Here is a 134,642-nt window from a genome sequence, read left to right as displayed (position 1 = left end):
GTCAAACGACCTGGCTTCTTCACACACACATACACACACATGTGCGCACACACACACCCATGCGCTCGCGCATACACACACACACACACACACACAGTAACAGGATCTTTAAAAAGATAAAGATTCAAAGAGAAACAGAAACAAATGTCATGGTATGCAAGTAGGATTCATTCCAGGGACACAAGGATGGTTTAACATCCGAAAATCAATCAACGTTATCCAACACATCAACAAAAAGAAATATAAAAACCATATGATAATATCAATAGATGCTGAGAAAGCTTTAGACAAAGTGCAACACCCATTCATGATAAAAGCCCTTGAAATTCTTGGGATACAAGGAACATAGCTCAACATCATAAAGGCCATCTATGACAAGCCAACAGCCAGTATCATCCTCAATGGTGAAACACTGAAAGCAATTCCATTAAGATCTGGAACAAGACAAGGATGTCCACTCTCACCACTGCTTTTCAATATAATACTGAAAGTCCTAGCCAGAGCAATAAGACAAGAGAAAGACATACAAGGAATCCAAATAGGAAAAGAAGAAGTCAAACTATCACTATTTGCAGATGATAGGATAATATACTTAGAGAACCCCAAAAACTCCACAGAAAAACTAATTCAACTTATCAATCAGTTCAGTAAAGTGGCAGGATACAAAATCAACACGCAAAAGTCAGTAGCCTTCCTATACACAAACAATAAATCTGAAGAAGAAGAAGAAATAAAAAAAACCATCCCTTTTATTATCAAAACAAAAAAAATCAAATATTTGGGAATAAATCTAACAAAAGAGGTAAAGGACCTATACAGAGAAAATTATAAAACACTGTTAAAAGAAATAGAAGAAGACACAAAGAAATGGAAAGACATCCCCTGCTCATGGATTGGAAGAATAAACATTATTAAAATGGCCATCCTACCAAAAGCAATATACCGATTCAATGCTATTCCAATCAAAATTTCAATGTCATTCTTCAAAGAAATAGAACAATTATTGATGAAATTCATATGGAATCACCAAAAACCCTGAATAGCCAAAGCTCTACTGAAAAAAAAAGAAGGAAATGGAGGCATCACACTCCCAGACTTCAAACTATACTACAAAGCCATAATCATCAAAACTGCATGGTATTGGAACAAGAACAGACATACAGACCAATGGAATCGAATAGAAAATCCAGAAATAAACCCACAGATTTATGGTCAACTAATCTTTGACAAAGGAGCAAAGACTACGCATTGGAGCAAAGAAAGTTTGTTCAATAAATGGTGCTGGGAAAACTGGGTTGCTACATGCAAAAGAATGAAGCTTGACCACTACCTCACACCATACACAAAAATCAACTCAAAATGGATTAAAGAACTAGACATAAGACCTGAAACCATAAAATACATAGAAGGAAATATAGGTGAAACACTACGTGATTTGCATATCAAAGACATCTTTACAGACACATCACCCAAAGCAGTGATAGTGAAGGCAAAGATAAACAGCTGGGACTACATCAAATTAAAGAGCTTCTGCACAGCTAAAGAGACAATAACAAAAACAAAGAGAAACCCCACCAACTGGAAGAACATTTTTGCACCCAACACTAATGATAAAGGACTGATCACAAAAATCTGCAAAGAGCTGATGAGACTCAACAACAACAAAGAAAATAACCCAGTCAAAAAATGGGCAGAAGAGCTAAAAAGAAACTTCTCTGAAGAGGAAATGCAAATGGCCAACAGACATATGAAAAAATGTTCAACATCACTTGTAATCAGGGAAATGCAAATCAAAACTACCATGAGATACCATCTTACACCAGTGAGAATGGCACATATTAAAAAAACTAGCAACAACAAATGTTGGCGAGGTTGTGGAGAAAAAGGAACTCTCCTGCACTGTTTGTGGGAATGCAAACTGGTCCAACCACTATGGAGAGCTGTGTGGGATTTCTGGACCTACTAAACATAGAGCTTCCATATGATCCAGCAATTCCACTCCTAGGTATTTACCCAAAGGACACAGAAACATCAATTCCAAAGAACACCTGCACCCCTATGTTTATAGCAGCATTATTTACTATAGCTAAGCTTTGGAAACAACCCAAATGCCCAAAAATAGATGACTGGATCAAGAAGATGTGGTACATATATACCATGGAATATTACTCAGCATTCAAAAAAGATAAACACATGCAATTTGCAGCAACATGGATGGCGCTGGAAGGGATCATGCTCAGCGAAATATGCCAAAAAGAAAAAGAAAAATACCGGATGGTCTCACTCATAGCAGGAATCTAGAAAACTTAAATAAGGGATCAGGAAAAAGAATAACTATAAGAAAGTGAAAATCAAAACCAACAAATACTATGAACCAGAGACACTTTTGGGGGGGTGGGGGCTGGGAGGGGAGGGATTGGTGTCAGAATGGGGCATGTGCAGTTGTATGGGGGAATATAAAAATAAAATTTATTATTTAATAAAAAAAATTAAAAAAAATGTCATGGTATAGCCTTCTTTGGATACTGACAGAAATAAACAGTTTTTAAAAACTGCAAGCCCATCAGGAGAAATGTCAAATATTGATTGTATCTTTAAAGATATTAAATAATTATTTCCACTTTAATTAAGTGTGATGATGCTACATGCTGAAATACTAATAAATAAAATGTTTGGGATGTGCTTCTAAATAACTCAGGGGAGAGTCAGAAGGAATAGAGATAGATAAGATCAGCTATGAATGTATAATTGTTGATGCTTAGTGGTGGGTACTTAAGAGTACAATATTCTAATCTTTGTTCTCTGTTTTTGAAATTTCCTCTCATTGGAATCTAATTGAGTTTGGGAACATAGGCATACAAATGGTTGGGGGAAAGTGGAGGGAAACCAGGACTCAAAACAGGTAGGACTAGTATTTATGCGAGAAAGAATGTATAAAGCAGGAAAGAGCTTTGTCTCTTGAAAAGAACCAGAGAAAAAGTAGTGTGTTCTGAGGGAACAAAGATGTGAGGGATCACACCATCCACATGGGATGGAGGACAGTCTAACAAACGTTCAAGGTCATGTCACTTTCCCAAACCACAATGTTTGCTGATCACTAATTCAGTGATTCAACCTATGCCCTCTGAGCATGGCTGGAGACTCAGGACAAACCATCATCAAAGGCCTAGATCAGAGCACATAAATTATAAAATAAATGAATTTGTTCATTCAAGGAGTGGTCTTCCAATATTCTTGCGGTATTCAAGGTCTATTTCTACATAAAATATTACCCCAAGATTTAGTGGATTAAAATAACAATATATGTGTCTCTCTCATGGGACAGAAATGCAAGAGTGCCTCGACTGGGCAATTCTGCCTTGGGGTTTCATGAGGCTGCAGTCAAGAGGTCATGTGGAGCTTGAGAGTACTTTCCAAGGTGGCACATCCAACCCACTGGTGTTTGGAGATTTCAGTTCCTTTCTGTTCTCATTTCTCAGAACTTCCATAACAAAGTTCTATGGTCTAGGTGCCTTGAAACAACAAATGTTCTGGGGGCCAGAAATCCAAAATCAAGGTGTTGGCTTAGCCATGCTCCTTCTGAAGGCTTTTGTGCAGTTCTGTTCCTGGCTAATCTCTTCACTCCTGGCACTCTGTGCCTTGCATCACTCCCATAGCTCTCTCTGTCTTCATGTCTACCCCCATGTGAGTGTGTGTGTGCATGTGTGTGTGTGTGTGTGTGTGTGTGTGCTTGCTCAGGCACAGCATGTATGCTTTTCTCTTAAAAACACTAGTCATGCTGGAGTCCATGAGGATACAGCATCAAACACATCAGAGAATGGCCCATATAGAAAAGAGTGAAATAAGTGCTATGAGGATGTGGGAAAAAATGGAACTCTCCTACACAACTGGTGGGAATGCAAACTGGTCCAGCCCTTATGGAAAGCAGTATGGCAGTGTCTCAAAGCATTAAACATGAATCTGCCATTCAACCCAGTAATTCCACTCCTAGGTATCTACCCCAAAATTTCCAAAACATTAATTTGAAAGGAAATTTGCACTCCCATGTTTTTTGAAGCACTACTTACTATAGCTAAATTATGGGAACAACATAAATGTCCAAGAACAGATGAGTGGATAGAGAAGATGTCACACACATACACACACGCACACACACACACATACAATGGAATACTACTCAGTGATCAAAAGAGAGAAATTCATGCCATTTGTGGCATCTTGGATGGAGTTTGGAAGGATAATGCTAAGTGAAATAAGTCAGAAGGAGAAAGATTAATATCAGATGGTGTGACTAATATATGGAATACAAAGTAACTAACAGTCTAAAGACTGTTTTAGACTAAGAGTCTAAAACTAAAGACAAGCTGAAAAACCCTTGGTAGCTGACTACAGAACTGAAACGCCAAGTGGGGAGAGGATGAGGGAGAAGGAAGAATAAAGAGGGATGGAAGCACAATGGTCTATGGTGATGGAACACTGTGGTGGTAATATCTGATGGGGGTACTCCAACATTAACTTAGTTAAAAACAAATAATAAAAAAAGAATTGATTATTTGAAAGAATAAACAAAATTGAGATTACTATATTTAGGCTTATGAATAAAAGAAGAGAGAAAACCCAAATTAATAGAATCAGAAATGAAAAAGGTGAAATTACAATAGATACTGCAGAAAAATATAGGATCACAAGAACCTATTATAAATGTCTCTATGCAAATAAGCCTGACAACCTAAAAGAAATGCAAATTTTTAGACTCATGCAATCTCCCAAGATTGAATCAGGATGAAATAGATAGCTTAAACAGTCCAGTCACAAGTGCTGAAATTGAAAGAGTGGGAAAAAATTGTCCTTGAGAACAAAATCCCAGGACCAGATAGCTGTTCAGGTGAATTCCACAAAACCTTCAAAAAAAAATCTAATACCTATCCTGCTCAAACTCTTAAAAAAAAAAATCAAAGAGGGAAGAAAACCCCCAAACACATTCTTTGAGACCAGTGTTACTCTGAGCCCAAAACCAAAAAAGGCAGGCAAAACAAAATTATAGATCAATATTTCTAATGAACATAGATGCAGAAATCATCAACAAAATCCTAGCAAACAATACAGCAACATAGCAAGAGAATCACCCACAATAACCAAGTAGGCTTCATCCCAGAGATACGAGGCTGGTTCAACGTACACAAGTCAATCTATGTCATTCACCTAATCAATAAAGATCACGAGAAATCTCAATAGATGCCAGAAAAAAAGCATTTGTCAAGATTTAACGTCCATTTATGATAAAAACACTCAATAAAATGAGAGTAAGTGGAACTTATCTAAACATTATAAAAGCCAATGATGACAGACTCACAGCCAACATTATACTCAATGGCGAAAGCTGAAAGCATTCCCACCAAGATCAGAAACAAGACAAGAATAGCCACTATCACCACTATTATTCAACATAGTATTGGAAGTCCTAGCCAAAGTAATTTGGGAAGAAAAAGTCAAAAAGAACCCAAATTAGTAAGAAGTGAATCTGTCAACTATATGCAGACGACATGTTAATATACTTGGAGAAAGCAAAAGACTCTGCAAAAAACCCGTATAGAAATAAATAAGTGGCAGGATACAAAATCAATACACAAAAATCAGTTTTATTTCTATATGCAAACAGTGTATCAGAAGAAATGTTATACAATGTATCAGAAGAAAGAAAATAAGGAATACATTCCCATTTATCATCACACCATAAAGAATGAAATACCTAGGAGTAAGCTTAATGAAGAAGGTTAAGGACCTATATATTGAAAACTATAAAACTCTTAAAGGAAATAAAACACAAAGAAATGGAAAGATATCCCATGGTTATGGATTGGAAGACTAAACATCATTAAATTTGCTGTATTACCTACAGCAATTTATAGATTCAATGCAATAACTCAAAATACCAATGACTTTTTTCAAGGAAATAGAACAATTATGAAATTTATATCGAACAAAAGACCCTGAATAGCTAAAGCAATCCTGAGGGGAAAAAAAGAAAAATGGAGGTATCACTTCAAACTATATTACACAGCAGCAGTAATCAAAACAGTATAGTGCTAGATCAAAAACAAACACAGATCAATGGAACAGAGTAAAAACCCAGAGCTAAACCCACACAAATATGTACAGTTAATCTTTGAGAAAGGAGCTATGACCATACAGTGGAGAAAGGATAGCATCTTTACTAAATGGTGTGGGAAATATGGATAACCACATGAAATTTTAAAAAGGAAGGAACAAGATTCATATTTAACTCCATACACGAAAATTAATCCAAAATGCAGTTAAGGGGCATCCCTGGTGGTGCAAGGAATTAAGTCACAGCACTTGGAAGCTGTCCACAGCCACTGCAGCATGAGTTCAATCCCCAGCCAGGGAGCTACCCGCATGGCACAACAGACCTCTCCTGACTTGCCTGCTGCTCCCCTCAGCAGTGTATTTCAGTCAATCTGCCTGTTCTGTTCCCTGCTCTGTCTCTGGTGAATCCTCTCACCCCCCCCCCCACACACACCTCTGGCCTATACCCCAGTTTTTGTATGCATAAATAAATCTTTTTAAAAAATGCAGTTAAAACTTAGATATACAACTGAAAACATAAATTATATGAGAGAAAACATAGTAGATACATACATCCACCACAAAGTTGTATTTGGGGACTTAACCCTAATGGCAAGGGAAACAAAAGCAAAAATGAACAAGTGTTACTGCATCAAACTAAAAAGATTTTTTGAAGATTTATTTATTTATGTATACAAGAGCTGGGTATAGGCCAGAGGCATGGAGGGTGAGAGGATTCACCAGAGACAGAGTGGGGAACAGAACAGGCAGACTGACTGAAGTACACTGCAGAGGGGAGCAGCAGGCTAGTCAAGAGAGGTCTGCTGTGCCACGTGGGCAGCTCTATGGCTGGGGATCGAACTTGTGCTACAGTGGCTGCAGAGAGCCTTATAGGTTGTGTCTCAACCCCTTGCACCACCAGGGAGGCCCTAAAAAGCGTTTGTACCTCAAAAGAAACCATCACAAAAAAGTAAAAAGGCAACCTGCAGAATAGGAAAAAATATTGTACATCACACATCTGACAAGGGGCTATTCTCCAAAATTTACAAAGTTTTTATACAATCCAACAACAACAACAGAAACAATCCAATCCAAAAAAATGGGCAAAGGAACTAAATAGACACATTTTTTAAAGAAGATATTCAGATGGCCTTTGGATATATATAAAAATTTGCTCAACATCTCTTATTATAAGGTTGCTAATCAAAACCATAATGAAATATCAGTGCACCCCTGTGAGAATGGCCCATTTAAAAAGAAATGGAATCAGCAAATCTTGGCAAGATCACAGTGAAAAAGGAACTCTCATCCACTATTGGTAGAAATGCAAGTTGGTCCAGCTGCTGTAGAAAAATGTATGGGGATTTCTCAAGAAAATAAAAATGGAAATTCCATGTGATCCAGCAATACCTCTATTTGATATTTATCCAAATGAAATGAATAGCATAATATGAAAAGATTTATGTACACCTGTCTACATAGCAGCATTGTCCACAATTGTCAAGTCGGGGAACCAACCTAAGTACCCTTCAACAGACAAATGGATAAAAAAAAAAGTGTGGTATACACAGTGGAATACTACACATCCATAAAAAAGATGAAATATTGCCATTTGCAACAAAATGTATGGATCTGACAGTAAATTTGTTAAGTGAAATAAGTCAAAAAGTGAAAGAGAGATATTAGATGGTTTCACTCATCTATGGAATATAAATAACAAAAAAAACACAGGAAAAATATATTTGGAATAAATCTTGAATTCAGTGAAAGAAGATAATGGTTACCAGAGGAAACAGGGTGGGTAGAAGGAGAGATGTGGGAGGTAGGCAGAGGGGTGTTAGCACAGATGTTAGGTGGTTTAGTGGAGGGTGAGTGGAACATGTACACATGTGGAAAAGCAAAAGTATAACTCCCAAAATTAAAACTTAAAGTGAAAAAACACTCACTGAATGGCAATGGCAAAAAATTATTTAGACATCATACATCAGACTAGGGGTAAATATCCAAGGTCTACGAAGAACTCATGCAGATCAACAAAAATAAAATAAATAACCCAAAGCAAAATGGACAGAAAAATTAAAGATACTTATCCAAGGAAAATATACAGATGACCAACAGACACGTGTAAAAGTGCTCATTATCACTTAGCATCAAGAAATGCAAATCAAAACCACAATGAGATACCATCTCACACCTAGGAAAATGACCCAAGTCAAAAAAATCAGAAACAACAAATCTCAACTAGGATCTAGGAAAAGGAACCCTCCTACTCTGTTGGCAGGCTGGCCCAACCCCCATGAACATATAGATAAACTATATGTTCTAGCAATTCCACCCCTACCCAAAGAATACAAAACACTAATTCAAAGGGCTATGTGCACTCCTTGCTTACTGCAACCCTATCAAAGTTTCCAAGTTATGAAAACAATCTTAGTGGCCAAGGACAGATGTGTGGATTAAGTAGTGGTGGTATGTAGATACAATGGAATACTACTTAGCTATGAACTCTTGTGACAATGTGGATAGAAGTGGAGGGAATTATGCTGATCAAAATAACTCAGAAGGAGAAAGACAAATACCAGATGGACTACACAGAAATAAAACAAAGGGTCAGACAGAGCCAAACCTGTAACAAAACTTAGAAGACTGACTATAGAATTAAGTCTAGCAGAGAGGGAGCAGCAGGGTGGAGCTCAAAGTATAGAGGGGACACAGTGGACTATGGTGGAAAAATAAGTGTGCCTTGGTGGTGGGTGTGATGTGGTAGCACATCTAGAGCTGTGATCTCATACCTCTGAATCATAATCCATGTTTAAAAAGTTAAAAGTGAAAAAGTTAATTATTTTTTACTGTATTTGCCTAGCTTTCTCTCTGTCTTTCTCTCTCCACATACACACACTCATGCTACAACATTTGAAAATAAGTTGTAGACATTATGATGCCTTGTAACCATCAAAGGCAGAGTTGCTGTCAGCTCCCTCCTCTGCGGCACTGTCCTTTTCTAAAAGGTCATCAGTTACAACTGAAAACTTTGTAGTTTTAGATAAAGGATCCCTTGACTGCATATAAGGTGCAATATTTTTAGGTGGATGGTAACCAAAAGGTCACGAGCTAATGGTTATTGGAAGGTTCCTGTTTCTCTAGGTAACCAGCAGCCCTTGTGTCTCATGGACACCATCAAGGAGTCTTGATGGCCAGTTAAAGACAAAGAAGTGTTCCAGAAAGAAAACTTCAACAGCTATCAGTTAACTAAACTGGATGGCACCTCCCAAGCCTATAGAAGCCTCTTATTTCTCCTTCCCCTTTATATTTTTTCTCAAATGGTGGTTCAATGAAATGGTTTTTTTGAGTGTTAACTGCATGCTCCCTTTGGTGGCACCACCAGAACAAAACTTCCTTTATGAAAATTCCTCATGGTTCAGTCATTGGCTTTCTGAATGATGAGTGAAACAACCTTGTTCAGGTTAATAACAGCTTTAATCCTAAATACTTCATTACATACCTTCTGAAAATAATAACCTGATGCATAATTGCAGTATCGATATCACACCTATGAAAAACAGCAGTGATTTAATGATATGGTGCTTTTAAACCACATCCAGTGTTCTCCAATTGACCCAAGAATGTCTGTTATGTCTATATTGTGGCCTTTCTTAATCAGGATCCAATCTATATTGACACTGTACATTTCTTTCACCTCTTCTAACAAAGGATAACCCCCAACCCCACACCTAGTTTTTTTTTTTTTTTTTTAATGGCATCCACTCACTGTTGTCTTATAAAACTTCCTCCATGGGGATTTGTCTGACTCTTTCCCCTTGGTGTCATTTAATTTGTTCTGCCCTGTTTCACTTCCTGTAACCTGGAAGTTTGAGCCAATATGGCAGCCATTAAGCCACATAATCTGTCAAATTAGTTTAATCAAAAGTAGCTTAAAAGTCTAGTTTTTCCAACTCATTAGACTCACTTCAAGAACCCGATAGGCATGTGTGATCAGTGGTTACTTTATTGGATAAAACGAATATGGAACTTTTCCATCATCAAAGCTTAACACTGTTTTGGATGCCTAGTTATATCCACGTAGACAGATTTGGCATACTACTTTTTGGTGACATTTGGTATTGGATATTGTCTTGCACATGTGATGCAGAAATATCACATTTCCCCCACTGTAAACATCCTTCTCTGGGCCTGTTAGCCTGGAGCCTGCAGCCTTGATGAAAAAGATTTCTAGGGAAAGGAAAAGAGTCAATGAAGTTGAGTTGGAAGGGAACTCATATTACTTTATAAGCTGCTGAGGAAACTGAGGCCCATCGAGTTAATGACTGGTCCAAGGTCACTATCAGAAAGTTGGAAGCTGAGAATGACTTTACTCCAGCCAAATTCATAAGTCAACGTTGAAAATACCTTGTGGCAACTGAGATCTGATGGTGCCGCAGACAACACTACTAACAACAATCACAGGACACATTTTATTGGGTGTTTACCAATATAGTTGAACACTGTATTAAGATTTCAAAAAAATTACTCCACATAATTCTCACCACCAACCCATGAGGAAGATTAATGACAGAAAATCTGATTGACAGGAATTTATTTCCCACAGAATAAGAAACCTAGAATGGGTTCAGCACTTCAACACTGTGAAAATTGATATCTCTGTGATAACTTGGAGTTTTCCTCTAGGCCATAGGATTGTTGCTACAGCTCCAGATGTCACATTAGTGATCAAAGCATGAAAAATGAATTTGCATGTGGCAATACTGGCAACTCCAGCCTCATTTATAAAAAGGCGAAATATTTCCCAGAGGCTCCAAAATAGATGTCTGTGGCCAGAGAACACCCCATTGCAAAGAAGACTGGGATGGGGGTATGATATGTAATTCTTCCAGTTTCTACCGAAGAGACAGGTCGGGGAGTGGGGAGTGGATAAACCAGGCAACACCGGAGGACCTGCTGTCCTCGTGTTTCAGAGCGCCCAGATGCCTCCTCCAAGGTGGGTGGACCAGCAGTAAATGGCAGAGAAGCTGTGCCTCCAAGGCTCATGAGCACGGAATGCCCATAGCAGAATGCAATGAGGACCGGTGCCACCCAGGGCTGGATTTCCTTCAACACTTTAAGAGAGGTGGCATCTCTATGTCCTCAAAGAACAGGGGGAGGAGTTGCCTGCTAGTATCCACAGATGTTTGGAAAGCAGAGACCTTAGAGGACTTCTCTTTACTCCATTCTTGGTATATATTTAATGCTATAATTCCTATTGTCGCCCTAACCTCTTGTCTATGAGAGTTTCATCTTGCCAGCTCTGGTCTTGCCAATCACAAACCCTTCAAGAAGGTGGATTCCAGAGCTGGTGAGGGGTTTGGGTAATAAAGTAATGCAAACTCAAACCAAAAAATGTGACTTTTTGTTTCCCCTTCAAGTTGGCAATTATATGTGAACTAATGACTCTATCCAAAGGTGGCAAAGGCTGGGGGGACAAATAAGTATAACTTTTTTAAAGTATATGTCAAAAGCTCTAAAAAGTAAACTCCTGCTTTGAGCTTAAATTTGAACTTAAATTTGATTTCATTTTGAAGAAATGTGGATATGCTTTAAAAATAGTATCATGCATGCTCAGCACTGCATTATTTATAAGAGAAAAATTAGCAACCACTTGAACAAAAAGCAAGTTGCAGAAAAATTAATATCACAAAGTTAAAAATGGAACAAAACATGGCAAAATTGAAAGAAAAGCAGGGGAATTGTGTCCATAAAATGTAGGATGATGGTGTGGGGAGGAAGGGGCAGAGATTCATGGGATCTCGGTTCTGTTTCTTACATGGGGAGGGGGCAGTGTGTTCCTGTAGTTAGAGCTGGTCTGCACCAGCTTCTCTCCAATGTGAGGCTGCCAACTGCAAGGCTACAGTAAAGGAGGATTTCTCACAAGGGCGGGCCTGGAGTTGGTAGGAGTTCTCGGCGCCACACTGCTCCTGTTGTCTTCCACAGCCTGGGATGCCCCCACTGGACCCTCACAGCCAGGCAGGAGAACATGAAGGGGAATGCCTGGGGCCTGGGAGTGTTGCAGGACTGGGCATGGAAGCCTGCAAGGGGGCCCCTACCCTGCTGGAGCACTGGGGCCGGTGAGCGCTGGGGTCGGTGAGCACTGGGGCCGGTGAGCGCTGGGAAGAGGAACAGGTTCTTCTGACCATCTACTGGCATCTCCCACTACATGTTAGGCACGAGCTGCACACATTTGATATTTAAAATTGAAAAACAAAATGGAACAACATAAAAGTCTTACCAGAGAAGGTGGGGTAAACTGCGGGAAGCCCTCTGACAGGGTACTATTTATTATGAGCAGACTCCTTAACTGCCAGGGAAAACAATGGAGAAAAAAAGATTCCTGTTTTGATCCTGGTGTTCCAGAGGCCAGAGCAAGACAGCAACCTTCAGCTGTGCCCCCAGCATCCTGGGGGGCAGTGCTTTTCCTCTTCTTTTATCTTCATGCTTTCCTGTGCAGTCTATATTTTCTGCACCCAACACGTATCACTTTCATAATTGGATTTAAAAAATTAAAGACATGGATTTGGTTTTGAAGAAAGAACAGTAGGAAGCTGCCAAGAAGTGCTAAGCGGGGCCGCCCTGCAGCAACGTCCTGAGAGGGGGAGAAGGGCGGATGCCAGCTGAGCTGTCACCTGGGTGCTGAAGGAGCATAGCCAGGTGGGGAGACCCCGGTGTAGAGGACTGCCAGGTGGGAGGCACAGTCTCCTGGCACCAGTACCCCTTGTCCTCCCGGACCAGAACCCTGTGCTCGGGGTGCTGGATCTTCCCTCCCCACAAGAGGGCCATCTTGCCTCTTTATAGACAAGGAAACAGAGACACAAGGGGCCCCATGCCCCCAGCTGATGGGTGCTGTCACCTGAGTCCCAGCACCCTGGAATGGATTCTGATTCCCTTTCGCCTCAGCCCAGCTCTGCCAGGACAAGGGTGCACGCTGAAGGGTGTGTCTGCAACCTTGTCCACCACATCTGCCTGTCATGGCTTCTTTCTGTGCCCGTGTTCCCTTCACCCAGGACAGAGGGAGTTGAAGAGAGGATGATGGCCGGGGGAGTAGCGGTGGGGAGACAGAGCTGATACCTGAGGTCAGCGCTCCCAAAGTTTCCTCCAGGACTCTGGGCCTGACACAGTGGCCGGGCCTAGGAGATGAGGAGACCCAGCAGCTGCAAGGTGGATGTGCCTTCCCACGTCTTCCAGAAACGAACTTTACCATCAGGGCACTGTGTTCAGGCCAAGACCATCCAGCCCTCTTACAAGTGCCTGGGAGTTTGCGCCACCTGGAAGGAAGATCCTGGCTTTGCACCCGCCCCCACCACCAGCTCAGAAAAGGAGCATGGGGACACCAGGGCTGGGAAGCAGTTAGACCAGGTTCCCACAGAACGCATGGGGCCCAGATCCCATGGGCAGTGGGGTGGAATCTCTGCAGAGTGAGGGGGAGGGAGAGTAGACACCTTCCAAGGTCGGACCTCCACTCAGCAGATTGCCCTCAGGAGATCCCATCACTGTCCTGCTGTCCCCTCAGGCGTTCTTGGGCCCAGCCGTGGATGTCAGAGTGGGAGCAAACCAAGACCATCAATTCTGAGAGGAGAAAGTAAATCAAGGACCTCCCAGCAGCTACTTGGTTTGGGGGAGCCGTGGGAATACAAGCTCTGCAACAGATCTGCATCTGTGCACGGAGAGTGCACCACGCTGGGAGGGACGGTGGTTGAAGAGGCCGAACTGCTGCATCTGTCCTCCCAGATGCTGGTAGCAAATGGCTCCTTCCTGGGACATCTGAGTCTCCCTGGAGTACTTGGTGAGACTCACAGGAGTGACAGATTTATGGCTGAGCAAGGGACATTTGGGAGGAGACTCCCCGATGGTCGTAGCTTCAGCTGTCAGCCCAGGAACACATGCCCGTGGGCTCCCTCTCGACCTGTCTCCTTTGGGGGTTCCCCAACAGCACCTGCGCAGCACAGCTTTTCAGGAGTGACTCTCCAGCACCTGTGGAGACTGGAAGGAACCAATGAAGGGCCTCACCCTCACTCCCAGCCCAAGGATGCCAGGAAGCAACTCCCCCTGTATCTCCCAAGACTATGATTTGTCACCTTAGGAACTAGTGTTTAGCCCTGGAATCTGCCAAAAGGTGTTTAGAGAATTGTGCTGCTTTACTAAAAGTTGAAAATTAGGCAGAGGAGTTTGAATTTTACCTTCATCCCTTTTATAATTAACCTAATTAAAACCTCACTGGATCTCATTATCAGCAATCAACCAAATATAAGATCTGGGCACTTTCTTACCGGCTCTCACCCCCTAGGTTTCTGACAACCTAAGAGCTGAGCAGATTCTTACAGACTTTCACTTCTCAATGTCTGATGAAGTATCAGGCCCCCAGAGCACCTGAGCCTGGAGATGTGGTGCCTCCCAGGAGTGTACTGGTTAGCAGAAAATTCCTACTGGTTCTTGAAGAGTGTGAAAAAAAATCTCCCGTTAATGTTACACTGTTTCATGTTGAAATGACAGTATTTTTGATACTGGACTAAATATATTAACATAATTTTATCTTTTTTAACAATGAAAATTTAACATGGGGCTCACCTATCTTTAATGAACAGTTCTGATCTAGAACACACATCTAAAAGCCTATCTCCTTGTAAACTGTGAAGCCAGATGCAAAATTCCTTCCACAAAAACACAATGGATTGTTATTGTAAGAGTTCTGTTCAGGGCTTTTGAAAGTACATGCTGGGTGCCAATCTCCTGTCCCACACAATGAGTTCCAGGATGTAGCAGTGACTTAGGGGCTTCAGGAACCAGAACTATGTCATTTCTGGAATCCAAAGGAAGACCGAGCAGCCCTCTGCAGCCCACCTGTTGCTGCTGATAAAGAGGTCAGGTGCCCTCCTCACTGTGCTCTTGGGACCTGCACGGGAACAGCTTCCTTTACAGAAGCCCAAGTCTGCATGGCTGGTGCCAAAGGGAGCTTCTAGTAGGAAATGGAGCCCAGATTAGGAATGTTTTCACTGATACATTAGGAAATCTCTAATCCACTAACTCATTAAACTGTAATGCTAAACCTTCTCCGACCAAGTAGAATCCCCTTTCTGAGCTCACCACATGGAATCCCCTTTATGAGGAAGGGGCTCCAAGGTCATTAATTTCAGCTCACAACACCTCCGCAGAGCTGTTCCCCAGAACACCACCTGGGAGCTCATCTCCCTCATGTGCCTGCAGCCACCTCCGTCTGCCTTTCAGGTTTCACGTGGAGGGTGAGGAACCCTGCACTGCCTCCTCTGCACACTATCAGCTTCCACCACCTCAGATGTTTTCTCCATCAGTCAATCCCACCTGCCATCTTGTGTTCCAGAAATTTCTTTCACTTTTTTCCTTGAGAACCATTATGGATTATTTGAATTTCGCTCACTGGGACAAGTGTGCAGTTTGCCATCTCAAGTCATCACCTTTGCCATGTGTGTGACCCTGCTGTTATTTTACCAGGAGACACTATGAGAGGGTGGATGTCCGATGTCCGGGTAAGAGGTGTAAATTAACTCCAGGCAGCTTGCCCTCTTCCAGGTACTGTCTGTCCAAAATGATAAAACGCTTCTTTATAAACATTCTCAATTGTGACTCATCTAGAATGCAGCTTAACTGTGGCCACTATATCCTTCAGTATCTGTGAGAGAAATAGTTTCTAATCAAGAAGAGCTGGATTTTTCATGAAGATTCATTTCTGTAGGAACTAGGTTAAGGGCCCCAGGTTAACTAATGTCAATACTGGCTGGGAGGTTACCGCACGAAATGTTTCCTACCCTCTTCAGGGAATCTTTTTCTTCGTTACAATTTTTAAATGTGTTAGTGAACCACAAGAGTGTGTGTGTGTGTGTGTGTGTGTGTGTGTATCACATATGACATCTAATTTCCAGTTCTCCCAAGATTAGGTGCATTACCTCCCACCCCGACCCAGCTGAGCGTCCCACCCTTCCCCACTAGAAACTTCTAGAAACTAGAAACTTCTCTCCTACCCCATTTTTAACCCCCAGTAAAACATTCAAAGCACATGCCCAAATTTATTTTTATTTTGCATACATAGGAAACAGAACCCTATCAAAAGAGAACAACAAAAAAGAAATGAGCCAAGTGTTGCAGAAGAAAAACATGCATCAATCTGCTCCAAGTTCACACCTAACCACTGACTACAGAGCTGTAACACACAGGCCGACTCAGTCTAAGAGGTGGGCGCCATCCACCAACAACACACAGGACACGAGGACTCGGGGAAATGTCGCCACAATGGAATTTTCACATGGTATCAGTGTTCACTGCAGCAGGTTCTCACCCAGGTTCAAGAGAAAACAAGATTTAATTTACACAAACACGGGAATATAAAATTGCTGAGCACTACCTAAGTCATTCAATCGCTTAAGACCATTTGCTATCAAAAAGACATATAAGGTTTAATCATGGACATCTGGGTGCTCCTCAGCCACACCAAGATTCACTTCCAGGGGCAGCTCTAGTGTGCTTCTGTATTAAAAAAGTAAAGGGAGAAACTGAAGTTAAAAAGGTAAAACAAATGACGTAGAGGAGGAGGAACTTTTTGGACCATGTTGTCCCTGGTTGTAAACAGCAAACATTGTGCTTTGTTGTTTTGTTTGAATCAAGGACCCAAAGGTGAAAGGTCCTGAGTCAGGGACAGGAGTTCAGAGGTCACTCGAGGGTGGTCAAAGACCAGGCAGCAGCATCTATGTTCACGAACTGTGTTTCCAGGGCATTTCCTGTGGAATTCCCCAGAGGCTCCCAGATTCCCAATCCTTTGAGCAGTGGCTGTGGCCACATCCCAATTCCTCAACACCCTGCCCTCCACCTCCCCCAAAGCCCATAAAATGTCCCAGCAGAGCAGAGACAATCAGACTCTTGGTCTAAAGGGAAGAAAATATCAGGTATCTACTCCACTGAGCTACGCTGATGCTCAAGTTCAATGAGCAACAATTTCTGAAGAGGCTCTAATTAGTTCATTAAAAATAAGCCCCTCCCCCCACCTGTCCCACAACTACACACACAGGGATGGACACTGCGCTGCTTTGCCCTCCAACACTGACCCCTGCTCACTGTCCACACCCAGTGACCACTTGCAAGATCCTGGGGGACCCTGCTTCTAATCCAGAACTTGTATTTCATTCTATCTGATTACAGTGTCAGTGAAGTCAATTCAATTTTAGATCTACCTGCTGTCCTGGAATTTTGCTTTCCTGTGTTTTTCCCAGCAAATTCCTCCTCCTCAGAGTCCATCACGCATCTTCTGAGGTTAACCCAGGGCCCTGGCCTGAATCTGTTGAGCGTGCCCTGCTGGGATACCTCTCTGATGGGTCGCTACGACTCCCGGACTTGAAAGTGTCCATCAAGCCCACCAGAACTGCCTCAGGGAAGGGTGCAGAGATCTCATCGTGACAAAGAACAGAAAGCTACTGACCTCTAAGGATGGGACCCTACACAGCTTCCATAAATACACTAAAAGGGGGAAATAATTATATTTTCCAAGTTAGACCAAGAGCTCAACAAACACCAGGTCCCAGTTTGAGGCAGGGAATTTAAATAACTTTCCTTAGTGATTTTCAGGTGAGTCTGGATCCACATCTCCACGGGCGAAGGCCGTGCTCAGCTCTTCCAGTGCCAGTACACAGAAGGGAGCCTCCCTCATCTTCGGGAAGTGAGTAGAGACAGAAAGTGCTAAGAGGCTCTTCTCCACTGAATATTTAACATCTTCTCAAAGAGGAAGACTGAAAGGACAACAGGCCCAAAGTGGCAACTGAGGAGTCTCATTCCAGTCATGCTGCCTGTGGTGTGTGGGCCCTTCCATGTGGTGGGAGGCAGCTGGCCCCTTGGCGTCCCCCCCAGGCCACCTGCACACGCTGGCTCTGCCTCGCTGCCTCCTTCTAGTCTCTCCTGAGGATCTGGGTGCCCCCTGAGAGTGTCAGCCCTTGGGTATTGCTCACACTCTGCCAGACCACAGATTACATCAGAAACAGAAGCAACGGGGAGAGACACGGGGTGAATTCAAACATTGGTCCTCCACAGGAAACCTGAAAGGGGGCCGGGCTTGCACTGAATACCAGAGAGGCATCTGCCCTTGGTGGCTCATGAGACCGTTCCTGGAAGTGAACACAGATGGAGACAGGGAGGCCGAGGACAGAGGCTTTCCCTGGGTCCCCTGCGACATCACACAGGCAGGTGCCAGCAGCATCTTCTATTTAGCCTTTACCACCTGTTCATAGGGGGGTGGGGGAGTGTTGCAGTAGGAAGGAGGTGGTGGGTAGGCTGTGCTTCCCTGGGGTGAATTCGGTTGGATCTGGAAAGTCATCGCCATGGGATTTCCGGCAGGATTCATCCCCGGTCCTCCAGGGTCGGTGTAATATGGCAGCCCGGGGGGCTGGGCTCCTGAAAGACAGACATGATGCAGATGAGAGCACCGCAGAGAAAACCAACTGCCCCTCACACCCAAGCACTCCCAGCAGGAGGGGTGTGGAGACCACGCATGGCCCCTGCCTTCATCATTTTCTCAGTAGATGAATACCAAGGACCCTCAGGCCCAGGCACTGGCACACCTGGGACAAGGTGCTGAGCCAGAGCTGCACACAGGCCCCTGGAGAGTCTGCCCTGTGACGGGTGGATGGCTGAGGGAGGCTAGATGATTGGAAGGACATTAACCAATTTGGGCATGGAATGGGGCGGAGGCTCAATGATGCTCACCCGAGCTCTGAATGACAGACCAGGCAGCACTGCACAGAACCATCAGCGGAGAGGGTCTATCCTTTAGACCCCAAAACCAGGTCAATTCACAGTTACCCATGGGGGAATCTGCACAATACCAGGCTTCCTGACTCTCAGCAGAATTATCACTGGCAGCTCCACAGCCCTTTGGGAACAGTGTGCGGAAGGATATTTCTGAAGCACAGTCTCCATGGCCACCCTCTCGGTTAGCACTAGTCCCTCAAGGATTATCTGTCATCAAGTGAGTCCAAGTTTATAGAAAGGGAGACAATCTACACAGCAAACACCAGCAGGTGGTATCATGAGTCTATGAAACCTCTCTTTGGAGGAGGAGGAGGTCTTCTCCAAGAGTGGGGCTGTAGGGTACACGACTTGGGGCTCCCTCCAGAACACACAGAGTGACAAGAAAGGACAGTTTGGTCCTTCTGCCCCAAATCTAGACCTCGTTCTCATTTAATGGGTAGACTATATGAACTGCTGATTAGAGCCTATTTTTTAGATCTGGTTCCTCTCGTCCTCTTATCAATGATAACACTATAGAACACTGAATATATGAATAATCAAGAAAAGAGAGTGGGGGCTTTAGGGACTTCCTGGGTTAAGATAATCTGTGAGTGAACTCAGGTCCACTTGAATTAGACCTTTTAACCCAGGGAGCTTCTCAGAACATTAGCATTTTCCCAGTGTGAATATTATGTGTAAATATTATGTAAGATTATTTTTCTGCAAGGCCCTTGCTACCACAGTCTGAATGAATAAAAGTTTGATTGATGACATTCACCATTGTTCATAGGGGATGAGGGGATATTGCAGCAGGAAAGACATTTGCGAGGTATGCAAGTGTCCCAAGCCTCTAGCTGGCATAAGTCACATTTTAGAATCTACAAATATGCTGAAGGAGAGAATGTAGAATAGCAACGCATCCCAGAGTGTCATCAGGAGGGACAGGAGGGACGTCAGCACTCATGCCACCTTCTTGCCAATGGTCAATGACTTAATTAATTGAGCCTATGTAATGAAACCCCAAAAGATGGGGCTAGGCAAGCTTCTGGTAGGTGAACATGTGGAGACCCTGGGACAGTGCCATGCCTTGACAGGTATGGAAGCTCTGTGCCCTTTCTCCAGATCTTGCCTTTAGCATTTCTTCTATCTGGTTCCTGAGTTATATCATTTTATAATAAATTGGTAATCTAAAGAGTAAATGTTTCTCTGAGTTCTATGAGTGATTCTAGCAAATTAGTAGCCCCAAGGAGACACTAACTGGAATCGCCAATCTGCAGCCAGGTGGTCAGAAGCACAGGTGTGAAAACTAATCTATAGAAACCCTATTTAAATGAGGTTGGGCGACTAGTGTGTCCACATATGTATACGCCAACAAACTGCTTGATAACTTCCACTGTCCTATCTTCAAGTTCACTGATTCTTTGTTCTGCCTGTTCAACTCTGCCTTTGAACCACCTACCACCCCCTCCACTGAGAATTTTTCACTTCAGGTATACTTTCCAGGTCCAGACTGTCTAATTGTTTTTTGGGGCTTTTTATCTTTTCAGTGATATTTCCATTCTGGCACACACTTGTTTACTTTCGCCACATGTTCCTTTAGTTCTCTGAGTATCTTTAAGAAAGTTGTTTTAAAGATTTGTCTGGCATATGTTCTACTAGGTCTTTCTCAAGGACCCATTATTGATTTCCTTTTATTTCCTGTGACTCAGTCACACTTTCCTGTTTTTCTGTGTGCCTGGTGATTTTTTGTTGGATGCTGCATTTGAGACTAAAAATGTGGTAACTGTGACAATCAGGTTCTCCTCCATCCACAAGATTTACTGTTTTCTACTATTTTTTTTGGTTAATAATCTTTTTTTTTTTTTTTTTTTTAATGATTGCTGTCAGCTGTCTCATGCCAAGGATCAGCCTGGCATGTGGATTTAGTATCTTCTCAGGTCTTTCCTGACCCTTTCCTGGATACTGAAAGTTGCTTTCTAATTTTCCTTGTACATGCAGTTTGTTTTAATGTCCTTGCCTTTGGTGTGTAATTCCCAAAAGGGAAAAAAGAGAATGAGATATGTTAAATTCCCTAGAAGTCACTCTGGTAAAACCATGGGGGAAGGTGAGACAACAGTGGCAATCCTTCTTTGTACCTTTGTGGTCAGAAGCAGCAATTAGCTATCTGAGATTTGAAGGGCAGGGTTATTTATTCTCCCCACCCCCATGGCTCTTACAAGCTATGTGCAAGCTGTTCCAGAAGCAAGTGCACAGTTGCCACCATGGTCTACAAGTGAGGCTGGGTAGGTGCTACTGTGCAAAGACTGAAACTAGCGGCAAGTCTTCACTTGGAAGTTGCAAGCCTTCCATAGACCTCAAAGTTGAAAACAGTTACACCAAACAATTTCTGATTGTGCCAAGATGAGGGCAGAGAGATTCCTGGAGAGATTCAAGCACCTGCTATTGATTTCCTTCCTACTCCCCATCTGGTGGAGTAGGTGCTTCCTACTCCACATCTTCCCAGAATCCTCAGTTAACTATTGCTTTTTGATATAACTTAAGATGTTAATAGGTTGCCCGATGTGATACTAGCCTTACTCTCTAATGAAGATCATACTTGTTGATGCTAGTTTTTTACATCCTGTTGTAATTCACTGCCTAGGATGACTGTATTTATGATCATTAAATATGATTCATTATGATTTTACTTTGGTGTTACTAAGTTACCCTAGCTTTCCAAAACAAATTAGTTTCCATGACTTCTATGCTTTGTAACAAGAATGATTTCTTGAAAGTTTCCAAGAAGACAAATGAATTTAGAACTATGCTGGAAGATAATTCTTTGTAAACTTCTTCAAACTCTTGTTTGATATTTGGTCCAATGAAAATCTATGTTCTAATGGTGATGTAGTTTCCTATCTTACCAAGATTTTCTATTTCCTGAATACATCTTTGTAACTTTTAATGACTTCTGAACCAGTAGTGTTTTCATTTATGATTTTACCTTTTCTATGTCTAGCTTTCTTGATTAGATTTATCAGGGGCGGAACTTACAATGTCATTAACATTTATTGATTTTTAACAAGCATTAACTTTTAAATTTGCAAATATACTTTTTTGTTTTATGTAATTAATTTGTATTTTAGCTTCTTCCTGCTTTCTGTGAGTTTATGAATTCTGGAATTAATTTCTGACTTCTTTTAAAGCGGCCAGTTCATCTACTTACATATTTTAAATGGTACTCAGTTCATGTGCATTGCATATATTCTTATATATAACTTTTTCATTGATTACTTTATTCATGTTGTATTCAACAATTAGTGGACTTTTACTATGTACTGGCAATGTTCTAGACACTCAGGACACAGCAGTAATAAAAACAGAAAACCTAAAGTTCTTATGGAGTGAGAATTTAGAGAACAATGAACAAGATATATAACAAGTCTGTATTATGCAACTTCAGAAGTGCTAAGAAAGACATAAATGAAACAGGATGTTCAAGAAAAAAGAGAAAACATCAACAAAGTGTTGTCAAGGTTGTAGTGAAAAAGTAATTCTCATTTACTGTTGGTGGAACTGCAAGTTGGTAAAGCCTCTTTGGAAAATAATACGGAGATTTCTTATGAAAATTCTGTCTGATATAGCAATACCTCTATTAGGTTATCTTTCCTACAACTATGAAAATGCTAATACAAAAAGATTTATGTATACCTATGTACAAAGCAGTACTGTCCACAAATGCCAAGTCTTGCAACCAACTTAAGTACTTTCTTTTTTTTTTAAACCTGATGTCCTTTTTTTTTTTTTTTTAAAGATTTATTTATTTATTTATACAAGCACTGGGTACAGTCAGAAGTGCGGGAGGGTGAGAGAATTCACCAGAGCCAGAGCGGGGAGCAGAGCAGGCAGAAGGACCGAAATACACTGCTGAGGGGAGCAGCGGGCGGCAGGAGAGGTCTACACGCCATGCAGGACCCTCCTCCAGTGGCTAGGGAACAGCCAGGGATCAAACTGGTGCCTCGGAGGCTTCGGGCAGCTTCGCAACCCAGTGCTCAACCACTGCACCACTGGGGAGGCCCCAACTTAAGTACTTTCAACAGATGAATGATTAAAGAAACTGTAAAATATACACTCATTGGAATACTATACAGCTGTGAAAATAAGGTGAAATTGTGGTATTTCTGCCAAAATGGATGGACCTGACAGCAACTATGTTAAGTGAAATAAGTCAGAAAGTGAAAGCTATAAGATGGTTTCACTCATCTGTGGGATGTAAATAACAAAAAATATAGATAAAATACAGTAAGAATAAATCTTGAACTCAGTGAAAGAATATAATGGTTACCAGAGGCAACAGCAGGGAGGGAGGCTGAGGGGGTATTGGCACAGGTAGCTTGGTGGAGAGTGGAATGTACACATATTAAGAACAAAAATGTAACCCCAAAATTAAAAAAGGGAAAACAAGGAAGGAAGAAAGGGAGTATAATTTTTACTGTGTACCAAGGGAGGATCTCATGAGAAGGTGAGAGACCTGAAAGAAGTGACAGGGTCCCCATGGTTAAGTGTGAGGGAGGATGATGGAGGCGCACACCCCATGATGTGGGGGAGGGGATAGCAGACCACACCATGTCACACGCAGGGAGGGTGTCGATGGAGAAAGAGCCTTTCAAGTGGAAAGATCACAGCACAGGCACACCAGCAAGGCACCTAGGAGGCCTGAAGAGATCAAGAGGCAGGAGTAGAGAGAGGGGCGGAACAACATGGCGGCGAGGAGACGCTGCGAGTAAGATCTCCCATTAAAAAAAGTTAATAGGGAGGAAAAGCGGCAGGTCCCAGTGAGAACTGGGACACGGAAGATAAACGGACGACTCCAGCAAACTACCCGAAGAAGAAAGTTGCCATAAAAGAGGACTAGAAGGGAGGAAAGCGCAGAACCCTGCTCCCCTTCCCCACCCACAGAGTCGGCACTCTCCGACCAATAGAGAGGAGGAAAACAACAAACTAAAACGACCAACAAGAACAAACTATGCAGCAAATGGGACTGTGAGTGGAAAGGAACTATTGCAGCCACCAACCCCGTGAACGGGAGCTGTGGAGAACCCTGCAGGATTCCCCGCGGCGGTGAGTGAAGGGCTCTGGGCGCCATTAGAGAACAACAGACTCGAGACCCACACACAGCTCGGGGCCAGCCAGTAAGCTTGCGCGCTTGTCGCGCTTGAAAAGCAAACGCGGATCGGGATCGCGGCTGCCCAGGTACCCGCGCCTGCGACCTAGGCTTGCGGGGAGACGCGCGGAGGCCCTCACTGAGGTGAAAGTCCCTCACTGAGTGAGCAGTAACCAGGCACCCAGGCACGGGAGCTGGTGCAAAAGGCGCCATTCCCGCGCCACTTAACTGGGCTACAGCCCACGTCCTGGACCTGAGGGCTTTGGAACTGAGACCGGGGGCATGAAGTTCGGGGTGTGGGTTCTCCACGACGGTGGGGCACAAGGCAGACACAGCACCCCAAAGCCATTGAGGTTTACCCTACCATTCCCGCTCTGTTCCCTGTCCCACGGGGTGGGGGTAGGGAGAAAAACAGCCCCCCAAGGACAATAGGAGAGATCTCTGGTGCCACCTAGCGACCAGAAAAAAAAAAGTCACTAACACCCCATAGAACAGGGAAATTTCTTAAGACTGCTTGAAAAGGGCAGAAGGTTCCCGGAGGAGACAGTGGCCAGCTGGGAAGTTAGCCCACATCAGGCCGCTTACGACCAGCAGTCTGAGCCCACAGAGGGAACAGGCACCCATGGCCGGGGCAGACCGGGCGCACAGAAGAGTGTGCCTGAGACCGGATGCTCAGGGACTGAGTCCCGGGTTGCCATTTTAGAACAGGGACATTTCTTCAGTAAAGACTTCCTGAAACCAGCAGAAAGCTCCCTCAGAAACCAGAGATGGCTCCTGGAGGAGCCAGAGGGGAGCGGAGAAGTTCACCAAAGATGCTGGCCAGTCCAAGCAACACAGTGTCCCAATGCATACGACAAATTAGAAAACAGACAGCAGGGAGTAGAAGAAACACACGCAACCTAACAACTCCTCAGGAAAAAAGCACACCACAAAAAGAAAACCACACCCCAGATTGCAACGACAGTAACTTGGAAGAACTTCTGAGCCTTCCAGAAAGAGAATTTAAAATTGCCGTGATTAAAAAAATGACAGAACTCATAAAGGAAAACAATGATTAGAAGAAGGAAATTGAGTCCCTAAAGAGGGAAGCACAAAAAACGCAGGAGATCAAAGAATTAATGGAGGAACTAAAGAACTCTGGGAAAAGCAATGAAAGCAGAATAGATGAAATGGAAGAACGAATAAGTACTCTTGAAGACACGGAAAGAAAAAGAACTAAAACAGAAAAGGAAAGAGAAGTACGAAGGAAAAAGAACGAAGAGAGACTTTGGGAACTATCTGACTCCATGAGGAAAGGAAATATAAGAGTTATAGGAATCCCAGAAGGAGAGGAGAGAGATGTAGGAACAGAGAAAATATTCCAGGAGATAATTGAAGAGAACTTCCCAAATGCGAAGAAGGAGCTGAAAATTGATATACAAGAAGAACACAAACTTCCACGACGAAAGGAAAAATACAGCAAGACACATAATAGTAAAGCTCCCAAGAATCCAGGACAAGGAAAAAATAATGAAGCTGACAAGAGGGAAGAAACAGATAACATTCAAAGGAAAACCAATCAGGCTGACATCAGACTTCTCTGAAGAAACACTACGGGCAAGGAGAGAGTGGAGGGACATAGTCAACAGACTCCAAGAAAACAGATGCCAACCAAGAATACTCAATCCCGCAAAGCTCTCCTTCCTCTTTGAAGAAAGAATAAGGACCTTCCCAGACAAAGAGAAACTCTGGAATTTCATTACGACTAAACCCCCACTCCAAAAAATACTACAAGGAATCCTAAAGCCAGAACCTCAGAGGGACGAATAACAATGAAAGAAGGCCAAAAAAAAAAGTTATTAAAAGAATAAATAAATAAAATCAAATGAAAGACAAACACAATGGCAAATACAAATGCGAACATATCAATATTAACTCTAAATGTAAATGGACTAAACTCTTCAATAAAAAGACGCAGAGTCGCAGGCTGGATCAAGAAACAAAACCCAACCTTTTGCTGTCACCAGGAAACACATTTAGCTACAAAAGATAAAAATAGGCTCAAAGTTAAAGGATGGAAAACAATCCTACAAGCAAATGGACCAAAAAAGAAAGCAGGAACAGCTATACTTATATCAGATAAAACAGACTTCAAACTCAAAAAAATAAAAAGAGACCCCAATGGTCACTACATTATGATCAAGGGGACAATACTTCAAGAAGAAATAACACTCATTAACATATACTCACCAAACAAAGGAGCACCAAAATATATCAGACAACTGTTGTCCTCTCTGAAAACAGACATCAGAGAAAACACATACGTAGTGGGAGACTTCAACACACCACTATCAACAATGGATAGATCAACAAGACAAAAAATAAGTAAAGAAACTAAAGCTCTAAATAAGGACCTAGAGCATTTGGGCTTAACAGACATCTATAGAACACTAAACCCAAAAAAAACGGAGTACACATTTTTCTCAAGCGCACACAGATCATTCTCCAGGATCGATCACATATTGGGGCACAAGACAAACATCAACAGATACACCAAGATTGAAATCGTATCAACCATCTTTTCTGACCATGAAGGCATCAAACTAGAAATAAACCATAAAAAGAAGGCAAGGAACTTTCCTACCTCATGGAGATTAAAAACCACACTACTGGAAGACCACTGGATTAATGAGGAGATCAAAGAAGAAATTAAAAAATTCTTTGAATTGAATGACAAGGAGGACACCAATATCCTAAATGTATGGGATGCAGCAAAAGCAGTAATAAGAGGAAAATATATTGCAATAGAAGCGCACATCAAGAAACAAGAAAGAACTCAAAGAAACAACCTAATCTCGAAGCTCAAAGATCTAGAAAAAGAACAACAAAAAAACCCCAAAACCAGTAGAAGAAAAGAAATAATAAAAACCAAAGCAGAAATAAATGAAATTGAAACTAAAAAAACAATCCAAAAGATCAATGAAACCAAGAGCTGGTTCTTTGAAAAAATCAATAAAATAGACAAACCCCTAGCCAGGCTCACAAAGGAAAAAAGGGAGAAAGCACAAATAAGCAGGATCACAAATGAAAGAGGAGAAATCACAACGGACACAGCAGAAATCAAAAGAATAATCAGTAACTACTATGAACAGTTATATGGAAACAAGTTCAACAATCTAGAGGAGATGGACAAATTCCTACAACTCTACAATCACCCAAAGCTAGATAAAAAATAAATAGAACACCTAAACAGACCAATTACAATTAGCGAAATTGAAATGGTAATCAAAAACCTCCCCAAAAACAAAAGCCCAGCACCTGATGGATTTACAAATGAATTCTACCAAACATTCAGAGACGAATTAGTGCCTATCCTTCACAAACTCTTTCAAAAAATTGAGAAGGAAGGGACAATACCAAACACGTTCTATGAAGCCAACATTACACTAATACCAAAACCGAACAAGGACAACACAAAGAAGGAAAACTACAGGCCAATCTCCCTAATGAACACTGATGCAAAAATCCTCAATAAAATTTTAGCTATCAGAATCCAACAATGTATCCATAAGATAATTCACCACGACCAAGTAGGATTCATTCCAGGGACACAAGGATGGTTCAACATCCGAAAATCAATCAACGTTATCCAACACATCAACAAAAAGAAATATAAAAACCATATGATAAAATCAATAGATGCTGAGAAAGCTTTCAACAAAGTGCAACACCCATTCATGATAAAAGCCCTTGAAATTCTTGGGATACAAGGAACACACTTCAACATCATAAAGGCCATCTATGACAAGCCAACAGCCAGTATCATTCTCAATTGTGAAAAGCTGAAAGCAATTCCATTAAGATCTGGAACAAGAGAAGGATGTCCACTCTCACCAGTGCTCTTCAATATAATACTGGAAGTCCTAGGCAGAGCAAGAAGACAAGAGAAAGACATCCAAGGAATCCAAATAGGAAAAGAAGAAGTCAAATTATCACTATTTGCAGACGATATGATAATATACATAGAGAACCCAAAAAACTCCACAGAAAAACTAATTCAACTCATCAATCAGTTCAGTAAAGTGGCAGGATACAAAATCAACACGCAAAAGTCAGTAGCCTTCCTATACACAAACAATAAATCTGAAGAAGAAGAAATCAAAAAAACCATCCCTTTTATTATTGAAACAAAAAAAAATCAAATATTTGGGAATAAATCTAACAAAAGAGGTAAAGGACCTATACAAAGAAAACTATAAAACACTGTTAAAAGAAATAGAAGAAGACACAAAGAAATGGAAAGACATCCCCTGCTCATGGATTGGAAGAATAAACATTATTAAAATGGCCATCCTACCAAAAGCAATATACAGATTCAATGCTATTCCAATCAAAATTTCAATGTCATTCTTCAAAGAAATAGAACAATTATTGATGAAATTCATATGGAATCACCAAAAACCCCGAATAGCCAAAGCTCTACTGAAAAAAAAAGAAGGGCATGAAGGCATCACACTCTCAGACTTCAAACTATACTACAAAGCCATAATCATCAAAACTGCATGGTATTGGAACAAGAACAGACATACAGACCAATGGAATCGAATAGAAAATCCAGAAATAAACCCACAGATTTATGGTCAACTAATCTTTGACAAAGGAGCAAAGACTATGCATTGGAGCAAAGAAAGTTTGTTCAATAAATGGTGCTGGGAAAACTGGGTTGCTACATGCAAAAGAATGAAGCTTGACCACTACCTCACACCATACACAAAAATCAACTCAAAATGGATTAAAGAACTAGACATAAGACCTGAAACCATAAAATATATAGAAGGAAATACAGGCGAAACACTACGTGATTTGCACATCAAAGATATCTTTACAGACACATCACCCAAAGCAGTGATAGTGAAGGCAAAGATAAGCAGCTGGGACTACATCAAATTAAAGAGCTTCTGCACAGCAAAAGAGACAATAACAAAAACAAAGAGATACCCCACCAACTGGGAGAACATTTTTGCACCCAACACTAATGATAAAGGACTGATCACAAAAATCTGCAAAGAGCTGATGAGACTCAACAACAACAAAGAAAATAATCCAGTCCAAAAATGGGCAGAAGAGCTAAAAAGAAACTTCTCTGAAGAGGAAATGCAAATGGCCAACAGGCATATGAAAACATGTTCAACATCACTTGTAATCAGGGACATGCAAATCAAAACTACCATGAGATACCATCTTACACCAGTGAGAATGGCACATATTAAAAAAACTAGCAACAACAAATGTTGGCGAGGGTGTGGAAAAAAGGAACTCTTCTGCACTGTTGGTGGGAGTGCAAACTGGTCCAACCACTATGGAGAGCTGTGTGGAGATTTCTGGACCTACTAAACATAGAGCTTCCATATGATCCAGCAATTCCACTCCTAGGTATTTACCCAAAGGACACAGAAACATCAATTCCAAAGAACACCTGCACCCCTATGTTTATAGCAGCACTATTTACAATAGCTAAGCTTTGGAAGCAGCCTAAATGCCCAAAAATAGATGACTGGATCAAGAAGATGTGGTACATATACACAGTGGAATATTACTCAGCATTCAAAAAAGATAAACACATGCAATTTGCAGCAACATGGATGGCGCTGGAAGGGATCATGCCCAGCGAAAGAAGCCAGAAAGAAAAAGAAAAATACCGGATGGTCTCACTCATAGCAGGAATCTAGAAAACTTAAATAACGGACAAGGAAAATGAATAACTATAAGAAAGTGAAAATCAAAATCAACAAAAAATTATGAATCAGAGACACTTTTTGGGGGGTGAGGTGCGGGAAGGCAGGGATTAGGGTCAGAATGGGGGGGTTACAATTGTATGGGGAATATAAAAATAAAATTTATTATTGAAAAATAAATAAATAAATAAAACATGAAAAAAAAGTAAAATTCAAAAAAAAAAAGAGGCAGGAGTAGATTAAGTCAGCTTAGAGTGAAGAGGTAGCTGGGAACAGACAAACAATCAGAAGTTCAGAGACAGCTGGGCATGGGGAGGGAGAGATGCTAAGAGGGGCCTGTTGCCCACTATATGGTTTCTGACTATGAGTGTTACCCATCTCCAGGTGCACAGCCTTGGAGAGTTGTAAATAGAAGCTCTTCCTTCTGTTTTAACAATGATTACTTTGCTGGAAATAGAATATGGGGAAAGGAGAAAGCACTAATACCAGCAGGAGACTCTTAGGATAATTTGAATAAAAGGATGCTGCAGAGGTGATAGAGATGGGGAAAATATCAAGAGACTTTGCTCAGCACTGGAAGAACAATTACCATCTACCAAGACAGAAGATGGTACAGGATAGAATGAGGATAGAAGGAAAAGAACAAGATTTCAGGGCCCTCACTCACTCCTGCCCTTTATTTACTCAACAAATAATTTAGGGGAATAACTTATTTGCAAATGGGGGGCAGATTATTTATTTGCTCATTTACAGATGGCTTAAAACCACAAGTGTTCATAATAGTTGTGTAGCAGCTGCTGCTGTTCACCGTGTCTCAGGCCCTTGCTCAGCACTGTATAGGGCCATTCCACAAAAACCACCCCAAGATCTCAGCTCTGCATGGTCTCAGCTTCACAGTCTAGGAGCTTGTGGCTTAAGAGTAACTGAGTCAGGGATGCAGGATCAGTAATATGTGTGAGGTTAGAAATGGAACTTGGAACACATACTAGCCAGGCTCCAAGATATATAATTTCCACTTTTGTAAACTTATTCAGATCTTCTTTATGGAGTAAAATTTACTACATTCTTTTAAATACACCACTCATTTTGATATTTTCATCATGTTAATAGTGATGTGTTGGTAATCCTAAAGTTTCCATCATTCTTTCCTTTTATTTCTATATTTTCTTATATACTCTGAAGTTATTCAGTATAACTCAAGTTCGATCATTATAGAAAACTTTTTATTTTTGCATAGAAGAACTGAGGTGTAGGCCAGAATGGGGAGCAGAACGGGTGGATTTACTGAAATACACTGCTGAGGGGAGCAGAGGGTGAGACAGGAGGTTTGCTGTGCCATGTGTGTCAGCTCCCTGGCCAGGGACTGAACTCAGGCTGTAGTGGTGATTGTGCTGAGACTTAACCCCTAGGCCATCAGGGAGGCCCTACACAAAACTTTTTTAAATCTGTATTTCTTTTTTTTTTTTTTTAGATTTTATTTATTTATTTATGTAAGAACTGGGGTACAGGCCTGATTGGTGGGTGGGTGAGAGGACTCACCAGAGACAGAGCGGGAAGTAGAACAGGAAGACTGACAAAGCACACTGCTGAGGGGAGCAGCGGGCACGACAGGAGAGGTCTGCCGCGCCATGTGTGACCCTCGCCGCTGGCCGGGATCAAACCGGAGCTGTAGACACTACAGACAGCCTCGCAGTGTGGCGCTCAACCACCTGCACCACCAGGAGAGGTCCCTATCTGTATTTCTAAGGCTTTCTTTTTATATACATAAGTGTGGGGATTACTTCCTGCAAGATACAATACATTGGCAATGCCAGTAAGCTTGAGGAAGGAGCCTGAGAGGTAAGTTTCACTGTGTTTCCTTTGAAGTGCAGCCCTGACCCCTCACAAAGAAAGACCTTCTTCCACTGCTTCTCTAAGAGGGTGAAGGGAGATAGTTAAAGACATATCTCCAGTAAGTACCTGGCCTAAGTTTACAGTTAAAACACTGCTGAGGGACACATGGGCACTGGGGCCCTGACACCCCACAAGAAAAGGCAGACACAAGCTTTGTGAACAAGCAGGAAATAAAAGATAAAATCCTTCCATAAAAAGTGGACATACCCCCCCACCCCTGCCCCAGGTTGTATAAATCAGAACTCAAGTAAGAACAGTTTGGCTCTCTACTGAAGACAGGCAAAGATGACCGTGCAATAAAAAGAACGCCATGTGCTCCTCCCAGCACATCCAGGAGCATCAGCCAGAAAGAGGAGCAACAGGATCACTTTACCCCAACAGAGATAAGGACTAAATTCTACTCCAGGCCTGCGGATCTCAAAGGCTTTTAACACTTTAAAACTTCACCTGTGTGTTCTTGAAGCTTGGCCTGTGAGGTCACTATTGCCTCCACTGCCCGATTTCTTGCTCTTTATCAAACATGCAGCAATCCGCTGGGCAGGTGCTGTTGTCATCACCCTGGGATCCTGTTAAAATGCAGGTGCTAGGGCCACAGGAGAGCATACACTCTGTCTCTCTCCCTGAGTAACAAGAGCCTGACACTTTATGTCTATCGATCCTAACAACACGCTATTATGTCCCTCCCTCTCAGAAGAGAAACCTGAGTCACAAAGACATTATTCCCCCTTCAGTAAGTCCTGCGGCTCTAACCCCAGGCGCAGAACACAGCCGCTCTGCTGTCACCACCCGCCTGCCACCATTCAGGGCACGCGTGGGGGATGAAGGAACATGCACATCCTCTGAGGCCTCTTAGCAGCAAGGAACCCAAGCACCTGTCACAATGACAGTCTGGGCAGGCAGACAGCCAGTGACTCTGGAGAAGGCCCTGTCCTCATGAGAAGAGAAGAAGTGAGAAGTGGCGGTAGGCCTGCGTAGCTCAAAATGCTGCTCTATCATGGACAGAGCAGAGAACTGGCCCAAAGTAGATACTTGCTGGAAGTTTCTGTTCCCACTGATTTAAAGTCAAAGATGTGAAAGCTGTTTGTTGTGATTAAAGTAATAACATGGGGCCTCCCCTGGTGGTGCAGCGGTTGAGCGCTGAGCTGTGAAGCTGCCTGCAGCCTCTGCAGCACCAGTTCGATCCCCGGCCGCCGGCGAGGGTCCCACATGGCGCACAGACCTCTCCTGTTGTGCCCGCTGCTCCCCTCAGCAGCGTATTTCATCAGTCTGCCTGTTCTGTTCCCCACTCTGGCTCTGGTGAATCCTCTCACCCTCCTGCGCTTCTGACTGTACCCAGTGCTTGTATAAATAAATAATCTTTAAAAAAATAATAAATAACATGAATTGCTTACCAATAGCTGCAAAAAAGGCCTTCCTTCCTGAATTACACTGTGTGAAGTGTTTTATCTATCACTATTCCCAGCAGCCAAGGACAGTAAGTGCTTTCATGGGGGTAAGAAACCCATCACACTTTTACATGGCTGAATACTTTAGATGTATCTATTTTATGTGAACTGGATAGTGCAAATCCCAAAAAATAGCAACTGAGTTGTCACAGAAAGTGTAATATCAACATCAGAAAGAGGATTTCCAGAGTGAGAATGATAGGAGGGATAACAGACAGAAAACCAGGCAGGCAGACGCTGCCCTTGCAAAAAATGTTCCTGGTTAGAGGAAGGGACTCCACGTTGCTAGGCTGCATCCATTCCTGGCCTTTGTTAGGTGAAACAGCTCTCAAATCACCCCCAACCTACCTAATTCTCTGATCAACCCATCACCTTCTACCATTGAGGATAGACTGGTAAGGATTATCCCAGTATTACAGTCATAAATAGGCATTTGTGATTCTCAAACCAATACCTTGAAGTATTTCTAGGTTCTTTTCATCAAAACCATAATTTCAGAAATTATCCATCCTGAATGAGGCAGCACAGTATGGGTAGGAAAGGGGGAATTCCCACAGAGCCAGGACTCACAGAAAGCTGTAGCCACAGAGACTGTTTCCTCACCACTGTACCTTCAGAAAACACATAGCGAAGCCTTAGAGCCCCAGGGGTGAGATGAGGCAGAGCCCGGGGCTGCCCGATGCTGTTTCTGCAAACCTGTGTGCAGCACCATCATGGTGAAGAGCTGAGCTTGGTCCACCAGCTCAGGAAACAGATTGTCTCCACAGCCAAAGCGGCCCTGTTCACGTTTCAGCTCTGATTTGGAAGGTAATGAAAGTGTCAAAACACAGTCCTTACTACTTCCATTTCCCGAAGTTGGTGTCATTTAGTCAGGACACGACCGCCACTGCAGGGTGACAGATTTATTATAGGATTGAGCTACCAGAACAGTCAGAAACCATCAATAAGCTCATCATAAATGCACTGCTGGAAAGCAATAAAAATGTACTTGCCAGTGGGAATAATCTGTCTTCTACTGTTTCATTTTTTATAAAACCAGTATTAGTCACATTAAAGGAAACCATTTTAAGGAAAAGTCACGTTAACACCACAGACGTCATTTTCTATGGTTCTCTCCACAATCTGAGGCATGTGTGTGACTGCACAGCTGGAGTCATGGCTGTTCTACACAATGCACAGTCCACCACCCTCCCCCTAAGCACAGCTGGATGCTTGTCTTGCCACAGTTATATGGCCTTGATCTTGGTGATCAACTTTACTGATCACATAATGGCCCCCAGAGAGGAGAGACCACAAGGCAGACATCTCTCTGTTATAGCCCTGCCTCTCCCACGTTCCATCACGTGTCCTGAGCTCTCAGATCTTCATGCAACCCAACCCCACTTGCCTCCACACCCACAGTTCTGCTTTAGTCAAGGTTTTCATATTTTTCCTACTCTCTGTAAGTTCTTTTTTCTTCCAGTTCACTGATATATAAATGACACACAGATTGTGTACATTTCTGGTGTACAACAATGACTTCATATATGCAGACAATGCCAAGTGACCACAATGTTTAGTTAACACCCATCACCTCACCTAACTACTCTTTTTTTTTCTTGTGGTAACAAGTTTCAAGATCTAATCTTAGCAGATCTCAAATATGCTATATGGTATCATTAACTACAGTCCCCATACTGTGTATCACATCCCTCTGACTTACTCAACATAAAGACTAAAACAAGAGAACTATTCCCAAACAATTTCATTTTGTGACGGGTGCTGGGCTCAGAAGGGACAGCAGCCCAGCCTGGCCTCACAGACCCAGACCTCCCCACTCTCTGTCCACCCACCCTTCACCAAGCCCAAGACCAGAGGGGGACCGCAGGCCCCAGTGCTCTGGCCAGCAGCTTCAGCCTCTGCTGCTCTGGGTTCCTAGGCAGGTATGAAGTTCAGCGTGTGAACCTCAGTCCCTTACCTAGCTACCCAGCCTCTCCCCCTCAAGCCCTGCTCCAACCCATACCAACTCTCAGAACCATGACGCTCCATATCTTTTGCATCCCTAATTATGAGCATCTTTGTAACAAGCAATGCTCGCTCTTCTGCCCTGAGTGACACCTTTGCAGAGCAGGGTGAGCTGCTATCCCCTCCCTCCATTCATGAGACAAGTGCCTTTTCTTTTTCATGAATAAGCAACGATCAATCACCAGAATCCACTTCCCCTTCCCCAGGATGGCAGAAGAGAAACACAGCAATCCAGCAAACCCACAAGGACTATCCTTATCCTTGCTGGGTGTACCCCCGGTGCTCCTCCGCACAGTCCAAGCTCCTCCAGTAAGGGCACTCATCCTCTGGACCCACCTAGAAAGTCAGCGCACTGGGTTCCTCTCTTCCCAGATTATCAAACACCTTCCTCTTACAGCTCACACTGCAAGGGCTCAGTGCCCCAGGGTAGAGACCTCAGCAAACAGTTGTAGAGGAAGGAATCCCACACATGGAGAGGAAATTGAGGATCCACACAGGAATCACTGAGACACTAACCAACCCTACTTTTTTTTTTTTTTTATTCAGTATTATCAGTTTTAAAGCCCCAAATCAAAGCAATTAAGTTTTGGGCCTCCCTGGTGGCCTAGGGGTTAAGACTCAGCACTATCAGCACTACAGCCTGAATTTAATCCCCACCCAGGGAGCTAACCCACATATGGCACAGCAGACCTCTCCTGTCCCACCTGCTGCCCTCCTCAGCAGTGTATTTCAGGAGATCTGCCCATTCTGCTCCCTACTCTGTCTCTGGTGACTCCTCTCACCCCCTCCCCCACACCTCTGGCCTACACCCCAGTTCTTCTATGCAAAAATTTTTTTAAAAAATTAAGTTTTCCCACATTAGAGCTGTTAACAAGTGGCAGAGTGCTCGGTTTTCTCATGGAAATATGGAAATTGTACACTCCCATGGAACAAAGCAAGCCTTGTTTGCTTATGATGCTCCAGTCTATTTTGGGATTTCTTACTGTTATGGGTCTGTAAGAAGCACACAGCTGGAAACATGAGGTGAAACAAATATACATTTCACCAGAGAATGAGATGAGAGTGGGGCAAGCAGCAGTGGACTCTAGAGAGGTGCACGCACCCAAGTCAACATCTCCCAACAGGAGGTGAACACCCATTTCACCAGCTTAATGGCAAATGCCCCCTCTCTCTGACTGCCCCCCCCCATGACACCACAGAGCAGAGTCAAACTACCCGCTACCCAAGGCACGTGGGACTGTGCTGGGCCCAAGTGCTCTGCCATTTGCAGAGGGACTCCTGTTTGTTATTAGGTCCCTGCTATTGTTTTTTACATTTCTCTCACATTCAAAAGCACCCTGCAGCTGTGCTGTGCCACGGGTCACAGGGCACAGCCCCTTGGAGTCTGCAGTCAGGAGTGTGGTGAGCACATTAAAGAACAAGGAAGAAAGCAGAGCTTCATGCCCTTCCTCAGCTCCCACTTAACTCTTCTCACATACTCCTCAGGCGCTCCCACGGGGAAGCCTGCCTAAGTGTACCACACACCGATGGCTTCCCAGCACCTGAACTTCTCCCCCACCACTCTCACCCAGTCAGTGACTGTGCAGTTATCTGTGCAATTGCACAAAGCTACCAGACATGGACTTGTGAACCATGTAACACACCAAGGGGCAAGCTGTGCACTGGGACCCCAGTACCTGCAGCACCTCAGCAGGTGAGCGGTACATGGGCTGAAGAAGCAAGTCAGGAAGGCCTGGGCTCCAGGCCCCAGTCTGGCCACGACCTCAGGTTACCAATTCCCTCAGCTGGCAGACAGACGTTGGCTCAGAGCCTGAGACTGGAGTCCTGCTGGCTGGAGGGGGTCCAAAGTAGCCATGAGGGACCCAAACTCACCACAGTAAGTGCTGTTGAGCCCTGGCAGAACACCCAGGAGAGAAAGCAGAGGAAGGGATATGCCTGGGATTATTTCCAAGCAGTGAGGGCGGGTGCAGGAGTCCAGGAAGGAGGCAGGCCTTGAGAGCAGGCCGCTCACACCAGGCATGAAGACAAGCAAGTAACTAACAAGAAGGATGTGCCTGGTCCCTGGTGAAGCCATCTGGACCAAAGAGCAAAGTGACCCTGCAAAAGGACAACATGACTGTGTATTTTGTTCTTTAAAAAAGACTTCATGGAGGCAATGAGGAAGTCAGAGGAGAGCTGAAAGAAACCAGCAGCTGGGGTGAGACAAGATCTGAAGATGTGGTGGGATCTGAGGACCTGTTTATGGGGCATGGTTGATAAGGGGACTAGGAAGACAAGAAAATGAGGAGAACAGGCACAGGGGACCAGAGGGGATACACTCCCATTTGGAAACACCAAGATGCTGAGTTTAGGGGGACTGTGTGGCAAACCTGACCCCTGTTTAGCACTGAGGACCAAGGACACGTGGCATCCTGCATCTGTGGCCATGGGGGACATGCTAAAAATCCAGGTAGAGAAGATAGAATGAGGAGACTCACGTCTTTTATTATCCTTTATTCTGATCCGTCTCCTTCTTGAAATAAAAAATGCAAGAACTGAAAACTCAAACTAATTCAGATAAAACCTAATGAGCTTTGGCACTTCATTCTACGCTAGAGCACACATTTGAAACTATTCAAATATGCCCAAAGATGAATGAATAAAAATTCACTTAAGTGTGAAAAGTGGCACTAACCCTGAAAGTTTAAGGGACAGCAAAGTCAGAACTGTTGTGAGAAATACATACTCTGATCTTTCTGAGAAACATTTAAAAAATAATAAAGATGATTCTTTTAGAAATCTTGCCAGTTGTGATGACATGGATGGATGTGGAGGGGATTATGATAAGCAAAAAGTGAGAAAGACAAATACTAGATAATTTCACTCATGTGTAGAATATAAAGAAATAAAATAAAACAAATGACAGACAAAACAAATCCCAAAAATCTGTAGAACTGAGGCTAGCAGATGGGAGGGGGAGGAGTAAAGTGAGGGGCCCAATGGTCTATGGAGGATTGAGGTGTTTTGTTGGTGGGTGTCGTATGTAACATCCATGTGAAGTATGAGCCTATACCCCTAAATCAAACTCAGTGTTATAAACCAATGTTACCTCAATACAAGATACTACAATTCTTAAAATTTTAACTTAAATTTCAAAAAATGATTCTTTTGGAAAAGAAAACCCTAGAGTTTTTATTTCGTGGAAGAAAACTATAGAAGAACAAATCAACAAATGAACAGCTCCACTCTCTGAATTTTGAGAACCTATCTTCAAAAGAACAGAAGAGAGAAACGCTTCTCCTTTTAAACTTACTCCCCTACTCTTGATTTTTTTTTTTGATTTGTTTATTTATTTATTTATACAAGCACTGGGTACTGTCAGAAGCGCGGGAGGGTGAGAGAATTCACCAGAGCCAGAGCGGGGAACAGAGCAGGCAGAAGGACCAAAGTACACTGCTGAGGGGAACAGCGGGCGGCAGGAGGGGTCTGCGCGCCATGTGGGACCCTCTTCTGGTGGCCGGGGAGCAGCTGGGGCTCGAACCGGCGCTTCAGAGGCTGCGGGCAGCTTCGCAACCCAGCGCTCAACTGCTGCGCCACGGGGGAGGCCCCCTACTCTTGATTTTTTAAACCATTTTTTTTCAGGCATGATTGACATACAAAAAACTGTACATATTTAATGTATACAGCTTAATGAATTTGGAGATAAATACATACTGAGAAACTATCACCACATTTCTATACCATAAACATATCCATCATCCCCATAGGTTTCCCAGTGCCCTCTTCATATTATGACTATAAAGAAGAATAAGAACACTTAAGATCTACCCTCTTAATAGAGTTTTAAGTATGCACTCCAGTACCACTAATCTAGGTCCTATGCAGCATATGAGGCCTCCAGGACCCGTTTATCTTGCAGAACTGAAACTATGAAAACCAAGTCAGGGATGTCTCCGAGAACTCTGACTGTCCACCTGCAGTGTGGATGACTCAAGAGCTATCCCACCTCCTGCCCCACCCAGGCTGTGCTGCAGCAGAGTCATGGTGCCCAGCTTCTCCACTAGCTGGCCGGATGACAGGCACTGCCACAGGCATGCTGACCAGGCCTCCAGCAGTCCGGGCTCCCGTCCTCCTCAAAAGTTCCCTTCAAGGGAAGGAAAACCTCTCACACATAATGTCAAAAATAGGAAACTAGCCCATATCTTGGGGAAGGGCTGCATTCACCCACCTGTACATGAGAATTTTAGATAGCTCTTAAAAACACCACTTTAACTAAGAAACCACTAATTCTTTTTGACTCTGGGACATTACTTTGGATAATGTCCCTTAGACAGACCAAATGATGTAACTTGTTAAAAAAAAAAGTCCATAGCAACAATATTTACAAGTACTCAAAATACTTGTAAATGTATAAGAAATATAGGCAGGACGCCGGCCTACAGCGGGAGTGGATTTCGTGTGGTGGCAGCTCTGAGCCCAGGGAGTAGACACCATGAGCAAAGCGCACCCTCCCGAGTAGAAAAAATTTATGGACAAAAAGTTATCATTGAAATTAAATGGTGGCAGACATGTCCAAGGAATACTACGGGGATTTGATCCCTTTATGAATCTTGTGATAGATGAGTGTGTGGAGATGGCAACTAGTGGGCAACAGAACAATATTGGAATGGTAATACGAGGAAATAGTATCATCATGTTAGAAGCCTTGGAACGAGTATAAGCAGTGGCTGTGTTCACCAGAGAAATCAGTTGCTTCCCCATGTCCGCTTCCACAGCATCTTTTTACAATGATATGAAAATTGGGTCGTGTACATTTTCTTACTGAACTTTTTGTTAAATAAACTTTTGAAATAGTCAAAAAAATGTATAAGAAATACTGGAATGAATGAATGAATAAAAAACAATAGAATGCAAATGAACAACCATGAAAGAACATTAAAGCAAATTACCATTTAGTCATAATGCTTATTAACTGAGAAGCATTAAGAATGGCAGGGACATTACCGTCTATACAGAAATGTACACAAGGTAATTTTTAAAGAAAAAAGAAGAGAGCAAAAAGTATGTACATACAAACTGCATAAGTATTCATAAAAAGTTCACTAATAATGAGGCAAGTGAGGAGAAAGACATTCAATTCAGTATCTATTGCACTTTTTAAAAAAAATTTATATATACTTTACATCATTGTTCATTTTTAAACAGTTTGCTTCCCCCCACCCCAGGTGCAGTCCCCATAGAGTTTCCTTCACCAATGCACCCGTGCACCATCACCTCAGTCTCCTGTGCTCCTTCCTCCCTTTCTCTGGTCCCTCTCCCTCCTCCTCCACTGCAGGATGTCTCTGGTTTATAATTGTCTGTTTTTGTTTTTGTTTTGTTTTGTTTTATATTGTTATTATTTTTCCCCTGATGTCTTATGTGGTTGCCCTATATTCCTCCTATAAGTGAAACCATCCAATATTTTTCTTTTTCCTTCTGACTTATTTCACTGAGCATAATTCCTTCTAGCTCCATCCACGTTGCTGTGAATGGCATGAGCTTATCTTTTTTGATTGATGAATAGCATTCCATTGTGCATATATACCACTTTTTATCCGTACAAAGCTACAATGAAGTTGATCATTGGAACCTAAACGAATAAATATGGCCTCAATTTTTTCTCCTAGCATATTTTGCAACAGTTCCCTTTTCAAAGGTTTACAGAGGACACATAAACTGGAGGGGGAGACAAAGACACAGGGGTTGGCTGACCTGCAGTGGGGTTCGGTGGCTGTCTGGTGTAGGACACGTTGAACGCAGGTTCTTCAATCAGCGGTGGGGGGTACATGCGCCTCCGGATAAAGAAGCCAGCTCCACAGCAGAAAAGCACACCCATCATCAAGAGGAACCTGAGGGAAAACAACGTGAGGGCGAGTTTGGAACCATGCTCCTGGGGCTTCCTGGAATACACCTTAGAAACTATAGGAATAGAGAAGATATTCTTGTCAATAAAAAAAAAAGCTGAGATTTTTAAATCTCTTGGTTCTAAGTGCAACAGAACATTCACCAACTGTGACTCTGAAGTCCAAAGGGCAGTGGTAATGGACAGAACCTTTGTGCAACTCATCTCAGAATTCTCAGTGACTGTCATGTCACTGATTTTGATAAAAGACTGATGACTAAGCCCAAGACTTCTCCCCTCCTCACCACGGCACAATACCTAGACATGGGGAGTCAGACTGAACAGACATAATTGGAAGCATTTGCCCATCTCTAAAGTGAATTTATGAGGGCACAGGTGGAATGTTCCAGAACCTCACACAATCTGCTCACTCTGTGCGGGCAGCAAACTGCCCTGTGACGGGTGAGGACACAGCAGAATCAGCCACATAATGGTCAAAGGCATATGGCCACACATAAATGAAATTTAAGAAAAGAATAGGTGATAAAATCTTTGAGACTATTAATATGATGTCAAGTGTAAAACCACCAGTCAGGCATTAAGTATTTACTGGACAACCTTGGAATACTGAGCTTGAAGAAAGACAAAGGCACAAGATAGGAGATGATTCAGGGAAAGGCTGAAACTGTGACTTTTGGTCTGTCTTCCAATATGTCTCCCTTCAACAAGCAGTTTCTGAGGACCCGCTACACTCCTGCACAGCACTGTGTTGTAACAAGACAGGCGAGTGTCACTCCCTGACACTGAACTTGAATGCTAATCAGGGAGGAGACTGTAAACTATAAATGTATAAAAGTACTATTTACAACTCGGAAAGTGCCAGAAAGAAAAACAAGCAATACATTTGTGTAATTAAATATACATGATTTACTGTTTTTGCCATTTTTAAGTGTGCAATTCAGTGCAACAAGAAGTTTTAACAAGGATATCTGGCACAGTGAGGAAGATCTGAGAAATGTCCTTTATTTCAGAGCAACCTCTGAGCTGAGTTCTGAAGAATGAAAGAAAGACAGGTTGCGGGAGAGAGGTGGAGAGACCAGGAGAGGAGGTCTGTGGCTACAGCCTAGCAGTGAGAGGTGGGAACCACACAAGCAACAGCTTCATCTCTTAAAACTAACTTCCCCCAGGACTCTGTGCTAATCTTATGTTCAACATGGGGCCTGACGATAAACATTTGAGCAGAAATACAAGTACAGAGAGGCTGAAAGCATACTTAGGTTTCATCTCCTCAGACTGCTGGCCCCTCCCAAAAGCCTGGAGCACTACAGTGGAAATGCAGAAGCCCCTGGGACCCTTCTGTGAGAGAAGCCACATGGTGATGCTGTCAAATGGGACAGAAATGACACAGCTCCTCACTCCCTGCACAAAGAGTGGGGCAGGGACAGATCAACGTCACAGGGCAGGAGGCCAACTACTGGCTTAGGGTTAATTATCACCAGATTTGTTCTGGACTGAAGCTTTTGTCTGGGAAGAACTTATTTGAGGGGCCTCCCTGGTGGCCTAGGGGTTAAGTCTCAGCGATATCACCTTGACAGCCTGAGTTCAATCCCTGGGCAGAGAGCAAACTCACATCTGGCACAGCAGACCTCTCATGTCTCACCCGCTGCTCCCCTCAGCCGTGCATTTCAGTAAATCCACCTGTTCTGTTCCCCATTCTTGTCCTTGGTGAAGCCTCTCGAAGTCTCACACCTCTACCCTATGCCCCAGTTTTTCTATGCAAAAGTAAATTTAAAAAAAAAATTAGGGGCCTCCCCGGGGGTGCAGCGGTTGAGCACTAGGTTGCGAAGCTGCCCGCAGCCTCTGCAGCGCTGTTCGATGCCCAGCTGCTCCCCGGCCACCGGAGGAGGGTCCCGCATGGCGTGCAGACCTCTCCTGCAGCCCCCTGCTCCCCTCAGCAGTGTACTTCGGTCCTTCTGCCTGTTCTGCTCCCTGCTCTGGCTCTGGTGAATTCTCTCACCCTCCCGCGCTTCTGATTGTACCCAGTGCTTGTATAAATAAATAAATTAAAGAATAAAAATAAAAAAGAAAGAACTATTTTGAGAGGGGAGTGACAGGGGCAGGGGAATGAGCTCATAGGGACAAGGAAAGAAGAAGCAGGATGTAGGGGGAGCTGCTGTAGTAAGAAAAGTTGGAACTATAGATTCCCTTTCATTGCTAAATAGGTTGGGGCGGGGAGGTGGGGGTGCTCTCCAGGGATTAAGAGAGGAAGTCTGTGCCTTTTCTGTCATCAAAAGTAAACTGGTTTCTTCACTTCCAGTTGATCCAGGGCTGGACTGCTCCCTAGACTCAGAGTAGAAACTCCAGTTTCAGGGCTCTCACGAGCCAGTCAGGCGTCTGCTCGGTGGTAGTGAGCTTCCATGTCTGCCTGGACTTCCAAGTGCTGCCTGGCCACCTTTTTCTAATCTTGGCAATTTCATGTAGACCATCTAGGTAAAGATTACTCAAGATTTTAGAGGTAGCCAGAACTTCTGAAAGCATTCTCCTCCAAACCACTGCTTCGTGATAAGGGACCAGAAGCCCTGAGCAGTCACATGGAGCCAGTCTGCACAGCAGCCCTTCCTCCCGCCACAGGAAGCCCTTGTCACACAGCCAGCTCTGTCCTCACCCTCTGTGCTCCCCTCCAAACACTTGGGCCACACTGTGAGTGTCCCATCACTCCCTCAACCAGGTCCAACCTTCTGTCCCCGTCTCTGGGATGTTACTCCCTGTACCTGGAATGCCCTCTCCAAGGCTCAGTTGGAAGCTTTGTAGTTCCCCGCCCCCAGCACTTTTTTGCCATCAGAGGCTCCATGCCTTTTCCATGCCACTGTTTCATCTTCTCCACATGTAAAAAGCCTGTTAAGACATCTGTCTCTTCTGCCAGTCTGCAGGCAGGGCCTCTCCATGGGCCTCTGGCCCGCACGGGACACTTATGTTTACTGAGAGAAGGAACACGTCCTTTGACATCAGCAGGTCACCTCAGACACATCTCACAGTGTTCTGGTTACATATTGAGTTTAGCAGAGATCTCAGAGCCTCAATTCTAACTACATCAAATGTCCTGTCATCTGGCACTCTGACTTTGAGACCTGCTCTCACCAGATGGGACTCGTCAAGACATCTCTGCAGGGATCCCACTATGTCACCTGTGCATTGAGTCCACCCACAGGAGACCGGGGCCAGTAGCTCCAAAAGGCCTGGCCACCAGCTCAGGGAATGCTGAGGTGCCCTGAAGCCCAGTCAGCCTGGAGCATCAGCATTTTCTTCTCTTTAATTGTATCACACTTGAACGTCAACAAATTTTTCATTTTAGGAGCAGTCCAGCAACCTCATCACCATTCATTAGGTGCTTCAAACCAACCTGACATACCTGAGAGCCCTTTTGGGATTCCTATTTCCTCCTACAAGATCCACAGAGGAAGATTCTCTGTGAAAATATGCTTGAAGCTAGGTAAAGGTCTCAAAGGCTACCTCCTCCTGGTCCTCCTCTCCCCAGCACTGGTAGCAATCCCCTCACCTGAAGTGTACACCACGGTGTTCACATTCAGAAAATCTTAAGACAAAAAACAAAATCATCACCGATCATATGGAGTTTTAGATATTAGTAACCATGAGGTGGAATAAGCTGGCAGCAACAAACCGTTGTCCAGGGGGCTGTCCTTATGAGCCAGCCATGAGGGAGACCCCACCAGTGTCAGTTGAGTCAGTCTCCAAATGGCCGATGCCCAAGGGAACAAGTGTCAAGCTGGAAAGCCCAAACCTCACCACAAAAATTCAAGTGGCTACTAGAACATGCTCAGTAAAGGTCTTAAAGTCTTAAGAAATCAGTAGTGTCAGAATTTTTCAGCCATACAGAAGCTTAAGTTTTAAAGCTAGTGAAGTTTTAACCCTTTTTGGAGTTACAGTTCCACTGTAGCTGAAGAGAACAGGAGCTGGTTTTAGGCAAATCCTTTCCCATATAAGCTCTGCTTTCCTTTGACATCTGAAACAACATGTCTGATCTATAGAGACAGATAAGCCCTGGACACCCAAGATGTCATCTCTGAGGATGGCAATCGACAGGAAGCCAGCCCCTTCCCTTCCTGAAATGTGCAGCTACAACCTTCTAGCACATTCCCTTGTTGTCTGCAATGAGGCTTTACAGCTCCTCCAGCTGGAAGAGAGACAGGAATGCAGACTGCCTGTCTTGAAAGTCAGGATTCAGCAGACAGTGTGAGTATGGAAGACTTCTGGGCAACAAACTTTACCACTCAATTTTCTGATGCTCAGCCTTTCAAAGAGCTCCATTTCAGAAAGTCGCAAAGAAACTGCTAAAGGGCTAGTCCACCTTCCAAAAGAAAAGTGGTTCTTCCCCAGCCACAGCTCCTAGAAACAGGAATGGGTTTTCTGCAAACTGTGAGCAAAACTGCTCATCACAAAGCCAAACCTGAATGTATCTGCTTTCTCGACCAAGGTTCTCCCAGAAGTCATGATCTCAGGTGAAGGTGAAGCAACGCTTGTGGTGATGATACTGACTGTGGGCAGAGCCTTGAGGGGGTGAGGTTAGAGAAAGGCACCCAAGACCAGAAGAGTTATGACCTACCAGAAATACCAGAGCCTCTGTATGGAGAGGGCCCGCACGCAGCACCGGGAGCCACAGCAGTCCTCATAGGGGCGGCATCTGCAGAGAGAGGGGCACAAGCTGGTCAGTGTCCAGAGATGGAAGGAAGGCCAGTCATGGGGTCCAGGCAGAGTTCAGTGCATAGAACAGCAACTAGCAGAGTGGACCATTCTGGGGTCTGGTGGCCCACAGGGAAGGTGCTAAGGTAGACATGGTGGGTGTAATTCAAAGCACTGTGTCACTGCCCATCTGTGTGTGCTAATCACAGCAGTTTCCATCTGGGGCACAGCCATGACCAAAACCTGCCAGTGCTGCAACCAGAAGGAAGCTTGACAACAGACTGCAGCGTGCTGCCGACCTGCTCAGCTCAATCCCGAGAGTCCAAAGATGGAAACACGGCACTGCTATGCCAGGGAGGGTAAAAGCAGGGGTCATGGAGTCAGACAAATTAAAAGGTTTAGCCCTGCTCTGGCATTTGCTAGCTGCAGGACTTCTGGCAAGTTATTGAGCCTCTGAAAGTCTGCTTCCCCATGGGCAGGCCTCCTTCACAATGCTGTTGTCAGATGTGAGGCTACCATCCTTAGATAAAGTGGGCAAGGACACACATTATTCTCTGTTCCCCCAATGCCTGAGGCCTGGGCCTCGGGCAGGACAGGGTACAGGTGATGTCACTCAGTGACAGCCCAATAATAGCCCTCATGGAGGACAGGAGCCAGTACAGGCCCCAAGCAGTCAACTCAGAATCCTCAATATTTCTGCCCTTCCCCAGCACAACTGCTCCCATTTTTCAGAAAAAGAGAACACATTGTGACAACACCAGTCCTTTGGTTCTGCACTCTGGCGATTACAAACAAGCTTGCACTGAGCCGTGTAAGCCCAGGAGACAGCAGGTGAGGAGTGGGGTGAATGGTTCTCAAAAATAAATGGCCATGTAACTAGGCTCCAGGCTCCAGCCACTTCTATTCTTTAAAAAAAATAAAGTTCACCTCAAAATGGGGAGACAGAGAATTTGTAACATGATGAAATCTAACAGGACCTACTATCAAAACAGGAACTTCAGGCAGCAGGATTCAGGCCTGAACCATATGGCCAACAGCCAACCTGGTGCCATTCAAAGTACCCAGAAGCCTCCGGACAGGAAAAGCTTCTTAAAATTCAAGAAGAACTTGGGGAAGGCTGATAATTTGCAAGCAGAGAGAATCAGACATACACCTTCCTGTCATCTTGCCTGGAGGGAAAGGAGACTGTATAAGAAATGACTGGGAAGGATGAGCCTTCACCATTTCGGCCTCAGGACTCAGAAGCTCCAAGAACCTGGCTCTACTGGATCAGATGCACTGAGCTTCCACTCTGATACAACCCCAGAACGTATTTTCAGAGTATAAAGTGTCATACCTAATCCTCTAAAGAGTTTGATATTTTATAGGGGGAAAGCATCAGGAAACACATCAGAGATCATTTTTCTTCTAAAACAGTATATATCATTTTTCTTCTAAAACAGTATTTGAAGCCTGCAGTTTCTCCTGTTTCCATGCTGTCTCAAAATCCTTAGTGGCTGTGAAATTCATATGTTTTCCATGTGCACCCCTTATTCACTGTTTCCCTTTTTATATCCCTTCTTTTCAACATACATCTACAACTAATAAAAGCTTACTTCCAAATAACAACAGCTTAAAAATCAGTTGGGAGAAATACACAATTTGATCCAAGATCCTGAACATTGAATTTAGAGATAATTCCAATATAAACTGGTTTGTATAATGTAGAAAGTGTGAGGGAATAATTCCCCAGGAAACACTAGTTGAGACAGAGAATTATGAGTTAAGATGGAAGGTTATATGTTGAAATAGAGTTAAATGTTAAGATGGAGCTCAACAGACAGGAGGTTCAATTCTAGCCACACCCTGAGGCCCTAAGGCTTACTTCTATCACTTCAAATCCAATACCCAATCATTGCTGAATCCTGTATCACAAAGGACAACAAACTGAGGTGGGCAACACCCCCCCCCAACACACACACACACACACACACACACACTCTCCAATCCTCCCAGGGCCAAGGAAAGATTACTTAGTATGCCAAATTGCTATAATTTTGATGAAACACTCTCAGACTGGTGACATAAACCAATCTGTTTCACTTGCATCAACTAACCAACATCTAGCAGAATAACCAAAATGTACTCCTAAATATGCTACTGGTTCTCAGAACCCACGCATCTAATGCACTCGTAGTCATCGAAGCGCAACTGGGAACTCTACAGTGTCCTGGGTATAGCAATTAAACTCATAACATAGGAGTCCCCGCATGGAAGGGCTTTCTCTCTAGGAGAGGAAGACAAACAATAAGCAAGTAAAATATGAGCAAGTAAAATATGAGCTAAACCTATTCCATAGTGGAATAGGTTCCACTATGGTGAGAAATAAAGGAGGAGCAGCAACTTGAGAGCACAGGGGATGGGGAGGGACAATACAATATTTTTTCTCTTCATTTTATTTTATCTATATTTTACATCATTCTTCATTTTTGTACAAAGTATGCTTTCAATACAATTTTGAATAGGATGTTTAAGGATGACAGAGGTGACATCTGGCTGACAGTGCCCTGGACCAGCACATGCCCCCCATATTGGGGGAGTGCTCCTCTCGGGAGCTGGGGCCACAGACACTCATCCAGTCCCACAGGCAATGCGGCCACACGCAAAGAACAGTTAAGCACACAGTAGGTGGGAACCCCCCTCTGTAGACAGAGCTCTGGAGCATCAGGGGATCTAGTCCAGAACTGGACAGGCAAGTACCCCACCACTGCACCAACACCACTGCCTACCCACATAGCCCAGAGCATCATGTACAACAGCTGCTCAGTGCCCATCACTTAAGAATCTCAAAAGTCTTAGGTAAGTGAAGCGTGTATGTGTGTGTTCTATGTGTGTGAGCCCCCTCGTGCAGATGTGCACACAGGTGTGCATATGTGTGTGAAAGAAGGGGGAACACTCAAGGGAGACAAAGGACTTCTTGCTTTTAGGGCTCACAAGGGAGGTAGAGTTCAGATAATTCTCTTTACATAAAAAGATGGAACAGTTTCCTATCAAGAATTTGCAAAGAAACAGTCCTTAGTCATCATAGTAGATGTGGTAAATGTGACAATGTGGACAGCAAAAGTCAAGATAACGCCAAGATTGACATTTTAGAGGGGGAAAAGCATCAAGAGACGTATCAGAGATTATTTTCCTTCTAAAACATTTTCCTTTGAACCCTGCAGTTTCTCCTCTGCTTCCAAGCTGCCCCAAAATCCCTAGTAGCTGTGAAATTCATGTTTCCACATGAGTATACAAATGGGTACACAGCCTGGGTGATTCCCCTCCCTTGGCTGTGTGGGGTCCTGTGACTACAATGCATGGTCACTTCATGATCTGGAACATAAATGGCATGTTGTAGAAGACGCTGCCATAGCAGATGGGGGCTCTGAGGACTAGCTGCCATGGTGTAAGAGGCCATGCAGCTAGGACTGAGGGAGAAGGCCAGGAGCCTGGTGCCACCACCAGAGGACAGCCAGAAGGCAGGCCCATAGCCCAACAACAAGGAACTGAACTCTGCTGTGACTTGAATGATGTTGCAAGTGGACCTCAAGCTTCAGATGAGGTGACAACCTAGACAATCCAGATTTTCTCACACAGATTTCAGCTGCGTGAGACCCCGAGCAAAGGACCTCAGCATGGTGCCCAGACTTGTGAGGTACAGGAACTGCAGGATGATAAACATTTTTCACTCAGCAGAATACTAGTACAAGCAAGAAAAAAATATACAGGTGTGGGCACTTCTTACATGCTACATACTAGGCAAAGAGCTGCACACAAAGTGTCCATATATAAGGTGAATATGTAAATATGTCTCTCTTGGTCTAGGACTGAGCCCACAATGAGTCCAGCCATCAATCTTTTAAAAGGGCTGAAAGAGGCTCTTGGTTTCTATGGGAACTTCATATAGACCAGAAAGATTCCCCAAGTGCCTACCCCAGTCTATGTCAAGAATGCTACAATTAGGTGATAACTTAATCACAAACGACAATAAATATGACATTAGGGAAATGGATGGTGTTAATTTAGAAAGAAGTGCCAGACTCCCACAATGCAATTCAACACAATAGTGTTTTTCAAGTGTGACTCACCAACTAGTGGATTGTGAAATCAGGCTATTGGGTTGTGATGTGAAATATCATTGGAAAAATCTGAGGGTATTGGATACAGGAATTGTTTTTTAAACTTGGGTTTCAGTCCTCCACAGCATAAGCCAGATTTCTTCAAAGCCACTGCTAGGGAAGCCCTAAGTCAGAAGTGGACAGGTTCTGGATTCTGGTGTGTCTACATTGGCTTCTTTCAAGCTCCTGGCAGGTCGTGGGCAGTTTCAGACCCAAGTCCCCTGATGGGAAGGTCATTTTCTGCTCTTTCTGGCCCCCACATGCCTTCTGCCTGGGTGACAGTGGCCAATGTCTATTGCGTCTATGCTTCTAATTCTATTATAAGATGTCTACATGATCAAATTCTAGAAGGTGTAACTCTCACAAAGACCCTTGAAATGGGAATGCCGCTTACCTGCCTACTCACAAACTGCCTTGGCTGTGGGAGGAGAGCAGGTAGCTGCACAGGTAGGAAGAGCAGAGGCAGGAGTGGCGCCAGGGAGGAACCAGTCTGTAGTCCTCCAGGTTCAGAATCCTGTCCCTCCACTGCTCATAACCTTTGCATCTACAATGTTTCCTGCATCTCCCTTTGAGTTTATCCCTAATTATCTCAAATTGCCTCAGCTCTGGGCACAGTGAGGGCTGAAGGGATTCTTGGGAGTCCATCCAACTCTTGTAACCAAGAAATTAGCATAAAAGTAGAAAGCAGGTAGAGGGATAAAAATGGAAAAAGGGTCCATTTACTCAAAAGCTGAATTTGCTAAGCAGCATCCTTTTCCCCCAAATTAGAGAACGCAGGAAACAAAAATCTCTATAAGCTTTTAGACATCTTAGAGCCTCTTGTCTCAAATTCTAGGACACGCACATCTCTGCTTGTGACTGTATCTCCCTTAAAGGACTTGGAGTGTAATAATTTTGAATTCCTAATTCACATCACTCGCTGTTGGCAATATTCAACCCTAAGTGCCCAGCTCTCACTTTCCGGGATCCAAATTTGGAATACCAGCAGTAAATACACATTGTCAACTGATTATCTGCTTTATTTTCTCAAAACAGAGTGTCCTTTATGCTCCCTTATTCAGCTGAACACCCATTCACTCCAAGCATCCTTGTGGCTCATCTGCAGTCCTGGCCTGGCTCCCATGTGGATGCTGATGAGTGCCAGCCACTTAAAGGAGCACCAATTACCCATGGAGTGACACTGTTACTCCCTTTCTCTCTAATGCTTTCTTCCAATGAGCCTGCGGATAAAGTGGGGCCCTAAGTACACACCTGCTGACATTCCAAACAGCTGTAATTATAAAAAGAACATTAAGTGAAACAGTGAATTACAAGTAGTAAACATTAGCAGGCAGAATAGCATACTAAATTTGCCATCCACTGATGTATCAGACCTAGTGCTCCGAGTGCCTCAGCCTGGAAATGGCATGGGTGTTCTAAAGGGCAGCGGAAGACCAACTCAGTCATTACCTCCCACTGTACCGGTTGCAGAAGAAATCAGGATGGAGACAGCAGAATGGAATTTTCCTTCTTTTTCTAGACATGTTCCCAGATGTTCCTTACATCTTGTTGCCAGACTTGCAGTAGGAAGGAACAAACAGCAAGTCTCATTACTGAGACACACATGATCACTTTGAAAGAATGAAAAAGCATGTTCACCAGCAGAAACAGGCCCTGGATTGCTTCCTGTTGGCGATTATCCTGAAGCATCTCAGGAGCCAAACATATTTCTGATGAGTTCAGAGAATGGCATGGCCCACTCAGAACAGCTGATAGTAATTAAGCACATCACAGAGATAAAATCTGGTGTCTCTCCCCTGTAAATAATAGACAATATGATCCCAAGGGCACATAATGTGAAGGAAGCACATGTCTGGAAGCATCTCTGCATACCAGTGATTAAGAGCAAAAGCAAAGGGATATCCCTTTGGACATTTTAGGATTTAAGAAATAAGCATATGTCACACTTAGCACTGTCCAGTGGGGGAGGATCTGGCCCCTGGACACATTTACTCTAAGTCTTTGGAACACATACATCTCAGAAGTAGAAATGGATAGCATATTAGGTCAGGAAATGTTTAACATTAATGAAGTCACAAAATCATTCTATTAAAGAAAAATGGGGAAATATTATATATAAGCTTCCTATGTGGCAAAAAATGGAGGAGCAACTAAAATATAAGTATTCAGGTAATGTTCCAGACATGGTATTAATGGGGGGTCTGAGTGTGTGTGTGTTAAATAAAGAATAAGACAGGGCTAAAAAGAGAAAGCTGTAGAGTTTTAAATAAGTTCCTATCAACACCATTTATTTAAAAAGCCAATCTTTTCCCTGCCTGCCAGACTAAGTATCAGCAGACCATTTTCTTCCTTCTGGTATTTACCAGCACAATGCTTCTCCTTCCTGTCCAATTCCAAGGTCCTTAGTTTGATAGTTGGTCGTCAGTTATATACTATGCATTACCTTGATATCAGAATATGCTTCTTCCACTGCTTTTATTATCATTTGCATTTTCCACAGAATGAAGCTCAGGGCAGATGCCTCAACAAGATTTCCCGGGGTAGAATCAGCAAATACATTCAGGGATATCAGAGACCTTGAAATGACCTGTGAGAATTTGGGCTCCTTGAAAAAACTATATACGGTCCTATGAGTTTAAAAAACTCTGAAGGGGAAGTGAAACTCTGAGGGGCTTTCCTTGGACCACTCAATGCTCTGAGCAAATTTCCTTTAAAAGCCTGAAGAGTTTTGTGCCCGACCACACCAGTGGCTTTCCCCAACAACCCTCCCACAAAGAGGCTCCGGGCTCCCCCTGCAGGCCTGGTAGGTGCTGGGTCATCAACACCACTGGGCATTCTGCTGGTGCAGAATTTAAGTGTGGCCTCACTGACCCTATTTCTACCTCAAGGGGCCAGCACAGAGTAAGCCAGTCCTTTCACCATCGGAAGGAGAGGTCATGGTTTTCTTCTCTTCTCCAGGAAAGTATGACACGACACAATCCAAGTTGAGCATAACTTGGTTTCCCATCATTGAGAGGAATGCCCATTTCCTTTCCTTTCCAAACTTACTGTAGCTCAGACAATATATTTTTAGCAACCATAACATGGCTGAATCATAATGAACTCTCCATCAACTAAAATTTCCAAACTCTTCTTAGTCGTTAAGATCTGTCTTCCCACTCTGTACAGGCATAGGGTGCATGGAAACCTAAATATAGGGACTTACAACATCTATAATAAAACTGAAACTTGGGACATCTGGTCCATTATTTTAGCTAGTTGGAGCAACTAGAGCCTCACTGTCATTCAAGGCATGGACTACTGCTTATATTCAATAGTTTTCTTGCTTGTATTCAATAGTCAAGTTTTGTATTCCTGCTTGTGGTCAATAGTCACGGACTACTACTTGTATTCAATAGTCAAGTTTTGTTGGGACACCCTTGATTCTGCTCTTCCTCTCTGGAAGGATCCTTGTAGATGACTCAGCATAGCAGTGTCCAGCATGAGGCTCTGACCTGAGCATGAAATGGAATCTTCTCATGCCCTAGAGTTATAATCTAAATTATGAGAGCTTCTGAAGGACTGGCAGGCTGCCAGGAATAAGACAAATCAAGAAAAAGAGACTTCCCAATAAAGTGAGTCCTGGCTCACTGCATGGGATATTGGTGAGAGTAGGAGGTCAAGGTTGGCTGGAAGAAGGGAGAAAGCACATGACCACCCCCCAAAGAGATGTCTTTCCATCAGCTGTCCTACATTCTGACCAATAAGTTCTGACCAATAAGGTCAGTTCACTGGCTGGAAAAAAAGCAGGTGGCAAATTTTATAGTATTTGAATTTCACATTAATTTAAAAAGAAACAAAACTCTCCCAACAACTCCTCTTCTACAACTTGTGAATGAGATTGCTACAGCATGCTGTAGATATTTTCATTCAAGTAAGTGATAAAATATTGATGAGAAAGTCAAATGTAAATTCCACTAGAGACATTCCTTCCATGCTAATACTGTATTAATCATAATTTGGTAGACAGATATTATACCAGTCATAAAACCCACTGAACTTACCTACTTATTAGGGCCCGAATTCCCACTGGTATGAGTTCAGACACCAATTGAGATGCTATCAAATATCTCTAGGAAACCTTGACACAGATCGCCCAGTCTAATGGTCCCACTAAAACATGAGCCCCACCCCACAGGGTAAGGTAAACCCACATTAGTTCCAAATGACTATAAAACATCTCTATAATTCCCTATAGATGATCATCCACAGAAGCCCCACTAATTGGTGACTGCCCTGCGTGACAACCCCACTTGTGCACATCTTTTAAAATCTCAGCTTTGTAGGCTGCTTGCTTCCTAAGCATATCCCTGTTTCTCCCCTCCTAAACAAGGTCACTATGACCATCAATACATTTTAGTTTCCCACCAACTCCGTGAAGCACTCTTCCTTCAAAGGCATGTCCGTGAGTCACAGTCATCTCTTTCCCAATATGGAGTCTGCCTTCCTGACTTCTATTACTCACCACCCAAGTCTACCTCCCTATAACCAACTTTTTATGTATTTAATGTAATTATTCATTACATAACACAACAGCTCATCTTTCCGGCCTGGTCATCAGGGCCCACCTTGCCCTGGAAATGTTCTGCACTAGAGTGAGGAGGCAAGAAATCCTCACCTGCAGAGTCCTTTACCTGCAGACAAAACTCAAGCAAGTATGATAAGACTGAGGGGTAACTCTGGACACTTCAAGGAGCCACCCTCAGAGGAATACCATGGAAAGCAAAGGTTCTCCACTTTGGCTCACATTAGAATTAGTAAGCAACTTTAACAATGTGTGGGCCAGTTGGCTTGGACTCAGCCCTTACATGACTCCAGCAAACAGTAGGACTGAGAACCAGTGACCTAAATTTGGAGTCTTCTTACCTGTTATACCTGTCTATGCAACCAGCAGGTACATGGGGAGAGGAGGGGGATGGTTGCTTTGACTTTTCTTTAAGGGTTATTGATGTATAACTGGTATACAAAGACCAGCACATATTTATTATGTACAATTTGGCAGGTTTGGACATATGTAAACACCAGTGATAATATCATCACAACCAAGGTAAAGGATATTCTTATCAATTTAAATATTGTATATCTGTGAGGAAAAAGTATATTCTAAAAAGAATTTTAATCTCTTCTAGTACAGGTTTTAGACCTTTAATCTGTCTGGCTGTCAAGTCACAACCTTCACAGTCCTGAGGATGAACTGAGAGTTAGTTCTGTCAACTCCAGTAGATGGTCATGTATCACAACTGTTTCCATTCTGGTCTGATGAGTTTGCCTGGAAGATGGGGATCTGCTGTCTGTTGAGACATATAGTCATATTTTGATGGTCTTTTAACTCTAATCTGGTCAATACCCCTCACAGCAAAGTCAAACATGTCTGAGCTCCGAAGAGTGGCCCATGGTGTCTGTGATTAGACCCAATGTCATGACACAGAGGATGGGGAGTCTATTCTGGAGTCGTCCTGCAGGCATGCCTTTTGCTAGAAAACATCTTATATAGGCCAAAAGTAGTGTGACATAGGGTGACGTGTGATTTTCATGCAGGGAGTTTCTTTTAATTCTGCTATTGGAGAAAGCATTATAAATGCTTATAATACGCCCTAAAACTGACAGAACAAATGGATTGGGAAGTGCCCATTCTTCACCATTGTAACCCTTAAACAGCTGATGTCTAGAGTTCAATTGCAGTGAGTTACTAGGAAGAGATGAGGTAAGATGGATTAAGAGAGGCTTTTAAATTTCCGCTGATTGCCACTAATTCCCTTGTGTTCCTCAGGTAGAGGGTTCTGCTCTTTACTCCTTTTCCCCTACAATTAATGAGTTGCTGGTCATTTAAAATCATTCCTACTCAACTCTATCCTAGAAAACAAGGGACTTATTCTTAGGAGCTTTGGGTTGATTAACTCTGATTTGAAAAAAATAAATTTTGTCCAGAATAGCGAGGCAATATAGAAAATGAAAAACTGAAGTTCTCCTATAATCTCAAAGTACTTAAATATGGTAGTAAATTTCAGACCATTGAAATTACACATGGCAAAAGACAAATGGAGTGATATGCATTTGGCAATGCGAATCAGAAAGCAGACAAATTCCAGTAACTGATAGCTCAAAACTCTGGAAACATACATTCAGGTTGACACCTGTCTTACTTTCTCAGCTTTAGTTGGGTAGGTTAACTATTATCTAGAGGCTCAGAACTTGTAAATCTGCATTCTATCTTGAACTCCCTCCATTCTATCTTGATGCAAAAGCAAAGCCCCCACTGTTCACTTGGTAGATGTTCTGTAAGAATTCAAACTCAACAGCCTCTATACCCCTTCTGCCAAGTCTCTTCCTCAACCTGTTCTTTTCATGGTCTTTCTCATTTTCTGCCCAGTCAGAAACCTCTGAGTTACTGACTCTCTTTATCCCCACATTTATACTTCTGTAAAATATTGTTCAAGCCCGCCACCATGTTCCTCAGTCCTCTCTCCACTCAGAAGGTCAGACCCTCTTATTTTGCCCTTACTACAGCAAACCCCTCCAGTCCCTAGTTCCATCTAAGCACACCCTGGCAACGTCCTGAAGGACTAACTGGAGCTTCTCCCCTACTTTATTTAGAAAAAGCCTCAATTCACACATCTAAGATCCTTCTTAATGAACTTCACTTGCTTTTTTCTATCTTTTCTCCTGCCATCTGACTGGTACCCTAAACTTTAGCCTTGTGGTTCACCCAAATCATGATAAACCTTCATAGTTTCCTAACACTCGTGCTATCACCTATGAAACTGCTCGTCACCCTTCTAAAACCAGTTCTGTGAGGTTCTTCCAAATATCATTCCCTCATCTTCCTGCATGCTGCCAGATCTCCATTTACATAGTTCACATTATGAACATTCTTTTTCTTTAAAGATTTATTTATTTATGCATACAAGAACTGGGGTACAGGCCAGAGGTGCAGGGGGTGAGAGGATTCACCAGAGACAGAGCTGGTAACAGAACAGGCAGATCTACTGAAATACACTGCTGAGGGGAGCAGCTGGCAAAACAGGAGAGGTCTGCTGCACCAAGTGAGTTATCTCCCTGGCCAGGGATCAAACTCATGCTGCAGTGGCTGCAGATAGCTTTATAGTGCTGAGACTTAACCCTTTATTCTTACTCTGTCTTCTACATCAGACACAAGCTTCAGAGCAATTTGATCTCACTCCTCTCTGTACAGCCCACGTACCTATCATGGTTCCTGGCACATCATAAATGTTTGCCTTATGCAGAAATGACCTTGATGAGAAAACAGACTCCCTACAATGGACAATACATTAACTAACAGAACTCAGAGCACAGAGAGTACTTTGATTAGAAAGGCACTCCCAGTGGATGGCTGGAACAGGTACTCAAACACCAAAGGTCATATATCTTGGCAATCTTTAGGAACCCAGCTGGGTGGTTATTAAACATAAAATGCTTTATTAAATTGTAAATTTATAAATTTAGTTATTAAAATGTAAGTGCAAAACCTTTGTTTTAACAATTGTATTTTTACAAATTTATCTCCTAATAAAAATACATTCTGGTGGGTTTTTTTAAGATTTATTTTTATTTGTTTATGCATACAAGAACTGGGTGTAGACCAGAGGTATGGGGGTGGGTGGGAGGATTCACCAGAGACAAAGTGGGGAGCAGAACAGGCAGATCTCTACTGAAATACGCTGAGGGGAGTAGCAGGCGAGACAGGAGAGGTCTTCTGCACCATGTGGGTTAGCTCCCTGGCCAGGTATCGAACTCAGGACACAGTGGCTGGCAGTAGCTTGATAGTGCTAAGACTTTAACCGTGGTGCCACCCAGAAGGTTCACATTCTGATGTTTATTGAGTACTAGGGCACATAATCCTTTCTCTAAACTGTACACCTCAGAACTGTTTGGATTCATGAATGAGAAAATATATAAACTATGTATTAATATATATTCCACTGGCAGGCTCTACATTGAAATGTACAAAGCATCTGCTAAAGTAATCAAATGAGAAAGCCATTGGACTAAAGTGTTTAATGCCTTGGTAGCCTAGTGACTGTAGAAAACTCTAAGCCACAGTTGATTCCTGTAAATGTCTCAAGGTTAAGAAAAATGACAAAGCACAAACAGGCAACAAGTTTTCCCAAATAATGCCGTCACTTAATGTATTGCTTCTCTATAAAAACCTTGCAACGAGTTTGTTGGTGAAATATCCTTAATCAATTCTGGTTTGATGTTACCCCATTCAAACCGATGTCTGCTCAAAAAAAATATTAATGTGCTTCAAATGTTCATGTGTTAAAAGACATCTTTTTTTTAAAGATTTATTTATGCATACAAGAACTGGGGTACAGGCCAGACATGCGGGGGGTGAGAGGATTCACCAGAGACAGAGTGGGGAACAGAACAGGCAGACTGACTGAAATACACTGCTGAGGGGAGCAGCAGGCGAGACAGGAGAGGTCTGCTTCGCCATGTGAGTTTCTCCCTAGCCAGCCTGGGATCAAACTCGTGCTGCAGAGGCTGCGGATTGCTTCATAGTGCAGTGCTTAACCCCTTGCACCACCAGGAAGGGCCCCAAAAGACATCTTTTAACACATTACTTTTAAATAATATAAATAGCCTTGAGTTCATTCAAGTCAATTTTTTTTTTAAATTAGGGTAGCATTGGTTTACAATACTTGTATATGACTCAAAGGCATAGGCTCATACCTCCTGAGATGCATGTCACCACCTCACTCCCACCACCTGGGCCGGCCTGGAACCCACCGGAGTACATGGAGCCCCTCCCCTCTTTGTTTTCCCCTCTCTCCATCTCCATCTTGGAGCCTCAACAGCAGTCAGATTTCTAGGGTTTGGACTGGTTTGGTTTTGCCTGCCCCTTTGTTTCATTTCCCTGTATTCTACATGTAAGTGAAATCACCTGGTATTTATCTAGCTCCTCCTGAGTTATTTTGCTTAATAAGCATCTGTGTTATCACAAATGGAAAGAGATCATTTTTTCTTATAGCTGAGGCATATTCCACTGTGTGTGTGTGTTTGTGTGTGTACACCACATTTTTCTAATCCACTCCTCTGTACTTGTGAGAGGGTAGGCAGCTTGTGGGCAAAAGCTGACAGGCAAAGGCTGAGAGCCACAAAACTGGCAGGCATGAGCTGGCAACCCAAGAGAGGTGTGAGGAAAGAACAGAACTTAGGGCCTCCTCACACCTCTTGGTGAAAAGAAGGGGGCGAGGAATCAAAGTAGGGCAGTGGAGGGGCAGGGGGCAGTGGAAAAGTACCCCAAAGAAGGGAAAAGCCCCCAGGAGCCTTTGAGGGGGTGGAAAATCCCCAGAAACCTTGTAAAAAGAACCCAGTACCCTAACCCCTGGCTCCTCCCTTGGGCCCCCTCCTGTTGTCAGGAGTCTTTCTTGCAATAAACCTGAGCTTGCTAACCTTCCGTCCGGTGTGCTAGTGATTATTCCTCCATCACTCAGACACAAGAACCCACCCGATCGACACCTGTTCGGCAGCACCTAGACACTTAGCTATTATACATAGGGCTAAAATGAACAGAGGAGTGCACATACCCCTTTGAATTAAAGTATTTGAATTCACTGATTCATTTAGATCCATTTTGACGATTTTGAGAAAACTCCACATGACTTCCATAAGGGCTGATCAGTCTATATTCCCCCCAAAAGCGTACAAGGGTTCCTTTTACTCCGCATCCTCCCAGAATGCACTGTCTCTGGTCTTTTTGATTTGGGCCATCACAGGCACAAGACAACATCTCACTGTGGTTTTGATTTGCATTTCCTTGATGATAAGTTATAATGAGCATTTGTTCATGTGTCTGTTGGCCGTTTGTACGTCTATTTTTGGAGAAGTGTCTATTTAGCTCCCCTGTCCAGTTTTTGATTGGGTTATTTGCTTTCTTTTTAGTAGATTCCATGAGTTCCTCATATATCTTGGATAGAAACACTTCGTCAAATATATGATGAGCAAATATTTTCTCCAATTCAGAAGGATGCCTTTCTGTTTTAGAGTTTCTTTTGCTGTGTAGAGCTTTGTAGCTTGGTGTAGTACATTGTCCAATTTGTTTATATTTACTTTTATTTCTCTTGCCACTGGTGACAAATCAACAAAGACATCACTGAGGGTAGACTTATGCCTTGGGACCCCGGTAATTTCTCTTGGTAACTCCAACTCTAGCAAACAGATAAGGTGGCCCTTCTGAGAATCAGTTCTGCCAAGTCTATTTCTAGGACCCTGACCTGATACCTGCAAATGGCATTTCAGTCACTCCTGGCATTAATTATTCACAGCAGAGAAGTGATCCCAGAAAGATAATAATAAAACATGGCAATGTGAGTGCTTTCAAATAAGTCTCACACTCCAATGGGACACTTGGGAATGCGGCCTAAAAATAGCCTCATGAAAACCAAGAGCCAGAGCACAGTATTGGACGGAGCGCCTCTGCCCAGGGACTGAGTGAGCCACAGACAACTAGCTCCCGCCTGCCTCATCGTGACCTTCCACACACTGGCCCCCTACTATCTAGCAGTGGTGTACAAATAACAGGCACCCAAACAATGTTTGAGGAATTAGCACATGATCCTGACAGTGGGCTTCTTCCTTTTCTATGCTTCCCATCTGCTGTCCTCTCCTTGAGATAGGCCATGGGTGGTTGCCCTCAAGTATCAGTGCTGCTGAGTTGAGATTCTCCCCACATTCGCTCCTTCATGGTACTTAGATTGAACCTAAAACTAAAATAAATAAACAAGAGTACCCAACACCCAATATGCCCTGCAACTCTGTTCCCTCCATGTGACAGTCAACCACGTCACCCAGCTATGCAAATGACCCCTGAGAAGCTAAGGCCTGGATGACAGGCTTAACAACTCCTGCTGCCAGTTATTTCATCTATAAAACTGGGTGATGATGTTCTTAGTATTCTAAGAGAATACAGGTAAATCAAGGACTACCTGTAAGGGGCAAACCTTCCCCACAGGTCAGCTTTTCAGAGGGCCATTGCGTTTTTCTTGATTTTAAATCATTATGTCTAGTTAAGAAGACCCAACCCACTCTAACCTACCCTCAATTTTCTGGGAGAAATTAAGCTGATTCATTTCTATTCATGAAGAACAGGAAACTTACATAGGAAAATCTCTAGCTTTTTCTGACGTGTTTAAAATCACATTAAAAAAAGTCATCAGGGCCTCCCTGGTGGTGCAAAAAGGTTAAGCACCACACTATGAAGCTGTCTGCAGCCTTTGCAGCACCGGTTCAATCCCCAGCTGGCTAGAGAGAAACCCACATGGCGCAGCAGACCTCTCCCCTCTCACCCGCTGCTCCCCTCAGCAGTGTATTTTAGTCAGTCTGCCTGTTCTGTTTCCCACTCTGTGTCTGTTGGATACTCTCACCCCCTACACCTCTGGCCTATAACTCAGTTCTTGTATGCATGAATGGATAAATCTTTAAAAAAAAAAAAAAGGTCATCATTTGAATAAATGTTCAGGTACCTGACTTTTGGAAAGTTGCAGATTAGCACCTAATGAGACATTTTAGGAACCTCAAAATCAGAACAGTGAGTGGTCACAGGATCTAAGGGCTATTCTACTATGTAACTAACATCTTGTTCCCCCTGGTGTGTCAACGTTAAGACCTGCAAATAAAGGTGGCTCAGTGCTTTGAAAGGTAATATGAATGAGGTGGTTGCTTCGCACTTGGCAACCTGGTAGGACTCTTGTCTCTGCTACAATACATCAGTGTCTTTGTTATTTCCTCTTTTACTCCCTATGCTCCAATTCATTGAAAGCCATCAGCCAAAGGGTGTCACCAAATAAAGAGAATAAGATGGGGGCTGAGAGAAATTACAAGGTTTGCCTAAGAATACACAGCGACCAAACAGCAGAGCTCTCTTGACTTCTGTCCCCTAAAACATTTTTCCATCACCAAAGCATCTAGCCAGGATCCTTCTCCAATCTTTCCCCACATCACCTTTTGTTTCAAGTTACTAAATGTGTCCCAAGTCCCTTCTACATGCCAGCATGGAAGATGTGAAAATCAACAAGACAGAACGTGTGTCTTCAACAACCCCCAGTCTAGGGAGGAAGTCACAGACATTTTATTTCAACAACAGTAAGTCCGGTAGTGCAGCAAGGCACCAAAGAGGGATCTGCACCCCTCAACTAAGACAGAGGGAAAAGTAGGAAAGACCACTATCAAAGCTTTCCAGAAAAGAGTATAAACAACATGCTTAGAAAAGTTTACTACACATAGTAAGCACTCAATACATGAGAGTTATTATTGTCTTTGGCCTTTGTATTACAACTAAATCCCTCACAATTCCACTCACACAGGGGTGGGCCCACCTCAGCTAAGGCCTAGGAAAACTCAGGGACAAACTCTGCTTTGCATGGGTCTGAGGGACACACAGGAATGTGTGTGCATCTGGGGAATGACTGGAGGGTGAGCTAGGGCTGTGAGGTCCTGCCAGGCCTCCACATGAGGTTCTTCCACCACTGTCAATTTCTGAGAAGGCCTGCGAAGGTTCCGAGTGCTTGGAAACCCACAGCACCTGGTCATCTTTCACATGCTTCTGCCCCGTAGTCACCTCTCTTCAGCTCTCGTGCACACAATCTCATGCAGATGGAGACTGGGGATGAGCATGTCTGACCCAAGCCTTGGAGACTCCAGCTGCAAATCTTAGCAAAATGAGTGACAATGTTCTTCTGCTCTGCGAGCCCCCCACATGGTGCCTTCAAAGGGGTCAGTTAAGGTCATGGTGATGCCCACGCAGGCAGGAACCCCCTCCAGACAGTGGAGACAAGATGGGCAGAGTACTTCTAGAGTCACTAAGAGCATGTCCCACCAGTGGCCATGTCTGTCCAGTCCCCTGCCCTCAGGAGCAGCAGCCCCGTGTCTAAAGTCAGGGGTCCAGCTCTGGACAGACCCACGGACCCACTCCAAGCCCTAATGGAACTGATATAGACAGAACAAACATGTCTGACACACCTACCCTCCCAATAACTGACTAGCAGGGACCATTCCCACTTTATAGGGAGAACTAAGACATGAGGCTGAGGGATCTGTGGGGTTCAGGTGAGAGCAGGTGAGACAGAACTAATCCTCTATGCCATTCGCTGCCTTTCTGCCATGTAGGACACTGGGCACAGTGCCAGAGACAGGACAGGTGCTCCCAGTCACCTGAAGGGACAGGAACTCAGTGCTATCTGGGTGTCACAGTGAGATCCAGGGTGTGAGACTGCATGAAGACGCTTTTTCTGACAAATGCCACTTTTGTCTGCAGTATTTTCTAGAATCCAAACAAACGGGGGATAAGAGGCTATTTAGGTCTGTGCAGCCCATTCGGGCTGCAGCCCCCTGATATGATTTATCTTCTCATCTCATGCCTTCCACTCCCTGCAGACAAAGGCTTGAATGAGCAAAAAGAACAACTCAAGTAGAGAATGAAAGCAAAGGAAGTGGACTGTGTGAGCCACGTGACTGCCTACTATTTTTAAATCACTCTGTTGCTAAGAGGCAATATCTAGTAAGCCCTGAACCAGTGTTCCAAAAAGGCATATTTTAATTAGGAGTTTTTGAAAGGGCAGCCTGCAGACAGAAAAGAAAGGGAGTGAGAGGTATGGAGAAAGAAAAGATAAAAGGAGGGAGGTTTGAAACCAGTGTTGTTCTCTGATCTGGTTCCAAAGGAACTTTTTCTTCAAAAATAAGGAAAATACTTTGTTTGTACATACACATATGCAATCTTCCAGCTCAACAATGCTTAACACAGAAATTTAAGAACCTTGACAAAGGCTGAGGGGACAGAGGAAGATCATTTAGCATAAAGAAATCAAAACAGGTGAGCGTAATTTTGTATGCCTAGGCAGCTATAGTGGAAACCTAATTATCTTTAAAAAAAAATAAGCCTCTATTAGCTTGGTAACTGTAATGCTGTAATGAAATTCAGGGACACACAGAGAGGCAAGAGAAGTAGAAGGGGCGCCATATGGGATTTCTGGTGCCACAAATGAAATTGGATTTCAAATATAAGGGTAAAATCTCTAAAACAAGTTTGCAGCCGAAAAGCTCTCTCCCCAATGCATTCCATGGCAAATTATGAGCACAAAACAGAGGTGTTGTTTGGAATAGATTTTCTAAAGGGGGAAAAAGCCTGTAGCAGAATAAAAAGAACATCATCTTGAGTTAATACATCTTAAAGGAATTATCTATTTTAGAGAAACTTATATAAAAGCAATGTACCGGTTCTCAGCGGAGCAACATGGCGGCGAGGAGACGCTGCGAGTAAGATCTCCCATTAAAAAGAGTTAATAGGGAGGAAAAGCGGCAGGTCCCGGTGAGAACCGGGACACAGAAGATAAACGGGTGACTCCAGCAAACTGCCCGAAGAAGAAAGTTGCCATAAAAGAGGACCAGAAGGGAGGAAAGCTCAGAACCCTGCTCCCCTCCCCCGCCCACAGAGGCGGCACTCTCCAACCCCCAGAGAGGAGGAAAACAACAAACTAAAATGACCAACAAGAACAAACAACGCAGCAAGCAGGACTGGGAGTGGAAAGGAACTATTGCAGCCACCACACCCCGTGAACGGGAGCTGTGGAGAACCCTGCAGGATTCACCTCAGCGGTGAGCGAACAGCTCCCCGCACCATTAGAGAAGAACAAAGACCCTGCACACGGCCCAGGCTGCCGGTAAGCTTGCGCAGAAAAGCGGCGCGCTTGGCGCGCTTGAAAAGCAAGTGCAGACCGGGATTGCGGCTGCCCAGGTCCCCACGCCTGCGACCTAGGCTTGCAGGGAGACACGCGGAGGCCCTCACGGGGGTGAAAGTCCCTCACTGAGTAAGCAGGAACCAGGCGCCCAGGCACGGGAGCGGGTGCAAAAGGAGCCATTCCCGCGCCACTGAACTGGGCTACAGCCAGCGTCCTGGACCTGAGGGCTTTGAACTGAGACCCGGGGCACGAAATTCTGGGCGTGGGTTCTCCACAACGGTGGGGCACCAGGCAGACACAGTACCCCAAAGCCGTTGAGGTTTACCCTACCATTATCGCTCTGTTCCCTGTCCCACGGGGTGGGGGGAGGCGAAAAACAGCCCCCAAGGACAATAGGAGAGATCTCCGGCGCCACCTAGCGACCAGAAAAAAAAGTCACTAACACCCCATAGAACAGGAAATTTCTTAAGACTGCTTGAAAAGGGCAGAAGGCTTCTGGAGGACCCAGTGGCCAGCTGGGAAGTTAGCCCACACCAGGACCCTTCCGACCAGCAGTCTGAGACCACAGAGGGAGCAGGCACTCATGTCCAGGGCAGACCGGGCACGCAGAAGAGTGTGCCTGAGACCAGATGCGCAGGGACTGCGTCCCGCTTCGCCAGTTAAGAACAGGGACATTTCTTCAGTAAAGACTGCCTAAAACCAGCAGAAAGCCCCCCCAGAAGCCAGAGATGGTTCCGGGAGGAGCCAGAGGGGAGCGGAGAAGTTCACCCAAGATGACGGCCAGTCCGAGCAACACAGTGTCCCAATGCATACGACAAATTAGAAAACAGACAGTAGGGAGTAGAAGAACCACACGCAACCTAACAACGCCTCAGGAAAGAAGCACACCATAAAAAGAAAACCACCCTCCAGATTGCAACGACAGTAACTGGGAAGAACTTCTGAGCCTTCCAGAAAGAGAATTTAAAATTGCCCTGATTAAAAAAGTGGCAGAAGTCATAAAGGAAAACAATGATCAGAAGAAGGAAATTGAGTCCCTAAAGAGGGAAAACAATGGTCAGAAGAATGAAATGGAGTCCCTAAAGAGGGAAAACAGTGGTCAGAAGAATAAAATTGAGTCCCTAAAGAGGGAAAACAATGGTCAGAAGAATGAAATTGAGTCCCTAAAGAGGGAAGTAAAAGAAATGCAAGAGATCAAAGAATTAATGGAGGAACTAAAGAACTCTGGGAAAAGCAATGAAAGCAGAATAGATGAAATGGAAGAATGAATAAGTACTCTTGAAGACACAGAAATAAAAAGAACCAAAACAGAAAAGGAAAGAGAAGTACGAAGGAAAAAGAACGAAGAAAGACTTCGGGAACTATCTGACTCCATGAGGAAAGGAAATATAAGAGTTATAGGAATCCCAGAAGGAGAGGAGAGAGATGTAGGAACAGAGAAAATATTCCAGGAGATAATTGAAAAGAACTTCCCAAATGCGAAGAAGGAGCTGAAAATTGATATACAAGAAGCAAGAAGAACACCAAACTTCCACGACGAAAGGAAAAATACAGCAAGACACATAATAGTAAAGCTCCCAAGAATCCAGGACAAGGAAAAAATAATGAAGCTGACAAGAGGGAAGAAACAGATAACATTCAAAGGAAAACCAATCAGGCTGACATCAGACTTCTCTGAAGAAACACTACGGGCAAGGAGAGAGTGGAGGGACATAGTCAACAGACTCCAAGAAAACAGATGCCAACCAAGAATACTCTATCCCGCAAAGCCCTCCTTCCTCTTTGAAGAAAGAATATGGACCTTCCCAGACAAAGAGAAACTCCGGAATTTCATTACGACTAAACCCCCACTCCAAAAAATACTACAAGGAATCCTAAAGCCAGAACCTCAGAGGGACGAATAACAACGAAAGAAGACCAAAAAAAAAAAAAAAAAAGTTATTAAAAGAATAAATAAATAAAATCAAAGGAAAGACAAACACAATGGCAAATACAGATGCTAACATATCAATATTAACTCTAAATGTAAATGGACTAAACTCTTCAATAAAAAGACACAGAGTTGCAGCCTGGATTAAGAAACAAAACCCAACCTTTTGCTGTCTCCAGGAAACACATTTAGCTACAAAAGATAAAAATGGGCTTAAAGTTAAAGGATGGAAAACAATCCTACAAGCAAATGGACCAAAAAAGAAAGCAGGAACAGCTATACTTATATCAGATAAACCAGACTTCAAACTCAAAAAAATAAAAAGAGACCCCAGTGGACACTACATTATGATCCAGGGGACAATACTTCAAGAAGAAATAACACTCATTAACATATACTCACCAAACGAAGGAGCACCAAAATATATCAGACAACTGTTGTCCTCTCTGAAAACAGACATCAGAGAAAACACATACGTAGTGGGAGACTTCAACACGCCACTATCAACAATGGATAGATCAACAAGACAAAAAATAAGTAAAGAAACTAAAGCTCTAAATAAGGACCTAGAGCATTTGGGCTTAACAGACATCTATAGAACACTAAACCCAAAAAAAACGGAGTACACATTTTTCTGAAGCGCACATGGATCATTCTCCAGGATCGATCACATACTGGGGCACAAGAAAAACATCAACAGATACACCAAGACTGAAATCATACCAACCATTTTTTCTGACCATGAAGGCATCAAACTAGAAATAAACCATAAAAAGAAGGCAAGGAACTATTCTACCTCATGGAGATTAAAAACCAAACTACTGGAAGACCACTGGACTAATGAGGAGATCAAAAAAGAAATTAAAAAATTCTTTGAATTGAACGACAAGGAGGACACCAATATCTTAAATGTATGGGACGCAGCAAAAGCAGTAATAAGAGGAAAATATATAGCAATAGAAGCTCACATCAAAAAACAAGAAAGAACTCAAAGAAACAACCTAATCTCGAAGCTCAGAGATCTAGAAAAAGAACAACAAAAAAACCCCAAAACCAGTAGAAGAAAAGAAATAATAAAAACCAATGCAGAAATAAATGAAATTGAAACTAAAAAAAACAATCCAGGGCCTCCCCGGTGGCGCAGCGGTTGAGCGCTGGGTTGCTAAGCTGCCAGCAGCCTCTGCAGCGCCGGTTCGATCCCAGGCTGCTCCCCGGCCACCGGAGGAGGGTCCCACATGTCGCGCAGACCTCTCCTGCCGCCCGCTGCTCCCCTCAGCAGTGTACTTCGGTCCTTCTGCCTGCTCTGCTCCCCGCTCTGGCTCTGGCGAGTTCTCTCACCCTCCCGCGCTTCTGACTGTACCCAGTGCTTGTATGGATAAATAAATAAATAAATAAATCTAAAAAAAAAAAAAAAAAATCCAAAAGATCAATGAAACCAAGAGCTGGTTCTTTGAAAAAATCAATAAAATAGACAAACCCCTAGCCAGGCTCACAAAGGAAAAAAGGGAGAAAGCACAAATAAGCAGGATCATAAATGAAAGAGGAGAAATCACAACGGACACAGCAGAAATCTAAAGAATAATCAGTAACTACTATGAACAGTTATATGGAAACAAGTTCAACAATCTAGAGGAGATGGACAAATTCCTACAACTCTACAATCACCCAAAGCTAGATAAAGAAGAAATAGAACACCTAAACAGACCAATTACAAGCAGCGAAATTGAAATGGTAATCAAAAACCTTCCCAAAAACAAAAGCCCAGGACCTGATGGATTTACAAATGAATTCTACCAAAGATTCAGAGACGAATTTGTGCCTATCCTTCACAAACTCTTCCAAAAAATTGAGAAGGAAGGGACAATACCAAACACGTTCTATGAAGCCAACATTACACTAATACCAAAACCGAATAAGGACAACAGAAAAAAGGAAAACTACAGGCCAATCTCCCTAATGAACACTGATGCAAAAATCCTCAATAAAATTTTAGCTATAAGAATCCAACAGTGTATCCATAAGATAATTCACCACGACCAAGTAGGATTCATTCCAGGGACACAAGGATGGTTTAACATCAGAAAATCAATCAACGTTATCCAACACATCAACAAAAAGAAATATAAAAACCATACGATAATATCAATAGATGCTGAGAAAGCTTTCGACAAAGTGCAACACCCATTCATGATAAAAGCCCTTGAAATTCTTGGGATACAAGGAACATACCTCAACACCATAAAGGCCATATAAGACAAGCCAACAGCCAGTATCATCCTCAATGGTGAAAAGCTGAAAGCATTTCCACTAAGATCTGGAACAATACAAGGATGTACACTCTCACCACTGCTTTTCAATATAATACTGGAAGTCCTAGCCAGAGCAATAAGACAAGAGAAAGACATCCAAGGAATCCAAATAGGAAAAGAAGAAGTCAAACTATCACTATTTGCAGATGATATGATAATATAGAGAACCCCAAAAACTCCACAGAAAAACTAACTCAACTTATCAATCAATTCAGTAAAGTGGCAGGATACAAAATCAACACGCAAAAGTCAGTAGCCTTCCTATACACAAACAATAAATCTGAAGAAGAAGAAATCAAAAAAACCATCCCTTTTATTATCGAAACAAAAAAAATCAAATATTTGGGAATAAATCTAACAAAAGAGGTAAAGGACCTATACAAAGAAAATTATAAAACACTTAAAAGAAATAGAAGAAGACACAAAGAAATGGAAAGACATCCCCTGCTCATGGATTGGAAGAATAAACATTATTAAAATGGCCATCCTACCAAAAGCAATATACAGATTCAATGCTATTCCAATCAAAATTTCAATGTCATTCTTCAAAGAAATAGAACAATTATTGATGAAATTCATATGGAATCACCAAAAACCCCGAATAGCCAAAGCTCTCCTGAAAAAAAAAGAAGGGCATGAAGGCATCACACTCTCAGACTTCAAACTATACTACAAAGCCATAATCATCAAAACTGCATGGTATTGGAACAAGAACAGACATACAGACCAATGGAATCGAATAGAAAATCCAGAAATAAACCCACAGATTTATGGTCAACTAATCTTTGACAAAGGAGCAAAGACTACGCATTGGAGCAAAGAAAGTTTGTTCAATAAATGGTGCTGGGAAAACTGGGTCGCTACATGCAAAAGAATGAAGCTTGACCACTACCTCACACCATACACAAAAATCAACTCAAAATGGATTAAAGAACTAGACATAAGACCTGAAACCATAAAATACATAGAAGGAAATATAGGCGAAACACTACGTGATTTGCACATCAAAGACATCTTTACAGACACATCACCCAAAGCAGTGATAGTGAAGGCAAAGATAAACAGCTGGGACTACATCAAATTAAAGAGCTTCTGCACAGCTAAAGAGACAATAACAAAAACAAAGAGAAACCCCACCGACTGGGAGAACATTTTGGCACCCAACACTAATGATAAAGGACTGATCACAAAAATCTGCAAAGAGCTGATGAGACTCAACAACAACAAAGAAAATAACCCAGTCAAAAAATGGGCAGAAGAGCTAAAAAGAAACTTCTCTGAAGAGGAAATGCAAATGGCCAACAGACATATGAAAAAATGTTCAACATCACTTGTAATCAGGGAAATGCAAATCAAAACTACTATGAGATACCATCTTACACCAGTGAGAATGGCACATATTAAAAAAACTAGCAACAACAAATGTTGGCGAGGTTGGGGAGAAAAAGGAACTCTCCTGCACTGTTGGTGTGAATGCAAACTGGTCCAACCACTATGGAGAGCTGTGTGGAGATTTCTGGACCTACTAAACAGAGCTTCCATATGAGCCAGCAATTCCACTCCTAGGTATTTACCCAAAGGACACAGAAACATCAATTCCAAAGAACACCTGCACCCCTATGTTTATAGCAGCACTATTTACAATAGCTAAGCTTTGGAAACAACCCAAATGCCCAAAAATAGATGACTGGATCAAGAAGATGTGGTACATATATACCATGGAATATTACTCAGCATTCAATAAAGATAAACACATGCAATTTGCAGCAACATGGATGGCGCTGGAAGGGATCATGCTCAGCGAAATAAGCCAAAAAGAAAAAGAAAAATACCGGATGGTCTCACTCATAGCAGGAATCTAGAAAACTTAAATAAGGGATCAGGAAAAAGAATAACTATAAGAAAGTGAAAATCAAAATCAACAAAAAACTATGAACCAGAGACACTTTTTGTGGGGTGGGGGCCAGGAGGCGAGGGATTGGGGTCAGAATGGGGCATGTGCAGTTGTGTGGGGGAATATAAAAATAAAATTTATTTTTTAATAAAAATAAAAAAAATAAAAAAATAAATAAAAGCAATGTACCCAAAAGAAATGAAAGACAGGATATACATATAGCACACAGCAATGTTGTTGTTGTTGTTGTTGTTGTTTTTAAATGAGATCTGTTATAACTCATGGGCTTTTAAATCTAGTGTTAAAGGTGCTTCAACAATAACCAGTTTGTCCAACGTTATTAGACTGCAGCTCCCTGAGGACAGGTGCCTCCCTTGTCTTGCACACACCACATCCCAGCAACTAACGTGGCAGACACTTAACACTTTGTGGATCAAATGAATGAGGTGCAGCTGCCACAGCTCCTGGAATTGCACCTTCAAACTAAACATGTGTCAAGAGGCAAGTCTGACTCAATGGAAACCACGGAGCACTGGCCTGCCTGGGAGATCTTGACCAGGCCCTCAGCGCCTATGACCTGGGCTGGATAGGCTTACCCTTATCTGCATAGTCATAGGTGCCCACTCTGCACCTGGGCAGAAATCAACACAGAGTCACTCCTATGGTCTTCCACAGGCCCAGTGCATCTCGCTGGATGGCTACCATCTGGCTACAGCAAATCTATACTTGAGTAACATAAGCTTGGACTTCATATAACACATATAAGTAACCTCTCCTCACTCCCTTAGATAAAAAATGCTTCATCTAAATGCCTGCTATGAGTGAGACCATCCGGTATTTTCCTTTTTCTTTCTGGCTTATTTTGCTGAGCATGATCCCTTCCAGCTCCATCCATGTTGCTGCAAATGGCATGAGTTTATATCTTTTTTGATTGCTGAGTAATTTTCCATTGTGTATATGTACCACATCTTTTTGATCCGGTCAGCTATTTTTGGGCATTTGGGCTGTTTCCATAACTTAGCTATAAGGGACCAGGAAAAAGACTAATTGTAATAAAGTAAAAATCAAAATCAACAAGCAACTATAAACCAGAGACGCACTACCGGGGGACGGGGAGTGAGGAGGGATTTGGGACAAAATAAGGGGGGTGGGAATTGTATGGGGAGTATAACTAAGATGAAAATGTGCATATTGTGCAAAAATTTAAAATGACGTAAAAATATATAAAATAAAATTTTAAAAAATGCTCCATCACTCCAACTTAATGGAAAGCAAGAAGAAGAATTTTCCTGTGTCAACTAGAATGTGGACTAAAAACATTAACTCTTTTGGGGACCAGATGAGCCCACAGGTATAACAAGATACTGATGCCCTGTGGGTACAGGGAAGTGGCATGCCTTGTGTACATACACAGCAGGGATGCAAACTGACCTTAGGCTTGTTCAACTGTACATGTTCAAATGCAATTTCTGTGCCCCCACACACTGACCCTCTGCTACACACCCAGAAGTTCAACATTGTGTTCACGTTTCATGAAGAAGCTACTGACAAGGTCAAAGCCTGGTAAATAACAGAATGGAGTGACAAAAATATTTATAAATAGAGATTCTGACCTCACAACACCAAGAATATACCATATGCCACTACACTATTCACTTAAAACTGGTTCATTCTGTTATGTGAATTTTACCTCAATTAAAAAAAAGTAACAGAGCAAATATTTAAACCCTAGTCTCCTACACTCTGAAACCTACAAACTTAAAATCTACGATTAAGGAAAAGGTGCCAGAATATGGCAAGTAAAAACAGGGAGAAACAAGCTAGTAGAAAATAAAACTTTCCAAATGAGAAGACAAACACCAAGAGCTATACTAAATGTCACGGCCCCATCCTGGCAGCACTCACAGGACACACGAAGACTATCCAAGGTAAATGTCAAAGCCAAAATGAAGAAAGAGAAAGGAATTCTTTGGGAGGACAGAGTCATGGAAGGTTCCCAGTCAGTGAGACATCTGTGGGGCAGAGAGCTGGGAGTTGATGAAGAGCAACCTGCAGGAGTCAATGTTGACCATATCGTTGGGATTGGAAGGAAATGCATCCATTCAACTTTCAGGGTTGTCCACTATGTCCAGACACCGTCATAGGCACTGGGAGTCAAGTAGGGACTCTCAGAAAGAAGGAAGATAAAACTCAGGTACATGAGTGGAGTATTATGCAGCCAGGATAAAAGAAATCCTGCCCATTGCAACATCATGGATGGACCTTGAGGAATGTATTATGCTAAATGGAATAAATCAGACAGGGAAGAAAAAAATCTACTGTTTAAAGGAAATTAGGCTTTGTTCATGATGGTTGTTTTTTTTTCCTTTTTTTTTCCATTTATTTATTTACACAAGCACTGGGTATAGTCAGAAGTGCGGGAGGGTGAGAGAATTCACCAGAGCGAGAGTGGGGAGCAGAACAGGCAGAAGGACCGAATTACACTGCTGAGGGGAGCAGCGGGTGGCAGGAGAGGTCTGTGTTGCATGTGGGACCCTCACTGGTGGCTGGGGATCGAACAGGCGTTGCAGAGGCTGCTGTGGGCAGCTTTGCAGCCCAGTGTTCAACTGCTGCACCACCAGGGGAGGCCCTGTTCATGATGTTTTAAGCAGGAAATGACAAGAGCATTTCAATAGTTTATAAAGAAGTAAGAACTAGATGGGAGACAAGAATCAAAGGAGAATTACTGGAAAGCATTTACAGTTCAACACAACCCCTATCAAAATTCCAGTGACATTTTCCACAGAAATAGAAAAAGCAATTCTAAAACATGTATGGAACTACAAAAGACCCTGAATAGCCAAAGTAAAGTTCTTAGTTCATGAGAAACTAAGAACTAAGCAAGAGGCAGCACCCTTTCTGACTTCAAAGTATACAATAAAGCTATGTAGTAATCAAAGCAAAATGGTACTGGCATAAATATAGACACAAAGATCAAAGGAACAGAATCAAAATCACGGAAAGACATTCCCATCACTACAATTAACTAACATTTGACAAGGAAGTCAAGAACACTCAGTGGAGAAAGGATAATCTGTACAGTAAACATTGTTAAGTAAACTGAATAACCACAGGCAGAAAATGTAGTATTAGACCCTTCTTACACCACTCACAAAAATTAACTCAAAATGGAATAAAGGTTTAAGCATAAGATCTGAAGTTACAACACTGTAAGAAAACAAAGGAAAAACCACTTTGACATTGATGTTGGCAATGATTTTATGGAGATGACAGCAAAAGCACAAGTAACAAAATAAAAAATTAGTTCATGGGACATCAAACTAAAATGGTTCTGCACAGCAAAAGGCACAGTAAAGTGAAAAGATAACCTCTACAATGGGAGAAAATATTTGCAAAGCATGTATTTGATAAGAGCCAAAATATATAAGGAACTCATAAATCACATAATTTAAAAATGGACAGAGGAATTTGGAATAGACATTTTCTCAAAGAGACACAGGTGGGCCTCCCTGGCAGTGCAAGGGTTGAGACGCAACCTATGAAGCTGTCTGCAGCCACTGCAGCATAAGTTCTATTTCCGGCCAATCAGGGAGCAACCCGCATGGCACAGCAGACCTCTCCTGACTCGCCAACTGCTCCCCACAGCAGTGTATTTCAGTAGATCTGCCTGTTCTGCTCCCTCCTCTCTCTGGTGAATCCTCTCACACCCCGCACCCCTGGCTTACACTCCAGTACTTGTATGCATAAATAAATAAATCTTTAAAAAAAAAAAAAAGAAGATACACAGGAAGCCAACAGGTACATGAATAGGTGCCCAACACAGACTCTAATCATCAGGAAAATGCAAAATCAAAACCACAATGAGATCTCTGTTAGAACAGCTATCATATATATATAAATACAGGAGATAACAAGCATTAGGGAAGGTACAAAGAATTTTGAGTCCTGCTGTAAACTGGAGCAGCCACTACAGGAAACAGTATGGGGGGCCTCAAAAAATTAAAAAATAAAAGTACAGCATGATCCAACTATTCCAGTTCTGGGTATACATACAAAAGAAATGAAAATTGGATATCTAGGAGATAATCTGCAACCCCAAGTACATCACAGCATTAGTCACAGTAACCAAGACATGCATACAATCTAAATGTCTGTCAATGAATGGATGGATAAAGATAGATATAAAGTTATATACATATGGTCTTGCACAAGTGGAATATTATTCAGCCAGAATAAAGGAAAGCCTGCCCATTGCAACACATGGATGGACCTTGAGGAATATATTGTGCTAAATGGAAGCAACCAGAAAGGAAAAAATACTGTTATGATCTCACTAATATATGGAATGTATAGAAGGAGTACTCATTAAGAGTAGGATGGTGGTGGAGAGAATGAGGAAATATTGTTGAAAGGGTACAAACCTCCAGTTATAAAATGAAAACTTTCTGGGAATTTAATGTACAGCATAGTGACTATAGTAGCAACACTTTAATACACATTTGAAAGCTGTAAAGACACTAGATTCTAAATATTCTTACCACAAAAAAGAAATGAAGGGGAAAAAAAAGAAATGGCCCATGATGTGACATGATGGCGGCGCTAGCTAATGCTATGGTGGTAGCCATTTTGCGATATCAACATATTGTACCTCTTGAATGTATACAATGTTGTATCTCACTTATATCTTTTAAAAGTCTGGCTAATGGGCCTCCCTGGTGGCACAGTGGGTTGAACACAGCACTGTGAAGCTGTCCGTAGCCTCCACAGCATGGGCTCAATTTCTGGCCGGTCAGGGAGATACCCACATGGAGCAGCAGACCTCTCCTGTCCCGCCCACTGCTCCCGTCAGCAGTGTATTTCAGTCGGTCTGCCTGTTCTGTTCCCTGCTCTGTCTCTAGTAAATCCTCTCACCCCTGCACCTCTGGCCTGTACCCCAGTTCTTGTATGCATAAATAAATAAATCTTTTTAAAAAAAACTCTTTGAAAATATGCTGTGAATAAGTAAATAAATAAAGAAATAGGTAAATACAGAACTGCAGTAATTTAGGAGGAGATTAGTAGTAAATTAATCTCTGAAAACCCAGCTGACCTACAAAGCAATTTGAGCAAGATTCATTTTCAAGGAGGAACTCATAGGAACACATGGTTGATCCACATTTGCATAAACTGAATCAAGAAAATAAAAATTACCAAGCAAAAGTCATTGTCCCAAGAAAAATAAAAAATATTGTATTTCCCCATTATCCCACCGCCATTTTTTTTTTCAATCTGACAACTCTGTGATTAGAGTCCATGTCCTCATGGGGACGCTTCATTTTCCAAGTGGATTGTGTCTTTATTCAGCTGCAGAGACTTCCTCAATGTGGACCTCCTCAATGTGGGCAGCAAGGGCTCCTACATATCAACAAGAAGCTGCCCATATCCTCAAGCTTTTTCACGCCCATTCACAGTCATGCAAACCTCCTCCTCCTACACTGATCTCAAGAGCAGAAATTCCTCAATAACATCAGGGAAGAAAAATGTACATCCCAGCTAACTAAGAAGTTAAGTGTCTTTGTTATTTTGATTTCTCCTGTCTAATCTCCCTATATGCTAGAATACATGTTTCTGCTAGAATATGATTATATGCATTATTAGAAAGTAACTCGTTTTGCAAAATTCGAAACAAAAACTGGGAGGAAAATTGATTTGGGACTTTCTACTCAAAATCTGTGGAACTTCAAAATACAAATTAAAAATAAATTGATAAATTGATAATCTGAAGAATTATCTAGCCACCTAGGCAAGTGGCCCAGCATGACTATTGGCTAACACAACACATATTAAAAATACATAAAAATGAAGGAGGAAAGGGGACAATGTTTTCATTAGAGTAAGACTGGCAAGAACTGAGAGCACAGGGAGAGCCCTGCCAGGCTGTGTGCAGGGAAGGGGCTCAGGGAAGTCACACACACACACACACACACACACACACACACACACACACTGAGCAGAGGACTTCTTCCCTTCCTGTCCAAGCTCATTTCTACTCTTACTACACCTTGTTCCCTTTACCTGCAAAAACTTGTATAAACCAACATAAATCTGGCTATGCATGGAAACCTTGCCCCTCTTGACCAGAACAGAACCCAAAATTTACAGTCTTCAGATTAAGATGAGTATCCTCTGGAAGGCTGCCTGATCATTCACGAGCAGAGCCAGTGAATTCAGTCCTAGTACCTACTAAAGAGTTCCCAGAAAAAGATATGACCACAAAATCAAACCAACAGAAAAGTGGAAATACTTACATGTAATATGTTGGGTATAGTCCTTCAAAATACCAGCAATGTTTTTTGGCCTCTGTGCACTAGAAATAGAAGGAAGAAAAAAATCTGTCAAATTGCTGAGATTTCACAAAAAGAAACAAGGAAGGGTGAGTGGATGTAGCTTCAGAGGGGGGAAGCTAGGGGCTTGGAGGGACCAATGAATAAGAGGGAGATCCATCCCCACCATGACATTTTATTCCTTCAAATTTTTCAAAAGGAAGAAATCATGGGAGAACATTATTTCTGTTATCATCTAGTCTTTCATATCTCTGAATATACTCAGTATGACTAACTCATCAAAAAGGTAATCATTTGGTAGAATACTTCAGATACCTAATGAATGCTAAAAATAAAGTACTCAAGTTTTCCATTTTCTCCCAATTTTCATTTTTGAAAGACATTTCCCATAGTTTTAACTTTTCCACATCTTTGTATTTCAGAATATTCAAAAAGAACATATTCAAATCATCAATCACTGACTGTGGACCTATGTATGCCTGACTCTGTAAGTCAGGGTTCACTCGCCAACATCTGTGGGTGACCCCCTCTCATTCCCAAAAGTTAACTGTCTTTGCTTGGAGCTTCCCCTGGCTTTCCAAGAAAGTCTAAGACAAGACATTCTTGGGGTGGAATTCCAAGCTCCCAAGGGTGGGACAGAGCAGGAAAGATGCAGCGAGAGGGCATGACACACACACAGACCCATAAGCAAATATCCAAGCAGTAAATATCACACATATCCAAGCAGCTGCTCCAAGCATGAAAGCACTAACCTATCTGAACAAGGTTTCTCTAGAATTACTTTACTCATACCATGATTTTTTTAATTCACAACTCCTACCTCATGATCCATTTCATTAGCCCCTATGAAACAAAATACTTGAAATATTACTGTGCAAAGTTATCAGCAACAAGAAAAGTGGGAATGGGCCTCCCCTGGTGGCTCAGCTGTTGAGCGCTGGGCTGCAAAGCTGCCCGCAGCCTCTGCAGCGCAGGTTCCCTCCCCTGCCGCCACCAGCAAGGGTCCCACATGGCATGACAGACCTCTCCTGACACGCCTGCTGCTCCCCTCAGCACTGTGTTTCATCAGCCTGCCTGTTCTGTTCCCCACTCTGGCTCTGGTGAATTCTCTCACCCTCCCGCACTTCTGACTGTACCCCAGTGCTTGTATAAATAAATAAATAAATCTTTAAAAAAAAAAGTGGGAATAGCACAGAGACAACAAACCTTTCTTGGGCAGGGGAGGGGGTGTGCAGCCAAAGCCCCCTAACCCCACCCCAGGCAATGAGCTTCCTGGGATCTGGCAAGGACTGCTTCTACCTTGCCCTTCCCCCAGCCCAGCAGGTGTATGGCGACATCCCAGACAGCTGCACATAAGTTTAGAAACAGACCCCCAAATCTAGTGGAGTGCCAGGGGGGAGGTAAGTGCAAACATCCTGTTTTATACTACCTAAGTCAGATGAGCTACAGAAACAGCATGAAACAGCACTGGGGTATTTTAAATATGCCTTAAGACACTCAGAAACACTTAGACAACCTGAAGTGACCCCAATTTGTTTCTGGAAAATGATTTTAATTTAGAATAGGTTAGCTTCTGTCCAGTTCAAGAAATGAAATTCAAAGAGTTGAAGTCAATTTATTTTGTCAAGGAACAGCAATTTCAGGTCTCTGTCCCAAATTATAATTCATTTCACTAGAGTCTTTTGTGACAAACTAAGAAACCAAGTCTTTATTCTAAGTGGAATTTTAAATGTTTCTTCTTGATTCTCCATCACCGCCAGAGAGACACACTTTCCTGGTACTTGACACTCACGCTCCACACAATCGGAAAACAGCGTCTGCTGCAAACTGCCCCCCACCCACCCCATACCAGCCCCGAAGCTCGGGAAACATCAGAACTCAGCCTGAAATGCTTTTCCTCCCTTCACGCCACCCACTCCTATAGGCACCTGGACCTGACTCAGTCCCACACCCCAGGGGAGTGGAGCCCTTGGTGTAGGCAAGGATGTGGCTGACTGTGGGGGTTTCCCTGCTTTTCTGGAGTTCCCTGTTCTGAAGCAGCCACTTACTTGTTCAAGACCCAGCACCACATCTCCCAACTCAAAATAACAATAAAAATAGCATTAATGCATTGCCTATTAGGAAGGATTTTTTTCTTATTATGTTAATATTAGGAATACCATTTTATAGATTAAGAAAATGGGGCCACTAACAACTGTCTTGCTCAGTCACAGTTTATGACAAAACAACACTAGGCATTGCTTCTCCCAGACTAATCAACATCACCCTCAGGAGCCTACTTGCCCACCTCCAATGACCCCATAATTTCCTATGGCTACAGATGGCGGTAGGGGAAGCCAGAGTGAAATTCCAGAAATACTCCTATTCCACCATTAACAAATGAGACTTCAAGGAAGCAGCTCCCCTCACAACCCCTTTACACTTGCTGCCAAAATGGTGTGTACATGTGAATCTCATACTGAAGTATGCGCCACAGAGCTACCACAGGGTGGCTGAGGCATGGAACTATTACATAGCACAACATGCAGGCACTCACCATTGGCTTATAGGAAAGGAAATTTAGCAATATCTGGAAAACTACTAAGAATGTATTCCTCTTTATTCCCTGACTTTCTCTCCATGAATATTGAAATAAGGACCATCACATGCACAATGTTATTCTTTGTGGTATTATTTCTAACAGCAAAGCTCTGGACATAACACAAATAGCCACTCATAGAAGGCTGGGTTAAGTAAATGATGGTGCATCTACACAACAGAGAATTTAGCCACCAACGAGAGGTTTCAAAATGGAGTGAGATGATTTCCAAGATGCAGTATTACCTTAAAAGGCTGTATGCAGAAGACTATTTCTAATATGCAAGGCTTGGGCCTCCCTGGCGGCCTAGGGGTTAAATCTCAGAGCTATCACCACTATCCCCAGCCAGGGAGCTGACCCACATGGTGTAGCAGACCTCTACCATCTCGCCCGCTGCTCCCCTCAGCAGTGTATTTCAGTAAATCTTCTTGTTCTGCTCCCCACTCTTTCTCTGGTGAATCCTCCCCCCCCCCCACCGCAACTCTGGTCTACATCCCAGTTCTTCCATGCATAAATAAATTTTAAAAAATAATAATATGCAAGGCAAATTACCTTACAGGAAAAGGAAATCATACATTTGGCTAATTTTATATAAAGAAACATAGGAAGGATATACTAAAACCTTTTAAAAATGCTTACCCTGTGGTTGACAGGTGAGAGTCTGCCAGAGACAGGGACAAGAATGAGATTTCCATGAGTGCACTTTTTAATATATTTTGACTTTTGAAACATATAAATGCTTCTCACACTTGAAAACAGAATAGTTAAGTCAAAATAGTCAAGTTTTTTAATCCACTCTTCTCAGCCTGAAAAAATTCACTAAAGAGGCCTCCCTGGTGGCAAAGGGGTTCAAGTCTGAGTGCTAACAAGCTATCGCCAGTCACTGCAGCCTAAGTTTGATCCCCGGCCAGGGAGCTGACCCACATGGTGCAGTAGACCTCTCCTGTCTCACCTGCTGCTCCCCTCAGCAGTGTATATCAGTAGATCTGCCTGTTCTGCTCCCCCACTCTCTCTCTGGTGAATCCTCTCACCCCACACCTCACCCCACACTCCAGTTCTTGTATGCATAAACAAGTAAAATAAATCTTTAAAAAAAAATTCACTGGAGACTATCATGGCACTATTGCACATATCTTTGCTAGGAGCAACCGAGCAGCACAGAGATTGAAAAATTAGTGCTCACAAAAAACTCCTAGGGGGAATACTCTACCCTCCTGGTGCTACTCCTAGCGCCCTCAGACATCAGGGAACCATTCATCCCATCCTTCCTCTGACCTTCCCCAAATTCCCTTTCTGGCATTTTTGCTGGGATGTTCAGTAACTTAGCTGACGCCTACTTGTTGGTCACTCTTGCGCAGTTCTAACTATTTACCAGGTATAAAAGTCAGCTTGCACAATGATTCATATGGTCTCATGATAAGATTAGAGACAAGGTTCCCTAGGGCAGGAGGTGGAGAGAGATTCCTGCTGGAAACCGCCCACATTGACAGCCTTGTTCTGTGAAGTAGAAGTCAATACGAAAGCAATAATTTAACCACAAAATGGGAATTTGTGAGGAATGAGTAATTTTCAGAGTAATCCCAAACACTGATGGGCTGTCAGCAGAGGCCCCAAGAGCAAGCCAATGGGTGGTATGGAGAATGGCAAAAAGATGACTCAGTGCTGGGTTCAACTGGAAGCACCCAAATCAAAAAACTCAAAACCTAGACAACTGGGTTCTGACCCCAGCTGCCATGCTGCCATCAAATAATCTCAGCTTCCTCATTTCTAAAATAGGACATACTCACCCCTGGTGAGTGCATAAGACTTGGAGAAGCAACTAATACTATATGTATTAAAACGCCGGACTAGATCAGGATGCAGTTCACTGAATCCCACTGCCAGAGAGCAACTCCATCTCCCTAAAGGGTATCTGAGAGGAAGTTTCTTAATTCTCTAGCATAAATACTTTTAAAGCTTATTTGACTATGGTTACCTGTCATCTAAGCAGAAACAATGCTTGTAAACCTTAAAGATTCTAAATATATAATACTTTACACATTTGTATATTTGCTTTTCAAATATCTCCCTTAAAAAGAACAAGTCACTCACCCCAAAAAAAAGTTTGAAAAAAAAGTAAAAAATCAACTTTAAGGTTTTATATCCACCTATAAAAGTAGGCCTATCCGTTCTGTAAAGACACTATCATGGTTTTTAAGGATTGATGACCTATATGAAACTATATCTATTAGGAAAGGCCAAGTCAGCCACTTTCTGTTTATCAACCAGGCACCCTCAATAGCCAGAATACTGGACCAGATTTCGAGCAACAGAAGGCCCTTAATGAGCTACAGTGTAATATTCTGTCCAAGATACAGGAAGCAATCATAAACATAATGAACTATGCCTTGAAGAGATCATAAAGAGCAGCAATACACAATGTATAAACTATTAATGAAGCAGAATAGGCAGGATTATGCAAGTATAGATACTGTGAGGAACAATTTAATTGAGGAGATCTGAGATTTAAACTGTAAAGGTTTATAAGACATCTGTACTAGGACAAATTTTGAAGATCTATTATTCAAGGATAAGGTTATCTGTAAACGTAGTTCAACCCTTCTAAATATAGTTACCCAGATTTAGTCAGGATCTAAACAGACTGAAAAGGACAAATTCTTCCTAATCCCCAACAGTAATCCTCACATTGACATAAACCATTCTACATTTAGTTATCCTGAATACAGGCAGCCCCAGGATGCCACTGTTTAACAAAATGTTATGTCCTTTCTCTATTCCAAGTTAAAAGAACAATTGCACCACAATCGTACCTGGTAAGCTTTGAGAAAACTAAAACCACATGGGAGTGACGGGCAAAGTCTAGAGATTCAATACACTATGGGATTTTATCTAAATTTCACCTCCTTTTGTTCAGTAAGGGGTGAGATAGGATCTTTAAATGAATGGCAATCTAGAGCTTTATTAACAGAACTAATCCCACTGACACCAGTGAAGTAAGAATCCCTGTTTTACTTATCTCACTGATAGCTACAACCACTCTGTCCTGGCCCAATAAATCCAATTTTCCTCAGAACACTGTGAATGCCCAAGAGGAGCCGACGGATGACTTTCTGTCACAGGAATCAGCTCTCAGTGATACTTTTAAATTCACCACAAACTGCACTTGACACACAAGGCTGAGAAACCGCTAAGGGAGTTTCAGCCCAGTTGGAGTGGGCGAGTCCAATCCTCAGACTCTGAACAGAGGGAGTCTTGTGTATGCTGGCAGGCTCAGGACCAGGGACAGAGGCAAAGGGCTTTGCTGAAGTTAGGGCAAGAATTTTATGGAGGGAGTGACAGGTAATTCATCTCAAGGTCTCTGAATTTCAAATAATAGCAATGACTATGCTTTAATTCTAATATTGGGATTTAAATCAATTCCTTAAGTAATAATCACTTAGTCCTTGGGCTTATGACGTTCTGTTTTTCAGGAACACCTCATTTCCAAGACAGCTTGATTTTTTTTGAATGAAGAGTTTGAGGTTTCACAGAACCACTGTTTATTAAAGAGATGAGAGCAAAGAAACTCTCATGAAGACAGAAATAAAATTCAGAGACAAAAATTGTGTCTTATTAATAAGAAACAAATAAGTCCCAGCTGCATACCCTTAAGAAAACTCCATGAATCTTCATAACTTGCTCTGAATAATGTTCCTGTTTGGTTTTTTCTGTTTTAGTATTTAACACAACAACAACAAAAATATGTTAGGAGAGCAAATTCCCTCAAGGTTCTTAATTCAAGTAGGCAAAAACTCCTTACCTCTTGGAGATGAGAATAAATCAATAATTAAAGTTAAAAGGCAAACCATAGAGAAAAGTATTCAAATATAACAAGTTTGATATCTTTAATAGTAAAGATCTAATGTTATTCAATAAGAAAAAGATTTTAAAAAATCAATCAGAAAAAAATAAGAGATGAAAATTCTTCAAATAAGAAACACAAAAGATCAATAAACCTATTTGAAGACATAACATTTGTTAGTAATCAAGAGTGTAATTTATAAGGGTATGGCTTTATGTATCCAACTGTTAATTTTAAAAACCTAGTAGCCTCCCTCGTGGCCTAGGGGTTAAGTCTAAGTGCTACCACCGCAACAGCCCTCCCTCAGCAAAGCAGCCTGAGTTCAATCCCTGCTCCCCTTAGCAGTATATTTCAGTGGCTCCGCCTGTTCTTCTCCCCAGTGTGTCTCCGGTGAATCCTCTCACCTCCTCTCACCTCACCCTCGTATCTCTGGCCTATACCCCAGTTCTTCTACACAAAAATAAATAAAATAAAAATCTTTAAAAAATTAAAATTAAAATGCTAATACCCACTGTGGATGAGGACTTGGGAAAATACTATCACATTATACTATTGGGAATATAAAGGTAATGTTTCAGGGCAGTAATTGTTCAATACACAACAAAAAAGCTATGAGGTTTATGACTTACATGGAGTTATTACACCCATCGCAAGGAAATAATATTAAATACAGAGTATGGAAAAACATACAATAATACAATAATATAGGAATATTTTGATAATAAAATAGTCAATAAAATAGTATTTCTAGGAAAGTATATTTTTGTTATAAGTCATAGTAGAGAAAAAAATGATATGAAAAGATATGTAAAAAAATCCTGACAATAAATCTTTTTGGTGGTATTAGAGATGGGGTTTTTCACTGTTTATTTTGGTAATTAGTCTCTTAGTTTTCTGCAGAGACCTTACAATAGTTTGAAGTATCTTAAAAACAATTTTTTTAAATTTTATTTTAAAAAGCAGACCAGGGCCTCCCTGGTGGCACAAGGGGTTGAGACACAACCCACGGAGCTGTCTGCAGCCACTGAAGCACAAGTTCAATCGCCAGCCAAGGAGTTACCCACATGGTGCAGCAGACCTCTCCTGACTCGCCTGCTGCTCCCCTCAGCAGTGTATTTCATCAGTCTGCCTGTTCTGTCCCCCACTCTGTATCTGGTGAATCCTTTCACCCACCACACTCTGGCCTGTACCCCAGTTCTTGTACACATAAATAAATAAATCTTTAAAAAATAAATAAACAAAAAGCAGACCATTTGGCCTAATAATAAAGAAATAGGGAGTTGATGCAAGCAGATATTTAAAGAGATATCTAAATTTGGCTCACAAAAACGAGGAATTAAATAAAAAGTAACAGATGAACAAAGTATGTGAAAAATAATAAACAAGGCTAGAAAATGTGTATTGAAACAAATAAGTACTCATACACTCAGCAATTAGAACTGTATCATGAAAAATATTAATATCAAGTATGGATTCCTCAGCATGATCGGGGCTATTGTTTTGGTACTCAGAATTCCTGCTGATCAAGGTAAAAGGCAGAGTCAGGCAGGGGCCTCTCACCAGGGGAAAAGTCCTGGTGTGGGGAACATACTAGTATCTGCTAAAAACCAGTATCTCCTGAAACCAGTATCTGCTGAAAACAGCCCACAGACTTTAAGGCCAGATTAGTAAAATGAGCTAGACTACCTTACCTGTAAAGATTAGCAGAAAGTTAGATAAGAATAGGGCATAGAGATATTATACTTTGATTAGCAGGAATTATGCGCTCCCTCCCCCCAAGCAATAGCCCCTGGTCACTCCAAGCCAGCTTGCCTTGCACCAGATGATAACACATCCCCATGCATGTACATTCCTCCACATACTTGCCCACTTTCTCTGAATCTGATCCTCAATAAATATGGGACTGCCCTTGCAAAGTGGCTGCACCTCTTGAGATATAAGCCCCTCTAGGTCTCTCTCTACTTAGACTTAAGAGTTGTCTCTCCTTCGTCCAGCACCGCTGCCACCGCTGCTGCCCCACAAGGCAACAATCAAGTAAAATGATCATTGTAAACAGCTATTTTAAAACACATTACACATTACATATATTTAATTTTAACAATGTAAAAATAACTATTATTCACAGGAAAAAGAATGGAGCTATGTAAGTCTAAATTTACAGTGTTATTTTTGGGTGGTGCAATTTCTTTTGGGTTATATTACAAATGTTTCTCTACTTGAGACTTAAATTCCTCTAGCAATAATCAGAGGCCATTGTGCCAAGAGGCAAGGGGGGGCATAAAAGTCTTAAATGCTGCAAGAGATTGAATCCACTGATAGACACCTAGGCTCTGAAAACCATGCTATTTTTTGAAACATAGCTATCAATATAAAGCATGACTTATGAGAAAGTAATATGATCTAATTTCAAATTTAATATGGGATTTAATTATATATCACTGCTCTAGAAAACCTACACTATCCAGTGTTTCTCCATCACTGTCCCATTACCAACACACTCACAATACTTCTAACACCAGATGTGCGAGGTTTTTGTCATGCCCAGCAACTCTGTGATATCACCTGAGTGGCCTAGAATTTAACTCAATTCTGACACTACATACCTAGAGTTAGTTCAGATGCCTCAATTCTGACACTACATACCTAGAGTTAGTTCAGATCCCACAGATTAAGAACTCAGTCTCACAAAATTACCCCTTCCTCACCTCAGATGCCCAATCCAAGTCCAGACTGTCATTAGCTATATCAGAGATTCCCACAAGTTTCTCCTTGGGGTCCATTAATTTGCTAGAGCAGCTCACAGAGCTCAGAGGAACATTTTGCTCACTAGACTGGTTTATTACAAAAAGGATATGACTCAGGAACATTCAGCTGGAAGAGATGCACAGAGCAAGGGACAGCTTTCCCCAGCTATCAGAAAACTGAACCTTCTTATTTGATATGACTTGGGAGGTTATTTTTTGGGTCACGGAATGGATTCCTATTAATTCATCTTTCCAGATGAAGGTTAAGCATTCTGTTGGTGGGGGAAACTGTCCTCTCAAAGTAAACCATTTTCCCAGAATCTACATCAGTTCACCAAAAAGGAAGCTCTCTGAATCCTGTCCCTTGGGATTTTTTAGGAGGCTTCATGACACAAGCAAGACTGGTTAATCCTTGACCAGTGGTGACTGAACTCAAGCTCCAGTCCCTCTTCTCTCCCCAGGATTGGCAACCAAAAGTTCCAACTCTCTCATCACAAGGCAGGTTTCCCAGGCAACCAGCCTCCATCCTTAAGTTACCTAGGGACTTTCCAAATGTCAGCTCATTAACATAAACACAGACAACTTTACTGGGATATAATATATATATCTCAAAACCAAAAAAGTTTTCAGTGCAGTTTTGTGAATATACAGCTGTGTGTGCACCACCACAATTCAGTTTTAGAACATGGTCATCACACCAAAGAGTTCTCCCTTCTGCAGTCAATTTCAGTTCCCACCCCATCCAATCAACTACAAATCAACTTTCTATCTGTAGTCATACTTGTTCTACAAGGTTCAATTAAATGAAATCATAATAAGCTTACTGTTTATTATGTCTAGGTTCTGTCCATCTACGTTGTTGCATATTAGCAGTTCACTCCTTTTTAGTGAATTGTTGTAGGGTAAGGAAAAATGTCAGGCTTTTCTGCCCTCCGGCCATCAGGACAGATGATGGATCCTTGCGGTCCTGAATGCGTGCCTGATGGCGGGCACCTGGAATAGGGTGTGGGCATAGGTAGATGGGATTCACCTGGGCTAAGACTGTGCTTTTAAGGGCGGCGTCATGGGTACGCCAGCAGCAGTAGAAGCCGAAAGAAGCAGCCAAGAGAGAAGCAGAGAACACGGGAGAGCCCAGATAGAGTAAAAGAAAACTTGCTGGGGGCTGGGAGGACTGCCAGCCTACCGGCCCTCCAGCACCCTTGCCTGCTGTGTACCGGGTAAATCCCAATAAAAGACCTGCATAAACCCACTAAGGACTCTGACTCCTCCTTTACCTGGTCTGCTGGATCAGAAAACCTGCACCATGTCCATGTCCTGCCCTTACAACTGTATTCCTCTGAAAGGATATGCCACATTCAGTTTATCCATTTATTGGGACTGTTTTCTTGTTTTGGTTATTATGAATAAGGCTCAATGAATATTTGCATGTTGGTGTGAACATGTCTTCATTTCCTGGGTCTATACCTAGGACCAGAATTGCAGGATGCTAACTATTTTTAACTTTTTAAGGGAGCAACAAACCTTCCCAAAGCAGCCACACTATTTGCATACCCAACAGCAATGAATGAGAGCTCTGATTTCTCCACACCCTCACCAGCACATCATCATCTCTTTAATATTAACCATCTGATGCTGCCTAGTCTCCCACTGTGGTTTTAACTGACATTTCCCTAATGACCAATGAGGTAAATCATCTCTTCATTCTAGCTCACTATATGTAAAAATAGTATCTGCATTTATGGAATGCCCATTATCCCAGGTGCTTTTCATATGAAATCTCACTTAATAGCATAACAGCCCTGGAAGCTAGGCACTTATAAATGTACTTACAGATGAATAAATCGAGGTCTTGGATAGGTGAATTAACTTGGCCTAGGTAACACAGGAAGCAAGCAGAAAGTGGATTTGAACAGGGCCTGCCAATTTCTAACATCTGTGTTTTCTCTGGAAAATATACATGCTGAAACTTCCTGTGCCCCAGGAACCCACAGTCCTATTCTTTGGAACATCTGTCCTATCTCTCACAACAACCAGAATGAGGTTTACTTTAGGCATTATTTCACTATCTAAAAGAAACTAAAATGACACTGAAACCACATGAAAGCCCCTGCCTCCACTCTCCCAAAACAACCTATGGGGAGATATTAGGAATAGTGCCTTAAAGCATCCCTCAACTCTCAGCACTGTGATCCATCAATACTGCATCTTCAAGAGCAAAATAAAAGGGTGCAAAGCAGCTTTGCCAAGAGACCTGCACTCAGAATAGCTAACCTACCGCAAACAACCTCAAACCCAAGAATCCCAAAGCTCACCAGAGGGCAAACCTCAAAAGCAATCTCTTTCGCTTCCCAAAAAGCATTTGTAGCTGCTACAAATATTCAGAGGTGCACCTTTCGGGTACAGAACAACATCAGTGAAAGCATGGGCTCAGTCCCAGAGATTTGTGTGACACATTTTCCAAATGCCACCAAACATCATTCATTAAAAAAAAAAAAAAAAAAGATGACTGAGAGATTTAATTTAGAATGATCTGAAAGCAGTGGTAACAGATGGAAACCACAGTGCTACTGTTATCTGCTGGCAACAAATGAATATAATCAACCATGGTTATGGGCTCAATTCCAACCAAAGCATTGAATGGAGACCAAGCCTTCACGCATCTCCCCCGAAGGGCCTAAGGCAGCAAAGTCACCCATTTCAATGCTATTGCAGAGGATAAGAGCTGCATTACCAAGAAATTGCCTGCAGCAGGACATCCATGGACCACCTGGTCCCGTACCTGGGCACAGCCTAATGACATCAAAGTGAGAACAGGGAAAGACTGGTTGTCGCCAGCCACATCACACAATGTCCCCAAAACGGGGTAGCAGATACATAGAGCAGCTACCCCCCTTTATTCTCATTTTGCTTTTCTCTGTTTCAGTTACCCATAATCAAGATATTTTGGGAGAAAGAGAGAGCACAGTCACATAATTTTATTACAGTATATTTTTAGCTCTATTATTGTTTTTGTTAATCTCTTACTGATTATAATCCATAAATCTGCATGTTTATATGGGAAAATATGTGGTATACACAGGGTTCTACTATCAGTGGTTTCAGAAATCCACCAGAGGTCTGGGATTGTATCCCCTTCATAAAAGGTGGGGAGGGACTACTGCACTTTAAAAAGACCACTTTTCACCAGCTGGGCCTAGATCTTTGCCAGAAGAGCTGAGACATAATCACTAGGTGGAAGAGAAAATATCAATTTCTCACCTTTTGTGGACAGAAATGTCCAGAAAGATACATAAGTGCAGCAGCTTCAAAACCAAAATATCAAATGACAGACAAGGATTTCCTAACTCAGGCTGAGTCCTACATTCCCTATGTGACTTATGTTTTAGAATGTCTTATGTGTCAGAATCATTGATGATATATGAATTTCTGAAAGTCTGGACTATAACTGTAAAGGAGTCTAAGAGATGAAAAGGCACTGAAATTTAACTAAAACAAGACTAAAGGCTGAGCAAATGGTGGTGTAACCCGCATTCAAAATACAATGTGACTTAAGCTTCATATCATGTCAAGTGCTTTCAGCCCTTTCATTGTCCCCAAAAAGTTCCATGTTTGTTTTGGGGGCTTCAGCTTACCAGTGCTCCTTACATCGACCCCCAACACCCCAGACTTTTACCTGCTCTCATTCTTCAGGTCTCAGTTTAATATTGATTTAATATTGATTTCCTCCTAAATCAGAATCTATCATGGAGGACTTTGCTGACCAGCCCCCTCCCCAATATATTCTGATCCACACACTTATATGTCCTGGGCATATCCTTTGTAACCAGCATCTTGTAATGATCACAGTTCTGTGGTTGAGGACTAACTGCTGCTCCCCTGTCCTTACTATCCTCAACAGAAGGTTGGGGACATATCAGCGTAACTCACATTTGGATTCCGAATACTACCAACCACCTTGCATATACAGATGCTTAACATATTTGTTTAAAGAATGCAAGGAGAGATACCCCAGATGCAGTCCTTGGGCATATGGCCTGAGGTACCTCCTTTACCTCTGATGAAAGCTACACCCAATTTATTTTACGAGTGGATTGTCACCATCTCCACCTCTTGATGCTGTTTTGATTACTGACCTCTGTTTCTCTGACCCTCTCGGCTCTGTCCCCCTGACCTTTCCTCCTATGGGGTGGGATGAAGGATGGATGAAAATAGGAACAAGATGGCAGAAATCAGGGCTAAAAAGAAAACAAGTGTTTAAGTGTTGTTGAGGTAATAGCTTTCCGTTCAAAACAACACATTTCTGAAAGAATATCAGCAGGCTTTTTGTAGTCCTGCCTTCTAGTTCTGTCAGCTATCATTTCTAATACCTGTCACTATGTCCTGCCTTTTAAAATTTGTGATGGAAATGTTTTCTGTGGCTTCTTTTTTTTTTTTTTAAGGGAAATGAGGGATGGAGAGAGAAAAGGAAGATGGCTTGGTAGCACAGTAAAAAATGCAAGCAGATGACAAAAATCTCTCCAAATACATAGGAGATAGACCTTCCTTATTAGGTTTTCAAATTCAAATACCTAAATTCCATTGGTGAACTCATCTTCTTTTCTCATAAAATTTTCTAAGTCCCCAATCTGGGCAAGTGCATGGTCACAGAACAGTCACCTGTAGTCTATGCCAACTGTCACCATGGGGGATCAACTGTGTTTGGGAAGTTGGGGCTGCTACAGCCTCACTCCAAATGGGAGGCAAATTGGATGACACCATCTCGACCTCTGGGTGTTTGGTATTTCCCCTGATTGGGTTTTTGCTTTTGAGCTCACTGCAGTTTTCCCAGTTCTGATTGAGTGTACCCCATATTTTGGCAATGCAGGTATGCTAACAACAACACAATCATACCACGAGTATAATTTTGTGCCAGGCTCTTCCTTAAGCTGAGGCCCTCTTCCAGCTGCTTTCTTGACATCTTGACCAGGTGTCCACAGGACCTAACACCAGACATCTGGAACAGACAGCTTCCACCCACTCTGCTCTCTTGGGTTCCTATTTGTAGGGGCAGGAAGGGCACAGTGTAGGATCTCTACAATTCGAGCAGAAGGGTGAAGGAGGAGTCCTGGAGCCCTCAGTGACTTTTGCAGACTTTCATTGGGTTTACCAGGTACATGGCAGGCAGTGGAGCCGGGGGTGCTGCCAGGCTGGCAGGCCTCCCAGCCCCAGCGAGTCTTCACTCTGGGCTGTCCGGTGTTCTCTCATGGCCTCTGCTTCTCTGCTCCTTTCGCTCTGCTCTGCTCTTTCACTCTGCTCTTTCGCTCTCCGTTCCTCTGGTGTCCCCGTGATATCACCCTTATAAGCCCAGTCCTAGCCCAGGTGAACCCCATCTACATATGCCCACACCCTACTCTAGGTGCCCGCCATCAGGCATGCATTCGGGACCACAAGGATCCATCATCAATCCTAATGGCGGGAGGGCAGAAAAGCCTGATTCCTTTTATTTACTCTGCACTATTTTAGGGAGCAGGGCCACTACCCACCAGGACACACCACCCAAATGCTTCTTGACACCCCACCCCACATGGTCATCAGGCCCTGCTCCACCCCCCACCCCAACACTACCCGCTTTGTGGCATCAGGGGCTTGAAGGCAAGGAGAGTGTATGAACTTGTAGATGGCGGCGGAGGAAGATAAGAAAATGCAACACACTGGGGCACTGAGGGCAGTGAGCTTGAAGACTGTCCAAGCAGGATCAGCTACAGGGAAACGCATCCTTTCCCCATTCGGGTTCCCCATTTGGGTTCAGCTTCACTCTCAGCAGGGCAGGAAATTCACCATAACTACCAGAATTTTAATAGAAAGTGAACAGAATGGAAATCAGACAGTGTGAAATTCAGAGCTCTTGCAGCAGAACTGGAGGAAGGGGGCAGGAGGAAGTGACTGGCAGCACAACCAGACTTAAAGTCATGCCTAGGAAGTTTGAATGGTCTGATAAAAACTGTAAATAGAAGCCTCTGGAGAGAAGGGGCTGGCTGTTTCTGACAGCAGACTGACTGCTGACAGTGCACAGGATGTTCAACCTGACGCTGTCTGACTCCCTAACGGGGAAGGGCTGTAAGAACACTTCAGGAATGAGTTGGATCTATGTGGGAAGGCTGTTCACACAATCTTGGTCTTGCTCCCTCATAATCACCCCCGATACTGTTCTCTACACCAACTGGCTTCTGCTGGTTTCTAAGCAAATGCATGGATTCTGTGTCCTGAGCATACAATGTGATGAAAGATTGAGCCAGAGCTCTCTTTCAGCTGGCAATTTAGCTCACATGTTTTACTGGGATGTTTTTACTGAAAGAAAACTCTTTCAGTGAACTCACATGAATCAACTGAACAGGTAACAATTCTCAAATCATCTGCATTTGAGCAAGAAGCATACAAGTCAGAAAAAGTAACCTCACATTTGAAGTTTGGGGTACAACACCCCACCAACGCTCTTCTTTCCAAGAACTGAAGCCCAAACTTTGGGCCAGATCCAACCATCAGTCAACTAACCACCTGAACATTTGAGAATGTCCTGTATTCATATCATATTTGTGCCAGAACAGACAACAAACACATACAGAAGGGGCCCCCCAATGGGCCAGTTATTGACTGGGTCACACAAATGAAACCAGTCACAGAACCACCACCAATAAAACACTAAGTCTTGATTTCAATTCCAACTCTGCTACTACCTTCACATTAAATGTAGACAATAGCCTCAACCTGAGGACATGACAGGCATTCATGAGCCAAATGTATAAAAGCAGGGAAAGTGGGGCTGGCCCTTTTCCCAGAACATTAAGAAGCAATCACCTTCTCACAGCTCCCACTTCTTCCCACTGCAACTACTCCAGACCATTGAAACAAAAATCTCCGAACTGCCCACAAAAGTTCATTCTCCCTAATCCACTGAGTAAGTGCTAAATGCTGTGCCAAGTGGAGGGCAGAGTCTGGATGAGTCAGGGCCCACATTTTTCATTTGTCTCATTTCTCTCCTTTGGTCTCCCCACAAGCCGAGGAGGAGGAAATGAGGGTCCAGCTTGGGAAACCATGTGCCTCCACATTACAAAAAGGCGGCCGACGTGTAAGTCCAACACCCTGAAATGGAGAGTACGTTTCAGTCTTTTCTAACTGAATGCTCAAGTATCTTCTCAAAATGTGATCATGCACCCAAATCACACAATGAATCACTCTATGCTCAAATGCCTCAGAACCCATAGCCCAGCACATAATCACTGTAAACTGTGATCTTTGTGGTTTAATGACAAATATAATAAGCCATCAATACAAGCTTGCAAAAGAGCATAAGACAGGCACTTGCCAGAGTTGATAGGGCATCGTGTGTAACAGCAAAAAAGCTAGAAAAGCTAGAAACTACCTAAACATCCATCACAACAGTCATGATCACTCACATAAAGCATACTGTGGAATTCTAAGGGAACGTAGTGGGTTTGTGCCGACCTGGAAGTGTATCCAAGAAATATCTCTTAGGAGAAAGAAAAATCAAGATGCAGAACACTGTGTGTAATATGATCCCATCTGTGTACTTTAACAGAGTACACAGGACTAGAATACATAATTTAGAAGGAAAAAAACCTCAGAGGGTTGCAAAAGAAATGTTAACAGCAGCTACCTGTGTAGAGCAGGTGTAGGGTTGTGAAGGTAATGGGGAGGGAGGCCCTCATTCTATTTCATACCTTTTTTTAAAAACATGCATGCATGCATTCATTAAAACTGCCAAATCAATTAGCCATGAAAATAAAGACTAAGATCAACATAGAAGAAATCTCCAGATGTTTTCAGAATGCCATGTAAACTGGTATTTGCCCCATTATTACAAAGCTACAAATTGAATTCAGTTTATCCCTACTGGTCTCTTTCTGCCAGTCTTTAAAATAAAACGAAGGAGCTGTGAAAGAGCCAAACATGAGGCTGAAAGAAACAAAGGTTCTGAATAATTCACAATGGGATAATCAGCTCTTCCTCGAGCCACAGGCCATACATACATCTGCCTTGGCTGAGAAGCTGGAGGACAGAAGTCCCGGTGCCTTCCAGCCACTTTTCCTGGGACAGTGATGGCCAAAACCAGGCTCAATAAATGGAGGCTAAACTAAGTATACAGACGAAAACTGGGACAAATGGATATATCGCTCATGGTATATCACATGGTATATCACTCATGATGCATATTTCACATAAAGCTGTACCTGTGTGCACCCGAGCATGGGCACGCGCGTATGCACGCACACACACACAGTCCTCCCATGTGATGAAAAACCTACTGGAAAAAACAATAATGAATTAATGCAGCCATATCCCAACTTAGAAATAGACCATATTTCTAAATTGACAATTAAAGTGTAATAAAATATAAACTGATGATTTAGAATTTAGGACCCATTTTCCCACAGAAATAATGGTGTGAATGTGGACTAAATTCCCTCACTAACCAACAATTTCTGTTTAGCTCATCAAGTGAATGAACTCCCATTCTGTCCACGTGCTGGCCCAGCACTGCTTGCTGAGGGAACCTGAATGAAGGGCTCTGAAGAAGCAGTAACACCATCTTGGTGATCATTTGTTATGAGGATCCACTTTATTTGTGGTTCAAATTGCAGTCCAGTCTAAAGTTTACCTGAAGCAGAGATTTTCAAGAATACATATTCAGGAAGACTAACTAAAGGCAAATCACCCTCCAGTCACCAAGACTCTCTGGTAGCAGCACTAGAATTTTGCCTCCACTAGGCAGCAATATCAAAAAGTTACTATAGAATTCCCTGTCAAGATGCACTAGGGTAGGGTCTCCCCTGGTGGCGCAGCGGTTGAGCATTGGGCTGCGAAGCTGCCCGCAGCCTCTGCAGCGCCGGCTCGATCCCCAGCCACCAGCGAGGGTCCCACATGGCACGACAGACCTCTCCTGTCTCGCCCGCTGCTCCCCTCAGCAGTGTATTTCATCAGTGTGCCTGTTCTGTTCCCTGCTCTGGTGAATTCTCTCACCCTCCCACACTTCTGACTATACCCAGTGCTTGTATAAATAAATAATCTTTAAAAATACAATATTATTAAAAAAAAGATGCACTAGGGCAGAGTTGATGCCACTGTTACACAGTGCTATCTTATTTTTATGCTTTAGATTCCAAAACAGAGGCTTACGAAAGCACCAAAGGAAAAATAATAAACTGGACTACATAAAAGTTTTGACTTTACTGCTACAAGCAATACCAACAAGAAAGTAAAAAGGGAACCCATGTAAGGGGGAAAAATATTTTCCAATCAAATACTTAATAAGGGACTTGTATAAAGTCTCATACCTCAATAAAATAATGAGAGCCCATTAGAAACGGACAAAGGAATGACTACAGGGTTTCTTTTTGGGGTGATGAAAATATTCTAAAACTCATTATGGTAATACTTGCACATCTGAGAGTGTATTAACAACCAGCAAACTGTACACTTCAAATCAGTGAACTGCATGTATGTGAATAACATGCTAATAGAGATGTTATATTTTTAAATGAGTGAAGGATTTGAACAGACATTTCTCCAGAGAAGAAATACAGCTAGCCTATAAGCACAGAAAAGATCAATTAGACAATAGGGAATTTTGATAAAAGACTACTTCACACTCACTAGGATGGCTGTGATTAAAAAGACAATAACAAGTGTTGACAAGGATGTGGAGAAACAAATCCTCATACACTGCTGTGAGAAGATAAAATTGTGCAGGTGCTTTGAAAAATAGTCTGCGGTCCTCTGAAGGTTAAACAGAGTTGGCATAGAACTAAGCAATTTCAGGCCTATGTACATACTCGAGAGAAATTAAAAGAAACAACCACATACAAACTTGCACAAAAGTGTTCGTACCAGCATTAAATGTAACAGCCAAAAAGTGGGAACAAGTCAAACATTCATCAACTGACAAACAGATATATACACTAACCTATTATTAATCGATAAAAATAAGTACTGATATGTGCTATGACTAAAATAAAGTCCAGTTACAAAAGACCACAAGTCAAAGATTCTATTTATACATGTGTAAATTTATAGAGCCAGAAAGGAGATTAGTAGTTGCTCAGGGTAGGAAATGAGGTGGCACAGAATAGGGAGTGACTGCTAAGGGTGTGAAGTTTTTTTAATTGTAGTATTTTTGATTGAGGTAATGTTGGTTAATAATACTGTATATGATTTAGGAGTACAGGTTCACTGCTCTTCAGATGGCTGTTACCACACTACATCCACCATCGAAGCACCTATAATCCTTCACCATAGTCCACTGGACACCCTCCCTCCTCAGTCACCACTTCCTTCCACATCTGGAAGTCTCAATTCTGTAGGGCTATTCTTTGGACTTGTTTTGGTTCAGTTTTGTCTGTTCCTTTGTTTTGTTTTTTCATAGTCCACGTGAATGAAATCATCTCTCCTTCTCACTTGTTTCCCTTAGGCTAATCCCCTCTAATTCCATCATGTTACCACCAATGGCAAGATTTCATGTTGTCTTTTATAGCTGAGTAGTAGTCTATTGTGTATATATATCTCACACCTTCTTAATCCACTCATCGGCTATGGAGCACTTAGGTTGTTTCTATAGCTTGGCTGTTGTAAATATGGCTGCAATGAACATAGGGTGCCTGTGGCTCTTGGAATTAGTGTTTTTGTATTCTTTGGGTACAAACCTAGGAACAGAATTGCTGAATCGGGCCTCCTGGTGGCGCAACCCATGAAGCTATCTGCAGCCACTGCAGCATGAGTTCGATCCCCAGCCAGGGAGCTACCCATATGGCGCAGCAGACCTCTCCTGACTTGCCTGCTACTCCCCTCAGCAGTGTACTTCAGTCAATCTGCCTGTTCTGTTCCCCACTCTGTCTCTGGTGAATACTCTCAACTCTCATATCTCTGGCCTGTATCCCAGTTCTTGTATAAATAAATAAATCTTTAAAAAAAATAAGTTTAAACTAAAAAAAAAAAAAAAAAAAAAAAACAGAATTGCTGAATCATACAGATCTCTTTTTAGTATTTTGAGAAACCTCCATACTGTTTTTCATAGAAGCTGGACCAGTCTACATACTCACCAACAGTGTACAGAGTTTCTTTTTTTTTCCGTGTGTGGGGCTTCTTTTAGGAAGTAAAAACTATTCTAAAATTACATCATGGTGAGGGTTATATCACCCTGTGAATATACTAAGATGAACTGTATACTTATATATACTAAGTGAACTATATACTTTAAATGAGCAAAGAGTATTATGTGATTTATATCTCAAGAAAACTTTTCAAAAAAATAAGAAAACTTTCTGTAATCTACTGTGAGAGGGTGGTATGGTAGAATATATTGCTAAATAAATTTAAAATTTCCCTAAAAAAAAAAAAAAGAAAATCCAGCACATTTGACTGTATATTAATTTATAAAATATATTTTTTTAAAGATGATACTGACTGACTGAAAAGGAAACAAGGAGAGGAAAATATGATGAAACAGAATAAAATAACTATACAAAATAGCATGTGGGTGGTTTGGGCCAGCAGGGCTGGTGGGGAGACATGGCCTTGGCTGTCAGAAGCCAACACAGAGAGAAGAAACATGATCAGCCACATTGCAGGAGCCACCAGAAGGGGAAAATCCAGAGAAGAGACTGTCTTTCTGAAGAGAAGAGTCATCTTTCTGATACTGGAATTTAATGGAAATTTTCCTGTGGATCTTTCCAAGGAGAACATGGAAGAGTAGAGGGCTCCAGGAAGGAACACCCTATACCTCCCACAGGGGACAGTGGGATTGACAGACATGATCTGACATTGAACACTGGAAAAATTGTTTTGAGTTTATGCAAAGTAACTAAGGCAATAAAAACATAAGGCCATTTTGAACTAAAAAAAAAGTTGTGCTACAGCTGAAATATTAATATTCTACATGGGCCAACAGTTAATAAAATTTAAAGTCATAATAATGAGGATATTAATAAGGATTTAACCAAGTTATTTATGTGTGTGCATGTTTGTATTTACACTGACATAACTAAGCATACTGAGAGGATAGAGGAAGAGAAACTGAACTGATAATGTCTAACACTGTTGAATAAAGAGCTGAAAGTATTACGTGTTTAGTATTTGGAGGAAAATAGTAAAAGAGCTAGTTTAAAAGATTGAAAGCTGTTAACTTTTGTAAAGCCGACCATTACAGCAGAGGTATGAGGAAATTGTTACTTTTAGTTTTAAGCTCTGATAATAAGCTTTCCAACTTAGAAGAATATATTCTTCCCCCAACACTAAAAAATTACTTAAAATAATTTTATCAGCTGTTGCATAGAGCAAAAGTCACCTGCAGGCAATATTACCGGTGATCACTTCTACCAAAGGAGAAGGTACAAGATAAGAAGCCCTCTCATCAGGAGGGCTTCCCCAAGAGTCATTCCAGCCTCTGGTGTGGCCAGGTGGAAAAATGCATTGTCTGGGGAAGCTGCTCCTGAAGTCCCCCCACCCCAAATAAAGTAGAACACAACCAAGACAAGTCAGGCCTGGGCAAAGCGAGATGCACTGACCCACTGAGCTCACCTGCCAGCTCTAGACCCAACCTGTGGGTCACACCAGCCACACACTGACAAAGTTCCAGGTGGGTCACTTGCCTAGACAAAACCTGCTCTTACTCTGTTTCAAAAGCTCCAGAGAAGCTCCCACTCCCTTTGGTTTAAAGCTCATGTGTTTCCAGTGAGAATGGCATATATTAAAAAAACTAGCAACAACAAATGTTGGAAAGGATGTGGAGAAAAAGGAACTCTCCTGCACTGTTGGTGGGAGTGCAAACTGGTCCAACCACTATGAAGAGCTGTGTGGAGATTCCTCAATCTGCTAAAGATGGAGCTTCCATATGATCCAGCAATTCCATTCCTAGGTATTTACCCAAAGGACACAGAAACATTAATTCAAAAGGGCACCTGCACCCCTATGTTTATAGCAGCACTATTTACAATAGCTAAGCTTTGGAAACAACCCAAATGCCCAAAAATAGATGACTGGATCAAGAAGATGTGGTACATATACACCATGGAATATTACTCAGCAATCAAAAAAGATAACTCATGCTATTTGCAGCAACATGGCTGGAGCTGGAAGGGATCACGCTCAGCAAAATAGGCCAGAAAGAAAAAGAAAAATACCGGAGGGTCTCACTCAAAGCAGGAATTTAGAAAACCAAAATAAGGGACAAGGAAAAAGGCTAATCATAATAAAAGTAAAAATCAAAATCAACAAGCAACAAGCAACTATAAACCAGAGACACACTGCGGGGGGTGGGGGGGCGGGTGGGAATTGTGTGGGGACTATAACCAAGATGACAATGCATACATTGTGCAAAAATGAAAAATGATGTAAAAAATATATAAAATTAAATTAAAATAAAACTCATGTGTTTAAAAATTAGCCTAGTGAATAAAATGATTGTTCCCAAAAATTTCATCATGCTGAGAGTGGTAACACAAAAATAACACTTAAATAAAAAGGGAAAGGAGGCAAGAAATTTTGGAAAAACTGTATCAAGCCTAAACTAATATGGTATCCTAAATTGGCTCCTAGAGGAGAAAAAAAAGGACAATGACGGGAAAATTGGTGGAACTCAAAGACTGAAGTTTAATTACTAGTAAGATACCAAGTTCGCTTTCTTTTTTAGCAAAAGCAGTGTGGCAGGAGGTGTTGTGACAGAGTGGAAATTGGGTCTACAGAAACTCTAATACTTCTGCAACTTTTCTATAAATCTAAAATTATCCTGTAATTAAAAGATAATATTTAAAAACTTCAAACATATCATGTCAAAAGCAAATCAACAACAACAAAAACCTGAATGGAGGTGGGTGTGATGAGAGGCTGAGCAGGAATGATGAGGGCCCAGGTCACAGCCGGCAGTAAGAGGACCGTGGTCTGTATCCAGGAGCACTGAGGAGCCACTCAATACAAGTCACTGCCCGGATCTGCTCCCAGACACATGGAGAGAAGGCAGCCTTGAGCTTGTGGATGAAAGAGTCATAGGAACCACTCAGCCTGTGAGCTGAGAGAAGTGAAAAAGTGGGCTCTCCTCCCCACACTGCGCCAGCTGTGATTCCTCTGCTTGATGTCAGCAGCCCCAGGTGAATAGCACAGATGTGGGGCAGCAAGTGCAACCCCAGTAAGAGGTAGTGGGACAGAGATTATTGCATATCCCACCCAACATCTACTAAAATCCAGGTGAAGCCTGTCCATCTCTGAAACTGAAGAGAAACAGACTTCAGGGATTTTAGCTAATAGACTCCTTGCAAGACCGAGGTCACCCCCTTAAGTGAGAAGGAATGCAAGCACAGAGGGCAGGTGACTGATCAGGCTGTCACACAGACACTGAGACTGGGCAGGACATTTTGGCCAACTTTATAGTGAAATCCCCTTCACCTCTGACATTTAAGTATGGGGATCTATAACTTAAACTTCAGCATCTATGTACCAATAAATCTTGCCAGCTCCTTGAGAGTTCAAGAGTCATGTAAACTGGAGAAACAGCAGGAAAATACCTTTACAAAGACCTCTCTACACATAGAACTAAGTGGGCCAATCACTCAAGCCCTTAAGGGAAGCTGAGTTGAGAACAGCCATCTCCACCTAGCCACCCACAGCGTTCTGTTTGGCCCACAACAGTGTCAGGATAAGGAAAGTTTAGAGAAAAGTTTAGTTTTCTACCTTTTTATGAAAAACCCATAGCCCGTCAATGACCAGCAAGACCTGAGTTGCGCCTCCCCTGCCCCCCACCCTCTTTCACAAATGACACCTCTGTTTACTACCCTCCCTTCCACCCTCCCTCCAGGGAAGCTGGCAGGCTGCACACACTCCTGGGTCTTCGTGGGCATCTAGCTGCATTCGCCTTCCCCTGCACACAGAACTTCCAGGAAAGCACAGCAGTAATTTCAGTCACTGCTTCATCCCCTGGGCAGTGTCTCTCATACTTATCCACCAAAATAGCCCTAACAGCACCCAACAACAGGACCACAGGTTCTGGGAAGGGGAGCGAGTGAATGGAAATGTGGTCTTAAATCATACTAGGTGGAATTCAAAATTCTATTGATATCAAACTTTATTTTTTTAAAGATTTATTTATTTTATGCATACAAGAGCTGGGGCACAGGCCAGAGGTGCAGGGGGTGAGAGGACTCACCAGATACAGAGTGGGGAACAGAACAGGCAGACTGAGTGAAATACACTGCTGGGGGGAGCAGCGGACGAGGCAGGAGAGTCTGCTGAGCCATGTGGGTTGCTCCCTGGCCGCCAGGGATCAAACTCATGCTGCAGAGGCTCTGGATTGCTTCACAGTGTGGTGCTTAACCCCTTGCGCCACCAGGGACGCCCTGATATCAAACTTTATCTTTAAATTCCATCTCTAATATTCTATTTTATTTACATACATTGCACTCTATTCCATGAGATAGTGCTCTAAGTTAATGTTTTCAGTTATTCATTAAAAGGTCACCTTTGTCCCCTAAAAACTCAGGTTGAATGCAGGGTCTGGGCAGGTCAGTCAGTTTTATGCAAGGTATCTCTTTCTCCCAGCACATCCCTATCACCCCAGTTTGAGAGTATTAGCTGCAGACTGTCTTGTCCTCAGAAGTGGGATTTGCACCACGTAGGCCAGCTCTCTACATCACTGTGAGGGGCAGGGCTACCCCAGCAGACACCCATCCTAGAAACAAGCACAAAGGGAGGAAGCATCTGCTGGTGATCACAGGTTTTATCTACTTCCTTTGTCTAAACATTATGTTCTAAATAGAGACACATCCAACTGCATGAAGAACACTTTGCCTTCTTTCCATACAACAGAGTGTGGAAATAGTCTATAAGAAGTCCCCCCTTTTAAAAAGCTCCCTATATTTAAAAGCTTGCATTCCTCCTCCTTTTGAAGGAAAAAATGGTGCTCTCCAATCAAGAAAAGGCTCATTCCCATCCCACTCCTGCAAGGTCATCCCAGGACTGAGAGCACTGACCAGGAAAACAACCCCAGCCCCCACCCTTCCAGAGCTCAAGCGCCTGAGACCACACGGCCAGGCCGAGGGCCTGATCATGGAATAGCAGCAATTACCCCCAGAATAAGGGAGGGCAGAGCCGCAGCATATCATTCACATCAGTCCGAGACCTCCTAGCAGAATCCCACTTTCCAGCATCACATAACTCAGCCATCAGAACCAAAGGCCCAGCGGAAGAGAAAGCCTGAATGGGTGGGATATCAGCCTCTCTATGAAGGAGAAAATCTATCAACAGCCACACAATGCAAGTTAGCAGGGGCTGAGACTCTGTATCATAACATGGAGAAAACATATTTTTGTCCAAACAGACAAAAGTAAACTATTCAAACCTGTAGTCACAACAACTTGACCCCACACACAGATGCTAGAAGGAGTATAAATTTTGCTTCCACTTTCTGAAAGTCAGTCTGGTAAGACATGTCAGATGCCTTAAAATCTGTCAATAAACCCCTGTCTGGCTGTTCCATTTCTAGAAATCTATGCTTTTTTTAAAAAAATCAAAAATGCATGAAGATGCTTAGTTAGGATTCTAACTTAGGAAAGTGGGGAATTAGCTCACCAGCTCACCAGTCAACATGACAGCTGATGAGTTTTTATGGCTTTTTAATCAAGAGCCGTATTATAAACTATCATACAGACACTAGAATGTTTGTGGGTAATGTTTCATGGAATAATATGTTCACGACTGGAGAATGCAAACATCAATACATGTATGAGCACTGCAGGAAGAACGCCAAGGAGAAGCCCAGAAGGGAAGCAGTGTGAAAGGCTGCTGTCCTGGCGTCATAAAGATGTGTGCCATGTTATTCTTTTTTTGTGCAATTCCTCTCCATCTCAATTATTCCACAACTAGAATGGATTCATTTTATTTTCATTAAAAATAATGTTTTAAGAAAATTTGGAGACGACTTTGGCTTGGGGAATCAGGATGGGCTTCTTGAGCAGGTCATGCTGAAATAAGAACAGAAATCCAGGGAGAAAGGCCTTTCCCAGAAGAGGGAACATCACGGCCAAAAGCAAGGAGGCAGCTCTGATTTGGCTGACGAATTACCTACAAGAAACATGCAAGCCCCACTTCTCACCCAGAGCCAACTAATCCATCACAGAGCCTCTTCCAGACACCTCTCAACAAAGCACTGCAGCCCATGGCTGCCTGTGAGATCAGCAGGTTTTACAGAGACTGAACCTGCCATGTCTGCTGCGGTTTAATCACTCTAGAGTCAACGGGGGTTTTCATTTCGATCCAAGTACTGCCCTAGATATGAGGAAATGGAACATGAGAACCCCACATTTACAGTAAGCACAACCTTCTGTACAGCTGCACAAGTGAAAATCTACAGAGCTGAAATGGCACTGCTCAGATCCTGAGCACTCCCCAAAGCTATCTCAAAGTTCAATTTTCGCACCCAAGTGAATGTCTAAATGCACAAACACAGAGGAAGAAGGGAGGTCTTATTCCATTCTCCTACAAGGGTTGAGGGGGGCAGTTAGGCAGAAGAAAAGGGCCTGACCCTCTGCATACAGTAGGAGGGCAAACAGAAACACACCAAGGAGAAAAATGAATGCTAAAGCACAAGACAAAGGATGGAGAGGTAGGGGGCAGCACTGGGAGTAGGGTTAACAAGCAAAGAAACGGGAAGAAAGGAAGTGGGGTGCCCCTACAGTAGAGATGGGTCTTCTAGTTCTTAACAGGCATTGCTTGGGTAAAGTAGACCATCACCGACTAGACGAGGTAGACAAATACAGTTATCTTTTGGATTTAGAAACTGCAATGAGACAAGGAATACAAGTAAGATAATACTAAAATCTCTGTACAAAATAAATACCTCTCCTCCCAAGAAGCTTAAGTTGTTTAACAAGGCTGTTCTCTTCACAGTATCCCTAGGAACCGGGTGGCAAATATTTTCTCATTCCCATCTTAAACTGAATGGCTGTCCCAATCAGAAAGTAAATGACACAGATTAAGGACAGCTGCCTCCTTTTATTCAAAATTGGTTAATGGCTGCCTTCCACACTCACTCAGGATGGCTAACTCACACATCTTCTGCAAGGCAAAATGATTTTCCAGGTTAGAGATAAAGTCCAAGAAAGCTACAGAGCTGTCCAAAAAGAAAATGTGGCAGTTTAAAAGTCTGGTTTGTCTGACTCTAAAGCTGGCCTTACCCAATCACATTATGCCACTTCCAATAACTGGGGGGAAACCTAGGTCATGGGGTCCAACCTCCTCTGAGGCAGGAGTCTCAGCTACCAGGTCACTGACAAAGCATTCACTTAGAGAAAGAAACAAGGCAGTCAGAAGCCCTGTCTCCCAAGAGACCTCCCAGTGCCTGAGTCACCATCTGCCTAAGCTGGGGAAGGTGACAACACCATGGAGACAAGACGCAAGATTTGCTAGATCATATGTGTGAACCAGTGAAAAAATTATACATGCTACTGAATGCAGATTGCTGACAGAGGCTCACGCTTTAGCAAAGCGTAAAGCAAGTTCTGATCCTTGCAATACTCTAATCAAAGTCAGGCTGCAGCATTTGCCTGGGTTTTAACGTTGTTGCTACAGCAAAAATGACAAATGCTTGACAACATAATTATGACTGTCAATCTTTCTAAAATAAATTAAACTTGGAAACATCCAGGGAGTAACAGTACAGATACAGAAGTTAATTATATCTCATATCCTCATTCCCAATATATAAGTTCACCACCATGAAGCAGTGTTCATCTGTTATACTATTTCACAATTTAGGATTCAAGAATTTTCTTTTTCAAAAGAGGGAGCTTGAAGAACAGTTTTTAATGTAGTCCCTAGTGATAGTTCCACCACCAGCAGAATTTAATAGGGATATGTTTTCATTTCTACTTTCCTACCATTTGGGAAGAGGAATCAGGGCAGACTGATGGACTTCTCACTAGTGAAAAACTTCATAAGGAAAGTGCTTCCAAAGAGAGCAAAAATAAGACTAGAATGTTTAACTAGATATAGACTCTAAGACTGTAAACACCAATTCATCTGTTGCAACAAACAGATTATAGACCTAGGACTAGCAATTTTAGTTTTAGTTTAAGTATTTCCCATAAAGAAACCAATGAGACAAAAAGGGGGATCAGAAATAGATATCCCCCCATCAACTCTACCAGAAGCCCCATGCACAGTCCTCAACCCCAACAACTTGACCCCACACACGGCTACTTATGTCACCCTCAATCTTTGATTCCACTGGTTTTACTGTGCTCCCCTCTACACACACACACACACACACACACACACACACACACACACCTGTACACACACATTCATACTCTTCCCAGCAGCCCAGCATCCTCTCCTTCCAGACCCTGGAGCCTCATGGCAGGGCTTCCACCCTTTCAGCAACACAGGCTGCACACTCCCCACTTGAGGTGCCATTTAGAAGGTCTGTGCTGTGACAGGCACATTTTGGCAATCCTGCCTGCTATTTACCCTGTTTGAAATTTATCATCTTGGATCTCCTTGACTCCCAGCCTTTGTGATTTCCAGAATGCAAATGCACTGTGATCCTGTAAAGAAGAGAGGCAGAGAGAACTACCCATAGAAAGACACTCCTCCTCAACTCTCACCACTGACAAGACAGGCTCTGAAACTTGTAAAAGTGTCTGCCCTCTCACCATCAGACATGAAGCCTGGTTAGGGCAAGAGCATGGGGTCAGGAAGACGTGGGACATAACAGTTCCACCACATTCCATCTCAGGGACTAATGGCTGTGAACTAAGCTAAAGCTGGCTGAAATTTTAGCCCCAATAAAAGATTTCAAGTAGAAAAGAGAGAAGTTATATCAGGGAACCAAAAGTTCACACAGGCCAAAGGAGGATGCTATGTTTGGGGCAGAATGACTGCCCTGAGCAATGCAGAGAAAATAGAGGTACCTCTCGTACATTCTAGAAACCTGATGAAGAAAGAACCAACAAGACTTGGGGACTGCAGAGGTTGCAGAGAAGAGGTTCTGGAATGGTCTGAGGTTCCTAGAGTAGTACCCTGTGTGGTAAGAGGTACTGAAGGGGACAGAAATCAACAGGGGGGCATTTGGAGAAAGGTGAATACTCTCTCTGAGAGTTGTCAGGGACACCAGGCAAAGATTTCTATTAGACAATTGGATCAACAGGGCTAGAGTTCAGCAGGGAATTCCTGTGCTAGTCTACAGATTTGAGACATTGCCATAAATTCTATCATTAAGATTTAGGGGCCTTCCTGGTGGCCTAAGGGTTAAGTCTCAGCACTATCACCTCTACAGCCTAAGTTCAATCCCCAGCCAGGGAGCAACCCACATGACACAGCAGACCTCTCCGGTCTTACCTGCTGCCCCCTTCAGGAGTGTATTTCAGTACATCTGCCTGTTCTGTTCCCAACTCTGTCTCTGGTGAATCCTCTCAATCCCCATACCTCTGGCCTATACCCCAGTTCTTCTATACATAAAATAAATAAATAAATCCTTAGAAAAAAAGGGATTTAGACATGGCTGAGATTCCCTGGATCTATCACAGAATAAGAGGAGGAATTCCCCATTAAGTCTAGGAGACTTCTGCCTATTGGGAGCAGACAGGAGTCTGGAAGATGAGGGGAATGAGGAGCCAATGAAGATAGACTGTTCTGCTGTGTGCTAGGAAGGGGAAAATAGTGGAAAGGTTATCCTCCTAAAGAGGTGCTGTCTCCAAATTAAAACAAACTTCTAAGACCAAAGAAAAATCCTTCTGAAACTTAAGTGACACTTTTTAAAAGTCTCTTAAAATTTTTCAGTCTGACTATAGACTTTGAAGAAGTGGTAGCTAGAGGAGAAAGAACAAAGGAAATGTAGAAGCTGGGAAGGGAGGCTGGAAGGGCTGAGGAGCTCCGTGCTGACAACCAGCTGCAGCACCGTGCTGCCTCCCTAGCTCAAACACCAGCCCTCCATGCAACAATCACTAGGCTTTAGTGCCTCAATTTCCCAACACATAAAGATTGGAAAGAAAGAACAACTCATACACTTCTTTTTACTGCCATATGAATTCAGATGTATCACTTAGCTTTCAGCCTCAGTGTGCACATCTGTAAAGTGGGAGGTTTGCTAGGGGAGTGTAAGGTATACAACCGGAACAATGCCCAGCACCCCCCAGGCGCCACTTCTTGGTAGAACCATTCTGGTTCAGTGTATGGTTCTAAATGGCCCTTTCCATAAGCTTCAAACTATAAAAGCTCTTTAGGTGTGGGTGCCTCCTTTCCTCTCTGCTCACCCTCATTAACAAAACAGTGGTAGTTTCCACTCAACTATCCTACATAAGCAGTATACCTTTTGTTGAGAATATAATCCCTTGAGGTGTTACCAAAAAAGTGAAATTTCACTGAAAGAATTTCTATTTACAAAGGCCTTTCAAAGACTATATTCCTACTGCTATAAAAACTGCTTTACTAAAGTTTCTTCAATTAACTCCATTAATAAAAATAAAACAGAACAAATAAATATAAATTAATGAATAACTGAAATATGTTATACATTTAAATCCACTTGTTTCTTTTCTTGTATATGTGTTCTAAGATGTTTCCCAGTAGATTTTCCCTTCCTAATAATTTGTTCATAACAATGAAGACAATGGGCTTGTGTGCCAGGAACCTCCCCATATGCCATAGAGGAACCAGACAGACACATTTATGAAGCACATCCAGCAACCTTGTAGGCTGTTTCTAGAGTCATCCACTCCATAGCCTGCCAAGCACCTAATCCCAGATGGGCTGGGAGCACTGGTGGGCCCTCGACAGCAGCCCACCTAGCAAGGCAGGAGTGAGGGGTGGGAGATCAGCCTAGAGAAAGATGATGATTCCCATCTGGACTCAAAGGCCATAAGAACAACCCTGCAGGGGCACACTGAATCCTGAGCCACCTTCAGGGTTTTTTTAATCTTGTTTATTTGCTCTGGATATCATAAACTAAAATCCCATCTTCCCATTTTTGATTTATAATTTATGATATGCCTTATTTATAATAAAAACATCTCTTGAAGGGTAACACAACTGAATCTCAGTCTTCAACAAGCAGAAAGCATAGCACATGAACAATCCAGTGAGAACTTCTTACAGGCTTTGGAATCCAGGTATGAAGTTGCAAAACCTCAGTGAAGCCTAAGACCAAGAAGAGTCATTTAGCAGGCCCATGCCACAGCTACTGGAGAAAAGTAGCCCTGTCTGCACTATAGACTTGGCTCCAACCCTATCTGACTGTGAGCCTGCAACCAGTCCCAACTACCAAGAGACCTGGCTAATGGGTCTGCCAATCTCAAATCTGAAGTGGCCCTGTGACCTTGCCCCACTCCCACTCTAAAGCAGTCTAAAGCCACTCCTGCCAACACAGGGACCCCCTAACACCAATCTTTCTCACTGGTAGCATCTGCTCATTTAAAACCCAGTATGGATCCTGAATTGGCCCTGTGACTTAGTTCCAGGACTGATCTACGATGGCCCAAGGGTAACACTGCCCACCCAAGGAGCAGGTGGGCACAACATCGATCTACCTCTGCATGCCAGGTATGCCAATCTTGGTCCTAACTGTAGATCCTGATAAAAGTGCTGTGACCCTATTCCATCCCTACTCACCCTTGGTCCCAGAGGCAGTCCTGCCCACCTAGGTGACATCCATCCATGTTCCTGGGAATAGGCACACCAGCTACAAATCCAGAAATGACTACATCACCAGACTCCAATCTTCTTAGTCACAGCCCCAGAGGCAGTCCTTTCTACCAGTCAATCAACAGCACCCACAACCACCTGAGTCCCTGGTAACAGGCTTGCCACCTATGGACTCCAGCCCTTCTCAAATGTAATCCTAGAGGCAGGGCACATCAGCAGGTCTTTACCAACTGAACCTAGCCCATAGAGACAGGAAGAAGACTGCTCCTTCAAATGCAGAGATCTCAATGCAAAATTACATGATCATGAAGAACCAGGCAAACCTGACACAAAAAGAAGCTGATAAAGCCCTAGTAACCAAACCCCCCCCAAAAAAAAATGGAAGTCTATGCATTATCTGACACAGAATTTTAAAAAAAAATGTCTCAACACACTCACTTGAGTAACAGAAAAGTATCTGTGAACTCAAATACAGGTCACTCAAATGATCTGATCAGAGAGAAAAAAAAGAAAGAAAAAGAATGAAGAAAGTCTACAGGATTTATGGGACAACATCAAGTTAATCAGTATATGCATTATATGGCTCTGAGGAGAAAAGAGAGAAAGCGACCGAACACTTATTTAAAGATACAGAAAGTCTCCCAAATCTTGGCAAGGGTACAGCCATCCCATCCCCTCAAGCTCAGAAGTCCCAAACAGAATCAACCCAAAGAAGAAGATACCAAGACATATCATAATTAGATTATCAAAAGTCAAAGACACACATTTGGGTTGAATCAGCCTCCTGCAGTATCCTCCGAAAATTGGCTTCATGATCAAGCACCCTCATCCCCACCACCTGTGATGACATGCCCAGGCTGACACAGAGTTAAGGCCAAGGCATCTACCAGTCCACAAGCAAGAGTACAGAGACCAGCAGGACTCCATCCCCAAGCAACTCAATCATGGGTACCCATGACTACTATCAGCACCACCTGGGTTCCACTCCAGGCAACCGTTCCTGCAGAAGTGTCTATTTCCCTGGGAAAACCATTCCCTACCATCTTGGTCACCGGTGGGGAAGCTGCTTCTTCAGAAAGTTCACTTCTCAATTCATGGTTGTAGAATCCTCAGAGTACTCATAATCTCCCCAGGCTGCCAGTGGCATGACCACCTGTGACCTGGTCAAGGAAGCCTTCAGCAATCAGCCTAATGGCCAGTCAAGCAAAATCAACTCTGGGCTTCTGTCTTAAATGGCCACCACCAGCCAACAAGCCTCCAAACGCTCTAGACATGTAAGATCACCCCAGCACCCCACCCAACCCACCCACCAGTAGACCACACAGATTGCAGCAAACAGAAGCATTGGCTTCTTTTGTATCAAAACAGTGAAATACTAAAAAAGAAGTTGAGAGAATCCAGCTGCTTACTAACTAAGCCATATGCAAGCCTTCCACACCCCAATGGAAATAAACTCCAGTCAAAAAAGTCAAAAGACTAAGAGAAAAATTTAAAGGCAGTGAAAGAAAAAATATAAAAAAGACTTGTCAAATACCCATAAGGCTATAAGCAGTTTTCTCAGCAAAAACACCACAAGCCATGAGAATGAGATGATATATTTGAAGTGCTGAAAGGAAAAAACTGCCAATTAAGAATACTAAGTTCAGTATGTTTAAGCCTTGTCCTTCTGAAACAAAGTTAAGATAAAGACTTTTGAAGACAGACAAAAGCGGAGGGAGTTCATGACCACTGGACTTGCTCACAGAAGTTCTTCAAATTGAAATGAAAGGACACCAATTAGTAATATGAAAACATATGAAAGTATAAAACTCACTGGTAAAAATAAATGTTTTCAAATTCAGATGAGTAGTAATACAAGTGGATAAATAACTAAATTCTAGTATTAAAGTTAAACACAAAAAATATTTAAAGTAACTACAAAAATGTGTTACTGGACAACCAATATGAAAAGAATGATGCCTAAATAGCATAAAATGTGTGCCCAGAAGAGTTAAAAGTATAGAATTTTTGTGTGCAACTAAAGATAAATTTATGGCTTAAAAATAGATCGTTATAAAATGGTTTATGTGAGGCTCCTAGTAACTACAAAGCAAAACACAACAGTAGATACACAAAGGATGAGAAAAAATTCAAAGCATGCCACTACAAAAAAAAATCACCAAATCACAAAGGAAGACAGGAAGAAAGGAACTACAAAAAGAAAAAAAAGAAAAAACCAAAATGGATTTATTTATCAATAATGACTTTAAAAGTAAATACTCCAGTCAAAAAACTGAGTGTTGCAAAACAAGATTGAACTATGTGATGCCTGTAAAGAATCACTTAAGCTTTAAAGGCACAAAGAGGCTCAAAGTAAAGGGGTGGAATAAGATACTCCATGCACATGGTGACCAAAAAAAAAAAAAAAACAATGGGTATGACTATATTCAGATTAGGCCAAATAAATTTTAAGCCAGAAACTGTCAAAAGGGATAATGAAGGTCATTATACAATGATAAAAGGGTCAATTCAACAGAAATAACATAACAATGATAAACATACATGAAAGTATTTAAATATATAAACACTGACAGATTTGAAGGTAGAAACAGACAGCAATACAGTAAGAGTAGGAGACCTCAACACCCTCTAGGTCACCCAGAGAGAATATCAGTGAGGAAAAGCAGAACTGAATAATGCCATAGACCAAATGGACTTAACAGATATATACACCAAGACTAGAAGAATGCACATTTACCTCGAGTACACATGGAATAGTCTATCAATATAAGATAGAGCACAAGTAAATGCACAACAGAAGTCTCAAAAAATTCAAACAGATCAAAACCTCTCCAAGTTTAGACTTAAATTTTACAACCTGAAACTTTAAAATGGTTAGAAGAAAATATAGAGGGAAGCTTCTTGGCAAATTTTTTTCTTTAATATGATACCCAAAGCACAGATAACAAAGCAAAAATCAACAAATGGACTACACCTACATGAAAAAGTTCTTCACAGCAAAGGAAACAATCAACAAAATGAAAAAGCAACCCACTGGAGAGTAAAGAATATTTATAAGGCAAATATCAGATAAGAAATTAAAATCCAAAAATAAGGAATTCGTACAACTTGAGCCAAAAAAAAAAAAAAGGAATAACCCTATTTAAAAAATAGCCAAAGTACCTAAGTAGACATTTTTCCAAAGACATACAAATGGTCAATAGATCCATGAAATGAGGCTCAATATCACTAATCATCAGTGAACTGTAAATCTAACCACAATGAGATATCACTTCACATCTGTCAGAATGGCTGTTATCTAAAACATGAGATAAAAAGTGTTGGCGAGGATGTAAAGAAAAGGAAATCCTTACACACCATTGGTGGGAATATAAATTGGCATGGCCATTATAAAAACAGTATGGAAGGGCCTCAAAAAAATAAATGAGTTAAGTGGCGTGATGAAGGACTGTGGGCACAGTGGTGTTGGGAAAACTGTGGTGACTGTACCTGTTGGGAGAAATCCTATATTGTGAAAAAAATAAATAATAAAAATTATTCATTTATTAAATAATTTTACTTATTAAATGACATATTAAATAAATATTAAATATTATTTGTTATTAAATAAATACAAATGCAATTACCCTATGATTCAGCATTCCTAGCTTGGATACAAATAAAATCACTATCCTGAAAAGATATCTGAATCCTGTGCTCACTGCAGCACTATTCACAAAAGCTTCACAATAACCGAGAAAAAAAATAAGTATCCATTGATGGGTAAATGGATAAAGAAAATGTGGGCATATATATACAAATGTACACACACAATACAGGTGTATAAATATACTATACACAGTATATATATATATGTGTGTGTATATACATATATACGTATATATATATATTTAAAAAACAGTCTTTAAAAAGGAAGTGCTGGGCCTCCCTGATGGAGCAGGGGTTAAAGTCTCAGTGCTATCAAGCTATTGCCAGTCAGCCCGTGGCCTGAGTCTAATCCCCAGACAGGCATTAACCCACATGGTGCAGCAAGCCTCTCCTGTCTCACCAGCTGCTCTCCTCAGCTGTGTATTTCAGTAGATCCGCCTGTTCTGCTCTCCATGCTATCTCTGGTGAATCCTCTCACCCCCCACATATCTGGTTTAGACCCCAGTTCTTGTCTGCATAAATAAATAAAATCTTAAAAAAAAAAAAGGAAATGCTGCATTTTGACAACATGGATGAACCAGGAGGACATACTATGCAGCTACTATGCAGGACATACTATAATGAATAAGGCTAGCACAAAAAGATCAATTGTGAGTATCTTATGCATAGCATGGTAACTATAGTTAATAAAAAAATTTCTAAACTTGAGATTTGTTATAAGGGTAGCTTTAAAGTGTTCTCACCACACACACACACACACACACAGTAATTTTGTGAGGTAACAGTCTGTTAATTAGCTTGACTGTGGTAATCATATCTCCCCCCCTCTATTTTTTTCCTCAAAATATCACATTATACACCCTAAAAAGACAACTTTTACCTGTGAAGTATACCTCAATAAAACTGAAAAAAAAATCAAAAAAAAAGAAAGTATCAAAGAACTTCAAAGCAGTGCTTAGCGCATTTAGTAATATACTGAAAGTGCTAGTTATCTCACCATCATCATCTTTTACATCAGAGAACTTAGAGAAGTGAAATAATGTTAGAATGTAAAAAGTGCTTAAGTATAAGATGTTCCCCAAAAGGTACTTTCAAAAGGTCCACAAAGCTAGAAGGGATTCTGCTCAGTGAAATAAGTCAGAAGGAAAATGACAAATACTGGATGGTTTCACTTATAAGAGGAATAAAGGAGAACCAAATAAGGCATCAGGGGAAAAATAATAATAATACAAAACAAAACAAAAACAAAAAGACAATTATAAACCAGAGCCATCCTGCAGGGGAGGAGGAGGGAGAATGTTCAGAGGGAGGGAGGGAGGAGCACAAGGAACTGTGGTGATGGTGCACGGGTGTATTGGTGGTGGATATTCTATGGGGACTACACCTGAGAAAAGAAAGCAAACACTGTTTAAAAATGAGCAATGATATAAAATATATATAAATAAAAAAGTTCCACAAGCTAACAAGATAGGTTTCTATATGTGAATCACATGATTTTTCAATTTGAAATGCTAATCCTTAAGGACTCCCCACTACACATCATCCCCATGCAAAAGTAGTTTCCCATTGGCAAATATGGCAGGGAGGACAGGGAAGTCAAATAGCACTGCTAGGTCACAATGGAACAAAATACACATTTGTCCTAAGAAAGACATGTTGGAGGTCCGTTTACTTGCAGATCATGAGGAATTGCTGGAACCACAATGCAACCACAAAGATGGGACCAACCCCTAAGAACAGCAGAATGGAAAAGTGGAAAGCACGTGGGGATGGCATCAAGCCACAAATGAATCAACCCTGAAGCCCAACATCAGGATTTCTTACCACAAGAGATAATAAATTTCCTCAAAGTACACATTACTTGAATTGGGTTTCCCATTACTCAGGAAAGATATTCTAATCAATACACAATCTAATAAGTTTTCCATAAATAGAGGCATACAGGAAAATCCTTCTATTATTTTTAATGTCTACTTTAAACTTTCCCCAGAGAACTAATCATAAACTCATACAAATAATGATGAGAAAATTTCATGCCTGCTAATATGTTTTTACATGTGCACAACTGCACAGGTGACAGACTGCTTCAATCAGTGGGGGCATCCTGCTAAGCTGGAAATGCATCCCTGTTTAGCCTCCCAGCAGCTGGGTTCTGCCTGAACAGAAACCACGAGACCATGGCCTGTGCTGTGTAGTCCTCCACCGCCCATCCATACTCCCACCTCTGCCTCCTCTAAGTCCAACAACCCACTAAGTAACGAGAACAGACTAATTATATTAATTATATTTATGCCCCATGCCCTCAACTTACTCCCATGTACCTCCAATTTTTCTACCACCATGCCATCTTCATTCCCCAATTCACAGCCCTCTTCTCACAAAACACTCCAACAATCACCCTAAAGCAGTCATCTTACCATTAACGCCCAAGAAATCTTACTATTGACACAGTGCCATGCCCACAGCACCAGTCCCAGCAGTAGTCACCTTCACATCCCTCTGTCCCTGCACTGCCAAGATGCAAATCAGGACACGTGGCTGTACAATAACACAACAATAATATAAAACAAACAGGACACTATAGGAGTCAAATGGCAAAGCAGAGAGAGAGGGAAACAAGAGGACAAAGTATGGCCCATCAGGAGCCTAAGCAAGCAGTTTAGTGGTGAGGGCAGGGCCTCCCCTCCCCAGAGCACTGGGCATCTGCTAAAGATTAGATCTGAGGCCCACACCCAGCCATTTGAGCACAACTGATCTGGACTTTGTTCCAAATGCAGGTAATTTTTTTTTTTTACATCATTGTTCATTTTTAAACAATATTTGCTTCCCCCACCCCCTCAGGTATAGGTCCATAGAGTTTCCTTCCCCAATGCACCCGTGCACCATCTCCTCAGTCCCCTGTGCTCCTCCCTCCCTCCCTCTGATCCTTCTCCCTCCTCCTCCCCTGCAGGATGTCGCTGACTTATAATTGTCCATTTTTGCTTTGTTGTGTTTTGCACTGTTATTATTTTTTACACTGATGTCTTATTTGGTTCCCCTATATTCCTGCTATAAGTGAAACCATCTGACATTTTTCTTTCCCTTCTGGCTTATTTCACTGAGCATAATTCCTTCGAGCTCCATCCATGTTGCTGTGAATAGCATGAGTTTATCTTTTTTGATTGCTGAATAATATTCCATTGTGTATATATACCACATCTTCTTGATCCAGTCATCTATTTTTGGGCACCAAATGCAGGTAATTCTAATGAGCAGTCAGGGCTCAGAAGAGCAGGGAAGTGGCTGGGGTACCGAAGACCAAGGGGCCCTCTCCCACAGTGTCAAAGAAATCAGTTTCCAGATGTCAGCTCCCCCAGGTACTCCTCCTAAAACCGACTTGCAGGAGAACACAGAACCTGATCAAGATATTGGTCAAATGGTTGTAATTAGGTTTCTTTTCACAATCACCCTACTCCCCCTTTACAAAGCAAGGCACAGCCCCCAACCATTGTTAATCTTACCAGGTCAAGCTGGTCTAGAACTGAATACTGTCCAGGGTACCAACACTGGTAAAGAGAAATTATTCTACTACTTGTTAAAAACAGTAAGGATTCCATTATTACTTGTGGAATCTCATTTTATAGCAATTCTTTTTTTATTCATTCATTCATTCATTCATTCATTTATGCAAGCACTGGGTATAGTCAGAAGCACGGGAGGGTGAGAGAATTCACCAGAGTCAGAGCAGGGAGCAGAGCAGGCAGAAGGACTAAAGGACACTGCTGAGGGGAGCAGTGGGCGGCAGGAGAGGTCTGCGCGCCATGTGGGACCCTCCTCCGGTGGCAGGGGAGCAGCCGGGGATTGAACCGGCGCTGAAGAGGCTGCGGGCAGCTTCGCAACCCAGCGCTCAACCGCTGTGCCACCGGGGAAGCCCTGGAATCTCATTTTAGATCCCACTGAATAGATTGAAAGAATGTTAATTGGGTTGAGAAAGTGATAGAGCTCTACTCCAAATATAAATACATTTGGGGATTTACAGCCAAGAAATAGAGTGAGGGGTCAATGGATGGAAAATGACTAGAGGCGACATCAAGGATAGGGGCATTCTTGCTAAAGGAATCTAACAATAGAATCCTTGCTGGAGGCAGGACAAAATGATCAGATGTCAATCAAGGGGGGAGGGTCGGTGATTTAGCAAGAATCTGCTGAATGTGGCTTGGTGAACACAGACACAGAAGGCTAAAGTACTAGCCCAGTCCTGAAGATAATTCAGTTAGCCAAAGTTTGGTGGAGGAGAGAAAGAACACAAATCTTATATTTTAGATGGTTTGAAAATTTTAGTTAAGTTGAAAAATGGCATACACATTACTATCAGGTTTGGGCACATTACACAAAGTTTAATATGAAACATCCTTCATTTCCAGCAGTGATACATGTCTAATTGAAAAAAAAAATTCTCATTTCTCTCATTCAGAACTTTATTTCCAGTCATTTTTTTCTGTTTATGTTTAGTAATATTTGGTTTTTAATATATTTACATTATTGGGCCTCCCCGGTGGTGCATCAGGTTGAGCACAGCGCTGTGAAGCTGTCTGCAGCCTCTGCAGCACGGGTTTGATTCCAGTCAGGGAGAGACCCACATGGAGCGGCAGACCTCTCCTGTCTCGCCCGCTGCTCCCCATCAGCAGTGTGTTTCCGTCAGTCTGCTTGTTCTGCTCCCCGCTCTGTCTCTGATGAATTCTCTCACCCTCCCACACCTCTGGGCTGTACTCCCCCCTTCTTGTATAAATAAATAAATCTTTTAATATATATATTTACATTGTTTCAATGAAATGTATATGGAGTTATAATTCAATCTACTAGAAATTTTTGAATAATTATCAAAGAAAATGTTTTAAAAATTAATTCACATGTTATTTTTGTTACAAAAAGTGGCAAGAGATCAGAAACAGATTAAAGCAGATATATATGTGTGTGTATATATATATGTATCATTAGAATAAATTTCCATGCAGGAAGTAGAAATTCAAAGAGAAAAGAGGGTGCTGTTGATGGAAACTTAGAGTAGAAAATTTAGGATAGAAATTTTCACAAGATCAAAAACCAAAGGTAGGGGTAAGGATGGCTAAACCAGCTATAGACGTTTCCAGGAATCAGAGGTGGTGTCCGAATGGATTATCTGTCATCAAAGAAAAACAATCCAACCCCAAAGTGATTAAATTCCACAATGGAATGAATCTCCCCAAAGAACCCCTTGCTCTGAGAAAACAGATTTTTGTCCTAAAACTGCCTCCCTGTGTCTACACAGGTGTCTCTTCCTAATAAACCTGCCCTTTCAAAAATGCAACTTTTGCCTGTTTGTGGCTGTACAAACACCTATTTCCTTGATAAATTTGCCATGCCTTAATAAACTCACCATGTGATGCTGAACAAGAATCTCTCCCAGACTCCTTCTCAGAGGGAACCAAAGAATCTCACTCACCAAATCCCAACACTGTTAAGGTTCCAAATGTTAGGGATGAGTTTATTTGCACAGTTTAAAGGAATAATAAGTGGGGGCCTCCCTGGTGGCGCAAGGGGTTAATAAGCAACCTATGAAGTTATCTGCAGCCTCTGCAGCACGAGTTCGATCCCTGGCCAGGGAGCTACCCACATGGTGCAGCAGACCTCTCCTGACTCACCCGCTGCTCCCCTCAGCAGTGTGTTTCAGTCAATCTGCCTGTTCTGTTCCCCACTCTTTCTTTGGTGAATCCTCTCACCCCCCTACACCTCTGGCCTGTACCCCAGTTCTTGTATGCATAAATAAATCTTCAAAAAGACACTTAAAAAATAAAAGAATAAAAGTTGGCATCAAGTTGCTAATGGTATTAGAGTGCACAGAATAAAGACTGATGCCATAATTTGATTTTCAATAATCAATTTTCACAATACTAGAGAAATCAAATCCACTGATCTTTCTGGATCAAACTTATTGATCATTTAAAATCTATCATTAAAAAAGATTGTATTTCAATAAAAAACTATGTGAAGGGGTATAAAGCTTTTGGAAATTCCATAAGATAGTATACAAATGTTACCAGAGCCAACATCCAGTTGCTCGTTGCTGGAAAACCATTATTTATACACTAGAGACAAAGGTTGGTGGGAAGAGATCAGGTTTTTTCAAGAATCAGGTCCTTGAGGGGAAGGCATGCAAAGACCATCTCCTCTTCTCAGGCTGACTAAGAGGGTTTTAAGGGGTCAGCAGCAAGGTGGGGGGAGTGGTGAGGGAGGAGGAGCCTGTGGGATGTGAGTTAGCAAGTTCTATTTTGATGGTATCTTAACTATTGGGCCATCTGGTTTTCTTGTTGGCATCATGCTTCTAGGATAAGGGTTATGAGGTTTTGCAATCTCAGGTCCTGGTTGCTTTTTTTAAAGCAAACAAGTTTAGTGATTTAAAGCAAAATTCTATCTTAGGAGTACAAAGGTGTTGTTAAAGCAACAATTTCTCACTGACCTTCATTACATTTCTATGGAAGATGGAGTGTCAATTTCATTCTGCTGGACAGGGAAGAAGGGAAATTTTGCAATGGCAGGATTTGACAGGTAGAATACATATTCCTTGGTTCACTTTTTTAAGGGTGAAGCTGTTCATCCACAAGGAAATTAAGCAACCAGGAGCAGCTGCTCACAGATTACAGGGGCTACAGTGATTCACTGCAAAATTCTATCTTAGGAGCACAACAGTGTTGTTACAGCAATATAAACAAAACTTTGACAATCTCTGAGCTAGAAAAAGTGATCAGGAGGAAAGTGTCAAGAAATAGGGAAAAAGAACAAATGAAAGCAGAATTCTGGAAAAGACTTTAAGGCATGCCAAATTGCTTGGAACTTAATCTTAACAGAGCAACATCTTAGAGGTTTTTTCTTAAGGAAGTGATCCCACAGAGAGCCCTTAGACTGTAGGAACCTGCCCCACTGCCCTAGGGTATACCTGTAAGTGGTATTTTGCTATGGGAGCTTCTACACCCTTCCACTCCTCTGGTTTCTTCTCCACACAACTAAAGGAATGAGGAATGAGGAAATCTCAAGACTCCACACATTCATACCCCCATTCTCCCTCAACCCAAGAGCTTAGGCTGTGTCTCCACTCTCTCCATAAAGCCATATTTTGACTCTTTTGACAACTTTGCCACAAATCACAAAACACCAAGTGACTCAGGTCAACTAAAGAGTTAAAAGGTTTGGCTCATTTTTACTCCCAAGTTAAAGGCAAGATGTTGCTATGTTGCTGCTGTCTTCTGCTCAACCATCCAAACAGCATGCAAAGGAGAGAGCAGGGTAGTTTGAACCTCTTTATTGCTTTACTCAGGGAAAAAACCAAGGATGACAGTAGTCACAATCTTCCTTTCCCTTGTTTCGGTTACTAATGACCAAGTTTCTTCTTAATCTAGGCATAGATATACTAAGAAGGTAAGCAAGCACACATTTAAGCAAAAGGGTATTTGAAGACCTCCTGCTTTGCAAATGTGCAGTTTCATTTTGACAGGGACCTTGCTGAGAAACAGCTGACAGTGTCCACAGCCTGTGAATTAAATTTAATGTGGGGTGGGGGTCCCCAGATGCCTCCCTCAACACTAAGAAATTTCTCTTTTTACAAGTATAACAACTCTTTTTATAAGTATAAATTTCTCTTTTTACAAGTATAACAATGAGAGCTTAATTTATTTACTCAAAGACTCCTAGCCAATACACAAAGAGTTAGGGTTCTATAACATATGGGCAGGTCACCATCTGCTATGGCCTGAATGTTCTCCTGTCCCCTCAAAATTTACATGTTGAAATCCTAACCCCCATGGTGATGGTATTAGGAGATAGGGGTCTTTGTGGTGATCAGATCAGGAGGTCAGAATCCTCATGAGTAGGATTAATACTCTTATAAAAGAGACCCCATGGAGATTCCTTGTTAGCTATGAAGCAGGAAGCAGCCTCACCAGAAGTCAACCAGGCTGGTACCTTCATCTGTGACTTCTGAGGCCCCAGAACAGTAAGAAATAATTTTTTTGCAGTTTACAAGCTAACCTGTAAGTGGTATTTTGCTACAGGATCACAAATGGACTAAAACACCATTTGAACGTAAGATTTTAACTACAATCCAGCTATCCCCTATGATTCAAGCAGGCAATTGATCAATTTCAAACTTAATTTATAAGACACTACCTCTCTGTACTGCTCTGAGGATATTGCTCTCATGTCAAGAACCTGGACATGTGCAACTGTGCTTCCTGACATATATTATCTCCTCTCCCTCTCTATCTCCTTCCCTTTCCTCTCTCCCCCCTCATATGTGTGTGTACGTATACACACATATATAAATAATTATCTACCTGTTTCACTGACCACTTGACTCCCTAACCCCAACAAGTGAAGATGAAACTTCCTAATCACTAGACACAATGGCCTTGAATGAGGCTCCATTGTTGTGCAGCATGCGTGCAAATAACCCAAACTGAGATGTCTTACTCAATCTTACTTCTTAAATACTAGACCCTCATCTGCTGGGGCTTTCTTCACCATCAGCAAGTGATCAAACACTTCAAAACATATTCATAAGTAAATCTTAAGTTTGACTTTTTAAAATTAGGGACACTACTATTCTTCAGGTCAAAGTCTCAATTATCTATTTCAACCCAGATGGGGCTCTTTCACTTGACTCTGTTAAAGATTCTCATTAATCAAATAGATAAAGATAATAATGGTGAGAGGAAATGAGACCAGGAGAATTTGGGGAACAGGAAAGACTGAGACTGGGGACAGTGATTTTCAACAATATAGGAACAGAAGGAATGAAACAGCTCCCAGAAAACAGAAGAGTTTTACTAAAATGTTGCTAAGCTAGCCATCACCTAGAGTAAGATCCCACTATAGAATAATTAGGGAACAGAAAAATAACCACCATGAAACTTCCCAACCACCCAGTGCCTAATCAATAGTCTGGCACATTGGACAACAGGAAGTCTGACAGTATACAGTCATAGACAGGGCTGGAGTAAACAGGTATCCTCCCTCCGGCCCCCTCCTGCTGTCAGGAGTTCTTTCCTCTTGCCTCAATAAATCCATACTTGCTTGCCCTCACGTTTGATGTGGTGGCTGTTATTCTTCAACTAGCGTACACAGGCGAATCCCCGAGCATCCACTCCCCTGACAATGGTATGAAAGCCAAACCTGCATATGGCACAAAACCATAGAGAATGCTGGATTTTAAAAAATTATATTCAGCCAGATGTTGGCAGGCTTAAGATGAGATGAAATAAGAAATGTAATTGGAATCATTATATAAACCTTATATAGTCCTCAACTGAGGTTTTTAAAACCGTAATAAACAACTCGACAACTGTGGTGGAGATTTGTGGGTCTCCAGCAGCACATGTTAAGACTTAAGTGTCACTGAAAGCTCAATGTGAAGCTCTGAACTGAAGGGTATGATCTTGTTTGCATAATGTGAAGGACCAAACAAGGATGTCTGGGTGCTAGTCAGTCCACCTCTATGGAACAGAGTGTGCTTACTGTCCAAGTAGGTCCCAGTGGGAAAGAGATAGGGACCAAGGGCTTCGAGACAAAATGGATTCACCAAAGAACTCACTCCTTCTAAAGCAGTAACCCAGCATCCCAGCCCACCCTGCACCAGCAGCTCCATAATCAATCTCAGGATCTTAGGAGAAGACACACAAATAGCACACAAATGAACAGCAAGATGATCTTGCACATCTCACAAAGATGCAGTATCTAACAAAGTCTATGACAGGGACAAAAGAAGCCGGCAGTCAAGTTAAAAATAATGACCCAATTGATGCCCAAAGGACAAGGACAGGAACAATAAGATCAAGAGAAACTGGAGGTGGGGGCATATAATTAGGGAAAATTAAAAAAAATAAATAAACTCACCACCATCATGCCACTGAATCCCAGTGCCACACCAAGACTGTCCTATTATGCACCAGAGACTTTTGTCTGTGGCCCCTGGCCCTGCTCCACACCTGGAGGTATCTTTACTTCAGAGGGGGCCTCAGCACTAGGTTCATTGTCCCTGCTCCTGCTCATCCATCAGCACAAGCCTCCCCTGGCACTTCAGAGACAAAGAGCTCCCTACAGTCTTCTTTTTCATTCAAATTACATGTTGCTCAGATTCCAACAACTCTAAAGAGTGGGAGGGTTGAAAAGGTTTATTTCAGAAAATTGGCATCCCAGGGCTGCCACATTTGTTGGAATTCCAGAACAGGAAAAACATTTGGCAAGAGATAAAAAAACACTCTAACATAAATTTGGTTCTAATATCAAAGCTCCCAAGCATCAGAATTCACAGGACTGCAGAAAAACACTCAGCAATCCCTTATTTTCCTTAGTTTCAAAAGGTAATGTTCACTTTCCTACCTTCTCTACAAGAGAAACCCCTTCAGAAGAAGGGCTGATCTTTCACCAGAACAACTCTAAAACACAGGGCAGTCTTGCTTAAAGATTTCCAGTTCCTAGATACAGGGGAGGATCAGAAAGATCCTGATATCAATCTCCTCAATAAAATAGCCCAGTACAGAATCGATTCGAATCTTCAATGAGCCCATAGCACTTCTACTGGGGAATCTTATACTAATTGGTATATTACACAATTCTGGGCTCATTTCACAGAGGACAGACCATTACAACAACTACTAATACATATATTACCAAAGTGTCAACAACCTGACCTCTAGAAAGAGAAAGCAGTGACAATATCTAGAAAACAACACACTGATGAAAGCCCAGGGGAGGTCTATGCTCAAGGCTTAATTACTCCCCAGGTTCAACTAAAGCACAATCAAGTTTGAAATCTCTTTCTCTTTCAGTTTCTAAGGTACTTCTATGGCCCAGGGAGACTCACTTCTCCAGGGCAGCTAGGAGATGTTTTGTACCTTTGCTCTTCTTCAGATACTGTTTTGTTTGCAAGGCCTCACCTGAGCCCAAAGAGCTTTTGGAATGCCCCTATTCTGTGCCACATCAGGGCCTAGGACCTTAGCAGCTGGTGGGGTTTGGTAGGGGGGTAAGGAAGGAGGGTTCACATGCAAGTCACAGAACACTCCGAAGTTAAAAGAACCAAAGGTCACTTCAGTAACAAACTCCCAAAAGTCTCCCAGGGAAGGGATGGTGCTGCCAGCAGCCTGTTCCTTCTTGAAATCCCACCTGGGTTTTAGTGCACCCAGAGTGTGCTGGGCCAAATTTGTTGATGCTGCTGTGCAAGTAGTTACAGAAAGACCCTATTTCACCCTCCAAAGTGTCAGAGTTTGGATGCTAAAATTACATGGTACCCTAAGGAAGGGTGACTGAATTCCTGGAAGGTAGCTGGCTACCTTACCAGTTTCAGTTCCAAGTCGACCGCTGACCTCAGGACACAGCATGTATAAATTCTCTTCCTGTTTCTGTTTCTGCCGCAGCACAGCATAGGAAGGTAGGGCCAAATTGTCTGCTACAATCTCAAGCCCCTGGCACCTAACAGCAGGGAGACTGTGGGCAAGATCTTTAATATTTCCCAGTTGAAATAAAAATGGGAATAAAAGTCATTGCTAAGAGGATTAATGAGTTAATATTTGTAAAGTGTTCAGAACAATGCCTGACACAGGGTAAGCATTCTATAAACGTTTGCTAAGTAAAAAAACATGCATTCTTTATGGCTTAACGGTGTGAAGACTGTAACTGTTCAGGGAACAACCCCCACCTCTGACCTAAGAGGCAGGAGAGCAAAGCCATCCAAACAGACGTGCAATCAGAGGCCCAGTTCCTTTTCTGTGAAGCAGCTATTCAAAAATCTGCCACCGGCAAGTTAACCAGCCTTTCAACCCCTACTACAGAACAAGGAGCCCTACAAAGATGATTTAAGCAATGGGTACCCAACCCAGCATTTTCTTCTCCACAGTGCATTCTTTAGAAATCATGAATTAAACCCCAGGATTTCCCTTTCTCTTGAGTTGATAATATCAACATGTCTTTAGGTCAAGATAACTCAGGAAATAGAAAGCATTAAGCCTCCCCACCACACACAGGAATTTACATTTTTTTTTATGTCAATGACGTGCTGTATGACGAACTTGTCATTGTTTAAACAGTTCTCAGAGTAAAATCTATGGTACTGCTTCCGGATTTGAATTTTCAATACGATTACCTAATAATTTTTTTTTTTTTGTCTAACTATCATTGAGACTCTTATTTCCGTCAACACAGGTTAAGCAAATATCTATAAAGGGATGTGAGTGGGAGAGGTAAACCCTTATGTTACATCCCCACCCTACAAGGACTTCTTGCTAGCATAAAATCCCAGGGATGCTAGGAGGTGCTGGCTCTCAGGAAAGGAATAATTGCCTCTAAGAGGACCCCTTAATTATAGGTGGATTATGATCAACTAACTACAAACTACAATGAAACCAGCTCAAGCTGGAAAACAAAGAAACCAAGACCAACATCCCACATTGCAGCTGGTTGTCAAAAACCATCAAATATCTTCCTCAATTTTTTTTATGCCCAGGACTTAAAGAGAACCCCCTGCTTCTCACATACTCAGCAACTATAACTGCATATCTATGTAAGTGACTCAGGAGTTCAAAAGGTGTTCTAGTAACCAATTTTAGATGAAATTCTGATCAACCAACTTAATATGAAAACATTTCAGATCTATCTTATGTATAAAATCCCATGTGATGAATTCTAAAGATATCTATCTCCTTAATTCCCCAGAAAGATATCTCTCCACCACAGGCAAAATAGGAGATTGGGACAACTGTGTAAAAGTGGGCTACACACACCATCCTGTTGAGAACAAAAATTACCAATCAAGATATTCAACCCTCTGAAAGCATCAGTTTATTCATTTAGGTTTTGTCACAGTTCTGCCTTTAAGACTGTTTCAACATTTCCGACATGATTTGAACTGTCTATTAAGATCATAAATTCTATGCAAGAGAACAGCTATTTTGGAAGAACTGAGTCCCTGCAGCAGTCCAGCTTAAGTAAGAGGGCACAGCAGCACATAGACTAGTGACCAAGAAGAGGATGAATCGACAGAATGCTACGGAATTTCATTATGGGAATTTTTTTTTTTTGAACCGAAGGAGGGTTCTGATAACTTGTTTTTAAGCCGAAGACTCAGATTCACTTCTCCCTCGTTCTGTCAGTCACCCACCCAAGGGATGGGATTCTTCAGGTTTTCAAATTCTGAACCAATGGAAAGAATGGCAAGGATGAGGGCACGGCAGGAAAACAAACCAGCACTAGAGGCGTATGAAGAACACAATATCAAGTCTGTGATGGCAGAGCCTGGCACTAGAAACTTTTCCATCAACCTTGCTTTCCCAACATTTTGTAATACTTATTTTTTAATAAATGGATAAAGCCAAGCAGTTATTTCCAGCATTAACACCCAATAATAAAGTATTACAACCCTCTAAAACAGGGACATAGAGACGTATAGTACGCCGTGCCCATTTGCTTTGATTTCACTAACTTAATGCACTTTTCTTTCAAAATGATGAAGCTAAATGGGGAGCTGAACAAGCCTCTACACTTGAGATACCCACTAGCTCACAGCCAGCAAAAGGGGCGGGGGTGGCCCTCTCGAGAGGGTGCCACTGTCCGGCCAGGGGCAGCCCGGGTCCCCAGAAGCCTAAGGCTACCCGCGCTTCCACCCTCAGTCGCGTCAACAAGTGCCCTCCTCGGCTTCGGCAAATCACACCCACCACTCAGGCTCCCCGCGGAGTCCGCCTGCCACCTCTGCGTTACACTCCCCCCAGCAGGGCTGCTTCCTCCCGCTCACGCCGGCTATTTCCTTGGTATCCCGGGGACATTTTCCCACCACTCCAACGCGAGCGCTCGCCCCGAGACCCTCCCGCCAGCCCCTCACAGCCCCGCACTCTGCGCCTGCGCCGCTCCGGGGGACCCTCCCCCCGACCATCCACCCCGGCGCCCGACCCTCCGCGGGGAAGGGGAAGGGGGCGCGCAACCCCCGGAGCGCATGTAGGTCACCCCTGAGTCCTCCACACGCGCGCACGGAGCGAGAGACGCAGCCCCGGGAGGGGGGGTCAGGAAGGGGGGAATGAGAAGGGAAGGGCCGGCGCCTCCCTGTCACCGGGGTGCCCACACCTTCCAGCACCGGGACACCCCCAGGCCGCGAGGCGGCGGCTCCGGCCCCTCGACCTTTCGGGATGCCCCGGGCAGTTTTCCGAGGGCGCCTCGGGACCGCGCCCCGCCAGCCCCCGGCATTGTTCGCGCTCCTGGACGGGTCCGGGAGGCGCCCCGGCGCGGCCCCTACCTCCGCCAAGAGCCCGAGCAGCAGCGCCGCCAGGCTCCCGGGCAGGCGGCCCATCCTTCCCGGTCCTCCGCGGCGCCGGCCTCGGGTCGCGGCGCTGGTCAGCGGCTCCGCCCGGAGGAAGGCGGGCGGGGGTTCAGCCCCGCTGGGCCGGCGTTGGGGGCGCGGGCGGGAGCCGGGACGCGCACCCTCGCCGCTCCGCCCCGCGCTCCGCCCAGCCCGCGCGCTCCCGACGCGCCGGCCAGTGCGCGCCGGCGGCCCCGGGGCCTGGGGGAGTGGGCGGGGGGCCCGCAGCCTCGGGAAGGGTCCGGGGCCCAGCGAAAGGCGGGAGCTGCCGGGTCCCCGCCCCCGGACACCGTCCTCTCGGGGTGAATGGACCCAGCACGGTTTTGAAAAGAAGCGAAGTCTCCGCGGGGCGAGGCTCTTTCCGGAGGCAGGTGGCTGTGGATGAGCCAGCGCAAGACTGGGTCTCGCAGCATTTCCCACCACTTCTTCACAGCCCCTCCGATTCTGGCGAGCCGCGTGCAGGTGCACCCCTCACATGCCATGGGTAGGGCGGCCAAAGGACAACGGAGGCAGACTCCCCGCATCAAAGCTTGCACTTAAATGTCGTGCTTTCGTGCCAGCATCTTCCTGTCCTGGCAATCGGCCGCACTTGGAAATCCACCTCCTGCAGCAGAGTTTGTAGTGCCCTTTGCTTCTGCTGAACCGTTATTTTGCCCCCACTACCTCGCGACGACCATATTTTTTTCACAGCGTAACTCAGGTCCCATCTTATTCATGCAGTTGTTCAACCAGCATTTGTTGAACTTGTAAGATGTCCCACACACCTGGCTCAGTATGCAGAGGTGGACGAGAACATTAGACCTGGGATTTAGGAGAGACAGAGGTGGTAATTTGCATAACTATGAGTGTTTAATGCAGATACCAGGAATAGAGGAAAACAGAGGAGCTTAAAGGACTTGACCCTACTCCTAACTAGAGGTAGAGAGGGGGTCATGGAAATAGATGTCACCTGAGGAGAGTAGCAAACACTCTCTAGCTTTCAATGCATGAGCTGCTCTGATGACTGGAAAACATCCCCGCCAGACTATATCTGTTAAAGAAAGAAACAGGCTCAAAATGCAGTCATTTGTGCCTCACCCACCAAGACCTAATCTAATTGCAAGGTTTGGGAGAGGTTTCAGCTTCTCCCTAAAACGGAAGTTAAAGTTAATCAATTAGGAGTTCCCTAGTCAGCATTAGCGAGGCAGTCTGCAAGATAAGACACCCTGCTATTTGTAATGGAAGGTGACTTTGCATGAAGTAATCCTTTCCTTTTGCTAATGACCTTGTCACACCTTCATAAAAACCTTCCATTTTGATTTGTAGCATCTTTGCACTTGCTAGATGGGATCCTGCCCGATTCATGAATGATTTTATAGAGTCCATTAGATCTTTAAAATTAACTGTCAGATTCTTGTTATTTAACACCTGTTAGAAGGAGAACTTGCAACTAAAACAGGGAAAAAAATGCGTGTGACCTTTATGGTCACAGTAAAGCACCATCTGACGCACCTTCCAAGGGTCTTTGGGACTTTAGCAACTTGACTTACCACAGCAGGTTCCTGAATAACATGAGTTTGAACTGCGAGGGTTCACTTACTTATATACTAATTTTTTTCTTTCCAGTAAATACAGTTGACCCTTCTAGGATAAATGCAGATTGGGTGAAACTTTGAAGTCGCTGGCCTCTGTAGCTATCACCTGTGGCCTTGCTTGTGCTAGCGCAGTAGGTGCTTGGGAACGTGGGTTCGGGGTACACATGCCTGATGGTGGACACCTGGAGTATGGAGAGGGGGGAACACATGCATTAGTGGGCACACCTGAGCTATAAGGGCAGTGGAGAACTGCTACGAGAGGAAGAGACCACGAGATGACACCAGAGAAACTCGAGGAAAGAGCACATGGAGATTTGCTGGGGGCCCAAGGGATTTTCAACTGTGTAGAGGTTGACAGCCCAATCACTACTCCACCACCACCTCTGCATTGTGCAAGGCCCAATTGTGTTTACCATTAGATCATCTTACTCTTTTAAGGGAAGAAGTTAATTTGTAAAGAACTAAACCACAGCTTTGTAATGTAAGACAGCTATGAGTGAGGCATCCATGGTAGCACAGGGAGTCTTAGCACTGTCAAGCTACCGCCAGCCACTGTGGCCTGAGTTTGATCCTCCCAACACCTCCCCCGCCCCCAGGGAGCTGACCAACAGGGCACAGCAGACTGTCTTGCCCGCGGGCTACTCCCTTCAGCAGTGTATTTCAGTATATCCGCCTGTTCTGCTCCCCACTCTAGAACATGTCACTCTTCAGTTCTAGAGTCTTTGTGAATGAATTTATTCAGCAAATATTTATCAACACCTACTGGGGAGACCAGAGTCCAGGACTCTGTGGCAAATGCCAGGAACAGAGACCTAAAGGTCAGGAGGGGACAGGGCCTCCCTGGTGGTATAAGGGGTTAAGACACAACCTAGGAAGCCCACTGCTTCCCCTCAGCAGTGTATTTCAGTGGATCTGCCTGTTCTGTTCCCGACAACTCTTGCCCAGTTCTTGTATGTATAAATAAAATCTTTAAAAAAAAAAAAGGGTCAGGAGGGGACAAAGGATTGTTCGTCAGAAGCAATGGGGCCTGAGGAATTCTCATTGGATCTGGGGTGGGGCCGTCTAGGGTAAATGATTGTCAGGCTTTTCTGCCCTTCCGCCATTAGGATTGATAATGGATCCTGAATGCATGCCTGATGGCAGGCCCCTGGAGTAGGGTATAGGCATGCGTAGGTGGGATTCACCTGGGCTGAGACTGGCTTGTAAGGGTGGCATCACTGGAACACCAGAAGAAGAAAACCAGAAGAGTAAGGGAGAAAGAGGAATAGAACAGCAGCAGAACAGAACCAGCAGAGAAGCAGCGGCCACAAGAACGCCAAGGAGCCCAGGAAGAGTGAAGATTCACCAGGGGCTAGAAGCCCTTGCCAGCCTCCTGGCCCCTCAGTACCTCTGCCTGCCGTGTACCTGGTAAAATGACAGTAAAAGCCTGAAAGATCCTGGCCTAGTGCCCTCCTGCCACTACAGGCCCTGCGCAGCTCTCTGTGGGTTGTAAGACTCGAGATCAAAGAGGAAAGAAATGAGTGCCCAAATTCGTAGTTCATTGTAAGGATTTTGAATTTTGTTCAGAAAGAAGATATCATGTCAGGGGTTTGAACTGAAGAGTGACATGTTGTAGCCCAGGCTTTGAAAGGATTACCACACTGCTGTGATTACCACACTGCTATGTAGGAACCAGACCGGTAGAGTAGGGAAGTAAGGAAAGGCAGAAATTGGAGCAGAGGGAGTGTAGGGGCAGGAATGACACGGAGCAGGTTTTCTGATCCAGCAGGCTGGGTAAAGGAGGAGTCAGAGTCCTCGAGCCCTCTGTGCCTTTTGCAGGCTTGTATTGGGATTTACCAGGCATACAGCAGGCAGGGGTGCTGGGGGGCCAGGAGGCTGGCAGGCCTCCCAGCCTCCAGCAAGTCTTCACTCTATCTGGGCTCTCCGGCGTTTTCTCTGTGTAGTGGCAGGAAGGGCACTGGGCAGGTTTTCTGATGCAGCAGACCAGGTAAAGGAGGAGTCCTAGAGCCCTTAGTGGCTTTTTAGGCTTTTATTGGGATTTACCGGGTACATGGCAGGTAAGGGTGCTGGGGGACCAGGAGGCTGGCAGGCCTCCCAGCCCCAAACAAGTCTTCACTCTGGGCTCTCCAGCCTTCTCTCACATTCTCTCTGCTCTTCTGATGGCTCTGCTTTTCTCTCGGCTTCTCTGCTCCTGCTTCTCTGCTTCTTTCTCGGCTTCTGCTGGTGTCCCCGCGACACCACCCCTAAAAGCCCAGTCTCAGCCCAGGTGAATTCCATCTACATATGCCCACACCCTATTCCAGGTGCCCGCCATCAGGCATGCATTTGGGGCCACAGGGTTCCGTCGTCTATCCTAAAGGCGGGAGGGCAGAAAAGTCTGATACATTTTACCTTACCCTACAGGGAGGAACCTGAGGCAACAATCCAAGTATGACATGAGTGACTTGTAATAGCAAGGAGCAGAGAGAAATCGCTGGACTCTGGCTAAATCTGAAGGTGGAGAGGATAATGGGAATAGAAACACTTAACCTGTTGTCATAAAAATAAAATTACAAAATCCTCCAGGAAAAATGTCCAGCACAATACTCTACAGGACATTGCCTGAAGTATAACAGAAATCAGATTTAAGGAGCCCTAGTCTAAGTTGCAGGAAAGGTGTGACTCATTCAGGTAAACAAAGTTACAAACTCACAAAGACAGCTTAAGAATAAAAATGAGGGGCCTCCCCTGGTTGAGCGCTGGGCTGCGAAGCCCGCAGCCTCTGCAGCGCCGGTTCGATCCCCGGCCACCGGCGAGGGTCCCACATGGTGCACAGACCTCTCCTGTTGCACCCCGCTGCTCCCCTCAGCAGTGTATTTCATCAGTCTGCCTGTTCTGTTCCCCGCTCTGGCTCTGATGAATCCTCTCACCCTCCCACGCTTCTGACTGTACCCAGTGCTTGTATAAATAGATAGATAGATAGATAGATAAATAAATAAATAAATAAATAAATGCATCTTTAAAAAAAGAATAAAAATGAGGAATGCCTTTATGGACAGGGTAGAAAAGGTCTTCTTAAAAGCCCTCCAAATTGTGTGCATGATGAAAGGTGGGGAGGGCAGAAGTATGTGTGTGGATTAAGCCAGTTAGGATCAAAAATTGATAAGAATACTAAAAAGTTTTTATTTATTTATTTTTATTTATATACTTATTTTCATCTTTTTTCATTTTTACCATGTTTTCTTTTTTTCCTCATGTGTAGTCCCCATATAATTTCTACCACCATAGTCCCTTATGCTCTTCCCTCCCTCCTTTCGATCTCTCTCCCTTCTCCTCCCCTCTCCTACAGAATGTCTCTGATTTATACTTGAATGTTTCTGATTTATACTTGTCTGTTTATTTTCGTTTTGTTATGAGTTTTATTATTATTTTTTTCCCTAATGCCTTATTTGGTTCCCCTATATTCCTCCTATAAGTGAAACCATCCAATATTTTTCTTTTTTCTTCTGACTTATTTCACTGAGCATAATCCCACCTAGCTCCACCCATGTTGCTGTGAATGGCATTAGTTTATCTATTTTGATTGCTGAATAGTATTCCATTGTGTATATAGACCACATCTTCTTTATCCAGTCATCTATTTTTGGACATTTGGATTGTTTCCATAGCTTGTCTATTGTAAATAGTGCTACAATAAACATAGGGGTGTAGGTGTCCTTTTGAATTAATGTTTTTGTGTCCTTTGGATATATCTCTCATAGTGGAATTGCTGGGTCACAGCTTTACATAGTGGTTGGGCCAGTTTGCATTCCCACCAACAATGTAGGTGAGTTCCTTTTTTACCACATGCTTGCCAACATTTGTTGTTGCTAGTTTTTCTTTTTAATATGTGGCATTCTTACTTTTGCATTTCATACAACTGATAAGGGATTGATCACAAAGATATATAAAGAACTCAAATGACTCAGCAAGAACAAAGTAAACAATCTGGTCAAAAAATGGGCAGAACTTAAAAGACACTTCTCCAAAGGGGAAATGCAAATGGTCAATAAGCACATGGAAAAAATGTTCAACATCCCTCACAATATGGAAAATGCAAATTAAAAACACAGTGATATATCACCTTACACCACTAAAAAGTTTTTTTTTTTTTAATAAAGACATTAACAGCACAAATTTGCAAACCAAAGAGATTATGCTTCAATCCTGTTTCTAGGGCCTTTCACTTAAGCCACTCCATGGTGGTACATGTACTTACCTTTTAACTTTTTATAGTATGAATCAACCTTGCAATTATAAATTTGAAAAAGTTTTTACACTCCTTTTATTCTTTCTTTATTTTTTTAAAGATTTATTTATTTATTTATACAAGCACTGGGTACAGTCAGAAGCACGGGAGGGTGAGAGAATTCACCAGAGCCAGAGCGGGAAACAGAACAGGCAGACTGACAAAATACATTACTGAGGGGAGCAGCAGGTGCGGCAGGAGAGGTCTGCGTGCCATGTGGGACGCTCACTAGCAGCTGGGGATCTGCATCTGTGCCACCAGGGGAGGCCCCACTCCTTTTATTCTTTAAACATTAGTAATTCTTGCTGCAAATAATTTTGTAAAATTTTTGTTCTTTATTTGTAAACTATACCGTGTTCTGTGGGTGTACTACCACTGTGGGTTTTTTTTTTTAAAGATTTATTTATTTATGGATACAAGAGCTGGGGTACAGGCCAGAGGTGCGGGGGCAGAGGGCAGCTTGGTGAAAGAATTCACCAGAGACAGAATGGGAGTAGAACAGGTGGATTGACTGAAATACACTGCTGAGGGGAGCAGCAGGTGAGATAGGAGAGGTCTGCTGCACCATGTAGGTTGCTCCCTAACTGGCCAGGGATCGAACTTGTGCTGTGCTGCAGTGGCTGTGGATAGCTTCATAGTGCTGCAACTTAACTGCTTGCACCACCAGGGAGGACCTCACTTTGAACTAAGAATGACAAATCATTAATTTTAAAAAAGAATGACAAATCTTTTTAATAATTGAAATGAAAGCTGATAACCCATTAAGATATAAATCTTGATAACTTTCCTCATATATTCCTTTTGACAGGCAATAGGGATGTAATGGGTTGTGAAAGGTTTAATTTTCATTGGTTTAACCAGATTTTACTGTTTTCTTGTACCACCCTTGAGAGACTTTCTTTAACCTTTCAGTATTTTTCTTTAATGTTAAGAAAAAATATTTTTTAAAAAGTCATCAAGGAGAGGAGAATAAATTATAGAGTTTAGTTTTTACAAGCCTGAACCCTCCTTCCAATATGTACAATTGATTAATATGCATGACTTTCTTCTTTTCACTTTAGGTGTAATGTCTAATTTAAGACAATCTAGCCACAAAACTGATTCACCTTGCACTATCAAACTGGGATGGTATTTAGTTATTTAAAACATATCATTTAATGTTATTTTACATTCAATATTTTTTAACCTTGATTTACCAACTGATAATATATTTTATGAGACCCACTTGTTTTTTTAAAGTATAAAATTGCTTAAGATTTAAGTTTCAGGGCCTCCCTGGTGGCACAGAGGTTAAGACAGGGCTATCAAGCTATCGCCAGTCACTGCCACACTAGTTCAATCCCCAGCCGGCCAGGGAGCAACCCACATGGCACAGCAGACCTCTCCTGCCTCTCCTACTGCTCCCCTTAGCAGTGTATTTCAGTCAATCCACCTGTTCTGCTCCCCACTTTCTCTGGTGAATCCTCTCCCCCCTGCACCTCTGGTCTACACCCAAATTCTTGTATGCAAAAATAAATAAATAACTCTTTGAAAAAAAAGACTTAAGTTTCATTACCTTTCACAGTTTAATCTGTAAGAAATGTCATAGATGCAGCAGAAATGGCTTTCTTTAACTATCTCTTTAAAGCTGCATTTCTGGTGAGTACTATTTTATACTTTCACACATCAGAATTTTTCCTTTTATAATAAATTCTTAATTAAAGGATTAAGCAAGCTGAATTTCTGTACTCTTCAGATAGAATCTGAATCAGGAATATTATGAAAGTAATTAATATACCTAGTACTTTCAGGTTCACTTTTGTTTGGACTTTCACTTAACTGCACACAAATTATTTCCTTTTAATTAAATGGAAAAATATTATTACTCAAAACTATCACCTTAATGGCTCCACCATCAAGATGAACTGTGGGCCCCAGGAAAGTATGAGCCTGCCGCCTGGGTTTTTGTAAACCAGAAACTGAGCAATCCCCTTCTGGAACTGAGTAATGAGAGGGAGGGC

At 42.7% G+C, this 134,642-nt stretch overlaps 1 protein-coding gene and 1 pseudogene across 2 annotated transcripts; one reads left to right on the top strand and one right to left on the bottom strand.

The window, feature by feature from the left end:
• Positions 1 to 18,349: 18,349 nt before the first annotated feature.
• VOPP1 (VOPP1 WW domain binding protein) lies at positions 18,350 to 126,792 on the bottom strand (the record flags this gene model as incomplete). Its single annotated transcript, XM_084247192.1, has 5 exons — positions 18,350 to 18,540; positions 40,806 to 40,942; positions 45,557 to 45,634; positions 76,928 to 76,986; positions 126,739 to 126,792. 5 exons carry the CDS (start codon positions 126,790 to 126,792, stop codon positions 18,350 to 18,352), a joined length of 519 nt encoding a protein of 172 aa, XP_084103318.1.
• Positions 39,547 to 39,774, top strand: LOC311179820 (small nuclear ribonucleoprotein G-like; annotated as a pseudogene). Its single transcript has one exon. The product of its transcript is annotated as a small nuclear ribonucleoprotein G-like (transcript).
• Positions 126,793 to 134,642: the final 7,850 nt, after the last annotated feature.

Source organism: Talpa europaea, assembly GCF_964194135.1.
Source record: "Talpa europaea genome assembly, chromosome: 11".
In the NCBI taxonomy this organism is placed as follows: domain Eukaryota; kingdom Metazoa; phylum Chordata; class Mammalia; order Eulipotyphla; family Talpidae; genus Talpa; species Talpa europaea.
Note: the sequence above shows the minus strand (reverse complement) of the source record. Positions and strands in the feature narration are given on the sequence as shown.